This window comes from Tamandua tetradactyla, chromosome 11, assembly GCF_023851605.1.
Source record: "Tamandua tetradactyla isolate mTamTet1 chromosome 11, mTamTet1.pri, whole genome shotgun sequence".
Taxonomy (NCBI): Eukaryota; Metazoa; Chordata; class Mammalia; order Pilosa; family Myrmecophagidae; genus Tamandua; species Tamandua tetradactyla.
This window is the reverse complement of record NC_135337.1, coordinates 2340070-2472025: the sequence shown is the minus strand read 5'-3', so window position 1 is coordinate 2472025 and position 131956 is coordinate 2340070. Positions and strand designations below refer to the sequence as shown.

At 39.7% G+C, this 131956-nt stretch overlaps 1 long non-coding RNA gene across 1 annotated transcript; it reads right to left on the bottom strand.

Moving 5' to 3' along the window:
- Nucleotides 1-15270: 15270 nt before the first annotated feature.
- On the bottom strand, nucleotides 15271-86491 carry LOC143649355 (uncharacterized). Its single transcript, XR_013158955.1, has 4 exons — nucleotides 86443-86491; nucleotides 46727-46857; nucleotides 16367-16446; nucleotides 15271-15516 (listed from the first exon to the last, which is right to left on the bottom strand). It is a non-coding gene; the product is annotated as an uncharacterized LOC143649355 (long non-coding RNA).
- Between the last annotated feature and the right edge of the window lie 45465 nt (nucleotides 86492-131956).

Here is a 131956-nt window from a genome sequence, read left to right as displayed (position 1 = left end):
ACTATATTCACCTTTCTGACAAACCTCCTTAAATGAGAAATACGGGACTTTTCTCAATGATTTGTATTTCTGATGCCCACTGAAATGCTGATGTAAAATGATCTGTTCTAAAAATAATCTACTTGCAAGTCTCAACTCTAAGTATAGTTATAAACCTATTAAATTCCTTTTTGCATCTGTGTTCCCAGTTTTACATGAAATTGAATATGTTTCTTCTTTTCTTACCTTTTTCAATCTTATTGTAGCCTTTAGATAAGGCAATTGTCTAAAAATATGACATGTACTTTTAAATGATTAATACTTGCTGATTGGAATTCAAGCTAAGATAAATATGTGTGCTGAAATTTTGCTTTACAGTAATTTATAGTACTTAAGTTCAGCTAAAATATCCAATCCAGAATGTTTTGGCTCTGAAATCAGGAGTTAATTGCTTCACTCTCCACGAATTGCATATTGCCACCATGATTCTGATAGAAATCAGGTTCATGGTTCACAGATAAAACCAAGAGACTCTTTTCGTGAGTTTTCAAAGTGACACAGTCACCAAACAGGATAGTAAATAACTAGTTATTGTTTCAGTCATTATTACTACATATGCTAGAAAAAATATCATGTACTCCACGGTGCCAGCAAGAGAGGATAAGAAGCTCAATACCTGGTAGCTATTACAGTTTTCATCATCTTCGTCATCATTATTATTACCATTATAGGTAGATTCTACCAAGAATTTATGACATGTTTCCACTTAAGGTCTCGAATAAACACTAACTTGTACATATAAGACAAATATCCCATGGCCACCTCACGTTTCCACTGCTATTATTTTATTTATCTTTGCATGGGCAGGCACCGGAAATTGAACCCAGGTCTCCAGCATGGCAGGCGAGGACTCTGCCACTGCACCACCATTGCCTGCACCACTGCCTGTTATTTTTTGTGACCATTAATGCCTCGGCTCCATCTTCCTTGATGAAGGAAGGGAACAAAGGGAAACCTCTCATATTCCACCTCCTTTGTCTCCTGACCTCTCACTGGAACTTTTATCTTATTTTCTGCTGCTTTTCTCAATGCCAGGAAACAGGAATCCTCTCTCTCCTTTAGCCCAGGAAGAGAGAAAGAATGAACATGTTCTAAACCTCCGACGTTAACATTCAGCATGAATTTCCCTTAGAAACAGTGTGAGTGTCAGTAACTAAAATGAGAAAGCAACATTCAGACCTATGAACTGCTGTCCAGGCTGTTACCATGCAGAGACTGATCAATGGGAGGACTGAGTAAAGCTGTCCCCTCTGGTGGGTTCACACCTGCAGGAGCGTGTATTAAAAACCTGTCTAAATTGGGTTACATAATCCAATCCACTATATGTGTCCGAATTGGGTACCTGCTTGAGGAAGGGCCCCCAGACTTCATATTCTGTTTCTTTTTGGTTTTCACTGTGCGTTGAGAAGTGCTCGAGACAGGGTATAAACTAACTCAGCCTTTCAAGTCTTCCCTTAAGGGCTCTGGGTTCCGATGTCTGCCTTGGCAGAATCTTCCACATAACAGCTGGCAAAGGATTTGAGTCCAGAGGACTCTGTTCAAGTCCCTGCCCTAGCTGTGTGATCTTGAATAAATCTTAACCTTTGTCAGCCTCCGATTCTTCATAAGTAGTAATTAAGTAAGAATGATAATTGTCCCATAGGACTGTTGGGAGGATAAGATGGGATAACATGTATGGACAACATTTTATCAGCTATAAAGTACTTGATAAATATAAAGTTAGTTTTAAGGGCACGATAAAACATGCTTGAATGAATGTATCAGGGAATTATAAATCATTCCATGTGTGGTGTCCAGATGAGGCGGGTCTGAAATTTATGACAAAATGGTTTGACGGAAAACTCACATGCTAACAGACACTTCTTCTCTAATAGTTATTTTCTTTTCAAAAAAAAATTTTTTTTTTACATTTCTTCTTCATTTTAATTAGCTTATGAAGGGTTTCCAGCTATTGTCACCATCTTAACAAACACCTAATGCCTTAAGCCTTTGCTTAAAAAAAGCCTTTGCTGTTTATCTGGATTGTCTTTTCTCACTCGGGCCATTTTACAGGGTTTCTGTATCCTAAGTGAGGGTCCTCAGCTTCTAAGGAGTGACTATTTTAAAGTCTTCTCTGCCTACCCCTCTCTTCTGAATCCTCTGTGGAGATGCAGAGTAAGTAGGTTGATGGGGCAGGTTAGCTTTCCCCTTGCATCTCATCTCCAGGACCCTTCCGTGCTTCCTCTTCCCTGCTGTTGCTCCCGTGGTAGGAATTCCAAATGGGTCGGGCCCTTATGCCCGTGAGACCAGCTGCTGAACTGCAAACGAGAACTCCTTCCGATGTGGTGATGACAGAGGAGAAGGCTGAGGGAGGCATGTGCCCCAGCAGCAGGTGGGACCGGTCCAACAAGTGTCTGGTTGTCTATGACAACAGCACACGTCTGGCTTAGAATGTTTTTTCTCCATTTATTGTGACCAGCTCCAAGCATAGGAAAGGACTTGGCAGAAAAACCCCAGGGGCGAGCTGCTCTACCCAGTATCTCTAAGGATGCACCACTGAGATACACGCCATTTATCTCTGAGCTACACAGGGTGTGGGGGGTGAGTACGTATAAATCTCTCATCTTTGGCCAGTGATTTCAATTCTAGACTGCAAACAAAAATTTAATTACAATTGTGTTCATCACAGAACATTTATAGTAGTTTAAAATGGAAAATAAACTAAATATCTAGCAATAGGAAATTAATAACTAATGGTACAATGATATGATGAAATATTATGCAGCCAGTGACATGATGTTTCACAAAAATATTAGATTACATGAAAATTGTCCAAGGTATATTAACAAAAAAAAAGCAAATACAAAAAGGTGTGTTAAAATGAGGTTTCATACTTACACTGAAAGCATGGGGAAGTTAGGGGGAACTATTTATTCTTGAAAGCCATGGGAAATAAGTGACAGATTTTAGGCAGAGAGTGATCTGCATTCGGCTGTGCAATCTTGGGCTGTGTAACCTTTCTGAGTCCCATTTCTGTAAAAGCCATGAGATGACTGTGTTACAAGTGGTCTTGCTGGTCTACCACAACGAGAGAATGTCTACAGGGCCCCAGGAACACTATTGGTCATGCATCAGGCTCTCAGACAGTAGTAGTTCTGACTAGTTAGAATTTTTCACTTGAGTTTATAATTATGGTGGAGTGGTTGGTTCCAGAAATAAAGAAATACTGCTGGGTAAATCAGAAAGAGCAATGGGCTTGGAATTATAAGGTGTGTCTTGAATTCTTGGTTGTGCCACTTGTTGGCTCTGTGACCTTGAGCACACCACTTTACTTCTCTGAGTCTGTTTTCTTACATATAAGATGAAAACAAAATTCTGTAAGGATGGTACTTACCATAGATAAAGCCTGCAAAACAAATAATTTCTTGCCTGTATTTTTCCCTCCCTTTCTCACTCATTCCTTCTCTCTTTCTTTGTTTTTAGCTTTTTGAGTTTGCATGCTTTAGTAAGTAAGCCTCTGCTTCATATACAGGGATGGGATTTCACACTATGAAGAATAAATACACCACAGGAGCCTTAACTAGTAAACCAGCATGTCTGGGAGCAACCTCAGCAGGTCCCACGCATGGAGGGGGAAGAGGCGAGGCACTCGCCTGCCTCCAAGGAAGTGAGAGCAAGTGTTGCACTGAGCTCTTGTGGAGCACCGCCTCCTGTGATGCCTGCTGAGCCGGTACTTGAAGACCTACACAGGTGTAGACCAAATTCAAGGCCTCAATCAAGGAAAAGTATTACCACATGTTCCCACAGAGACCAAAGGAGAGAGGGCTGCTCAGAGGAAGGGGGAGGGGGAGTGGGGAGGGGGATGAGGGGGAAGTGAGAGACCAGGGGAAGAGAAAAACAGAAGAGCTGCCAATATAAAGAATTCATTAGAGGGAAATTTTGTGAACTCCAAGATGAAGATGAGTGAAAATTCTTATATGATTTAATATTCTGTGGAGCTATTCCAAACCACAGGCTCTTTGTACAGGCTGCTGTCTTTTCTTTCAATTTCAGGGAAGTCCTAGGACCCGTTAACTCTGCATATTTCTTACTCAGTCTGAGCTTCTCTGTGACATGCTGACGGGGTGTAGAAGGAAAGTCTTGACTAAAAGCCTGCAATTGTCGAAGACTGAGCAGTATGGAAAAACTGGGACCATAACTGACAGTTTGTATGAGAAAAGGAAGCACCCTAGCTGAGCACCAGAGTCCTAAGGCAGCCTGCCTTCCTGGGGCTGATGTTATCAGCCCACATGATATTTATAGCTCTTTCTTAACTTTGAAGAAGTAGAAACATTTTCTTAAGGACAACTTTTATGAAGCAATAACACCACTTTAAAAACCAAAACTATGCTCTAAAATCTAATACATTAAAAAAAAGACAAAAACAAAACAAAGATCTGCTCCAGTTGAAAGTTGGGTTGGGGTTCTGGAGCTTTGCCCACTAGTTTCTCACCCTTTTTGCAAATTGTATCCTCAAAACTTTGCAAATAGAGCATGACAACTATAGTTCTCATCCAACTCCTTTAATTTGTAGATAAGGAAATGGACACATAGAGATTAAAGGACTCCGCCCAGTGCCCCTAATTAACTAGCTGGCTGAGGTAGGATTGAAATCCCATTCTTCCACTAGCCCTGTTCTCCTCGCAATGATTTGCTTTCAAAATAGAAGTGTTTAAATGGATGTTGTTTCCAATCATTAGGGAGACACATTAAGGAATGGGAGAATTTAGTACCTGATGCTCTTCCCTCTGTAGGATCCCTAGAGGAAGCCTCTGAACCTGGCCCTCATTGGGCACAAAATACACATCTGTTGAGTAAAAATGAAATGCTGTGATTTTAGACAAGAGTCCCTGAGAGCCCACGGATCCCTCCTGTCCTATGTGAACCTTGCCTCAGGTAGGCTTGGAATCTAGGAGTTGCCTTCTCCCAAAAACCATTCTTCCAGAAATGCTTCAGGCTCCGGCAGACAAACCTCAGATTACTAGTTCATTGTTCAGACAAGCAAACTCTTGACAAGTTGCCGCAGTTTTCCAGTGTGGCGAAGACCAGAGCAAAACCTTCCTTGGACTTTCATCGAGCTTTAAGTCTCTTCCTCAGCCAAAGAAGAATGACTGGCTAGTGTTCTGGTTGGAAAAGATGTATGTACCCTAGAAAAGCCATGTTTTAATCCTAATCAATCTTGTGGGAGCAGAGGTTTCTTCCGATCACTATTCAGTTCTATAGGTTGGAAACTTGATTAGGTTATCTCCATGGAGATGTGACTCAACTGTGGGAGTTAAACTTGATTAGATGGAGACATATCTCAACTCATTCTAAGTGGGTCTTGATTAGTTTACTGGGATTCCATAAAAGAAGAAGTATTTTGCAAAAAGCTTCTGAACGTCGCAGAACCATGAAGCTGAGAATCTACCAGCCAGTGACTTTTGGAGATGAAGAAGGAAAATGCCTCCAGAGCAGCTTCATCAAACAAGAGGCCTGGAAAGGGAGCCAGCAGATGCCGCCATGTTCACCACATACCCTTCCAGCTGAGAGAGAAACGCTGAATGTCATTGGCCTTCTTGAACCAAGTATCTTTCCCTGGATGCTTCAGATTGGACATTTCTATAGACTTGTTTTAATTGGGACATTTTCTTGGCCTTAGAACTATAAACTAGCGACTTATTAAATTCTTCTTTTTAAAAGCTGTTCTGTTTCTGGTATATTGTTTTCTGACATCTAGCAAACACAGCTAAGCACATTACTATTATCAACAGTAAAAAAAAAATTGCTTGAAGATCTTTGTTGAGCTTATTTTCTCAAGGCATATGGAGTTGGCTCCTTTACTTCCCCTTTACCCTACTGTCGCCCTCGGACTATGTCTTGAACCTCCAAGAGGCATGGATGCCTGCTGAAACCGTCACAGGTGTGTGTTTTAGGTTTCTAGACTGCTTAAGCAAACCACAAAATGGCTCAGCTTAAAGAATGGGAGCTTATTTGTTTATGGTTTTGAGGCCAGGAAAATGTCCATTATCAAGGTGTTGCTTTCTCCCCACAACTATGCTTTAGTTTTATCACACAGCAAGACACAAAGCAGCATCTCTTGGTCTCTCGATTCTCATCTGGGTTCTACTGATTTCAGCTTCTGGCTGCTCTATCTATGGCTTTCTCTTTGCCTGACTTTCATTCTCGTCTAAAGGACTCCAAGTTCTCAGGATTGAGACCCATCCTGACTGAGGTGGGACACCTCATCAGAAGGTCTTAGTTACTATGGGTTTATACCCACAGGAACAGATTAGAATTGAGAACATGTTTTTTTGGAGTACATACAGCTTCAAATAACCACAGTCTGAAGGAAACGATGGTACTCACCAAGCATTTCACTTGCTCCCCCCACATTTCCAAAATTCTTTTCATTTAAGTGGGGTCATGAAAACAGTTCTGGGCAATGAAACATGAGCTAAAAAGGTAAAAATCCCACATGTAAATCTTCAGTCTTTCTTTCCCTGCAACCAGCATATTCCAGATGAAGCCCCCATCAGCTGGGGCCTCTTTGATAAACAGAGTACCATCTGTCCCTGGAACCAGGCTTCATTGCTTTAAGCCACTGAGATTTCAGGGCTAATTTGTTAGGCAACATAACCTGTCTGATCATGACTGACACAGAAGAATGGCCCATAGACCAGCAGGAACCCAACAGGGGCAGAAGTGTTCTTAGGATTAGTAACCCAGGACTTCACACAGTGGTGTGCTGGTGCTAGCTCACACCGGTTTGCAAGAGCTGATGGAGTGCATCTCTTCCCAACTCAGTATTCACCTTGGAAACTTGCAATTGGCCAACGATGGGAGTATTTACATCACAGAAATTGGTAAATGCTATCTGTTCTAGTTTGCAAGCTGCTGGAATACAATGTACCAGAAACAGAACAGCTCTTAAAAGGGGGGAATTTATCAAGTTGCAAGTTTACTGTTCTATGGCTGTGAAAATGTCCAAATTAAGGCAAGGCTATAGAAATGTCCAATCTAAGGCATCCAGGGAATGATACCTTGGTTCAGGAAAGCTGATGAGGTTCAGGTTTTCTCTCTCAACTGGAAAGGTACATGATGAATACGGTGACATCTGCTAGCTTTCTCTCCAGGCTTCTTGTCTCATGAAGCACCCCTGGGAGTATTTTCCTTCTTCATCTCCAAAGGTCTCAGACTGTGTGGGCTCTCAACATTTTCCAAAATGTTTCCTTTTTTAAAGGATTCCAGTAAACTAATCAAGACCCACATGGAGTGTGTGGAGTTACATCTCCTTCTAATCAAAGACTAATACCCACTATTGGGGGAGGTCACAGTTCTGTGGTGATAATCTGATCAAGTTTCCAACCTACAGTGCTGAATAGGGGTTAAAAGAAACGGCTGCTTCCACAAGACGGATCCGGATTAAACCTGGCTTTTCTAGGGCACATAATCCTTTCAAACCGGCATACTACCAACTGGTACTGTTTTTTTCTTCCTGGAAATCTGGTTGTTAAACATTTTCCAGCATACCATTGGTTTCAAGTCTTTACACAGAAGTTCAGGGTAGAAGTGGGGAATGGAATGGGAAGAGTTCTCAATAAAGATCCCCTAAGTCCTTAAATTGCTCCACAATCTCTGTAAGGGGAAAGTTCAGCAGAGAGATGTTCTGCTAGATGTGGTTTTCTCCAAATCATATAATAGGCAACCAATATAGTGTTTTTTCCAGCAAATCTTAAATGTCAGAATTCTAAGTACCTTTTATCTCAACTTTTGCATTTGCACAGAATAGAAATGCCAAAGTCATTTTTTATCTTTGGTCAACAACCTCTAGTAGACTTCTGTGCCTTTTGGGTCTTTAAAGGAATCAGCTTATAGGAAAGATTTTATTCTAGCTTTTGACCTGGCAAAGGTATTTAATCTGGCATTAATTTTAGCTTTTAAACATGTTTTTCATGCATGTCTGAATATATCTGAATATGTTTAAAGGGGAAATTTTAGGTTATATCTATGTTATAAAATAAAAATTAAAAAGCAAGCTATAAGACTGTACAAAATAGTGAGCCCTAACTATGTACTATAGTGAATAGTGCAATTAAAATAATATTCTCTAGTCCATTGTAATAAAGCTACCACACTAATGCAAAATGTTAATAATGGTGGCAGGCATGATACATGGGAATTCTGTATTTTCTGCTTGATTTTTTTCTGTAACCCTACAGGTTCTCTAATAACAAAGAAAACAAACCAAAAATGTTTTCCTATCTTCACCACTGTACTTTTTCATGATTATGATGAAACTCATAGATTCAGATTTGTTATGTTGGGAGTTTGATATTTAATTTTAAAAGCCTAATGAATTATTGTCATTTTATTTAAATAATATTTTGTATTTGGGCTTGAGGGCTCCAAGTAGGAAAGATTCATTTATTTTTAATTTGATACCTATATTTATACATAGAAACACAAATACCACCTACGAAAAGCCTATACCTTCACCTCATAAGCATGACAATCCCTATCCCTTGTGCTTTTACTGCTAGCAACACTCACAGTATCCGTGTCTGTAACCACTTTTCAGAGGAAAAGCGACCTAGAGAGACCGGCCAACATCCTCTGATCCCTCCTCTCCAGAATTCAGGGGGAAAAGTCTTACTTAACTACATGGTGTTGCAAATTAGTAAATACTCTTCTTTTTAGTTTCGTCTCTACTTAACCTTTCTGGCATTTCCAGAGCTGCTTCACTTGTGAGTGGTGGGTGGGGTGGGTGGATGGGTGGTAGTTGTACACAAATTTAGAAAATTGCCTAATGAAAACTTGACTTATTCTTGTTTATAAGGAGTTATAGAATCATTTTGATTGACATATTACATTGTTTGGTTTGGCTATTAAATATTCTTAGTGAATAGCTTGTGTTTCTTTTCACTGGCAACTGATATCTGCTAAAAATAAGATACAAGGATGCCTTTCCAGCTTATGTAATTTTGAGAAACAGGATTGACATGACCCTCTTGGACAAATTTCTTCATTTGTAAATTGAAGGGTTTATGCTCATGATTCTTGGCACTCCTCCATGTCAAACTTTCTTTGATTCTATAGTTTTGTAGTCACACTTGACACATATAGGGCTAAAAGCATATCATTTATTTATTCATTTATGCAGTACATATGAATTGCCTACTGTATATCAAATGCTATGGTAAATATGGTTGATATAAAGTCCCTGCCCTCAAAGAACTTATAGCTTAATGGGGAAGATATGCAGAAAGCCATCTACGATAGAGAAGAATAAAGGCTACAGAAGTGTTGAAGAGCGCACATAGAAGGGACTGGGAGAGGCTCCTGACCCACCTTGGGGGAAGAAGATAGAAATCAGGGATGACACAGATATTAAGTGAATGCAGATTTGGGACCAGGGTAAGGCAAGAGATGCCTAGGGTACAAAACTTAAGGAAGCACTGATTTCAAGGGCCATGCAAGTGCACTCTCCCCAGTCCCCAGGACCTGAGTATGTGATCTGATAGTATGTTTGTACTAAGTCACAAGGAATAAGACAGAGTGTTTCATGCAGAGGGAACAGCATGTGCAAAAGCCTAGGGGCAAGAGATAGAACTTTATAAAACTGCAAGTACTTTAGTATGTCTGGATTTGGGAGTAGAGTCAAGGTTGTAGATATGAAAGAAAGAGAAGTAAACAGGGGACTGGTTCATGAAGTCACCTGTGAGATATATTAAGATGACTGAACTTTATCCTCAGGTTAATGGGATCCATTAGAGAGCTTTTAAAAGGGAGTAATATAATTAGACATGCGTCTTAAACTGTTTACTCCGGCAGGAGTGTGGGGCTAGGCATAGAGAGTTACATAGGACCAAGGACTGGTAGCAGAAAGACTAGTTGGGTAGAGGTAGAGGTGGGGATGGAGAAAATTAAGCCAATGACTTCCAGAGGTGTTTAAGAATCACAACCGCCTGATACTTGTAGCTGAGTGAATGAGTTGGGTGTTACAGAAAGAGGATAGGATGCTCAGGGTCTCTGGCTTGAGTGGATACGGTGCTGATTACTGAAACTTGGAACTCAGTAGAAGAAACAGTTGAGGGAAAAAATGATAAGCTCAGGCTTTGACCTGTTGACACTGAACATCCGAGGGGTGATTCCTGCATGGTGGTGGTCCTATGGATTGGCACTCAGAAGAGAGATAAGGGTGTAAATAAGGGTTTGTCAGACATCTGCCTATAATTGGTCAAAAAAGCAATGGGAATGGATGAAATTGCCCAGATTGGAAAGTCAGAGTGAGAAAAGTAGGACTAAGGACTTTTTTTTTTTTTGACTAAGTACTTTTGAGAGGTCCTTGTCACTTCTCAGTGCAATCACCATGCAATAGACGCTCCCATGTGAAGCCGTCATGGTGATGTGATGGAGACCAGGATAGAGAAAACGCTAGGCAAAGCTAGGCTTTCTCCCTAGCAATCATTTGTGCCATTGGACCTTGGCTGTAATGAATTTCCAGAAGTCACTAAAGGATTTGTGCTAGTTTGTGGCTATAGCTAGCACGATCTGTAGCTGGGGAATTCTGTACTTTAACTGCAAAGAAAGAGCAGGGATCTCTCTGCCTAGTGGTTTTTGAGAATACAACATTGTTCACTCCTGAGGAGAGAGTGAAATTGGGCAGATTTAAATTTCCTTTTCTCTCTAAGTTACAAAGTAAAAAAAATTAGTGAATTATTTGGATGCTCTTTTCTAAATGTTCTTACTTGAGAGAAAATTGCATTCTCCAGGAAGCAATAAATCTCTTTCCAATCAAAGCTGCTCACATCCTGAAACAGCAATTGCCAACTAAAAAAGAGAAAAAGAAAACATTCCTTCATTCCTCAAAACCCTCTTTCTTTAAGCATGTGTCCCTATCAAACTATAGAGAATATCATTATACAGATATCTCAGACTTCTTTAAGACTTGCTCAGAAACATGATTGGCTGAGACCGAACAACTGTGGCAAACTTCCCAGGGTGAAAAAATGTTTAGTCAGGATCATTGCTGTTGGGGCGCTGCTGTGTGAGGAGGTCTGATGAGCAAACCAAGCCAACCATGCGTAACAGATATGGTCATGTTTAATGTGAAGAAGCAAGAGGCCAGGGGATAGGAGTTGGATGGGGGGTGAAATTTGGACATGCACCCTTTAAATCTTTTACATCTTCCTTTTTCAAGCTGTGTGTGAGCATGTGTGAAAGGACCACGTTTTGCTTTTCATATTTTACAACTGTATTTCTATGTCTGTACTTCACTGATTTCTTTTCCCCTGCTTTTGGTTTTGCTCCCTTTACATCATATTCCCATCTGTCATCAGAATTTGAGGGCCACTGGGACCTGCTTGGGACTTTTTAAGGGCTCTCTCTGCTCCTTACAGCAGCGGGTCTGCAAGCCTGGAATGCAGGAGGGAGGAAATGCAGGCGAGACTCCCAAGAGACCTGGGGCAATTCTCCCAAGAAAGGGAAGCTTCTGGACATCTTGCTTCTAACTTGGAAATTCAAAGAAATTTCGCAATTGATTTCACGGTATATTTATGTTTGTTTAATAAAAATATTGGTTTAGGTATTTTAACTACCTATTATTAAGTAAAAATTAATGCTCTAGGAAGATGCACCACTTTTGCCCCCATATGCATGGCCCCAGCTTGAAAAACTGGTCCCTGTGTGAGTCAATCCCAGCTCCTAGCTAGGTTTCCATCAACTGGCCCCCCCATACCTCTAATTCTACAAATTACTCCAAAGCAACTTCATACATGGAGGTGTTGTAAGAATACTGATTTTATGCTTAGTTGTGTTAAAATGTATCTGATTTATAGATGAAATCATTCTATTTAATACTGAAACAGTATAGCACAGAAGTTAGCACAGAGCCAAGCAGTTGGTCCTTGGTTTCAGTCCTTGCTCTGCCATTTACCAGCTATGTAAAGTCACTGAGCCTCTGTCTCTTCATTTGTAAAAGAGGCTCCTAATGGTGATAGCCTCGTGGAGTTGTGGGGATTCATTGAGATGTTTGTAAAGTGTACAACCTGTGCCCAACACACAGAATGTGCTCAATAAATATCAACAACTGGAATTACTTGTTATGGAAATAATTTTAGAGTGAATCAAAATACAGTCATTGGCACTAAATGATCACAGAAAGATATACACTTTGATTGATTACATTGGACAGTTTCTGATAGGTAACACAATTTAAAAATGGCTACTTAACATTTGGCTAATGGATATATTTCAATATTATGAAGATCTAAAATGTGAATTAGAAAAGGATTGAAGGGTCCATCATAAGTATGACTTTAAGAAAATTCTAGACTCTTCATTTTTGGTTGATTGAGGTAACAATGCTTAATTCTGGCTAACACATTAGCTATTTTGACATTCTCTGTAATATAGTTTATTGTACTAATATGTCTTTCCCCAGAGCAAAAGTATCTCAAAAACTTAAGCAAAGAATATAAATCCACAGGAACATCTGGTAGAGTTGCGGAACAGATGTACAGATTATTATCCTGGTGACTGGCTAGTGTTGCATAACATAAACAATATAATATAAACAACTTACAGAAATGAAAGTTACTTGTTCAGAGGAGTTGGATCACATAAAAAGATGTCCTAAAACAAGAACTATTATCTCAATGAGAAACGGTCACAATCTCTATGGTTAATACGCATGTGGTAAAAAAAACATCAATAAAAGATTGATTTAAGGCGCAGAAATACCAAGTGTTCGGTTCTGTCTAGTGAAGAATAGTTTTTAAAAGTGTGGCGGTAAGAGAGTCTTTCCGAGACTTCCTCATATAGCATTGCACATACTGGGGTACAGTTTTGTTCTTGAGCTGATGACACTTTAGTGCCATGTGTACACACACTCATTGTCCGTGTGACTGCAGGCTTAGAATTCAAGGAGTAGTGGAATGGCCTTATTATGAGAATGATGCTGTGAAAGGCTTCTGCCCATCGTCTTGTAAGAGTTCGGTCTTCAAGGTGGAGGACACATTGAAGTTGGATAGAAAATAACAGAACTTTAGGTTTATTGAGAATAGATAATCATTTATTAGTTTTCTTTGTCTTCCTGCAAGGCAGGAAAGACTAGTGTTCCTGTTTCTGCAAGTAATGTCTCTAATGCCTTATTGATGACTTTTATAGATTCTTTTTTTGGAAATACTTATAAGCAAGTTAAGCAATAACTATATAGATGTGAGAGGCCTGTCCTTTCAAACGGTAAAGGTGACAAAAGGCCAAAACTATGAATGTCGGGTGGATTGCAAATTCTCTTCAAAGGCATTCAGCCATCACCATAGAGGGAAAAAAGACACACACCTTCAGCTCAGTGTATTGGGGTCAGCAAAAAAGTCTGAAACACAGAACCTCCTTCAAATGTCACAGTGTCACTGGGGAGACCTAGAAAATGTTAAATTATACAGTCATAACCTGAGTAAATCTGGGGTACTGAGAGGCACAGCGCAGTATCCAAAAGCAAACAAAAAACATAAATCTGACTTCAAAAAAGCATTGAAAAATAACACACAGTTTTTACTAAAGGTCTCTTGAATACATAGTAAAGGAAGAATTTTTTTAAATTCAGAGAACTTCCTAAAATATCCTCCCTTCATCTCCCTGTACTAAACTCTGAACTATCTGACAGAATTCTTTCTCATCTATCCAACCCCTGAATTTTGGACCTTTTTTTTTTTACTTTTGGAATACAATAATGCTTTTTCTTATGTAGCATGATCTATACAATTCTCTCTACATTAAAAAAAATCTTTTTTTTTGCATGGGCAGGCATGGGGAATCGAACCCGGATCTCTGGCATGGCAGGTAAGAACTCTGCCTGCTGAGCCACCGCGGCCTGCCCCATTCTCTCTACATTTTAAGTTTTACATCTTGACTTGTTCTCTGCTCAGCATAGTAAGGGTTCAATGGTCAACAGAGGATCCTCCATAAAAGGGAAGGCAAATACAGAGAACTTTTGTTGTTATTACTATATGATTTAGTTTCCTTGCTTGCTTAAGCAAATAGCATGCAATGGTTTGGCTTAAACAATGGAAACCTATTTGTTCGCAGTTTTGAGGCTAGGGCGAAGTCCAGATCAAATCACCATCAAGGTGATCCATTGTTTTCAAAGGCTGGAGTTCTGGACTGGCTGCTGATGATCCTTAGTCCTGGGCTCCTCTGTCACCTGCAAGGCATGCACTTTCTCTCCTCTTCTGGGTTCCAGTGACTTTCAGTTTCTTGCTACCCATGGCATTCTCTATGTGCCTGAAATTCACTCTGCTTATAAGAGACTCCAGTAATAAGATTAAAGCTCATCCTGATTGGGGTGGGTCACCCCTTAATTGAAGTAACTTCATCAAACAGTCCTACTTACAGTGGGTTCACACCCACATGAATGGATTAGATTAAAGAACATGTTTATTTGGGATACATGCGGCTCCGAACCACTACAGTGTATAAGTAAACACCTTTTATTATCGTAATAGAAGAAATGCCACAGAGTCTTTTAAGTGGGTGTCCTAGATAGGAAGTAAGAAAAGTGGTTCTTCTCTTGGACCAAGAAAGAAGATGAATACAAAGTGGGGGAGCTTGGCCTGGGCAAGAGGAGAGACTGAAGGACTGTGTAGGTAATCAAATACCCTCAGAACGTATCCTGAACATCACAAACGTAAGCTTCTTGCAGGCGGAGGAATTTGAAAAATTCCTGGCACAGAAAATATTTGTAGAATACATATTATTTGTATTCTGAGGAAAATCTTGATCTTTCTGAGATACTCGTTAGACAAGTGTTTTCCAGACTTTTTAGACTACCACGTACAGTAAGGAATACATTTTTTATTTTACACACACCGTGTTTTGCACGTGCATGCCCACACAGGGGACAAAAGTTTCAGAAAATGAGGCTAATCTTTATGCCTGTGATGATCTGCTAACTCCTATTTAACTCTAGGCTGTGGAAGACAACGCTGATGTCAGACCCACTAAACAGATTCACAGCCTCCAATGAAGGGAAAACTGGCAGTTTGAGAAAAATATGCTCTGGAGCAGAGACCAAAGCAAAAACAAAATAGAACAAACACAGAAGAATTTGTGGATAGGAATCAAACAGTTAACTATGAATGTGTGAATTTGCCTGGGTGTTAGATATTTTATTCTGTGGCCAAATTGAAACCATGTATGACCTTTGTACAGGTATTGTAAAAGTCTTAAAAATAGGAACAATGACAATGGCAAACAAATGCAAAGCAAAGCAAAATTTATTGTGCAGGCCAAATAAAGCTAATTTGGGCTTAATTTGGCTCATGGTCAGTTGGTTTGTCACTTCTTCTCTAGAGGCTAGGAAGCATTGCAAGATGTTTTAAGCAAATGGCAATTGTCTTCAATGTGAGGGTTTAAGTTCACTCTAAGTTGTCGAGTTTCTCCATCTCCTTCTAATTTCCTCTTTTGTTAGGCTTATTTCTGGAGAAATATAGAGAAAAGGACGATTGTTTGAAATGAGAGCCAGATCAATTTATTCAATTAAAAGCTACGCTGACAATTTTCTATTCAATAGTGTGTGCTGTTGTCACTATTATTATTATTGGGTATACAGCCCATGTCTGAAATACTTGAAATTTCAAAGTTTTATTTTTTCTCTTTCATGTGAAAATACTTTTTCTTTCTTTAATGTTCAGGTAGGGCTGTGTATGACCTTAAATTCTGCTTTCTTGTTCCACACATACCCAGAGACTGGCTATTATATTGTAGAAATAAATCTTAAGTTAAAATAATTTCTACACCTACTTTGTTTAGTTAAAGAAGAGCTACGAAACATTAAATTTAATTTATGAAGCCCTCTATTTGTGTTCCAGTCCTCTGTATATACACACTGCGCTAATGCTGTTTCTTTATATGCCAATGGCATTAGAGTTTCTGGCAAAACTCGATATGTAATCAATTATCACCTGTCAGTGAATGACTTTTAAAATCCAGCCAGGTATTTTAGACATACTGCTTAGCTTCACTGAGAAGAGAAATCTTCCTCTGAAATTGATTTGGTTCTCATGCTTAAATCTCTTTTTCAAAGGAGTTTGGAACGCTTTCAACGTAGTCAATATGAAATAGGATCCAGCAACTTACATCTTAAAAAACAGAATTTTAGCTATTTCAAAACTAGTTCAAGAGTATGCTTGCTGCTTAGAAATGAAATGATAACACATTTTTAATCTTTTCTTCTTCCCTGTAGGAGAACAAGAATCTTACATGCACCAGTTACCAGCCAGCACCTCTCGCTGAGTTGCTTTAGTGCTTGTTTTGATTTCAAACTCACCAGTGGAGAAGAACTGGAGTCTGCTTCCCAGGATTACAATAGCATTGTATATTCTTCTTTTATTTTTCTTAATTGAACTTCTAGGAGAAAATAAAGATCAATCACTCCCCCACCAGTCAGAGAAAAATACTGATATCCAGACATAAGGACTTTTCTAGGCATTCACACATATTTTACTTTCCAAAATGTTATGAGATGTTTTTGTAATCTACTTTTTACCTGCTTAGTAATATATTGTGAACATCTCTTGCTATTACATTGAATTGACCCTCAACTACCTCTGTCATCAGAAGAAAGCTGCAATGAGGAGAATCTCCACACCCCCACTAATTGCATAGATTTTCAACAGTAGTGAGATAACTCATTCTGGTCCACACTCATTAGCATTCACTCTTTCACCCTCACACATATATCTGTTTACTCACCAGGTACCCAGCTATGACCCCACAATTGGTAGCTGGTAAATTGGAATTCATTATCTAGGGACATGAAAAGCCTATGTCTTGTTACTTGGCGAGAACATCTGCCTTCCTTTTAAGCTTGCAAACTGCAGCTAAAAGAGAGACCAGAGGATTTCTGCTTTTACACAGAATCACTGTCACAGCACCAGAAAATTGAGAAAGTGCTTTGAATAGGTTATTTCCTGAATTTAGGTATACAATAAATAAAGAAGTAAAGGACTAATGGACAAAGCTGAGTTTATTTTCTTATATACAGTCGGTGGACAATAAATGCTCTCAGGAAATGAATGACCTTCATGAATCATCTGGATATTGATAGATAACTTAAGGCCACTTTCCCCAGTTTTGAAAGCTGAAATAAGTTTCCTGATGAGGAATTTACAGTGGGTTCCACTGTATCTTTTTGCTGGATGAACTCTCCAAAAATAATTACATCTGTGTATATCAGTTCCCTATATTCAAGCCTCAATATCCTTATTTTTGAGAGATCTGGTCCAGGTCGTCAAATGATTTCCTCCAGCTTGAGCCTCCTGAAATGTCTCTAGTCGGATTGTCTAGCCTGTGCTAAGAGAACAGGCTTTCTGAAGCCTCCAGGGGGCAGCCCCACACCAGTTGTCATGAGGGAACGGTCAGAGCGTCAGGAGAGAGAGGCTAGAATTTCTGCCCTGATATACATTGAATTACGTCCCTAGAAATGGTATATTAAAGTCCTAATCCCAGGACCCCAGAATGTGAATTTATTTGGAAATAGAGTCATTGCAGATGGAATTAGGCAAGGTAAAATGGGTCATACTGGAGGAGGGTGAGCTCTTTCTTAATCCAATGTAACTGGTGTTCTATTGGGATACAGACAGACAGAAAACAGACAGAGGGAAAAACACCATGTAAGAACTGAGTCAGGGAACACCATGCATTGCTGGCAAGCCACCACCCGGAACCAGGAGAGAGGCATGGAATCAATTCTTCCTTGCAGAGGAAGTAAGACCTTGCTGATACCTTAGTCTGGACTTGCAGCCTCCAGAACCAAGAGATAATAAATTTCTGTCGTTTTTAGGTCACTTACTTTGTGTTCTTTCTTATGGCAACCCTAGGAAACTAAGACATGCCCCTTACCCAGACAATGACAGGTGCCCCACATAAAGCTGTTAACATGGAAATTTACATGAAGTGCACAGCACCTTCCAAAGAAGTGGCTTGGGGTGGGGTGAGTGTGGGGCCGGGGTGAGCTGGCTTTATTGATCCCAGTTCTGACACTTTCAGATATTTTCCACGAGTCCTAGAGAAGTTCTGGAGTTTGTATCCACAAAGTAACCACAGTTAAGGGAATGCTTTAGAACGATATGTTTTGACATGCAATTATGTTCTTTAACCCTCACATCTATCTTGTGAAAGTATTAATCACATTTTTCAGAAGAGTAAACTGGGGCTCAGAGTATTTAAAGAGCATGTACTAGGTTACACACATAGAAAGGGATAAAACCTCACCTTGAGTTCAGTTATTTGCCATAAATCCCATGTTCTCTCCTTTACATGGTCTTAGGTGCTCATAGGCCTGTCATGGGCATGATTTCCTGGTAGACTATCAAAATGTTTATTGTACATGAATAGCAAATAAAGATTGATCATGAAATAAGATTGATCTCACAAGCCACATTTAATATCATTCTCACAGCCTCATAATCACACACCTACATGTAGACACAACCAACACTGCTTGGAGCTGTTACGTATGGCTAGGAAGATGGCATTTCAGTGTTGGGATGTTGGATGCCACAGTGATTTCAGGAGGGTTGAGACTGAACAATCCTTCTCCCCCACATCCAGTTATAGGTTCTTTGGGACTTAATGGTGGGCCCTGTGCTTTTTGTCTTTTTATCTGCATATTTGGCTCATAATACCTAACCCTGCCACCACTACCTCCTTCTCCCGCATTGGCATTGCACTCAGGAGAGCAGCCAGGTGGCGACTTCCACATCATCCTCAGCCCACCTGAAGAGGGCACACTCCACTCCCAAACACAGCCTCTACCTACCTCAGTATTAGAGACGTCAGTATTAAACCCTTTCTGCTCCTTCACCTGTGCATCATACGCAGACAGGAAGTTTGAGACTCCCGGTTGTCTCTTATCTCCCAGACTCTCCAGCCTCAATCTAACCATTTGCACGGCTCTCTTCAACTTGAAACTCATTCACTCTGCCCTCCGGAATTCACTGTCTATCTTCAGGAAAGAAGAAATCCCATCCTCAACACTTTCACTTTCTTATCTTAACTAAAACCCAGCTCTTCCCTATAGTATCTTTTACCACTACCCTCTTAGGCAGTGTGTGTTTTCTCTCCTACACTCCCAGAGAACACTATGCGAGGTGAGACAGGTATTCTCGCTCTTCGTTGGCACCTCTAGACTATTCTCCTTTCCCCTTCCTAACATTCCTACTGAGCTCATAGTAAACCCATTCTCTCATCCTCTACGATCTACTACCCTTTCTTGCAGTGACCATCTATAGACCTCTGGGTCATTCCCTTTGAATATTTTAGCACCTTGCTTTTGCCCCACTCTCTAAATCTACTCCTGTAGATTCATGATACTTTCATCCTTAGGGAAAATCAGTGTCCTGATCAATCTATTCTTTGCCCTACCTACTCTTATTAAACTGTTCATTCTTAAGGATCGACTTCAGTTTTGTCATAACCACTGTGTTAGTTAGATTCAGTTGTCAACTTGGCCAGGTGAGCATACCTAGTCTTGTTGCTGCGGACATAAGCCAATGGTACGTGAACCTCATCTGTTGCCAATTACATCTGCAGTCAGCTAGGAGGAGTGTCTGCTGCAATGAGTGACGTTTGACTTAATTGGCTGGTGCTTAAATGAGAGAGCGCAATGTTGCACAGCCAAGCAGCTCGGCATTCCTCATCTCAGCACTTGCAGCTCAGCCCGGATCCTTGGAGATAGAGAAAGAAATTACCCCGGGGAAAGTTGTTGGAACCCAGGGGCCTGGAGAGAAGACCAGCAGAGACCATCCTGTGCCTTCCACGTAAGAAGGAACCTCAGTGGAAAGTTAGCTGCCTTTCCTCTGAAGAACCAACAAAATAAATCCCCATTTATTAAAAGCCAATCCGTCTCTGGTGTGTTGCATTCCGGCAGTTAGCAAACCAGAACAACCACTAACTGCCCCAACTCCAGATATCATTTCAAGGGTCCCTCTATGACTAGCACTTCCTATCTATTTAACTCATAATCACTCGTGTTCTGTCTCAAGGAATTCCCCAACCACTGGAAGCTATGATCTATTGATCCTATTCTGTCTTCACTTTCAGCCATCTCTCCTCTTTTCCCTTCCTGGCTTAGATTTCATGGTTGTTCATCAGAGTTAAGATGTTCTACACATATTCCACTTTCCTGTCCTCTCCCTCCAACACATTCATGTAGCAAAACCACAACTATAACGAAACCCAAGTCTCTGCCTACGCCATTGCATTCCCAGGCAGCTGAAATGGAAAAAACATGCAACCTTGTCGACTGGTCTCACATTAAACCTGGGGCGCCAGACTTCAGGTGAACCCTTTGTGATGCCCAGCAATTCCACTCTATTTCCTTTTCCCAGTCACTCCACTCTTTTCCTAGATAACTACTTTACCTCTATTCATACCTCCAACATCTCTTCCATTTCCCTCTTGGCCAGTGACCTGGTTTCTGAGTTCACAAAGAAAACAGCAAGTTATCCTATGATAAATGCTCCCACTGCTAAATCTATGAAACTATATACATCTTTTCTCATATTTCCTATATTCTGTCCATTTGTTAAGTACATGGTAAAACCACATATGAACTGGAGACCATCTTCTCTCTCCTATCCCTCATCTTTTTCCTACATCATTTTTTTCTGTACTGAATTATTTATATCAGCATAGCAACATATGTTGCTTAAAAAAAATTATTATTTGACTTCACAATGCCTTTCATTCTGCTCCCTTTCACAGGAAAATGGCTCAAAGGAGTCTTCTCCCCTTCAGACTCATTTGAACTAACTCCAGTTGAGCTTTTGGCTTCACTGCTTCATCTCACCAGCCTTTCCTAAGTGCAACAGTAACTCACATTCTCAGTCCTCACCTTGCTTGACTTTTCCATGTATCTGATATGGTTTCTTCTCTTGACTTCTGGGACTCCTTTCTTGAGAGTCTCCTTCTCTGTCTGGTCACCATTTTCTCTCTTTTTCACTTGTTTCTCCTCATTTTGCTACCTCTTTATGTGTTATAGCTCTTGAGGCTCAGATTTCTTCTCTGACTATATGCACTCTCCACTAGTCTCATCCCACTGCATGGTTTCAAATGCCATCTATATGCTGATGAGTACCAAATTTGTAGCTTTAACCTAACTCTACCCTGAACTACAAACTTTTCTGTTTGGGTATAAATAAGCATTTTGAAGTTGACTTGCTCAAAATAGAACTCTTGAATTTTGTGCCTCTCCACTCCCAAACTGTTCCTTCTATTTTCTTCCTCATCTCAGTAAATGTTCTTCCAGTTTCTCAGGGGAAAACCTTGGAGTCATTCTGATCTCTTTGCTTTCTCTAAGAGCCCCTATCCATTCCAAAACAAACCTTTGGTTCTTCCTTTAAATATACCTAGACTCCAATCACACCCAAGTTCTGATCCAAGCCAGTGCCACCTCTCAGACTGTTACCAGTAGCCTTCCAGCTGCTTGTCCTGCTTCCATCCTTGCCCACTTAACAATAGTTCTGCAGCCAATAGTGTCCTTTTAAAACTTGTTAGTTCATGCTTTTTTTTTTTTAAACTTCGAATCCTAAACTAGCTTCCCATCTCACTCAGAGAAAATCCAAAATCTTTACCATGACCTAATCATGCAATGTGATCTGGCCCTTGAAACCTTTCTGACCTCATCCCTTTCCATGCATCCTTGCAGGCTCTCATCACACGAGCCTCTCTCTATTCCTGCAAGGGGGCTGTGAACCTTCCTGCCACACGGCCTTGCATGTGCCATTTCCTCTCCCTCTAAGGCTGTTTCTCTGGATGTCTTCATGGCACTTTCTCTCACTTGTCTCAAGTCTTTACTGTTCAACTGTGTCCTCAGAGATCTCTTCAATACTCCTTTCACTCTCTGTGCCCTCTACTCTGCTCTGTCTTCATAGTGCTTATTGTCATCTGACTTTTTATATAGATATTTGTGGACTGAACAAAAAGAGCAATATAGATATTTGTTAAAGTGTATATAATTTGATATTTTGATTTTATATCTTATTAGAAAGCTCTAATTAATTGGATCTGGTTCCTAGGGCAGGCAGTCAATTAATAAAAGTTAATTTTAAAGATATTTTTGAAAATAATTCTATGTGAATTTCAGGTGGATTTTATAAAAAAGAAAATTTTTCTGTAATATATTTTCTTTTTTAATGTAATTTTATTGAGATTTATTCACACATCATATAATCCATCCAAAGTATATGATCCAATGGCTCATGGTATCATCATTAATGTGCATTCATCACCACAATCAACTTTAGAAGATTTTCATTACTCCAAAAGAAAGAACCAAAAAGAAAAAAGAAAACTCTAAATATCACATGAGACTCATTCCTCCCCATTATTATTATTATTATTGTCTTTATTTTATTACTCATCTACCCATACACAGGATAAAGGGGTGTCAGTCACAAGGTTTTTATAATCACACGGTCACGCGATAAAAGCTTTATAGTTATACAATCATTGTCAAAGACCAAGGCTACTGGATTACAGTTTAACAATTTCAGGGGTTTTCTTCTAGTTATTCTAATACACTAGAAACTAAAATGAAATATCTATATAATGAATCAGTAGTTGTAATCCTAATTTCTCAGTTATACCTCCTTCCTGTCATTTGATCATTCTTTCAATCATCAGGAATATGTGGGCAATGACCATTTTATCTTCTTGACCATCTTCAATGACCATTTATCTTCTGGAAAGGGGTGTTGACCTTTGGGGTAGAGGAGCAAAACTGGCTGATGTTCTTGGAGAGACTGGCATATGAGTTTCCAGGCTTGTCTGGCATAGGAAAAATCTGGAGGCCTTAAGTTTCTGAAAAAATAAACTTACTAAGAACAATTTGTATAGAGTCTTAGATAGAGCCCATTTCTTTAGAATTTTCAGGAATACTGTTAATTGGGGCTTGGTACACTGGCAAGTATTTGGCTGCAGCTTGTATAAGAGTAATTTCCAGAACAAACTCTTGACTTTATGTGTAATTGCTTAGCTCATGAAATTTTATTTTGTTTCATTTCTCTTTCCCCTTTTGGTCAAGAAGGCTTTCTCAATCCCATGATGCCAGGTCTCAGCTCATTCTCGAAGTTCTGCCCCATATTGCCAGGGAGATTTACATCCCTGGGAATTATGCCCCATGGGAGGGGGAAGGATAGTGCATTTGTAGAGTTTGGCTTAGAGAAAGAGGCCACATCTGAGCCACAAAAGAGGTTCTATGGGGTGACTCTTAGGCATAAATATAAGTAAGCTTAGTTTCACCTTTTCAGGAATGTTTCATAAGAACAAGCCTCAAGATTGAGGGATATCAGGAATCCTCTAGATGGGGAAATACCACATTTTTTCTGCAGTCCCTAAGGGGATTTTATAATTAAAAAAAATTTTTTTCTGCCCCCAATACTCTGGAATGTATTGGGAGTATTTTCTATACCTATACCTGTATGGAATAAAAAGAACTCATTTCCTATTCTAGGTTCCATAATTATGTTGTTTAAATAAATTGACCAGACAGGTTAAATTAGCTGTGAAACTAAATTAGAAAATTTAAATTTTGGACCAAATAAACATCTCTTCTTTTGGTTTCACACAGAAGTTGAGGTTTTAAAATACACACAATATCATCTTTTACCCTGTATTCTGATTTGCCTTAGTCCCAGCCAGATTGGCTTCATTCTTTTTTTTTTTTTTTTCCATCCCAGTGGTTTTTTTTTTTTTTTTATTAATTAAAAAAAGAATTAACAAAACAATTAGAAATCATTCCAATCTACATGTACAATCAGTAATTCTTAATAACATCACATAGTTGCATATTCATCATTTCTTAGTACATTTGCATCGATTTAGAAAAAGAAATAAAAAGACAACAGAATAAGAATTAAAACAATAATAGAAAGAAAAAAAACAAAAAAAACAAAAACAAAAAACCTATACCTCACATGCAGCTTCATTCAGTGTTTTAACATAATTGCATTACAATTGGGTAGTATTGTGCTGTCCATTTCTGAGTTTTTATATCCAATCCCGTTGTACAGTCTGTATCCCTTCATCTCCAATTATCCCTTCTCTTTTTTTTTTTTTTTTTAATTAACGGAAAAAAAGAAATTAACCCAACATTTAGAGATCATACCATTCTACACATGCAATCATTAATTCTTAACATCATCACATAGATGCATGATCATCATTTCTTAGTATATTTGCATTGGTTTAGAAGAACTAGCAACATAACCGAAAAAGATATAGAATGTTAATATAGAGAAAAAAATAAAAGTAATAATAGTAAAATCAAAACAAAACAACACAAAACAAAACAAAAACCTATAGCTCAGATGCAGCTTCATTCAGTGTTTTAACATGATTACTTTACAATTAGGTATTATTGTGCTGTCCATTTTTGAGTTTTTGTATCTAGTCCTGTTGCACAGTCTGTATCCCTTCAGCTTCAATTACCCATTGTCTTACCCTGTTTCTAACTCCTACTGAACTCTGTTACCAATGACATATTTCAAGTTTATTCTCGAATGTCCGTTCACATCAGTGGGACCATACAGTATTTGTCCTTTAGTTTTTGGCTGGATTCACTCAGCATAATATTCTCTAGGTCCATCCATGTTATTACATGGTTCATAAGTTTATCTTGTCTTAAAGCTGCATAATATTCCATCGTATGTATATACCACAGTTTGTTTAGCCACTCTTCTGTTGATGGAGATTTTGGCTGTTTCCATCTCTTTGCAATTGTAAATAATGCTGCTATAAACATTGGTGTGCAAATGTCCGTTTGTGTCTTTGCCCTTAAGTCCTTTGAGTAGATACCTAGCAATGGTATTGCTGGGTCGTATGGCAGTTCTATATTCAGCTTTTTGAGGAACCGCCAAACTGCCTTCCACAGTGGTTGCACCCTTTGACATTCCCACCAACAGTGGATAAGTGTGCCTCTTTCTCCGCATCCTCTCCAGCACTTGTCATTTTCTGTTTTGTTGATAATGGCCATTCTGGTGGGTGTGAGATGATATCTCATTGTGGTTTTGATTTGCATTTCTCTAATGGCCAGGGACATTGAGCATCTCTTCATGTGCCTCTTGGCCATCCGTATTTCTTCTTCTGAGAGGTGTCTGTTCAAGTCTTTTTCCCATTTTGTAATTGGGTTGGCTGTCTTTTTGTTGTTGAGATGAACAATCTCTTTATAAATTCTGGATACTAGACCTTTATCTGATATATCATTTCCAAATATTGTCTCCCATTGTGAAGGCTGTCTTTCTACTTTCTTGATGAAGTTCTTTGATGCACAAAAGTGTTTAATTTTGAGGAGCTCCCATTTATTTATTTCCTTCTTCAGTGCTCTTGCTTTAGGTTTAAGGTCCATAAAACCGCCTCCAGTTGTAAGATCCATAAGATATCTCCCAACATTTTCCTCTAACTGTTTTATGGTCTTAGACCTAATGTTTAGATCTTTGATCCATTTTGAGTTAACTTTTGAATAGGGTGTGAGAGATGGGTCTTCTTTCATTCTTTTGCATATGGATATCCAGTTCTCTAGGCACCATTTATTGAAGAGACTGCTCTGTCCCAGGTGAGTTGGCTTGACTGCCTTATCAAAGATCAAATGTCCATAGATGAGAGGGTCTATATCTGAGCACTCTATTCGATTCCATTGGTCGATATATCTATCTTTATGCCAATACCATGCTGTTTTGACCACTGTGGCTTCATAATATGCCTTAAAGTCAGGCAGCGCGAGACCTCCAGCTTCGTTTTTTTTCCTCAAGATGTTTTTAGCAATTCGGGGCACCCTGCCCTTCCAGATAAATTTGCTTATTGATTTTTCTATTTCTGAAAAATAAGTTGTTGGGATTTTGATTGGTATTGCATTGAATCTGTAAATCAATTTAGGTAGGATTGACATCTTAACTATATTTAGTCTTCCAATCCATGAACACGGTATGCCCTTCCATCTATTTAGGTCTTCTGTGATTTCTTTTAGCAGTTTTTTGTAGTTTTCTTTATATAGGTTTTTTGTCTCTTTAGTTAAATTTATTCCTAGGTATTTTATTCTTTTAGTTGCAATTGTAAATGGGATTCGTTTCTTGATTTCCCCCTCAGCTTGTTCATTACTAGTGTATAGAAATGCTACAGATTTTTGAATGTTGATCTTGTAACCTGCTACTTTGCTGTACTCATTTATTAGCTCTAGTAGTTTTGTTGTGGATTTTTCCAGGTTTTCGACGTATAGTATCATATCGTCTGCAAACAGTGATAGTTTTACTTCTTCCTTTCCAATTTTGATGCCTTGTATTTCTTTTTCTTGTCTAATTGCTCTGGCTAGAACCTCCAACACAATGTTGAATAATAGTGGTGATAGTGGACATCCTTGTCTTGTTCTGATCTTAGGGGGAAAGTTTTCAATTTTTCCCCATTGAGGATGATATTAGCTGTGGGTTTTTCATCTATTCCCTCTATCATTTTAAGGAAGTTCCCTTGTATTCCTATCTTTTGAAGTGTTTTCAACAGGAAAGGATGTTGAATCTTGTCGAATGCCTTCTCTGCATCAATTGAGATGATCATGTGATTTTTCTGCTTTGATTTGTTGATATGGTGTATTACATTAATTGATTTTCTTATGTTGAACCATCCTTGCATACCTGGGATGAATCCTACTTGGTCATGATGTATAATTCTTTTAATGTGCTGTTGGATACGATTTGCTAGAATTTTATTGAGGATTTTTGCATCTGTATTCATTAGAGAGATTGGCCTGTAGTTTTCTTTTTTTGTAATATCTTTGCCTGGTTTTGGTATGAGGGTGATGTTGGCTTCATAGAATGAATTAGGTAGCTTTCCCTCCACTTCGATTTTTTTGAAGAGTTTGAGGAGAGTTGGTACTAATTCTTTCTGGAACGTTTGGTAGAATTCACATGTGAAGCCATCTGGTCCTGGACTTTTCTTTTTAGGAAGCTTTTGAATGACTAATTCAATTTCTTTACTTGTGATTGGTTTGTTGAGGTCATCTATGTCTTCTTGAGTCAAAGTTGGTTGTTCATGTCTTTCCAGGAACCCATCCATTTCCTCTAAACTGTTGTATTTATTAGCGTAAAGTTGTTCATAGTATCCTGTTATTACCTCCTTTATTTCTGTGAGGTCAGTAGTTATGTCTCCTCTTCCATTTCTGATCTTATTTATTTGCATCCTCTCTCTTCTTCTTTTTGTCAATCTTGCTAAGGGCCCATCAATCTTATTGATTTTCTCATAGAACCAACTTCTGGCCTTATTGATATTCTCTATTGTTTTCATGTTTTCAATTTCATTTATTTGTGCTCTAATCTTTGTTATTTCTTTCCTTTTGCTTGCTTTGGGGTTAGCTTGCTGTTCTTTCTCCAGTTCTTCCAAATGGATAGTTAATTCCTGAATTTTTGCCTTTTCTTCTTTTCTGATATAGGCATTTAGAGCAATAAATTTCCCTCTTAGCACTGCCTTTGCTGCGTCCCATAAGTTTTGATATGTTGTGTTTTCATTTTCATTCGCCTCGAGGTATTTGCTAATTTCCCTTGCAATTTCTTCTTTGACCCAGTCGTTGTTTAGGAGTGTGTTGTTGAGCCTCCACGTATTTGTGAATTTTCTGGCACTCTGCCTATTATTGATTTCCAACATCATTCCTTTATGGTCCGAGAAAGTGTTGTGTAAGATTTCAATCTTTTTAAATTTGTTAAGACTTTCTTTGTGACCCAGCATATGGTCTATCTTTGAGAATGATCCATGAGCACTTGAGAAAAAGGTGTATCCTGCTGTTGTGGGATGTAATGTCCTATAAATGTCTATTAAGTCTAGTTCATTTATAGTAATATTCAGATTCTCTATTTCTTTGTTGATCCTCTGTCTAGATGTTCTGTCCCTTGATGAGAGTGGTGAGTTGAAGTCTCCAACTATTATGGTATATGAGTCTATTTCCCTTTTCAGTGTTTGCAGTATATTCCTCACGTATTTTGGGGCATTCTGATTCGGTGCGTAAATATTTATGATTGTTATGTCTTCTTGTTTAATTGTTCCTTTTATTAGTATATAGTGTCCTTCTTTGTCTCTTTTAACTGTTTTACATTTGAAGTCTAATTTGTTGGATATTAGTATAGCCACTCCTGCTCTTTTCTGGTTGTTATTTGCATGAAATATCTTTTCCCAACCTTTCACTTTCAACCTATGTTTATCTTTGGGTCTAAGATGTGTTTCCTGTAGACAGCATATAGAAGGATCCTGTTTTTTAATCCATTCTGCCAATCTATGTCTTTTGATTGGGGAATTCAGTCCATTGACATTTAGTGTTATTACTGTTTGGATAATATTTTCCTCTAACATTTTGCCTTTTGTATTATATATATCATATCTGACTTTCCTTCTTTCTACACTTTTCTCCATGCCTCTCTCTTCTGTCTTTTTGTATCTGACTCTAGTGCTCCCTTTAGTATTTCTTGCAGAGCTGGTCTCTTGGTCACAAATTCTTTCAGTGACTTTTTGTCTGAGAATGTTTTAATTTCTCCCTCATTTTTGAAGGATAATTTTGCTGGATATAGGAGTCTTGGTTGGCAGTTTTTCTCTTTTAGTATTTTAAATATATCATCCCACTGTCTTCTAGCTTCCATGGTTTCTGCTGAGAAATCTACACAAAATCTTATTGGGTTTCCCTTGTATGTAATGGATTGTTTTTCTCTTGCTGCTTTCAAGATCTTCTCTTTCTCTTTGAACTCTGACATTCTAACTAGTAAGTGTCTTGGAGAACGCCTATTTGGGTCTAATCTCTTTGGGGTGCGCTGCACTTCTTGGATCTGTAATTTTAGGTCTTTCATAAGAGTTGGGAAATTTTCAGTGATAATTTCTTCCATTAGTTTTTCTCCTCCTTTTCCCTTCTCTTCTCCTTCTGGGACACCCACAACACGTATATTTGTGCGGTTCATATTGTCCTTGAGTTCCCTGATACCCTGTTCAAATTTTTCCATTCTTTTCCCTATAGTTTCTGTTTCTTTTTGGAATTCAGATGTTCCATCCTCCAAATCACTAATTCTATCTTCTGTCTCTTTAAATCTATCATTGTAGCTATCCATTATTTTTTCTATGTTTGCTACTTTATCCTTCACTTCCATAAGTTCTGCGATTTGTTTTTTCAGTTTTTCTATTTCTTCTTTATGTTCAGCCCATGTCCTCTTCATGTCCTCCCTCAATTTATCGATTTCATTTTTGAAGAGGTTTTCCATTTCTGCTCGTATATTCAGCATTAGTTGTCTCAGCTCTTGTGTCTCATTTGAGCTATTGGTTTGTTCCTTTGACTGAGCCATATTCTCAATCTTTTGAGCGTGGACAGTTATCTTCTGCTGCTGGCGTCTGGGCATTTATTCAGATTTCTCTTGGTGTTGGACCCAGCAAGGTTGTAATATTTTTCTGTGAAATCTCTGGGTTCTGTTTTTCTTATTCTGCCCAGTAGGTGGCGCTCGTGGCACCCGTTTGTCTGCGGGTCCCACCAGTAAAAGGTGCTGTGGGACCTTAAACTTTGGAAAACTCTCGCCGTCCTGGGGGTTCGCTAGCCGAAACGGCTTGAGCCGGCCCGGGGTCCGAACGCAGGGAGGGTTGCTGGTCACCGAAGCCAGGGAAAGAGCCCGTCCGAATTTCCTAGTTGGCCCTGGGCAACAAGCGTGGCGGGAGGGCGCCAGCGGCAGCGGCCCGCCCGAGAGAGTGCACGTTCCCCGGGAGTCACGGGTTTGGAAGGGGCCTCCCGCACCCATCACCGTTCTCTGCGGCCTGGGGGTTTCCGATCCAATTCTCTTAGTTGGTCCGGGTGCTGCGCGTGGTGTGGGCGCCAGCCGTCTTTGTTTCAGGGGACCGCCTCTCCAATTCTCCCAGCCGGCCCGGGAAGGGGGAAGGGAGTAACTCCGGCCGCTTGCCACCCCGCCCGGTAAGGCCCGCGCGCCTCGGCGATCTCACCCAAGCTGCTTCTCTCAGCCAGCCAGCCGTTCCAGGATGGGGTACGCTGTCTTTTTTATCTCTGTTGTGGCTTTGGGCGCTTTCTGTATCGTTTCTACTCCCCTCGTAGGTGTCCTGGAGAAGAAACTAAGATCCGCGCATCTTACTAAGCCGCCATCTTCCAGGAAGTCCCATTCTTATCTCTAATTGAAGCCTGATTCATTTTTCAGCTTCTTTAAAAGTTGTCGTATGTAGCAATGCTTACTTTCAGAGGTGCAGAACTTCAACTCTGAGTTTACACAGGTACCTACAGTTGAGGAAAATACTAGGTTATACATATATAACACAGCATCTCAGAATTTAGAAATAACACTTAGAGCTCAGGAATAAGATGTGACTGCTGTAAGGGCTTACAATCTAGGAACCTTTACAATGCATCTTATTGAACATTCTGTACGCCTTAATGATCAGTTGTCCAACCTCTGTCCACTTTCTATCCCCTGATTTCCTATGATCTCAATTCAATCTCAGAGTTTGCTCATTATAGTTAGTTTATACATACAGTATTTGTCCTTTCATTTCTGGTTGGTTTCACTTGACATAATGTCCTTGAGGTTCATTCGCCTAGTTGCATGCCTCACTTCATTCCGTCCTGCAGCTGCTCAATATTCCTTCACATATATACATCACAGTTTAACCTTCCATTCATCAGTTGATGCACCCTTAGGTCACCTCCATCCATTACAAATCTGTGAGTACTGTTGCCATAAACACCAGAGTACAAATGTCTATTCATGCCTCTGCTTTCAGTTATTCTTAGTATATATCTAATAACAGCATTGCAGGATCATATGGTATATTAGTTTGCAAGCTGCTGGCATGCAATATACCAGAATTGGAATGGCTTTTACAAAGGGAATTTAATAAGTTATAAGTTTACAGTCCTAAGCCTATAAAAATGTCCAAACTAAGGCATCCAGGGAAAGATACCCTAATTAAAGGAAAGCTGATGGGTCAGGAACACCTCTGTCAGCTGGGCAGTCATGCAGTTGGCATCTGCTGGTCCATTGCTCCTGGGCTCCATTGCTTTCAGCCTCTGTTCCTGTTGGAGCTCCTCACTCTGCTTCTCTGGGTCTGGCTTTAATCTCTTGGCTTCCCTTGACTCTCTCCTGGTTCTGGCTTGCTTAACATCTCATGGTGATGTCTGTTGGGCTCCAAGTATCTCCAAACACCCATGTCCCTGTTTTCCAAGTGTCGGCATCTGTGTCAGCTCTACTCTGAAGTTTCTGTCAGTTCTGGGTTTCTGAGGTTTATCCAAGATGTTTCCCCTTTTAAAGACTCTAGTAAACTAAACAAGACTCACCCACAGTGAATAAGTTATATCTCCATCTAATCAAAAGGTCACACCCACAATTGGGCACACTACATCTCCATGGAGAAAATCTATCAAAGGTTCCCCATTGAATCATGATTCAAAGAAATAGCTGCTTTCACAAAATTGGATTAGGATTAAAGCATGGCTTTTGTGGGGTACATAATACTTTCAAACTGGCACATATGGCAGTCCTATACTTTGCCTTCTGTAGAACTGCCACACTGCCTTCCAGAGGGGCTGTACCAATCTACTTCCCTACCAACAGTGAATAGGTACATCTCCTTCTCCACATATTCTTCAGCACTTGTATCTTTCTGTTTATTTTTTAAGCAGTTTTAGTCACAAACCATCCTAAGTGTACAATCCATCCTAAGTGTACAATCAGTTACTCCCAGTATAATCAAATGGTTATGCATTCACCACCACAATCTATATGAGAACATTTCCACTTCTTCTACAAAGAAAGAAGAAGAGGAAAAAACAAAAAGTAGAAACAACAAGAATCCCACAGCTTTCCCTCTTATCCCCCTCTTATTGACATTTAGCTTTGTATATTGTCTTTGTAACAATTAATGAAAGAATATTAAGTGTTACTGTTAACTATAGACTCCTGTTTGCATTAATTGTATTTTTTCCATATAGCATTCCATTTTTAACACCTTGCTATGGTGACATTCACTTGTTCACCCTCATTTAAAGACTTTCTATCTTTCCTCTTTCTTTCCTTCTAGTGACATACATGCCCCTAGCACATCCTCTTTCAACCATATTCACACTCAGTTTTGTTCATTATACTTAGACTATTGTGCTACCATCAGATAATATCGTGCTATCCATTTCCTAATCATTGCAATCAATCCTATCCTTTTTCAGGATTAAATGTCCAAACTCTACCCTCTTGCTTTCTCCTGATAACCTGTGTTCCAACTTTAACTCTCAGAGTTTGCTCATCATAGTCAGTTCATATTAGTGAGACTATATGATATTCGTCCTTTTGTTTTTGGCTTATTTCAATCAACATCATGTCCTCCAAGTTTCATCCACACTGTCGCATGTATCGTGACTTTATTCTATATTACAGCTGTGTAATATTCCATAAATGTATTCACCACAGTTTGGTTATCCACTAGTCTGTTGATGGACATTTGGACTGTTTCTATTTCTTGGCAATCGTAATTAATGCTATTATAAACATTAGTTTGCAGATATTTGTTTGTGTCCCTGCTTTCAGTTCTTCTGAGTATATACCTAGTAATAATGGGATTGCTGGACTATATGGCAATTGTATAGTTAAATTCCTAAGGAATGGTCAAGCTGCCTTCTGGAGTGGCTCACCATTCTACATTCCAACCAACTGTGAATACGTGTACTTATTTCTGCTTTTTTTGATAATGGCCATTTTAATAGGTGTGAGATGATATTTCATTGTTGTTTTCATTTGCATTTCCCTAATAACTAGTGAAGTTGAACATCTTTTCATATGTTTTTTTGAATTTCCTCTTTGGAAAATAGTCTATCCATGTCTTTTGCCAATTTTTAAATTGGTTTGTCTGCCTTTTTTGTTGTTGAGTTGTAGGATCTCTTTATATATTCTGGATATTAAACCCTTATCTGATATGTAGTTTCCAAATATTGTCTCCCAATGCATAGGCTGCCTTTTTATTTTCCTGAAAGTGTCCTTCAATGTGCAAAAGCATTCCATTTTGAGGAGATCCCATTTATCTATTTCTTCTTTCATTGCTCACACTTTGGGTTCAAGGTCTAGGAAACCATCTCCTACCGCAAGGTCTTTAAGAATATCATTTTCTTTAATTAATGACTTCTGAGATTTTTTTTCTTTGTGGAGAACTAACCCTCAAAGCACTCCCCAAGTTTAGTAAAAACATAATTTTGGAACATAAAGGTGATGTAACCCCTTCGCTATGGGGCTACTGCACACTTAACACTGACTTGAATAACAAGGAATCTAACTTGAAAGGCTTATGTTGTTCAATCAGGCTAAGCCAAATGATATTCAGGAAACCATTAGAAATATTTAGATGCATATTCTGTCAGTAATGGAGAGGAAGAATCTCAGGTAATATCTCCTGAGCCTCATCTTGCTGCTCAAAATTCTCTCCTTTCTACTTCTACATTGATTTGTTTTACTATGAATCTATGATCATGGAGGATGTTTTGCAGATCAGTGCCTATTTTCTGTTATATTTACAATGGAACAAACTGTAAAGAGAGTAGAAATTAGCATAGGTAAATTATGTGAGCAAGGACAAAACAAAATTAGAGGAATAGACATCATTTTTGTAGACCTGGTGAAAACTCTCTGCACAGTAACTTAAAGGAACATTTTAAGTTAGGGAAATCATAGCAAAATGAAGCCATTACTGAGGAATAGAGCAAAATACTTACCTACAAAATTTTCTAAAAGTTGCTTACTTCTTGAAAACTTTTGGAAATGGAAACAAAAGCAATGTGGGTTTGTCACTTTTCTTTATCTTTAAAGAAGAGATGTGCATGTTGTACTTAAATCATAAAAATTAATGATAAAAAGGCCAGGGAGGGCAGACCACAGTGGCTGAGCAGGCAGAATTCTCGCCTGTCATGCAAGAGACCCGGTTCGATTTGCGGTGCCTGCTCATGTGAAAAAAGCAAGGCCAGGGAGTTAATGTCATGGCTGAACACCATCAGTCTTTCTTATTTCTGTCTTTTGATTGAAAACCAAATTCAAATCTCCTATATTGTCAGCTTATTTTCCAAGGCAAAACCTTAGGATTGCATGAAATAGATCCACAGCTTTGTGCTTTTTCCATTAATTGTTTACTTACTGTAGGCATAGTCCTAGGAATACGTTTACGTTCCTTCCATGTTCTACATAATGTTTCTTTTTTGTTCGTGAATCTTGGATAATTTGAATCTCAGAGTGTTTCAGTCTCATTTACGTTCAACTCAGAGGTCACTTGGCAAATTCCAATTGATGTCTGTATCTTATTCAGAGTGGGTTCACTTTTTCTGGAGGATATGCAAACTGGAATACCAGAAGGTAGAAGTTCAAAACACACAGCGTCTGAGTGAGTTCTAAATTTGACAAAATTTCTTTCCTGTCCCTCCTTCCCTCTTCCTCTTCCCCACACTTGCTGCAATAACTTCAGAGTCATTTTGTGCTGTCTACTCCCAGCTCTGACATTTTGGCCTTATGAACACTGTCAGAGCTTAAAGAGAAGCCCCTGTGCATTGTGGTTCTCTTCCAGGTGTTCTGAAAAAAGCATCTACATATTGCCTCAGAGCAGCATCTTTCACAGTGAGGAAAAAGGTGTTGGTTCTATAAAACATCCCAGGGAAGTGAAGTTGAAATTGATAGAAATAAATCTTTCCTAAAGCCTTGATTCTCCCTTCGTTTGAAGGAAGGAGTAATTTGGTTTCCTGTATCCAGGTGGTCTTCAGATGTCCTAAATTAAAGCATAGTGAGAAGGGGTTTTTCATATCTCTACCCAATGACCAATCCTATCAGGCTCAAGTCCCCACTGTGGTGAGTCTGAGCAATACACCCGATGGAAGTGGCCGGGTCAAGCAGGCGATATTAGAGCATAATTCTTTTCTCTGTGTTGGAGATAGTCCAAGATTGTGAATGTTAATCATTCAATTCTTGTGAAACATACTGCGGGCCTCTAATAACCATGAATGGCCCAAGTCTCAGTTTTATCCTTCATCTGTGAGACTCTCTCAGAGGGAGGCAGCAGCTCTAAGCAAATATTTATACAGCACCAAAACCCAGAAGTAGAAAGTCAGAGACCTGCAGTTGTTGATTTCAGAGATTTGAGACTTGATGAAAGAGAGGCTTTGCGCAATGGTTAAGGGGTTTTTCCATTGCTTTTAAGAGCAAGTCTAAAAATAAAACATTTCAGGGGGCAAATACCTGAATTTAAATGTCTTACCTGTCTAACTCTTTGTCCTTTGTTTTCAGTTTAAAATGGCAGAAGCCTGAGATCCTGCCTCTGTCACTTAGTTACCGGACAAGCATGGGCAAGCTAGAAATAACCTTGCCATGCCTCAGTATCTCCATCTATACAAGGGATATTAATATCTACCTTCTACAGCTGTACTGGACAAAGAAGGGTCTTTGCAACACCCAGATCTGTCCCTCACTGGGCAATTCAACTTCGTCTCCATTTCTGCATGCTCTCTCCTGGCCCTGCCCTTGCACACGCAAAGGTTCCAGTTCTCCCTTCCCTTTCTTACAAAAGAAAAAAGAAAGTGGATTGATTAACATTCAGGGAAGAAAGTCTTAAAACGTGCTTGGATCCAAGACTACGGGTAGAAGGCAGAAACAAATGTTTGGGAGTCAAAGTGAAATACAGGGGAAGAACAGGTTTGAGGATTAAGCAATGCTACCCGGGCTTCTCTGGCCTGTTTATTTTAGGATGAGGCCTGGCTATTCTTGGTTCTATGAGGGGATTCTATTTCCTTTCATTTTCCAATCCCAGGCACCCCTTTAACACCACTTAAGCCAATAACTCTCCAGATCTTACCCCATGGGCCCAACTTCTGGCAAAGTCCATACGTGCCACTACTCTGTTAGACCTTCTGTCATTCCTATTTCAAAGGCCAGAATAGGTTGAAAATTTATGGAAAGTCATTAATTATTCAGGAATTGATTGTCCTTAAAGACAAAAAAATAAAAAAAGGCTCAAATACAATCGATTTGGCCACAGAAAGTGGATGGGAACATTTGATATAGACGAAGTCAGATGTTGTACAAAAAAAATGCTTTTTACAGTTTTTCCTTTCTATGGTTCCTATGTTCCTATGATTCTGCTGAAAGGGTCAAGGAAAATCTTGGTTGAGAAAGTCAAAAGCCATCTGTCTTGTGTGCCAAAGAATTACATTTCCTATTAAAGCTCACTTTCGGTGGCTTAATTAATTAATTAATTAATCACAGAGTTATTTATTAAGAAACACATTCCAGGCACTATGTTATGTGCTGGGCGTATAATGAAAAACAAAGACAATACACAGAACACTGAAGAAAGCAGCATTTGGGGCAGGCATGTGCACCAGGCAGCTCAGAAACCATCTCTAACAAGGTCAGCAGAAAGTTGAAAGTAAGAAAATGGGATTTTTGCCCTGCTCTTCCCTGCAGCAACAGCTGTGGTCTCTTGCAAAGCAATTAAGCCTGTGGCTAGGATTCCAGCCCCATCTCTTCTCAGCAGCCTAGCGGCCTTGGAACGTTCTTGACGGGAGACTTAATCGATTGCGTTCCTTTCTTTCTGCCTTGACATCTCAGATGGTGGCATTCCTGAGGCTTGATTAGCTCGGAGCTGCCTCCCTGTGAAGCCAAAGCCACCGTGTAATTTCCATTAGGCCTAAAAACGATCCTGACTTAAAGCTTAGATGGAGCCCATAAGCCATCGTCTAATCATACTTAAGAATTACGGGCCTGGACTGTATTTTCTACATTTCTTTAGTGGTAAACTCATTCTTGAAAATATGGGTTGCTCTTTGTGGGCAGTCAAATGACTGTGATGACAGCCTAGTTTAGGACTGAGTACTGCATTAAATATCAGAACTCGGAGACTGAATGGTGGTGTGACTTTGGGCAAGCCACTTAACTTTCCTCCTTTTCTTTTTTCAATATCTTTGATGTTCCAGATTTTGAAACTGAATTTGGGAATGGGGTGGGATGCAATGGGGAGCAGTGGCGAAGAATCTACCAAGATAAAGAATACCATTCTCCTGGCAGTGAAGTGAAGCACAGAGCATGGAGGAAATACACTTGTAAAACAAATAATTAGAACCTCACAGGTGAGAACTGTCATTGAGAATTGTGCAAAGGGCTGCAGGGCACATTTCTTTCTGGGAAACTAAGGACGGGACTTTGACAGGCCATCACAGAGGTACCTACTACTAAGCTGAATTTTGAAGAATGAAGAGGAATCCCCTGTGTGGAGAAGGAGGACAGATATTCCTAATTGTTCTATCCTTGAAAAGGGATGATAATTTTGTTTGTTTGTTTGGCATGGGCAGGCTCCGGGAATCAAACCCAGGTCTCCAGGCTAGCAAGCGAGAATTCTTGCCACTGAGCCCCCATCGCACCACTCAGGGATACTGCTTTTTGATTCTGCTTTTCCCTCAGAAATATTTTGAGAACAGATACATAAAACACAACAGACTTGGGAGTCGAGCTCCTGCATGAATTTCAAAGCACTCAAGCCTCATCAGAAAAGTGAGGCTATATTAGTCTTAGAAATTCTCATGACTCCTTCCCTCCATGCCAGTGAATGCTTGTTAAGCTTTTTCCCTTGGATAGTGAGAGGAGAGGACCCATTAATGGCCCCAATTTTTTTTTTCTTTTTTATCCTCTCCTAGTTTGCACTGATGCAGGGGGCTGACACAGCTTGTGAGACGGACGGTTGTCAGTGAAGCCATGGGAGAGACCCTGGGCAGAGCCAAAGGAACAAGTTTCATCCTTCCAGGAGCAAGGCATGGGGCCCCCTCCTCCCACTCATTAGAGTGCGGAAGTCTTTCTTACACAGGTTTCTAGGAGCAGTGAGTGCAAACTTAGCTGCTCAGTTAGCTCTAAATACATTGATCAAAAGGAGTCTCCACATAGCTGTCATGAGTTCATAGCTGCCACGATATTTAGTACCTCTGTGGGTGTGGCTACCCTAAGGATTAAGGGGAACATAAGGCAAAATGGCAAAGAACATGCAGAAATTTCTAAGTCAGACTAAATCCTCAGGATTATAGGAATCTGGTGCCAAAGCAGTCAATAGTGGAAAGGAAAAATGCCAGGTAATGATATGTACACCTTAATTGCTTCTTGAAGTTATTATGCCAAGCACAGGGTTTCCTGTGAAAAGTTCTACAGGTAAGTCACGAGAACGCTGGAACATATTGCTTCCCAATTGATGTGAAATTTATGGGCCTCAGTTTCCTGAAGTGAGGAGGGGAATGTATATTACATGATTCTTCAGACCTCTCCCAGCTCTAAGAGCCCAGGTTTCTTTAATTTCACAATTTATGTAAGACTCTTAAAGTAACAGAAAGCTACATTTATTACATGGGAGTGGGGATTTTAACGACTGATTTAGCAGAGCATGGCTCTAAGAAAGTGTTACACGTAAGAAAGGTACTATGCGTGAATGAATGCACTGTATTTGTGAGTGCTGTATCATCTTTGTAGTCGTTATTATCAAGCTTATCAACATTATTGCATAAAAGAAAAAAGAGTCACAGGCAGGTTGAATATAATGTACAGCACTCAAAAAGATATAATGCTAAAGTCTCTTCTCCTTCTTTCCAGTCCTGGAAACCACTGTATCTTCCAGAATGAGCATCAGAGAAAATGTGGGAAGCGGTTGGATTGGCAATTACAGTTGGCTTATGAGGCAGGAAGGCCAAGATTTAGCCTCTTTTGTCCTTTCTGACCTATAGCAAGTTGTCATTATTTCCAGAAACTCAACTTCTGTGTCTCTAAAATTAGAGGTGGCAATGCTAGACTCATCTTGACATCTTCAAGACAATTTAAGAATATTGACAGGTGCGTATTAAAGGCTTTCCTGAGATAAAAGGCTCACATACTCTGGGGTCTGTATGTTTGGTAATGGTGGCGTATTTTCCTGCATACATCTGTTGTGTGTATTTGGGGAACAACCTCCTTTTCTGTTGGCTGGCACCCTGACTCATGTTGCCAGAGTTGCCCCACAGCATAGGAACGGGGCTTAATTATATCCTCAGGCAGGCATTCTCAACTTCCTTTCTCTTCTGCCCTTTTTACTCACCGATTCATTCATTCCACAAGTGTTTATTGAGCCTCTCCTATGTGCTCTGCACCATTCTAAACAGGTGGTTCTTGCTGCTTTGGAACATACAGCAATGCAGGAAAGACAGAAAGCAATTAAATGGATGATATCATTGCAGATTATTGGAAGTGTGATGAAGAAAAACAAACTGGATGATTTGAGAGTAAGTAACCAGGAGAGGTAGACCACCTCACCTACAGAGGTTTAGAATCTGGGGGCCTGGGGCGGGGTCGAGGAATCTGCATTATTAACCAGAACATCAGGGGATTCTGCTGCACAGCTTGTCCCTGCACAGCCCTTTTTGTATCCCTGTCCTGGGGAATATTTGGAGTGAACGTCTCTCAGGGCAATGTCCTTCTTTGTGAAGGGGTGTGTGTGAATTTCAGGGTGAAGGCTAATGGCTCTGTGCAGCTCACCATCTGAAGTTCCCTTTTCTTGACACCCTTTCTCACTTCCAGCAGCTGCCTCTGTGCAGGAATGGACCTTGCCACCTGTTGGCGAAAGCCTCAAACTCAGAGAATTAATTTGTTCTGATCTGAGATGACAGGACGAGAAGGAGGGGGGAGCGAAATCGTTAACATGGTTATCCTTATCTCTCCTCTCCCAGATCCTTTTCTGATACCACCTTCCCTTCCCAGACCCCTCCCCCACCTCACCCCCAATCCTCTGTGAGCAGCTGCTGGCCTCCTGGCTCACTGGGCCTCCTTGCCAGCGATCTGACGTCACACATCAATCTTCCATCTTTACTGCAAATCTCCACCGATCAAATTTCACATTTCCAGGACTCTGGCCATAAAGCCCCTTTCTCTGGTATAATTAATAATTAGAGGAAAAATGTTAGCTAACAGACACTCAATCTCCATCTGTCCAGCGAGGGAACACATGCTCAAGCAGAAGTCTGACTGCTCTGGCTAGGGGACTGACCGCATGCAACCTGCTCTTCTTAATGAAGTGGTTCTAATGAAATGAGAGAGGTGGGCTTCCAAGTGTCCATTCTCTAACTGACATGAGAGAGCTGTGCTTCCAAGTCTCTCTATCTAGGGGATTTTCATAATTAAGAAAAACAATTTCTTCCCTTCTCTTATCTTCTCTTCCACACGGCCTCTAATCTTAAGTCAAAGAGAATATCATGAAAAGGCACTCATGAATGCACATTTCCCTTTGCCATGCCTGGCATCTCACGATTCCCTCTTTAGAGGGCTGGCTGCAGCTGGTGGTCCGGCCATGGAGGGTCGTGACTGTGAAAACAGGAGGTGGGAAATATTCCTGTGGAAGGCCGATGCAATACTTGCAGATTTTCCTTAGTGGGAACATTTTTAGGGGAGTACAGTCATAATGGACTGTTTTAGTCACTTGTAAAGAGATACCATGAAATATTTTCCAGCATGTTTGCAGAGCTTGGGCTTTAGTACCTCATGTACCAAGAGCACCCTATAGATACCCCAAAACAGACAAACACACAAGTAAAACTCCCCAAACCTAATATATTTCTAGGGAGAGGTGATAAATTCTGGGGCACTTAGTGCTAACCATACCACATCAGGGGTTTTGGATTACTTCTGAGGCTTAAACTTTATGAGGACCTAAACATCTCAGAGGTGGTATAGAGGCCAATTATCAAGAAAGTAAAAGGATTTCATAGCTCACCATTTGAAGAGAAGATCCACAAAGAGAGGCTTCTGGAAGGATATGCTCACTGTTTTCAAATTTTAAAGGGTTTGCATATGGGTAAGGGCCTGGACTTGTTTTGTAGCTCCAAAAGATAAATGTGGGATGTTAGTTAGAAGGAATGGGGTTTTAGGGTGATGTATAGGTGCCATTGGAGGTGCTGTGACATGGTGGTTAGGGCACAGAGTCTGGGGTCAGAAGGTCTGGGATTAGATTCTGCTTCTGCCACTTATTAGTTGTGCAGTGATTTCTTAACCTCTACATACTTCAATTTTCTCATCTGTGAAATGGAGATAATAATTTTACCTCATGGGGCTAGGGGAATTAAATTAAATGAGAATTAAATGAGTTAATACACATAGAGCATTGCAATAATGTGTGGCATACACAGTAAGTGTTGGCTATTTATATTACTGCAGGAAGGTGCCATCCCTGAGTCAGTTGGCAGGCATTTTCTAATATAGATGACATGCTTGCTTGGCCAGGAAGCCAAGTGGAGCTCAATGTATTTCGAGGTGTTTTCCATAAAACATGACTCTCTGAAGATGCCAACTGAGTAAAGGGTTTTGAGATCAAACTCGCTGATCCCTAGCTTGGAGATTTATAACTCATAGGACAGTAAGAGAAATAAAATGTTCCCTACTTATTTCATCAGGGAATCCTCCTTTAGTGGACTTTTCTGTTAATGTATTGTGAAATATAGTGTTATCAAAAACATGTTTGAGAAAAAGCCAAATAATAGTCTCGGCCAATCAGTTGAGCAGGTGAGAGGGGTAGTTGCATTTTAATGGGCTGTTTAGATTTGATTTATGAAAAGAGTTCTGGATACGCTGGTAGAACTTTCCAGTGTCTGAAAGTAGCAAGTGATACCCCACTTTAAACCACACTGGACAAGTGGGGACGCCAAGTGTGTCACTTCCCCAAATATCTCTGCCTTGACATGAACAGAGGTTTAGAAAATGAGTGATGGGGAGAAATCAGAGCATTTCATTTGATGGATTTATGGGGAAAAAGCATGTGTTTATGTCAGGCCTAGTGATAAACAACGGAGCTACGAAGATGACTGAGACAGCGTCTCTGCCCTCAAGAGGGAAAGCATGAACACAAAGACTTACATCACAAAGTGGTCATTGGCACAGTGGACGTGTGAAAAATAAAAGGCCCAAGCGAACAGACAGGAGGGAAAACTAATTCTGATGGAAGGACAGAGGTTTCGGGAAGTGGCCTCTTCTAAGCCCTCTCTTGAGAAGTGAAGGAAGGGTAGCATGTTATAGGTGGTGCTGTGGGCTGCTGGTGGTGGGGTAGTCACTAGAGAAAGAAGGACCAGGGAAAGGGTCCTGGGAAGGGTGCCGGGATTTCCCTGTGGAACAGGGAAGAAGAAGGGCTGCTGTGCAGGATTAAGAAACGACAGGCACAAAGAAGCTAGCTAAGTGGGGTCAGGGGTCTCAAGCTCCTCAGGAGCAAGAGTCCCGAATAAACTGACATCCACATATTCATCATGTTCTTACACAGGAACTGCTTTAGGGGGTATAATCAGAGCAAGATTATTTTTGGATATCTGTCATGCCTGCAAAGCTACAAGGTTTGGTTCACAGGTCCTGTCCCAGGAACCGTTTATTACTTAGGAGAATGCTTTCTAACAGCCCTCTTTGGGCTCCAGAGGCAGTGTCCTTGAGAACAGAGTAAACATCGACTAACCTGCCTGAAAATGCAGAGGCAAAGCTTTCCCAGTAAGGCCGGATTAGATAAGATGCATACAGGCTGGGCCTCATTTCGCAGGAGACCAAGGGGCCGTGCCTCCAAGGTGACTCTGACATGGCCTTGCCAGAAGTCAGAGGCTGCTTCATGAAAGCCCTGACCTGGGCCCCAACAGAAGGGAGTCAGGAAAAAGACAGAATGATGGTGCTCGAAGGCAAGATGATGTCAAAAGCGGTGCCATATTCACTGAACACTGGGCTAAGAGTTTAATAGTCAAGGCGTCCTGTGGTTTCATATTTGAGAAATCACGTAAATAAACTGCGTCCTCTTCTGAACTCCTTCTTGATTTCTTGTAAAGTGGGGCTTAGGGGTTGTGGATGCAGCCCCCTCCTTCTTTAATATTCCCTGATCCTATGTCAATTTGGAAATTGGGATCCATGATGCTCTACATTCCGATCATAGCCTTATACCTGCCATCCCATTCTGTGACATTTTGAAATTTCCTAAATCAACCACCTCTAATTCCCTAATTATTAGTTCTGCACTTTCCTGACCTCTTCTTCATTTTTCTTTCTCATCCCTCACTTTGAAAGGGGGAGATTTGAACTCAGAATTCCAAGGGTGGCCTCCCCTAGGCCTAGAGAGATAATCCATCTTCTATCCACTGGCCTGATGACTCTGTCTCCAGCTAACGTTGTTGCCACAGAACATCGCAAGCTCATGTGTTTTTAGTTACTTGCTCCCAAATGCATTACTTTGCATTTTTCCAAATTGAATCCCATTTCATTCTTTTCCACCCATATTTCTATAATCTCTTAATATCATTCATGTGTTCGCCCTGCACACACTGGGATCTGCTGCTTTGAGCTTTGTACCATCTGTATGCTCCATTAATATTTTAAAAGAACATTTGGTCTAGTACTTTCCCTCACATCTCTTTACCTATAACCCTGCTCCTCCATGCCTTCCCTTAATGACGGCCCTCAGATCCTGGGTTGCCCTTGTCTTTTATTCAGATACATCATTTTGCAAATACAGTGAAGAATTCCAGATGCTGTTGCTTCATCTACTAATTTCCTAATTCTTATGAATTGCAACATCATATATCAATACTCGAATTAAAGTTAATATTATCCAACACCTCCATTTCACAGGTGAAGAAACAGACCCAGAGAAGTTAAAGTCAACTTGGCAGGGCAGTGTATGAAAGGACCTAGCACCCAAGCTTCCCATCTTTCAGGCCTGGAGTGGAGAGGGTATTTAAAAAAACATGTTAACCTGGAATGTTACAAGAAAGACAAGGGAAGGAGAGAAATTGCAATGAAGAAGGAACAATATTGTGTTTCCTTTATTCTTATGAACAAAGCTGCACAGCCATGTGTCAATATAATTTTCACATCCTAAGAATCTCATTCTACCCTGAGACGCATTTGGGATGCACTTTTGCTCTTCAATGTCCTCTCCCTTTTCAGGAGTCTCTAAAAGGACTATGGGTGGGAGAGAGGGTGGTTGGGGGGTGGAGTTGTCCATCCTCAACAGTTACAGAGCTGTATTTAAGTGAAGAATGATGTCCAAAATCCCTTTTCTCCTCTCCCAGCTTGTTCTAATAGTATTTATTTGTAGGAAGCTTTCTGAGATTCTTCTCTATTCTTCATTAACCTTCAAGAAGATGTTAAGTGGTTTTCCCCATGCACGTTTTCATGCTCAGGGTTGCAAATACTGTTTTTTTTTGCTAAACTTCACGGACTCAGAATTGCTAAATACCTGCTAAAATGATTTACAATTCATATTATCTTGAACCATTTTTACGACTTCTTAATTCACCAATCATTTGCTGAAATTGTGGGAGAGAACTCGAAGAATCGAGTTCATTATTTTCTGTGGCCGGGTCATTATTCACTGACTTATTTAGAAGTGTTTCCTCTCATCATGACAATCACGAAGGAAAGATCATTATTCTTTTTAGACTATTGTGCTAGCATAAAGTCATTACGCTTTTTTTCTGCCAAGTTTTCCTCCAAGTTTTAACTGAGACTGGGCCTACATGACACCCAAACATCCAAATGAAAAAGAAGAAGTCAGTTGAACTACTCAGATGTTTCTTCACCAAAACCAGATGTTTGGCAAGCATGAACAATTCTGCTGGATAATGAGTAAATCACCCACCCTATGGACATTTTTGTCTTAATGCTTTACATAGACACTACCTGAGTGTGTTCAGTCTATAAAGGACAGTAGGCTTTGGGAGACCGAAGGGCTGTGTGAAAAGAACTCAGGCTCACTAGCTAACCAAAGTTGAGGTGAAAATGCTTGTCCTGGGTGGATGCTATGGTATTTTTACCATGGAGAATTGTGCATTAGGAAGTGGGCATCTGTCCCAGCACAAATAAATCCAGATGTACAAAATTCAAAGGAGAAAGAATTAGGAACTTGAATCTTCCTTGGCTGTAGAATTGTGGTAAATATTTCAAAATATCCACACTCCTTAATTTTTTTCATTCTGCATAAAATTCCTGACTTGATAAAATTAGATAAAAGACACATATTTTGTCTTTAGACACTAATTTTCCCTCTGAAAGATTTGAAACACTGAGCACATGGTACAGTTTACATTTAATATTCCAGTAAAAAAGTGTTCTGTTATATTAATTTATCCAATTACTACAGTAGGGAATATTTTCAAGTAAAAGATAGAAATCATTTTAAGAGTAGACCTAAGGGACACAAGATTTGAGGATCATTGGATTATAGCTTTGAGGAAACTTAAAGGTCCTTTAAGGAAAATCCCCATCCAGTGCTTGGGACCCCTTCTGCTGAGTGGTTAGCCAGGCAATCCTAGAGACAGGGAACCACTAACCTCTTGTTTGTTCAGATTCAGCTATTGGATTTTTTTAAATCTAAAATTACTCTAAAATTTTATATTGAGATCTACCTCTCCATGGCTTTCTTGCAATGAACTCTCACTTTCTCTTGGATACAAAGAATAATTCGGCATCTTATTTATATCGTTGGTGTTTGGGATCCTTTATCTCTCACCAGCTTACTTCTCCTGAAATTTCAGCTAAGACCTTGTCTCCAGTCATTCTTGTTCCTCCTATCATGAAATCTTATGTTCTTCCCCCAAAGGCGTCCCGATCTGCTTATGTCTCTCTTAAAGCTCCAAACACAAAGAGGGCCCTGCCTTTTTGAAGCTCCCCTCCCCTCCCCTGATCTTCAACCTCTGCCTGGAGTCTGACAGCTTTCCATCGGGATGTAGAGGGGACCCTCATGGGCCAGGTCCAGATGCCTTTCCACTCTGGTCTCTTGTTTCACCTCTGCACATTCATCCTCACTGCAGATGCCCCACCCCCATTTTTTTTAACCATAAACAGAAACTCCTTACAGCAACAGCAGCCACCACCACCCACCTTCTCTTGGCAGCACTCCAGTACAAGGTGAGGGCTCTGCCCTCACACAGCACCAAACAGGGACTTTGACAGGTACCCTGGACCACCTACGGCTGGAAAGTTTGACCTGCAAGCAATTAATCAGCAGAAGTGATCCCAGAGCACAGGATAGAATTGGGCGGCAAATTTATGTGCTCTCTCTTTGTGCTAGAAGGTCACCCTTTCTCACGTGAGCCATCCTGAGATGCTCCACACAGCTCTAGTCTCTTTACAGATTCTGGCAGCCATCTCTCAAGGCCTCAGTGGTTGACTTTCCTGGTAAGGACAACTGGATTTTGCCCCCATCTTTATCCTTCTTCCAGTTACAACATAATATTGCCAGTTCCGGAATTTAAACTTCTTTGAATTGAGGTCTGTAATCCCAACGCCTTGGGTTTATAAAAAAAGGTAAAATTTCCACCTTGTACTGTGACTATAAAAACCCTTAACCTAACTTTCCAGCTGAGCCAATTTCAAATTAAACGGTTTTATATCAGGAACATCAACATCTGGATGAGACGCCAACAGATCCTGTGAGAAATCAATAGCTGCTGTGGGCTACAGGTCACCATAATTCTAGATTCCCTGCTTAGAAAACACTGAGACAATAAATAAAATTACCTCACAGACTCTGTAAAGGCCAGAAAAGATGAGAGGGAAAGAGAAAGAGAGAGAGAGAGGGGAAGAGGGAGAGGAAGAGAGAGAGGGAGAGGGAGGTGAGGTAAGCAGGACTGTCCTACCGTCCTAGCTGGACAAAGTTGACAACCTTCATGGATTTCCCATTAGCTTGAACGAGCTGGTGGTGCAAATAGGAGGTAGCTGGGCAGCCTCTGCTCTTGGCCTTCCAGCAGAGCCGGGCACATCTTTGCATCTGCAAAACAAACCCAATAGGTAATATTAACAAAGATTAATCGGTGGGATAATGGGCAAGAGGGTTTACATTACAGGCTGTATAACAAAGCTTCATAAAGTTTTTTTTTAATGGAATTTTATTGAGATATATTTACATATCATACAGTCCATCCAAAATATATAATCAATGGTTCACAGTATCATCAAATACTGAGACAATAAATAAAATTACCTCACAGACTCTGTAAAGGCCAGAAAAGATGAGAGGGAAAGAGAAAGAGAGAGAGAGAGGGGAAGAGGGAGAGGAATGCAAATAGTTGTGCATTCATCCCCCTTATAATTTTTAGAACATTTGCATTACTTCAGACAAAGAAATAAGGAGAAAAAAGAAAGCCCCAAACATCCCATACTCCTTTCCCCACCCTCTTATTGACCACTGGTATTGGACTCTACCTGATTTTAAGCCTTATAGAGGTTGGTTAACTAAAACAGTGTAGTATTGTCAGAAATATAGCTTTTTAAAAACATTTCTGCTAATTTTCGAGAGTTCGCCTTTGAGCCCTCGCCACATGATCTTTTCTGTTGCTGGAGTCCCTCTTTGGGCCAGCCTTTAGTTTTTCCTTTCCTTCTTGGTTCCCCTTTCCACTAAGAATCCAGCCTGACCCCAGAACATGCTGGGGTTTCTCTTCATTCTTTTCCTTACAGAGAGCAATGCTGTACTCTCTCAGCCTTGAATTGACAACTCCATACCCGTTACCCCACTCAGCAAGCAAAAGAACTCTCCTTAGGGTCCACTCATCTTAGATGGGAGGGATGGCAGTGAGTATGGGGGTTGTCACTAGTGAAGACATTGTCCCTGTCACAAACAAGTTACGTCTGACAATTTGCAAATTGTTTAGGACCATTTCTAGCACATAGTCCATGCATAAAATAGCATTCCTAAGACTACTTAAATGATATTATTTTAGAGGAAAAATAAATAGTTCTTGATATTCATCCTACAGTTCTAAAATATTTCTCTTTGGACTTGATATGCACATCAATATAAACTCAACTTTCAGTTTCGTTTTGTTTGTCTGTTTGTATGCTGTATGCTGGGGGTCACATTTCATTCTTTTTCTATGTGAGTATCCCATTATTGCAGCACCATTTGTTGAATTTTTGTTAGTTTGTTTTTGTTGGTTTGTTTGTTTGTTTTTTGGGGGGAAGTGCTTGCACTGGGAATCAGACCCAGGTCTTCCACATGGCAGGTGAGCATTCTACCACTGAACTACCCTCTCACTCCCTGTTAACTTTCAGTTTTAAGAACTTCAATTCTCTGTGGGTCTCAGACTTTGGTGCCTAAAAGAATATCCTAGTGAGGCTTCACAAAGGTTCTGGCGAGATTCTAATGCTATCGATCTGTGTGGTGGCCCAAGAGTCTATGTATTTTAACGAGCTCTGCAGATGATCCTGTATGAGGTAGACTGTGGCCCATTCTTTGAGAAATACTGTTTTAGGAATTCCTATTTCTTCCCACCTATTAATTCACCCCCCCTCCCCCTCCCCACTCCCGAACTAACTTTCTTGAAGTCCATTTTAGGCCATTTCCATCCCCCAATTCTGGGGTCTCTTCTTTCTTACTCTATCTCATTGTGGCCACTTTAATCCAAGCTTCTCTCATCTCTCACCCAGATTATCCCAGTCACCTCCTAACTACCATCCCTGACCCCACCCTTTCCTCTCTACTGTGAATTCCCAAACAGTACTCAGAAGCATCCTTTATCATAAAATCTAAGTATTCCTCCTCTGTCAAAACTCTCTGGTGGTTTCCCATCTCATTTGCAGTGAAATAAAGGAAACATGACATTATTCCTTCTTTATTGCAATTCCTCTCCCTTCCCTTGTCTTTTCTATAACTTGAATTATTTTAAAAAATTCCCCTTATAATGAGCCTAACTACTTCCTGTCACTCACGTTTCTTCTCCTACCCTTGTACTCAGAAGGTATTCAGTAATTTCCTTCTGTCACATGGCCATCTCCACTCTTCCAATCATCAAAAAGAGGACTCAGTTCCCCTCAGGGACAGTAATTTCTAAGTACTTTCCTCTTGATAACAGCCTTTCGTAATTTTCTTCTGTATCTTACAATTTAGAGACTATTGGATTCTACCACTTGGAGTTTATTAAATATGTTTCAAAGATGAACAACCACTGCCAGTTTATGTCCACCGCAGTAGTCTATTACCCTGTTTCCTCCAGGTGATGAAAATATATTTGCATCTGGGTCATGGGTCAGAGGACTTTGTTGAGGACGTAGTTTTGGGTACCCAGGGTAACTTTAAAGGACCCAGCTCTAACCAGAGTCATGGCCACATTGATTAGAGGAGTTTAGAATCTGCAATTGTAAAACTTTCTTCCTCACCTGTTCAAGTTGTACCTTTGAATTTCTTTGGCTTTCTGACCTCAGGGGTCATAACCAAACTTCTGACTGAGTTTCCATCCTCATTTGGCATCAGATGGGCAATGAATCCAGCCCTACTAGGTCTCAGTATATTCTGAGACCTTTATTCATGGCTGGCACCGAGTAGTGGCTACAAAAATGTCTTTTGCTGTTGTTGAGTTTGGAAGGAGCAGGAGAAAAACCCTAACTCTGCAGTAGTTTCTTATCAAATATGTTTTCAGGACAAGGGATTCTTCTGCGGTGCTTCTTACGTTCTTACGTTTGTTTCCATGTGCTTCAGGTCATCGGTCTCTGCACCACATAAGATACTTTTCCACAGAGTGCCCAGAACAAATTTCTATTACTGGGAGAAAGAGAAATTGTTTCCCTGAGCAACTAGTAGGTCTGTCTTATAGACCCTGTGATTCCGTAATTGATTATCTTTCTCTACTATTTTTCTGGTTGCTAGGAAGCTTAGTGTAAGAGTTGCAGTCCATTTCCATCCAGCTAATTTAAAGGATCTTATAGGCTTCACTTTCTACATCAATCATTTTTCTGTATTTAATCATTTTGTCTGTTCTGTATCTATTTTTCTTTTCCATTCGTTTTCTCATTTAAAAAAAAAACCAAAGCTTGAACTACATGTCTTTTTGTAATCCTCCAAAGTCCTTTTAGAATAAAAGTTTACGTAAATAGATAAGTAATAATCCTTTGCTGCACCAGGCGTTCCCACCACACTCACAGCACCAGCCACTATCTGCAGTGCATCCAGAACACCCGGTGCCTAGAGACACAGGGCTCCCCACACCGCAGGAACAAAGGACAAAGACCAAAGCTCTTGGGCAGACTGTAGCTGAAGAGTGGCCCTAATGCCCAAGAGCCCACCCAGAAGCCTGAGAAACGTGAGTAGGCTTCCCAGGGCTACAACTTCTCAAGACAAAATTAGCAGTCAGGAAGACAAGCCCTGGGTGTTTTCATCCTGTGGCGGTACTGGGTGCTGCAGTCGCTGCCCAGCAGGCACAGCTGTCCCCAGCTGGGGATGTCAGGTCAACATCAGCCAGCAGCAGCGGGGGCGGGGGAAGCACAATAGCCCGTATCTGCTTAGAAAAGACACCATCTTTAGTAGAGTCAGTTCTCCAGATACCTTGGGCTCATTCATTCACCAGGTACTGCTCATGAGACGAAGCACAGACTTTAAGGATGATAAATAGACAACCATCAATCTATGACGGAAAGTGCTAAGTACCCAAAAGATACATAAGTAAAGTGCTATGGTAGATGTGAAGAAGGAAGGAATCCTTCAAGCTAAAAGATCAGAGAGAACTTCAGCGTTTGAACTGGACCCTGAAGGGGGCACATTTTGAACATTTCAGGCAAAGGGAACAGTAAGTACAAATATAGAAGTGTTAGCGGACAGGGTATGTTTGGAAAACAGAAATTCGTTCGGTCTGGCTGAGGTGAGGAGGTGGTGGGAGATGAGTATGGGGTGGGATTAATAGGATCAGGGTCTAGAAAAATTAACTGGATAGTAATGGCTAGTCACTAGAAATATACATTCTAATACTGAAACTACCAAAATGTGCTGCATAAGAGGGGACACTAGGAAAAACGCTACCAATATTTCCAACGTAGATTGGATGGAGGCATTGTCAAAAAGACAAAACTTTTCAGTCTCTCCTTTGTATTGCCTCCTCACCATCGCTTAATACCCTCATGCACACTTTTACACAAACTAGCAAACAATAATTCCTACTGCTTATAGTCACCACTGAAGCTAGTTGCTACTAAATTGCCAAACTTTATTAGAAGGGAAGGAAATTCACAGAGTACATGGGAAAAATTGAGAGAATTATGCAGGTAATATGTTGTAAAAATATCTAAAGAATTCAGATCAGTTTTTACTACTTTTGTTTTAATTTGTCATTTAACAGCTTCAGCTTTATATGTATCTGTATATTGAAAGCATCCCTGACCCAAATGCAACAAGCAGGCTGGAGATGAATGCAGCTTTGGGTAACTGGAAAAGGTCTGCTACCCCGGGACCTGAGACGGAGCTAATTCCTTCTTTCTTCCAACAACTGATAGCCAAGTTGATTCTGGAGTCCTCTAGGTTTATTCACTGTTCTACAAGCCCAGGGAGTCTTGGGTGTAATTGGAGCATCAGCTCCTCAGAAAAGCTAGCTGAAATCTCTGAAGGTGTATCACCAATCAACCCTGATTCTGTGAGAAAGGTCAACCTACATTCCCAAACTATATCAGCCCTGCACACCGTGTCCTATCCTGCCACAGCCTCACCCTAAAAGCTTGCAGTTCCCCAGGAAAATGTGATTTCTCATGTGCCTGTGATCACACGTGTTACTCCTCATGCCTGAGAAGTCCTTCCCAGTACGCTGAGCCCTCCCAGCCCTCTGAGCTCAGCTCACCTTTTATCTTTCTTGAGAAGCCTTCTTTGACCTCCTATTTCACTTTGATCCCTGTCCTCTGTGACCCTAAGGCAGCCAGGGCTTACCTCTATCGTAGCACTTCATTCACTTCATAAACTAACATTAATGAATGACTAATGTACCTCAGGGAGTATTGTGGGTGCTGAGCAGAGCAGATGTAATGAGACAGATGAAGACTCTGTCAGATTTATGTCCATGAGGAAGGGATGGCCAACTAATAAACAGTGATGCAACCCATCGTAAACAGTGATGAGGGCAGCTCACAGGGTAGAACAGGGAGCCAACCTCTAATTGTTGGTTTTATTTTCTGATTCTCCTGCTGCACTGTGAGGTTCTTGAGGACCAGGAATTGGCTCAGTAATTACTTACCAGGTTCATAATAAATATTGAAAAAATGAGTGGAAGTTGCTCCTAATGAAGGATGTTCAGGTCACTTCAGGACTCAATGGCTCTAGGCAGAATGGATCTGGTCTTGGAATTACAGTGAAGTGAAGAGTTTTCATTCTATTTCATGCAGGATTGGAGAGGATCTTAAAGGGAGTGTGACTCTCCTGAATAGGCCTGGGGCATTTCTGATGGACAGTTGTTTGGGAGTTCTGTTTGGTTTGGACATTTATTCCAGGTTTGTCTTTTTTTTTAAATGGCAAATTATTATTTCATCAAAATAAGCTGGGATGGGTTTGGTAAGTCATCTACTGTTTATTCCCAGATTCTGCCAAGGTCTTGTATAGTAGTATGAGTGAAGCATGATTAATAGACAGGATTCTCACTTGTACTCTTTATAACGCATCCTCTCATTGTAACATCTGAAGAACACTAATGGAAACCCATCTCTCTTTTCCTGACCCTTTCTGTACGATGTACCAAACACCCCCTTTTCTAAAACAGCACCCCAGGTGCTTGTTGTTCAATCACAGTGGCTTGGGACATGAGCAGTTAGGTGTTACACATTGAACTGTGTCCCCCCAAAAAGATACATTCTAGTCCTAACCCCTGGTCTCATGAATGTGAAAGAAATTTAGTTAAAGCCAGAGAGAGAAGAAGGCCAAGTGTCAGAGACAGAGATGGGGTTACACCATAGGCCAAAGAGTGCCCTGAGTTGCCAGCAATGCACTGCCAGAACCCTCACAGACTGTGGAGGAGAAATGGCCCTACCAACACCTTGATTTGTGCTTTTAGTCTCCAGAGCTGAAAGACAAGAAATTTCTGTTGTTTTAAACTACCCATTTGAGGTATTTTGCTATGGCAGCCCTAGCTGCCATAGTGATTTGGGTGGTGGAAGAAGTATTCACAATGCCACACTGCCTTGCTGACCAGTTGGTACACCAGTCAATCAGCTATGGACTGCACCATGACTGAAGAGATGCTCAAAACTTCCAGACAGTGACAGAAAGTTATATAAGGTCACTGGAAAATGTGCGAAATAATTGCTTAACTGTACCTAAAAGATGTGCAGGAAATACAGGCCTGACAATCTATCCTATAGTGGAGAGAGAGAGCAGTTTGGGCTCTCTTGTATATGATTTTGTCATTTATTGCATGGAGTAAATCCATTACTATCTTTTTTTTTGCATGGGCAGGCACTGGGAATCAAACCTGAGTCGTTGGCATGGTAGGCGGGAACTCTGCCTGCTGAGCCACCATGGCCCGCCAAATCCATTACTACATATTTTATTGTTTGGCAACATTTTTTTTTGATGGTAAACCCTTTGGCAGTTCAAAACATGAAAGTACATGTTTATTGAAACTTTAAGAACTGAATTTATGTCTCATGAAAGTTAATGACGAACAAGTAATGTGCAAAAAAGTTTGTAGACATTTACCATCCACTGTGGAGAATAACTCATGAAAGCCAGAATACACAAATCTGCTGGAGAAGCATCAGCATCTACCTCAAAAGTTAGTTGTTAGTTTAAGAAGACTCTGTCCAAAGATAATAAATTTAATATTCAATTTTATAGGGTACAGTTATTTAGCACTCTGTGGAACATGAATTTCCATTTAAAGCAAATATTTCTTCTAAATTAATGTCACTCATTTTCAACTCTAAATCTTGCATCCGTGCAAAAATCGAAACGACAGCTTATTGGATAAGTCGCTACTTTTAATGTAGCTACTTGCACTGAAATAGAAAGTGTCATTTCTGCCATTTTGCTTTTGTTTGCTTGTGCCTGCATTGTAGGCACTATCTTCAAACCAATGCTTCTTGGTAGGAGTCATTCTTCAGGCCACCTGCCCACATTGTGAGAGTTGATTGAGATAAATGTAGATACTGTAATCTCCACGTGCAACTTAACCAGGCCCAAGTAAACCACAGTCAGCTGACAGCTGACAGCAACTGAGGTTCTGCAGTCGCTTGTGCCACGCATGTGTGGGGTTACCAAACATGACACTGGCAACCAGCAGACATTCAGATCGAGTGAGGATGCCGGTGGCTAACAGTATTATAAATAATATTATATTAGTAGAGGCTCTAAAGATGAAAAATAATTATAATAACTTTTAGATAAATAACACATATAGTTAGAAATTCCATTATTTTCTAGTAATACTCCACTTTGTAGACACCACTTTAGCTAATGGCTATGTGCTTAGATTTGAGTTCTGATTCTATCATAACAAATCAGAGTGTAACTTTAGGTAAATTAATTCACTACCTTGTGAGTCTGGTTCCTTGTCTGTAAAGTAGGTGTAATAATAATAACAATAATTTTCAAACATCACAGAATTTTTATGAGGATTTAATGAATGTGAAGTATTTAGAAGAGTCCCTGGAACCTAGTAAATGCTAAGGCTTACTTTTGTTGTTATATCCATTATTGTTGTCACTATTAGAATTACTATTATTGAGCAGGTGTTTATTGAAATGTCTGTGCCAAGCCCTGCAGATGCCTGAATGATGATTGAGATGCTACAGATAAAAGAAAGCCTGTAAACAAATGACTACAATCTCCTGCCGCAGTGAATGAGGACCAGCCACATTTTCGCACTCCACAGTTTGCTGAAGGCTGCTGGGCTGAGGATTGTAGGTGGAAAAGTTCCGAGCCCTGATACTGCTACAGAACTAGATACTGTTCTTGGCTCAGCTACCAACTAGCCTAACTTGACTCATCTAATTCTATGGGGATAACAGTGCCTGCTTTGCATGATGATTGGGAGGGGATTATATCAGATCGTGGACGCAAAGAGGCCAACACAGTATCTAGAAAATCTAGGTGCAAAGATATTCAAAACAAGTCTGCACCCATGAAGTCCACTTGTCATCCACCCAGACAAAGCTCGTTTGGCCATCTCTGATATGGTCACGTTCTTTGGCAGGAACAGCTGCGAGAGCAGGAAGGTGAAAACTGCGGCTCCGATGGCTTATGGTGGAGACCATTCTAGGCAAATTTCTGCAGTCATCACAGCACCACAGGTTAAAGGAAGGAAAATATTGGTGTTTTATTGAATTACTCCTATAGGTCAGATCATGTATCCCTGCTGCGGTCTAAACAATGAGCCGGTGCAGGAGGAATGCACATCTGAGACTGATGAGATAAACCTTCCACAGTGCTGACTCCTGCAAGACCCAGTAAATTGCTTCCTTTATTTAATTACAAATTAATTGAAAACACTCCCATGCAGATAAAACAATACTAGTCCCAATTTGTTGATCATAGCCTAATCCTCCTGTAATAGTCCCATAGACACCAGCACATGATTATGTCATCAGTTTTACACTTGCAGTGTCTGGATAAACATGGCAGCCTGAGGTTCAGGACAAGGATAAGCGCAGGGAGAGATGCTATTAAGGACAGCCAATTTAGAGCTAAGTTTGGAGTCAGAGAGTCCTGGGATGGATTCTAGTTCTGCCATTCACTAGTCAGGAGGCAATTTGGAGCACTCAGTTGCATGGAAGTTTAATGCGTGCATGAAAATGACTAGCACCATGCTTGTTATGAGGCAGGATTCATTGTGGTTCTGCTGCCTTCTTTTTCTTTTCTTCCATTCTCCTCCAAAAAGTTAGGGGAAGTCATGCTTTGCTACTAGTGCCAAAGATCACCTAAGACCAGGAGGGTCAGAAACTATAATAACAATGTGTAATTATTATTTGGTTTTCTGTATCCACCGGGACAATTTTCATTCCATCCTCAGTTCTTCCTGTCTCCCATGAGCTTGCACTGTTTCAGCCCTGGATGACCAGGCTTTGCCAGCATGAGATATGGATCCCATTGTGTGAGGTGGGTACCAGCACTACTGCCTAGTAAGGCTCATTCCTGGGTAAGGCAGCTAGAGAAAATCATTGTGATCACAGACAGGCAGACATAATAGAAAGTGAAGCACCACACCAAAGTATAGGTCTCATTTTACAGAAAGAACTAACAGTGAGCTGAGGTTAGAATTCAAAGGATTTTGAAGTACAGGCCACTTACTAGGACAGATTATATAGTCCCCATCGAAATAAGAATTGTTTCTCCAATCAGAATAGCCAGATTTTACTTTTAGAGCAGAAAGTGAGACACTATATCTTATTTCAGTGATCAAAAGTTTGAAAATAAGGCAGAAAAAAAAAAAAACAGCCACTGGGTTTGCCTTTCTTAAGGGAGAGGACGGACTGGCCTCCCGTAGTTGTCACGCTGAATGAGAGAAAAGGGGAAAAGCCCTGCTCGTGCTCACAAAACAGAGGTGACTTCACATGACATTGGTCCGGGAAATACCAGGGTCCGTAGTTTCTGAGCTCTCAGACCACTTGACTTTCTTACCACTCCATTTTCCCCAGGTTTCCAGGAGAAGGCCAAAGACAGCATGCAAGGGCAGTCTTCTTTTTCCGACGGCATGTGTTTTAGTTTCTCACCTGCTAAAGTAAATGCCGCTCAATGGGTTGATTTTACTGGCTCGTGGCTTTGAGGCTAGAAGGAAGTCCAAAACAGAGGCAGCAAGGCCATGCTTCCTTTCAGAAGACTGTGGCATTACGGGACTGACTGCCTGTAACCTTTGGTCCTTGGCTTTCCGTTGGGAATGCGTATGTTGGCATCCTCTCCTTTCTCCTTCGGGCCCCACTGGCTTCTGGCTGTGGCTGCTCCCCTTGGGGTCTCTCTCCATTTGACTTTCACTCTGCTCATAAAGGGCTCCAGTGATGCAGATGAACTCCAAGCTGATTCGGTTTGGCCACCCTTAATGGAGTAACATTTTGAAGAGCCCTTATTTATAATGGTCCACAGCCATCGGAATGTGGGCCAAGACCGAGAACATGTCCGAACTGAGGAGCACAGCTCAGCCTACACTGGAATGCAATCCGCATTAAAGATTCTTGCAATTTTGCAATGGGCTATAAGAAACTGAGCAATGGAGACGGTGAGGTAGGCATCAAGTGTGGCAGGAAGGGTAACATTTAAGTAAGCCTTCCTTAAAATAAAAATCATCTAAAGCAAGGGCCAAAACCTTAAGGAAATTGTATTCACATGGGGTCAGGAAGAATTACTTGCTCCTTTTTCCTCTGTAACATGAGGCTTTTACCTTTCCCAGGCCTTTTTGTATTGCATGCCTGACTCTCCTTTAGCCCGTGAGGGCAGGTTATGGGTTTTAAAAAATATTTCCTTCACCCAGAAAAATATAGGAAAAGAAACAAGAGATCAAAAAGCTTTTCAATCGTAACAATATGCCAGCTTCAAATTTAATCAGAAATAAAAGATAATAACAAGTCCAAATTATTTTACAGGTATTATGACAAAAGATATAATGTTTTGGGATTGGAAATTTGATAAGTCAATATCATCTCAGACAACTATTTAAGTGACACGTAGACATCATTAGAGTTAAAGTCACAACAATCTGTAGCATAATGCAAACTATTTTCATTGAAGTTAAGATAAAGCAAATTTCTCAAATTCAAAGCATGCTTAGGTTGAGCTTATCACCCTAACCAGTGACTAATTTTCTATATTGAGTCAGATTTTCAAAAAGGCTCAAGATAAAATATTGGCAGAAGAATTCATGAATCTAGATGTCTGCTAGATTGCTAAAGTGCATCTGGCTAAAATCACAGAAAACCTCAGATATATATTTTTAAATTTACCTTGTTTATAATTTCAAATCTCAGTGTATAGAAATGAATGAAAGAACTTAGTTCAAAATTTCATTCTGACCAACCAAAATGAAGAAGTCGTTTATATCCATTAGAATGTGTTCTGCCAAAATATCTTAAAACCTGTATGTTGTTTAAGGAAATACATTAGCTCACATTCTTGGAAGACCAAAGTCAGGCCAGCTTACAGAGCTGGTTTGTCCAATGGCTCAATGTTATCATCAACGATTCTGGGCCAAGCCAGTTTCATCCCAAGTCTAGTTTCTCTCATGGAAATGGGATGGCTGCTTCTTTCCTTTTCACATCTAGTGACAGAGAGAGAGAAAGGCCTTCTTTGACTTGCTGTTAAGACAGAAAAAAAAAATTCCCCCAAACTCCAGGAAATTTCTCCTCATGTCTCATTGGCTAGGTTTAGGTGATATATTAATCTCTTAATCAATCATTGACAAGGGGTTGAGACTTCTCTAAGATCTTTTGCCCTCTTGGAGCTGAGAGTGGGAGCCAGTGTGACCTCTGTCTTGTGAGCAGCACGGGAGGGAGAAAACCTCAACCTGGTGATATCCTGTTGGGAGTAAAGAAAAGGGAGCGGGAGAAGTGGGTTTTGAGGCAGAGCTGCACCAAATACACGTTCTGATAAAATGCCAACTGGCTAGGTGTTAAGACACATTTCTGGTTAAAATCAAGGCTCAGTCTGATGTCACCATCATGAATGGACTTTGAAGACAGGAATAAATTGAAAAAAATTCAGAAATTATTATTGCAATTTATTATTTAAAATATTAGTAGCTGAAACTCACAAGAAGATGAAGGGAATGCTACATTTATTTGCAAAGGATCTGCAAAAGCATTGCCTCTCTCTCTCCAAGCAGTGTCATTGAGGCTGGAGAAGTTGCCAAATCCTCGGAATAGCTGATAGAAAATTTACAGCAACAAGATGATGGGTGGTATAACTGTTTCATGTGTGGAGCAGGACTGTCATTAAGGCATCAAACATCAGTTTGCCAGAAGGCAATATTATCTGGGGGAAAATGTGGATGGAAAGTGATTTAGGGAGTTGGACTCACAACAGGCGGTCATGTGTGACATGTTTGGCTTATCCTTTCCTTTTCATGGATATACAAGAATGAGGTGATAAAAACTATGTCTAAATTACCCTAAAATAGAGCTTTCAATAAGTGTAAATAAACATTCTAAGAAAGAAGAACAAAACATTGGTGGCTAAATTGGAAAAGTTTGGCATTCTGTTGTAGGAAGAATCTGTTCTTGGGGATATTAGCTGTAGGGTTATTCTCAATGTGACAGCACTCATTTGTGACACTACATAGAAACCCACTTGCAACTAAGGTCAGAGGAGAAGCAAAGTGTTTTTTTGGCAAGTTCCTTAGGAAGTTCATAAGATTTTCTTTCTCTCTCTAATAGTAGTAAGGTAAAACCTTATCTTCTCTTTGTCTCCTGAACTTGAAGATTGGATCAATGGTTATACCACATCCTGATTGAAGCAATTACCCAAACTGATGCTTTGTGCACTACCTGAAGACACTGTAGGAATATTTTCAGAAGCAGACTTAGAGTGTCATTTTGCAATCTCTTGCTATTTTTCTCAATTGCCTAACAATTTTTAAAAAATTCTTATCTACAAATATAGCAATGGCGCTGAATAGTTGACTTTCCACATAACTGCATTGCTTCTGCCTTTTCATCTGTACCTCAGCTTTCTTTACATGCACACAAATGTTAAAATCATCACTGCAGAGTGGCAGGGGACTCTTTACTGCAGGTATTTATGGAAGAAATATTGCACACTCTCTAGGCACTTCAGGTGATTATTTTGTGGCAGAGTCCAGCAAACTATTTGCTTAAGCAACCACTGTTTTTGCTAAGTCCTGTTATGTAAGTATTGCCATCTACGAATGACAGAGTTTGGGTTTTTATTGTTGTTGGTAGGCATTTTTAGCTGTGATTTCATTTTGTCTGAATATTTTGTATATTATAAACACCTCAAAAATCAATTTGCTGATGACAGTGGCCCACTGTCTTTCTGGGTCTGTTACATTCTGTTGTGCTGTAATTTCTTTCTGAACGCACTGTTGCAGAGTGTGAATAAAAAGTGGTATCACTTTTGGCTTCTAAATGCTTCATCTTGAGTGTTCCATTGTCACTGACAGTTGCATGACATTTTTCCAATCTGTAAGTCTTTCTTCAATTAGATTTACTATGTTAGCTGTGTGAGAATCAGAAATCTCCAGGCAAGAGAGTAAAGCGATAGCAGAGCTTAATTCAGCTTTAATCTACCATCCTGTCAAAATGTAAACAAGTCTTTTGTTTGCTTTTACAAACTGTCTATAGCATTGTGGACAGTTATTTTTAAAGGCCTTATGACTTTATCATGTAATCAAACTTTTGTTTGATTAATCTGTCATATTTGCTTGAACATTAGGAGACATTAAATAACAAACATATATAAGATTATTCCTAAACATAATTTAAAATATGTGTTGACTTAGTTCATCATTTCTATTTGAATTCATTCTTTCAGAAGGCGGGAAGGCTGCTCTAACCATGACAGGGAGGAGTTCTGTCTTAAACAAGCTGAGGTTTCATATTTAGGTCAATGATTCAAGATAAGCATATGGGTCCTGGGGCTTAAATGCTAACATGATTCCACTGATTACACAGATGGTCATGAACAAACTGCAGGATGCCATTTTACTCTCTTGGGAAATCTGCTGGGATTGGATGAAACTATTTGAGACCAAAATACAGTTACTTTTAGGCAGATTGAGACCAGGACATAGGACCTCTGGACTACTGCCCCCACGATGAAGCTGACATAGTCCTGGTCAGTTGCCTGACCTTCAGGGTCGCTATGTCAACACGGATGCCAATTCCATGTCTTGTGTGCCTGAGCTCGATGTACTCTTTTCCCTAGTTCTTTTGTAACCACGTTCAAAGTTTATCACCTGATTTATGTAGATAGAATTCCAAAAGCCCAATCCAGACTGTTTTCAATTAATGCAGACTTGAATTCTTAGTTTATGCATATTTGACTTCTGCATTCTTTGATGAATTGTTTTCATCTTCTTGACTAGTTTCTGCCATCATTCTAAAGACATTTTAATTTATCTCTGGCCAGAACTCTGATATGTCATTGATTTCTGAATTCTTCTTATATTTTGGCTCTCCAGTCATAGTTTTAGAGACAGAAACCATAAAAATCAAGCAAGTGTAATTTCTAGACAAGTGAATTTTGCAAACAATTACATGTTTTCTTCTTCTTTTACCAAAGCATAATGTGTCTTCTAGAAGGGAAAAGCATAATGTGTCTTCTAGAAGGGACACAAAGATTCTCATTGTCCTTTATGTAAGAAAATGCTCTTCATACATTGTAATATTACTCATCTGTAAAAAGGATTGAAGTCCTGGTACATATCACAACATGGATGAGCCTTGAAGACATCATGTTGAGTGAAATAGGCCAGGCACAAAAGGACAAATATTGTATGATCTCATTGATTTGAAACAATTAGAATCAACAAACTCATAGGATCGGAATCTAGAATCTAGGTTACTAGGGAACAGGGTGGGGTTAAGGAATGGGAAGTTAAGGCTTCAAATAGATGGGGCTCCTATTAGGAATGGTGTAAACCTTTTGGTAATGGATGGTGGTGATGGTAGCACAACACTGTGAATGCAATTAACACCACTGAAATATATACCTGAATGTGATTAAAGAGGAGATGGTAGATCATGTATAGGGTAACTGAATTAAGGTTTTTGAAAAATCCATGAAACTATTCTACAAAAATAGTGAACCTTAAGTTAAACCATGGACTATAGTTATTTGTACAGTTATTAAAATGTGCTAAAATGTACACACCCATGCAAAGTGTTAATAATAATGTGGTTTTTGGGAATCCTGTATTTTATGCATGACTGTTCTGTAATCCAGTTCTGTTCTAGTTTGCTAGCTGCTGGAATGCAACACACCAGAGACAGATTGGCTTTAAATAAAAGGGGATTTATTTTGTTAGGTCTTCAGAGGAAAGGCAGCTAACTTTCCACTGAGGTTCTCTCTTATGTGGGAAGGCACAGTGATCTCTGCTGGCCTTCTCTCCAGGCCTCTGGGTTCAAACAATTTTCCCTGGGGTGATTACTTTCTACATCTCCAAAGGCCTGGGCTGAGCTGTGAGTGCTAAGATGAGGTATGCTGAGCTGCTTGGGCTGTGCTATGTTGAGTCTCTCATTTAAGCACCAGCCAATTAAATCAAACATCATTCATTGCAGCAAACATGCCTCCTAGCCGACTACAGATGCAATCAGCAACAGATGAGATTCACATGCCATTGGCTCATGTCCACAGCCACAGAACTAGGTACCTTCACCTGGCCAAGTTGATACCTGAACCTAACTACCACACACAACTTCTCTAATAAAGAAAAAGAAAATGAATAAGAACAATACTCTTTTAGTCTGTCTGTTTCACTTGATAAAGGAAAGATGCTGATGTCATACAGTGCTATATTAATTTGTTGAAATCAATTCACCAATAGACAATTCACTGTAAAACCATTTGCCAAACACTTAATTCGCAGAATTACTAATTCACTAGATTTGCTTATTTTAAAAATATATCTGTGCATATAACTATGTATAATATTTATAGCAATTTATAATAACTTTTGAAGATTTCCATGAAGATTTTTTGGTCGATTTTCATTTTATATTCATAGGTAGTGTGCTAAGGAATGTTCAATTTATTCCTGGCCAGGTCCCTGCTATGCAGCTGGAGGAACACAGGGTCTATTAAAGGGATCCTCTTCAGTGGAAAAGCCTGGGAGAAGAGCCAGCACACAGCTCCAGATGGACCACCGATCCAGAGATGGAGGAGACCTTCGGGCAGAGGAAGGGGAAGACAGACCAGGTGAGGACTTCGTGAGAGTCACTTGTGGTTTAAGATGGTGAGGGCTGGATGAGGGCAGCGTGAACAGAGAGACCGATGCAGGGATGAGGTCAGATAGAGGACCAGATCCTAAGACAGAGGCTGTGAGACTTGCTGAGAGTGAACGTGGGTGCAGAAGAAATGAGTTAAAAAGTAAAAAAAGAGGTTTGGTCTGGGCATCTGCATGAGGGCAACCACCCTCCATGAATGAGGGATGGCTGACTGAGGAGTGGATTTGATGGGAAATTGGAATGAGTTTTTTTGTGGGAAGAGTGAGATTTCAGAAGGCCCGCTTATATTAGAGAAAGAAGGGCAAAATCAGGAAAGGTATGTTGGACCCCATCTCATGGAGAAACTCAAATTCTAGGTCAAAGAGTTTAAACTGTTGTATAGGAAATATGGAAATACTGTAAGCATTTGAGCTGAGAAGTTACATGAGCGATGACTTAGTAAAATCATTCTATCAGCAGAGCATTTTGAGAGTGAAAGAATTTAAGATGTGAAAATCAGTTGGGAGGAGTTAGGTGCCCTAGAAAAAGATGTTATTAATCTTAATCCACTCCCGCGGGTGTGAACCCATTGTAAACAGGCCCTTTTGATGACGTTACATCAGTTACATCAGTGTCCTAGCTAAACCAGGGTGGGTCTTAACCCTATTATTGGAAGGCTTATAGAGGAGACGACCAAGAGAGAAGCCGGGAAGAACCAAGAAGCTGGAAGTCAAAAGAACCTGAAAGACAAAGGAGAATATGCTGCCCCGTGTACTGCTGCATGACAGAAAAGCAAGAACCAAGGATTGCCAGTAGCCCACTCCAGAATCGCAGTCTTCCAGGAAAACGCATTTCCTTGCACACACCTCGATTTTGGACTCTTCTTACACCAACCAGTTGTATGGTATTTGTTTTTATCAACTAGGAAACTAAAACAGGGCAATTATTTGCCCAATAATTTAGTACAGGGGCAAAAAGGGACCGATTAAAGGTCTTGCAGTAGAAGTGGATATGGGTAGAAATAAATAGAAGAACCTAAGTTAATTCCAAACCTTTAAGTCTGGGAGATTGGGAGAATGATGGTAGCATTCAAAGAAATTAGAAGTTAAGAGTAGTAAGTCCTTATGCCCAGAATCAAGATGGCAGAGTGAAACATTTTAGGGCTTCATAAAACCCACAAAAGCTTTAAACAACCGGCAAGAACTGGCAGAAACGTGGATTCAAAAGCTCCATAGAACAGTTAAAGGGCTCCAGTAACAAGGTGAGCACTGATCAAGAAAGAGACAACTTAAAAGCAGTAGGATCTCATGGTGCCCTGACTGGCCCTCCCCCATTCCCTCTCCAGCTAGTACTCCTGGTGTGGCTCCCTGGTCCTGGCTCAGGAGGAAGCAAAGAGACCCTCCTGCACACACTGGGAGTGTGTATGCCTGGCCCTATCTGTCTGGTGGTGGCTAAGGGACTCACTGCCCCAGAACGGACACTGTGTAGAAGGCAGAACACTGCAGGAGAGCAAGGGCTTGCTGGCTGTAGGACATACCATTTCCCCTGGACCATGAAGAAACTGTTTCTTAGGGGAAAGGGGACAATTGCATATTTGCAATATACAATGGGAAATGTATGTTTAGGGGCGTTCTTTGGGCCACGCACACATGCTCAAGAACAGAGGCAGGCATGGAGAGGATCCAGGAAGCCCCTATATTTTGTCTTGGAGTCATTTTCCAAACTCATTGTACAAAAAAACCCCAAAGAAGAGCACTTTCACAGGCCGATCTGCAAAGACGTGAAAGGCGTTTTCTTTTTCTTTTGTTACCTCCTGGCACTCAAGGAGAGCTCTGTCATAACAATCTTCTTCTCTGCTTCTTCCTGTTCCTCTAATTTTGTCAATAGGACAAGTTTTTCCTCTACCCCTCCATAAAAACTTGATTAAATCTTGTGTTGGTTTACTATTGTTGATGTAACAAATTACAGCAAACTTAGTGACTTACAACAAAACAGCACACATTTATTCGATTACAATTCTAGAGGTCAGAGGTCCTAAAAAGGGTTGGCAGACTTGTGCGCCTTCCATTCCCTTGCCTTTCCTAGTCTCTGTGTTCCTTGGTCCATGGTCACGGCTCCATCTCTGCCAGCAGCCTAATATCTTCCAATCTCCCTGTGTCCCCGCTTCAGCAATCACGTGGCTTTCTGCATCTCTGATCCTGTCTCCCTCTTATAAGCATACTTGTTATTACATTGGATGTAATATACATTACATTGAGCTGGGGAAATAATCCATGAGAATCTCCCCACCTCAAAAATCTTCATTTAATCACAAATTCAAAATCTCTGTTGCCATTTAAGGTAACATACATAGGTCCTGGGGATTAAGATGTGGATACTTTGGGGAGGCCATTAGTTAGCTTACCACATCCCATTACTATTCTGGCTGCTGTTTAGGTAACATGTGCTACATCCTTTTAAGTCACAAATATAGTTTTAATTCCAGAATTACAATGTAAAACTGCATGTAGTAATCGAAGATAAACATCATTTAAAACTTGATGCTCCTACCTTTTTTGCATCGAGGGCCTCTATGGAACTGAGACATGTAATCAATCAGTCCAGGGAGGAAGGCATAGTTGGTTGCTTTTCTCTTTCCTCGTGTAGCATTTTTCTCTTTCTCCAAACAGGTCTTCTTCCTTCCCCAGGGTTGGAGTTTCTGGGACAGAGAGGTTTAATGGGATTTTTCCTCTCCTGGGTGCTTTTGGAAGTTCTTTTGGTGACCCAGCCTTCACCTGAAGTCCCTCTGCTGGGCATTCCATTTGACTTCTTGCCTAGGCTTAGGCAGCTAGTTGTCCACTTTAAACTTCCCTCCTGGCTGAGGAAATCTTGACCTACCAGGCAACGCTCTCCAGTTTACTCCAGTCATTTGGTTCACAGGAAAAGCAGTAATCCTTTGCCCTAACTCTGGTAGTGTAGTTAATTCCCAAACTCTGTTTCAGCCAGCCTCTTGTCCCTTATATTTTTCAAGGGCGGCTCAGATATGGGACCATTATGTCCCATAACATTTAGAAAACCCATATTAAGTTTTTGTTATGGTCTCTTTCAAAACTCTCACTCTGAGTTTGGGCTTAGGAGATACTTTCACCCCTTTCCCTTTCAAGGTAGAGGGAGAAACACATGGCACAAAACTCTCCAAAGAAATTCGCTTCAAATATGCACCTTTTGATCCTTCATATCATTGATATAAGTGAGTGATTGAATCCTGCAAAAGTTTTTAAATATCTACTTTGCAAATTGTGCAAAGGGAATTGGTACTGTTACATTGGTTAAACAGCTACCCTATGTTTGGTATAAAAGAAGCACTCAATAAATGTTTTTCTTTCTTTCTTTCTATGGAAACTTGTCTGCTAAGTATAAAACAGTTTGAGAAATTAAATTAGTCAAATGTTTTGTGTTTTTCCAAAGAAGGTGTAAAGCACTATTCTTACAGACGGTTTCATCCTTTCTCTACATTTTGGACATCTGGCAGTTCTCTTATCTGGGGTGCTGACACATTATAAGATACTTTTCCCTGGGACAAATTTTGATGACAGACAAAACCAATTTGACATTATTCAGAGCTGTAAAATGCCTTTATCTAGACAACATACACATAAAACTTACTAACTGACTCCTTGTGCCTTTTAATTTTTTAGAGGTACAGATGTAAACACAATTTGTTGGATATATCATTTACGTCAATAACCTGAAAACTTAAGCTATCTCTGCACTTTTGGTGCTCCATGATTTAAATGACCCTGATGCATAAATTCCACTATGTGATGGGCAATCACAGAGCAATGAATGGCAGTGTTGGGTAATTGATCTAACTTTACCAGTGAGATGACTGATATAACAATGTAAGATCTGGTTATTTCACTCACCTGACACCTGAATTCAAGGGATCAGTTAGAGTTCTGTTGGATCTTTTCAGAAGGTCAATCCTTAGTTCTCCTGGACAGTTAAGAATGCCTGGACCCTACGGACCTCTACTTACATCAAAACTGTCAACACCCACATCAAAGCCCTTTTTGCCACCACAGTAAAAGAGCAGCATCAATTTAAAAACTGAAGGGGCAGTATTGGAAGAAAATGGCACAGTTGGAAGCTCAAGGAATCAGTCCCTCCACCAGAAGCTGCCAAACTGGCAGGAAATATATGAATCGACTATTGTGAAACTCTGGAGTCTAGTAGAACATGTGTATGATACAGGGACGAGCAGGAGGGTAAACTCTAGAAAATTTCAATGCCTGGGCAGCAGCTACTGCCCCCCATCTTCCAGTCTCATAGCAGGCATCCATGAAGGCTTCAGCCCTACTCCCTGATGCAGCTTGCTGGTGCCCGGCTGGGATAGAAAGATCCATTTCCCGTGATCTAGGGGGAGTGCTTTACAATTGGTGATCACTGCTTTTATCGGCCACTTCAGATGAGGGCCCTCTGAGGGTGGCCATTGTTTCAACCCACCTCAGGCAAAAGCAACAGAGGATTCTCAAAGATAGTACCCTCCCTTAAAACTCATGAAAAATAGTTAAAGGCCTGCATTTTTGAGGCAAGTTCCAGGTCAAGGAAATAGCTTCAAAGAACCATAGGAGAAGCTCCGGCACCCTTGCTGGTCCTCCTTCATCCTTTCCCAGTGCAATGTGGAGCCACCAGTGCTCCTGTTTTGGGTCCCTGGCATCTTTCCAGCTGGGAAAGGCTGATTTAGGAAACTCATCTCTGGCCCACCCGCTTTCCCAGAATTTGCCCTCCAGGAAAAGCAGCTTGGGACAGCAAAATCAGTGTAAGTAACAATTTAGTCAGGCAGCCAGGGGCAAAGACTTACCTGCTTTAAGTCCTGGAGTGGTGCACATGGGAGAGGGAGGAAGTTCGTTTTTAAGAGAGTCAAGGGGCCATTTGAATTCTTATAAACAAGGAACTCCTTCAGGCCACTGGCAAGCACAAGCCCAGAACAGACACTGACTCAGTAAAGAAAGGGAAGATGCTCTACTTTGCATTCACCTTGAGCAGAACTTTTTGAAAAAAGGGCTGAACTCTGAAGGAGAGCACTAGCCAATATAAAGGCAATTTGCAATGACTGTCAAAGGTTTTTTCGCATCAGATTGTTTTATTTTGTTAGCTCCTGGTACTCAAAGAGAAACTCTGTCATATCACCAGCTGGATACGAACTCAAATTACAGACAACTAAGGGACTAAATCCCAGAGTTAATGCTGTAAATATAAAGCTTATAGTGTGCAAAAAAAAAAAAAGATTACAAGACTAACAAAGAAACAGGTAATGATAGCCCATCCAAGGAAGAGGATAAAACCCAGAACACAGACAACTAAGGGACTAAATCCCAGAGTTAATGCTGTAAATATAAAACTTACAGTGTGCAAAAAAAAGAGAAGATTACAAGACTAACAAAGAAACAGGTAATGATAGCCCATCCAAGGAAGAGGATAAAACCCAGAACACATCATCAAAGAAAACCAAACTGGGAAAAACTTAAAAAAAAAAAAAAAAAAAAAAGGTCTTCAATATGCTCAGGAAGATGAAAGAAAATATAGAGAAAGAACTGAAGGATATAAGGAAAACAATGAATGAACAAATGACCACCTCCATAAAGAAATAGATATTTTAAAAGGAATCAAATAAAACTGCTGGAATTAAAGACCACAATAATGGAAATGAAAAATTCCCAACAGATTGAAGCTGGTAGAATAAACAATCAAAGAACTAGAAGACAAGACAATTGAAATGAGTTAGGCTGAGGACCAGGAAGAAAGAATAATTAGAAAAAGTGAAAATCAACTAAGAGACCTGAGGGACACCATCAAATTTACCAATATATGCGTTATGGCAGTCCCAAAGGGAGAAGATAGAGAGAAAGGAGCAGAAGGAATAATCAAAGAAATAATGACAGGAAATTTTCCAGACTTGGAAAATGACATGAATATGCACAGCCCAAAAGCCCAGAGAACCAAAAAAGATTACTTGAAGAGAAATATGCCCAGATAAATGCAATGTCAAATGCAGATGAAAAGAAGAGAGTTCTAAAGGCTGCAAGAGAAAAGCAACGTGTATGTACAAGGAAGTCCCAAGTATATTAAGTGTTGATATCTCATCAGAAACTATGGAGGCAAGAAGGCAGTGGGATGAAATTCTTAGTTTTTGGAGAAAATTATTGCCTACCAAGAATTTTATATCTAGTGAAACTTTCTTTAAAAAATAAGGGAGAGATTAAAACATTCCCAGGTACACAAAAACTGCCCTACAAACAATGCTAAAGGGAGTTCTTCAGACTTAAATGAAAGAACAATAGACAGGGGATCAGAGAAGAACAGAGAATAAAGACCTTGGTGAATGCAACCATATGGGTAACTAAAGATGTTAGTACAATTGTATCATACTTTTTGGTATGTACCTCCACATCTCACAGGTGCTAGAATGCAAATGCATAAAGAGTAATGATAAATATATGGTTTTGGACATATAATGTATGAAGATATAAATTGTAACTAGTACAAAAAATGTTGGGGGCCAGAGAAGTATAGGAACAGAGTATGTGTAAGCTGTTAAAGTTCAGTTGGTATCAAATAAAAATGAATGTTATAGCTTTAGGATGCTAATTTTAACACCATGGTAATCACACAGAGAATATAGTATATATAACATTCATATATATATATATATATATATATATATATGGAAAGAAATGAGAAGGGACTCAGTATGGCTCAATACAAAAGTAAAATAAATCTCAAAATAGGCATTAATGGAAGAATTGACAGTCAAAAAAGTATAAGACTGACAAAGATTAAATATCAAAATGGTGGAAGAAAGTACTGTGCAATCAGTACTTACTTTACATTTAAATGAATTAAACTTTCCAGTCAAAAGACAGAGATTGGCAGAATAGATAAAAAAGTATGACCTAATGAGTTTATAAGAGACACAGGATACACACTTTTCTCAAGTGCTCATGGATCATTTTCAAGGACAGACCATATGCTGGTTCACAAAGAAAGTCTCAATAAATTTAAAAAGATTGAAATCAGACAAAACACTTTCTCAGATCATAATGGAATGAAGTTGAACATCAACAAAAGGCAGAGGGCCAGAAAATTCACAAATACATGGAGGGCAAACAACACACTCTTAAACAATCAGTGGGTCAAGGAAGAAATTACAAGAGAAATCAGTAAATATCTTGAAGCAAACGAAAATGAAAACACAACAGGTAAAAATTTATGGAGTGCAGCAAAGGCAGGGCTAAGAAAGAAATTTATTGCCTTAAATTCCTGTAATTAAAAAGAAGAAAGAGCAAAAATAAAGGAACTAACTGTTCACTTGGAAGAATGATAGAGAGAGCACCAAACTAACCTCAAAGCAAACTATAGGAAATAAATAATGAGCATTAACACAGAAGTAAATAAAATTGAGACCATGAAAAAAATTTGAGAAATTCAACAAAACCAGAAGTTGGTTCTTTGAGAAAATCAATAAAATCGATGGACTCTTAGCTAGCTTGACAGAGAGAGAGAGAGAGAGAGAGAGAGAGAGAGAGAGAGAGAGAGAGAGAGAGAGAGAGAGAGAGAGAGAGAGAGAGAGAGAGAGAGAGAGAGAGAGAGAGAATGAAAATAAATACAATCAGAAATGGAAAAAGAGACATAATCACTGATTCTATAGAAATAAAATATGTAATGAGAGGATACTATGAGTAATTATATGCTAATGAACTAGACAACATAGATGAAATGGACAACTTTCTAGAAAGGCATGAATAACCAACATTGACTGGGGAAGATATATATAACCTCAGTAAACCATTCACAACTAAAGAGATTGAATCAGTCAATAAAAAGCTCCCCCAAAAGAAAAGTCCAGGACCAGATGGCTTCACATGTGAATTCTACAAGTATTCAAGAAATAATTAGCTCCAATCCTGCTCAAACTCTTAAAAAATTAAAGAGGGGGAAAAGCTACCTAGCTCATTCTATGAAGCCAACATCACCCTAATACCAAAGCCAGACAAAGACACTACAAGAAAATAAAATTACAGACCAATATCTTTAATGAATATAGATGCAAAAATGCTCAACAAAATATTTGTGAATTGAATCTAGTAGCACATTAAAAGAATTATACGCCATGACCAAGTGGGATTTATTCCAGGTATGCAAGGATGGTTCAACATAAGAAAATCAATTAATGTAATACACTGTATCAACAAATCAAAGTGGAAAAACCACATGATCATCTTCATTGATGCAGAAAAGTCATTTGACAAAATGCAACATTTTTTCTTGATGGAAACACTTCAAAGCATAGGAATAGAAGGGAACTTCCTCAACCTGATAAAGGGAGTCTATGAATAACCACAGTTAACATTATCCTCAATGGGGGAAAGACTGAAAGCTTTCCCTCTAAGATTAGGAAAAAGGCAAGGATGCCCACTGTCACCATTGTTATTCAACATTGTGGTTGAAATTCTAGCCAGAGTAATTAAACAAGAAAAAGAAATAAAAAGCATCCCAATTGGAAAAGAAGAAGTAAAACTCTCATTGTTTGCAGATGACATGATACTATATGTCAAAAATCTACAGCAAAACTATTACAGCTAATAAATGAGTACAGCAAAGTGGCAGGGTACAAGATAACATCCCCCAAATCAGTAGTGTTTCTATACATAAGTGATGAACAATCTGAGGAGAAATCAAGAAAAAAAAATCAATACAATAACAACAAAAAAATTAAATATTTAAGAAAAAATTTAACTTAGTATACAAAGGACATGTACACAGAAAACTATAGGAAATTGCTAAAAGAAATCATGGATGACCTAAATAAATAAATTTTACCATGTGGTTTTTACTTTCATTCACCTTAATATATTTCCTAATTATTTCTTCTTTATCTGTTGGTTTTATACTACTGTGTTATTTTCCACATGAATTTCCAGTTCTCACTATACTGTTGATTTTCTGCTTCATACTTTGATTTGAGAAGGCACCTGGTATAATTTCAGTATTTTAAAATTTATTTTCTTGGGTGGTGCAGCAGTGGCTCAGTGACAGAATTCTCACCTGCCACACTGGAGACCCAGGTTCGATTCCTGGGTTACTGTCTTGTTTTTCTAAATATTTTCATTTAAGAAACAAACAATATACTTAGAATCACCAAAAATGGATATCTTAGTTAGCTTACCCAAAGGCATATTTAAATAAAGTATCTGAATAATCATTGTAAAACTTGCATTTTCACAATGAATTTCATAAACCAATTTAAAATTAATGCAATAATTCATACCAGGAATGCAAGGGTGGTTCACCATAAGAAAATCGATCAGTATAACACAGCACATTAAGAAATTGAAAGGGAAAAATCACGTGATCATATTGATTGATGCTGAAAAAGCATTCAACAAATTCCAGCATCCTTTCTGAGGAAAAACCCCAAAAAGTTAGGAATTGAAGGAAATTTTCTCAATATTTTAAAGGGCATATATGAAAAACCCATAGCCAGAATCATACTTAATGGTGAGAAATTGAAAACATTTCCCCTAAGATCAGGAATGAGACAAGGATGCCCAGTGTCATCACTATTATTCAACATTGAATTAGAATTCCTAGCTGAGGTGATTAGATAAGAGAAAGAACTAAATGGCGTCCAAATAGGAAAGGAAGAAGTAAAACTTTATTTGCAGATGACATGATCCTATACTTAGAAAACCATAAGAAATCTACAGCAAAGCTATTTGAGCTAATAAACAAATTCAGCAAAGTGGTGGGAAACAAAATTAATGTACAAAAATCAGTAATGTTTCTATACACAAGCAATGACCTATTTGAGTGACAACCAAGGAGAAAATTCCATTCAATATAGCAACCAGAAAAAGAATCAGGTATTCAGGAATAAGTCTGACTAGGGATGTCAAGGACTTACACAAAGAAAATTACCAAAAAATTGCTAAAAGAAATTAAAAATGACCTAAATAGATGGAAAGACATTCCATGCTCATGGATAGGAAGGGTGAATGTTGTCAAGATGTCAATTCCACCCAAATTGACCTACAGATTCAATGCAATGCTGATCAAAATCCCAACAACCTACTTTAAAGACTTGGACAAGCTGATTATCCAATTTATATGGAATGGAAAGAGACTCCTAATAGCTAAATATATCCTAAAAAAAGAAGAGCAAAGTGGAAGGACTATCACTTCCTGACTTTAAAGCTCACTATAAAGGCACAGTGGTCAAAACAGCATGGTACTGGCTCAAAGACAGAAAGACTGACCAATGAAATATAACTGAGAGTTCAGAGATTGACCACCAAATTTATGGACATCAGACCCTCAACAGATATTGTTTCTTGCCTAACATACGGTCTGTTCTGAAGAATGACCCAATGGTACTAGAGAAGAATGTGTATTTTGTTGCTGTTAGGTATGGATGATTTACTGTAGTTCATGTCTTCTATTTCCTTATTCACTTTTGTCTAGATGGCTATCCATTACTGAATGTGGGATATTGAATTAATGTATAACTGTCATTTCTCCCTTTAAGTTGTCACTATTTTCCTTCATTTATTTTGGTGCTCTGCCATTAGATGCACATATATTTATAATTGTTATGTTTTCTTGTTGAATTGACTCCTTTATCAGTCTATAGTGACCTTTGTCACTCAGAACAGTTTTTGATTTGAAGTCTATGTTAACTTCTATTAGTATAGCTAACCCACCTCTCTTTTGGTTATTCTTTACTTGGTATATTTTTTCCATCCTTACACTTTCAACCTACTTGTATATTTGAACTTAAGATGAGTCTCTTGTAAACAATGTGAAGTTGGGTCATGCATTTTAATCCATCCTGAAAATATTTTCTGCTTTGCTCAAGCTGCTGGAATGCAATATACCAGAAATGAATTGGCTTTTACAAAGGGGATTTATTAGGTTACAAGTTTACCATCCTAAGGTGATGAAAATGTCTAAATTTTTAAGGCATCCAGAGAAAGATGCCTTGACTTTGAAGAAAAGCCACCAGCATTTGGAATATGTCTGTCAGCTGGGAAAGCATATGGCTGGTGTGTACTGGTTCTTGCTCCTGGTTCATTGTGGCTTTCTTGTTTCAGTGGCTTTCTCTCTAAGCATCTGTGTGTTTCACTCAGCTTCTCCTAGGCAAACTCTGGGTTTCATCTCCTAGCTTAGCACCTCCAGATATCCGTGTCTCTTGGTTTCCTCTCTCTGCCCTCTGTGTTGGCTCTGAGCTCTCTCTCTGTTTTCTGCTTTTTATTCTCTTCATAGAGAACTCCAGTTAAAGGATTATGACCCACCTTGAATGGGCAGGGTCACATCTCTATGGAAATAAGCTAATCAAGAACTTACACCCACAATTTGGTGGGTTACATCTCCATGGAAACAATCTAATTAAAATGTCCCACCCACAATAGGTCTGCACCACAAGATTAGATTAGAAGAATATGGCTTTTCTGGGATACATAACTGTTTCAGACCAGCACACAATCTCTGCCTTTTGAGTGGAGAGTTTAATCCATTCACATTTAAGGTAACTACTGATAATGAAGACCTTCTTCTAGCATGTTGCCATTTGGTCTTTATAAGTTTTATACTATTTTGTTGCTCAAAATTTTCCATAATGCCTAATTTCATGTTTATTTGATTTGCTTGTAGTGTACCATTTTGAGTCTCTTCTCATTCCTTCTGTATATATTTATCATATATTTTCTTTGTGGCTACCATGGGGTTTGAGTTTGTCACCCTAAATCTATAACAATCATGCTTTGTTTGCTACCAACTGACTTTAATAGCATACACAAATACTTCCTATACTCCTTCTTCCTCCCAGCTGTACTTGTTGAAAATTATAGTGTTTGAAGCCATAGAGTTATCATTACTTTTTATGCACTTGCATTTTAGAACTTAAGAAGGAAAAATGTAATACAATAGTAATGGTGTTTATAATTGCATATATGGTTACCTTTAATGGTGATCTTTATTTCTTTATGCTGCTTTGATCCACTTCCTGGTGTTTTTTTCCTTTCACTGTAAAGAGTTTCCTCTATTATTGCTTGTAGGGAAAGTCTAGTGGTGATGGAGTCACTGTATTTTGTTTAGCTGGGAATGTCCTAATCTTTCCTTCATGTTTGGAAGTCAGTCTCCTTAGATATAAAATTCTTGGTTGGCAATAATTGTCTTTCAGCATGTTAAATATTTTGTTCCACTGCCTTCCTGCATCCATGGTTTCTGAGGAGAAATTGATCCTAATCATCCTGGGGCTCCCTTTTATATAATTCACTGCTTTTATCCTACCGCTTTCATAACTCTCTCTTTGTCTTTGGCATTTGTCAGTTTGAGCAGTCTGCCAAACTAGTCTGGGTATGGTTCACCTTAATTTTGTCCTGTATGGGGTTCATTGGACTTCTTGAAAATTTTTGTTCATATATTTTGTTAAGTTTTGACAGTTTTTTTTGTTATTATTTCTTTGAATGTTCCTTCTGCCTTATTTCTCTCTTTCCTTTCCTTCTGGGACTCCTGTACTGCATATATTGGTAAACTCAATGGTGTCCCACAGGTCTATTAGGCTATTCCTTTTTTCTTTCTGATTATTTTTTTCTTTTTGATCCTCAGCCTGTCTCATTTCAATTGTTTCATCTTTGATTTCACTGATTCTTTTTTCTTCCAGCTCCAATCTGCTGTTGAAACCCTCCTGAGCATTTTTCATTTCAGTTGTTGTGGTATTCTACTCTAGTATTTGTGTTTGATTCCTTTTGCAAATTTGTATTCTTTTACTGAGATTCTTATATTGTTCATTCATAATGATCATCTTTCATTCTTTCTCCATGTTTTCCTTTATCTCTTTGAGCATATTGAAGATCATTTTGTTAATGTCTTTGTCTAGTAAATCCAAAGCATGATTTTCTTTGTTGATAGTTTCTGAATTTTTATCTTGTTCCTTTAGATGGATGATTATTTCTCATTCCTTTATTTGTCTTTTAATCTTTTGTTGTGCCCTGTATCCCTGTATATTTTACTATTTTAGTTCATCTGTGGATTTAGTCCCTGAGTTATTTCTTCATTTGTATCCAGTTATTGATAGCACAGAGATTTTTCTGAATGCCAGAAGCTAACATAAGGAAGCAAACCATCCCTCTAAAAACCTTTTACAGTCTTGCAAATGTCTCTTCATTGGTTTGTGCTCTCCTTCAGCATGCAGCCCTCCTACCAAGATTAGCCCAAGGCAAAAGTGAAGTGTAGAGTCTTCTCTGTCTTTTCAGAGTCTGTATCTATCCTTGACTTTTGCTTGCCCCTGGCCTTAGATATTTCCCTGTTGACAAGAATCTGAATGTCTTCTTCATTTCTTATGGAATTGACCTTCACACACTTCTGTGAGCTTTATTTTGTTTTAAAGCCAGTAATCCTTAGTTACAATCCTCTGATTTAATTGTTTCTTACACTGATTTAACTGTCTGCAAGCTGCTTCTGCTTGCAAGGCAAATTCTGGGAGAGTGAATCCAAGAGGGTTTTCCAGGTTCAGTCTTTGAGGTACCCACCCCTTTAGGTTAGCATGGATATGAAGGAACTAGAAGACACACAGGGTTTACTCTGCTCCTTCCAAATAGGTACAGAAACCCTCAATGGAAGCTCAGGCTATCTCCACACCAAGCTGGAGAATGGGTCAGGGAGAGGCCAGCAGGTATGCCAGGGGCTTCTCCTTCTGTTTCTTAAAGCTGCATTTTCTTGATTCAGCATTGCCCAGTTACTGCAACCTTTTAAATGATTTCCAGAATTCTGAGGAAGATAGCTCTGCTAGTCTTTGTCGTCATTCAAAGATCCTGTGGCATAATTACACCCTAGTGTATCTTTTACTGCCATCTTGGTTGACCTGTGAGCATACACAGTTTAAAGACTTTTGAAACTTATTTCCTAATTATCTTCTAAGATGGTTTCTACCATGATACAATTCCTCTAATAGTGTCATAGTGTGCCTGGTTTCTCAATTCCTTATCAATATTGGTAAATTCTTTTAGCTTTTGACTTTAGGAGATCCTGTGTACTCTTACATTTGTTTTTGTTTCCTTCTACTGTGATATTCAGGAAATAGTCTTGGCCATTGCTTTCCATATCCATGACTTTGTTTGGTGATTCATGCATGAAGGTTTGGTATCTTAGCCAGATTTTCTTTTTGTTTTGGATCACCAGTCCATTCCTATTTTCATAGTCACTCTAATTTCATTCCTGGGTAATTATCATGACTTCTTTGTACCTTGTAGCCGAGAAAGAGGAGAACTGGAATTCTGGGAAGATTATGAAGTAGGGTGAGGCCCTGGGGTTTGTATCCTGGATTAACTGAAAAAAAAGAATTAATGCTTACATAGATCCAGTGCTTCTTAAATTTCCCAAAAGGTCAAAATTGGTTCCAGAGCTTGGAGGAGGGTGGAACCTATTGAAAATGTGTTGTAAGGAGGCTCTTTCTGTGCAGTGAAAAGGCAAGAATTAGGAAGGTCAGATTCCCCAGGTTTCTTTCCTTCCCCTCCTCATCTCTCTCTAAAATCTCACCTTCAGTGATCTGTTCACGCCCATCATTTCACATGTCATTATGTAAAAATACTTAAATCTTTATCTGTGGCCCTGAATTTTTCTCCATACTCTGTCTCTGGTTTAACAGCTGCCTGTTGAATATCATTATCTAGAAATGTATATGCATGTCCTAAAGGTTTCAATTTTAGCATGCATAAAAATGAGGTTTTCTGTTTGTTTCTTTTGCTTTCCTTCATAATGGAAAAAAAGAAGGGCATACTGCCAGCCCAGTTCCTGCTCTTAAGGAGCTCACAGGATGGTGGGATCAAAAGACAAGTATGTAAAAATTCCAGTGCTCTGATGGGGTGGGACTGTGGGGCTACATTAAAGGTGGGGTGGGTGGTACATACTCCATGGCGAGTTAGGAAAACTTTCATGGAGAGATTGATATGGAGTTGGGCCTTTGTTTCTGAGGGTGTTAGGAAAATATCATGCACAAAGGAATGAATAATCAGCCATATCTATTAGAAGGGATTCATCTGGGGAAAAGCATCGGTTGGGAAGGTAAATTACTCAGGGTCCTTTCCAGGTGAAGGTTTGAGGTGAAAACCACAAGATAGTGGATATCCAGTCCTTTTGTCTAATAATGATGCCATCAATAACAATGACAACAATCACAAAAATAAAAATGACTAACCCTTATATAGCACTTACTATGTACCAGGAACTGTTTTAACCAGTTTTCATAGGTAAAATCATTCAATCCTCCTAATTACCTGGTGATGTAGGTACTGTTATTTGTCCCCATTTTATTGATAAGGGAACTGTGACACAGACATCAAACAACTTGCCTGAAGTTAAATAGCAAGTAATTGGTAGAGACAAAATTTTCTTGAACTTCAGCAGTGTGCTTCCAGAGTCTATGTATTCAAGTTGAATGCATACTGCCTCCTTAGTATAAATAAACCAGTAAAGGATGTGGGGATACTGGGATATGATTTCTAAGGAATAAGAAAGACTGAAATATGACTCCCCGAGGAACTAAGGAGAACCAGTGGACTGCTCCTGAGACACTTTGCTGAAGAAAGAGGAATCTGTATCCCAAATTTGCCTTTATACACCAAGAGGGTCTGAAAGGATTTATTACTCATACAATGAGGCTTTCTGAGGAGAATGAGACAGCTCCCAAGAGGGTTCAAAATTGGCTTCAGAGAGCAGGGAGTTTCTAAGGCAGTTAGGGAGTGAGGCCGATGAAGATTTCTGTACACGGGCAGAGGCTTTAATGGTTGGAACCTCCCACTGATGTCAAAGGAAGGAACACCTGGGCTTTCTTATCTGCTCCTCCAGATGCGGGCACAAAAGGAAGTGGGGGCATGTGGCTTAGAAGCTGTCGGCAGACCCCTTATCACAATTTGCCCCTGATGTTTAATTGATGACTGAAATGTGCCATGTTTCAATTAATTGAATTTGTTTAAGTAATTTGAATATTTTTAAACTATTATAGAGCTTACAGAGACTGCAACCAGAGGCCTGTAAGGGCAGTGAAAGTTCCATTGAATGCGTGTTCAAGAGCCCAGCACCATCGATTCAGAGAGGTGCCAAGACCCTCCCTGGTCACCATAAAAAGTGTCTGGAAACTTGAATGGAATGAGGAGATCTCAAAGAGGCCTTTTCATGGTCAGCAAATGCGGTTCTGATTGAGAATGCCTAGCAGTCATCCTCAGAATTATTCTTCTATTAAGCAAACTTTAGGTACGACCACTATAGCAAATGTTTAGGACCACCTTTAAAAAGATTCTTTGCATAGTATCTTGCCCATAGTAGGTATGTGTTAATTATGGAAGTGAAAAATCCAGAGGTTCAATGATTCCATATTTTTAGTTGTTATTTTTTGTTTTGTTTTGTATGCTGTATGGCAGGGTCACATTTCATTCTTTTTCCATGTGAGTATCCCATTACAGCAGCACCATTTGTTGAATCATTTGTTTGTTTTTGTTGGGTTTCTTTGTTAGTTTGGGAAGTGCATAGGCCAGGAATTGAACCCGGGTTTCCCGCATGGCAGGTGAGCATTCTATCACCGAACTACCCTCGCACCCCAGATTCTATATTTTTGAAAGTTGATGTTTGCAGGCAAACATTTCCTCAGGATTCTGCACGCATTGCCAGTCATATTTGATACTAACAGCATGTAACTAACTGATTTGAATAAATTGTTAAATGTGACCTTGAGGCCCCTTTCTGCCTTTCCCTTCACCTCCTTTCAACCAAAGACTCACATCAGAGCCAAGTATGGGCTTGAACCTCTGCTCTTACAAATCTATTTTCTTCCTGTAAGTGTGAGTGCTGGAGACAAAGTTTCAGATAGATGTTAATGAAGCGAAGCCAAATTTTCACTTTATTTAATATATAACCAAAAATCACTCAGTGGTAAGCTTTGCCTGGAGAGGAACAATGTCTTACGCCATTACATGACCCGTTCCTTTGTCCTGCACTCAGGAGGTACCCAATAACGTCTGAAGATTACCACCACCGAAGCATGCTCTTGGGAGGAGGCCTGTCAATCAAGCCCCCTCAGCAGATAAACCAGGGCTCTTGCCCTTGAATCCATGGCCTTTGGCCAGGAAGGTTCTACTGTGCCACTGTCAAGTTTTCCACTGTGTCCTCGGTTTAGCCTCGAATGGCTGGTATTGCTGTCCTCACACTATTTTTAGTCATAGATCAGTTATCCCTGACACGCGGTGATGAGGATTAACAAAATGCACCCATATGCATCTCTGAAGGCTGAGCATCTGTGTCCCCAGCCCAAAGTAGTCTCGGGCAGTTCTGGGTAGGATTAGCAGGCTTAATTTTTTTTATTGTCTCCCTCCACTCCTCTTGGCAGAGACAGATTCTGAGCAGAGCCACTCCTAATTTGTTTAAGGAATTTGGTATGAGGCTATTCGAAACCCTACACCAGGCCTTGCGGTTGGCCACACTCAGGACCTTGCAGATCCCATGGGGGCTAGATGAAGTGTCCCTTCTCTGGTGGAACGGGGTCTATTGAAACTCATGCTTGCTTTGTGAGAACACAGAGTAACAGGCCATGCTGTGGGGATGTCCCCACCAATCCCTCAGGTGGCCAAGGTCCCACAAGCCTGGGGGAGGGAATTTCATAATGTCCAATGCCAGGTGGGAAGGCTGGACATGGCAGGGTGAACACCATCGTAATCACATCATGTTCTGAAACTTCAGCCCAGATTACTCTGATCTTTATCCTCTTTTGACCTATGATGAATGCAAGGAATGGCCTTTAAATGACCCTGTTGTTTTCCGACTCTAGTATGGTGTTTGACTTGGACTTCCTCAGAGCAGCAAGTTACACCAGCTGACTTGAACTTGGTTGACTTATTTATTTAATTATTTTTATTTTTTCTGTGTGTCTTTTCACTTCATCAAGTGACTCCCTAGTTCTTGTCCTAAGGAGATAAAATCAGGGCATCAAAGACTTTTTACCTGAGCTTTTGCCAAATCAGTTGTCTTCCTTGAGAAATCCCCCATGCTTACCCATCTGAGCTGGTTCCCCAGTCCCCGTGTTCTCTGCAGAGACCTTCTGATCAGCTTAGAAATACTGGGCCAGAGGACAGGAGCTTAGCATGACTGTCTCACGTCTGCCTTGGAGTGCTTTTGAGCAAATCAATGCCAGTGTTATTTCAAGGCCCTTATTCAGAAGATTAGAATTTCCTGGGAGATCTCAAAATGTACCTGCCACATTGTTGTCTGTGCAATTTCTTGTTTTTTCTGTGGTTTTCTAGGGTTCCCAATAGAGGGGAATTATAAGCAGTAGTTTTGACAGTACTCCTACCTCCTTCTTTAGCTGGTCCCTCTGCATGATTTCGAAGCTTCAGGGAAGTCATCCTGCTCATCATGTAAGCAACAACAACAATAACAAAAAAAAATCTTTCTTTTTGTTAATCAGGCAGCAATTATTTATTGAGCACCTAATATATTCTAGCAATAATAGCTCGTCTCTTGTCCTCCACCAAAATTTTTTAAATGTAGCATCTCCTACTTAGGACTTATCTGTAGATGAAACCTTGTCCCATACTCAAGACTAATCCTGGAAGGGGATAAAATGGGTGAAAGAACTTATTTCAGCAGCTCTTTGTTTCAGTATAAAATAGGGAAATGGGATCTTTAGTCTCAAAGCTGCTGCTGAGTGACTGTCCCTAAGTAGGCCAGGGCATTTCTTAGGCAGCTACTGGACTCAATCTCAGCTTGGTCACAGACGACTCTTATCTGCCAGGTTCCCAGAATCTAGCATCCTGATCTCTTCCCTTGGCTATGGCTATAGAATCCTAGGGGTATCTCCTCTGTTTCCAAGACTTGAACCCAGCAAAATGCAGTCTGATCTCCCCTTCCATGTCTGCCCTACCTGTACAGTCTTGGAATTTGCTATAACCTCGGCTCTTGCTTCTCCTCTTCCTGCTGATCCCCGTATCTCTTGGGAACTGGTTTCTCATTTATGTGTCCCTGGATTAATGTGTCCTAGGTCTTGCACCCACTGGTGCACTTGGTCTTTGAGTCCTATTGAAGCTATCATGATAGCTGTGGGGTTTATAACAAAGTTAGGGCAAGCTTCCTTCCTCAGGGTGCCTGCAGCCTAAATGCAGAGCTGAAATAATCACATGTGAAGCCGGCATAGGAAAATTAATTACAAAACATTGATTTTCTGCTTTCAATAAGCGCTCAAAGAAGCAAAAGCTTGATGAGGACTAAAGCAGTAGAAATTAGATTCTAGGAATCACAGAGGAGCCTGAAGAATGGATAGGTAGAGAGTTGAGGGAAGAGTGTTCCAGACGGAGACTAACAGCACATGCTATGACACAGAGAAGTCTGCCTGGGAATGGCATGTTCAAGACGTATAAAAAGAACAGATTGATTTGAATTTAGGGGGAATGTTGGCTAAAGGGCAGTGCCTTAGTGCTTTCACCTTGAAAAACTGAAACAAGAGACTGTCTCCTTTGCTTTCCTTGTCAGACTTCCCAAACAGAAAGAAATGCCACACAAAGCAGTTTCTTTCTAGTCCTTTGTTTTCTGTCTTCAGACATCCAGGGAACACATTCCTTTAGGGAGTGACCCGGTCTGAATCTGTGGTGGACCCCAGAAAAGCCATGCCCTTTGATCCTCATTCAATATTGCTGGGTGGGAGCATTTTGATTGTTTCCATGAAGATGTGACCCACCCAATTGTGGGTGGTAACTTTTGATTAGATGATTTCCATGGAGATGCGTCTCCACCCACTGAAGGTGGAGTTGCTTGCTGGAATCCTTTAAAAGAGGAAACATTTTGGAGAGAGCCCCTTTTGGTAGAGCCACGAGAAAGCCAGCAGACGCTGCCGTGTTCGCCATGTGCCCTTCCAGCTGAGAGAGAAACGTTGAATGTCACTGGCCTTCTTGAACCAAGGCATCATTCCCCGGATGCCTTAAATTGGACATGTCTATGGACTTGTTTTAATTGGGACATTTTCTCAGCCTTGGAACTGTAAACTAGCAACTCATTAAATCCCCCCTTTTAAAAGCCATTCCGTTTCTGGTATATTGCATTCTGGCAGCTAGCAAACTAGAACAGGGAGTTAATGTCTATGAAAGTGAGAAGCAAGGGAGATTTGAAGCCTTCCAGAGATAAGCTTCTCAAAGACTGAACAGAGGTCCTCAAGCACTCTCCTATTTACCTTTTCTAAGGTGAGGTGAGCACTTAGTTAAATATATTAGAGAGGAAATGGGGAGGGCAATAAACTAAGTAGATATTCAGCTATAGAAAAATTTGAGTAGATTTGCATACTCTGTGGGATGAAATACATGTTCTGATAAAAATAAAATTTATTTAAAAATGGAAAGATGCAGTATATCCACTATGCTAAATGAAAAGGTTAGGATTCAAATTTGTACCTTTACTGTGATGTCAATTTTGCAAACATTTATACAGTCAGATTACTAACAGGGTCAATTGAAATCAATCGAGCCTGACGGAATCCTCCTGCAGGGTGTAAAAAATTAGGACAATCCTATCTCAGGACTCTAGAGATCTCAGCCGAGAGACTGTATTTGTCTTCATGGCTCAGAACTTGCAGAGGACAACAGCTTCTGGAGTTGAGGCTTTGTAGGAGAATGTGCTGCTGTGTCCTTGGCTAAGATGCAATAACAAAAGTCACGAGTGTTTTTATACACAGGTTGACAAAACAAAGCATTTGATTGGAGCTGGGAACCCCCCAGGAATGTTCAAATGACCCCTTTCAAAGGGGCAGCCTGGGCCAATTTGCTTTCTGAAGTGTCACCGTGCAGAGAAGCTTTCGCCAACACTCTCAGCCAGACATGCCCTGATCTGGGAGGGCCCTTGCCTTCTGGTCATGACTGGACAGCCTGCAAGTTCCATAAATCAGTGCTAAGTCACTTAATCTGATGTCTCCATGGTGTTTGCACGCTACCATCCCAGGAATCCAGAGCTTTCAATGAGTTCATGTCCCAGCCCAGGATTTCCCTGCAGACTGTAATCGGTTTGGTTTGCCAGGGACGCCCAATCCCTCTTCTCCTTCCTGGGGAGTGTCAGGTGCATCATCATTATCATTGCCTTTTATTGAGTGACTACTGTGTGTGAAGTACTTTGCAGATATTATTTTTAATCTTCTCGGTAGTCCTAACAGATAGTCATTCTTATTCCCATTTTATAGAGGATAAAGTGATGAAACAATTTGTCCAAAGGTACAAAATTAGTAAGTTTTGAAAGTAGACGTCTGACTATCTTTCCTATACTACTTTTCAACTCTACTTTGTCACCTTGTGTGTGTGTGTGTGTGTGTGTTTGATGAGAGAAAAAGAAAGAAAGAGATCTTATTATACTATCCTTTTTGGATGTTTACTTACTTTTGAGTTTGTGCGTTTAAAGATTTTCTTAATTCTATCTGTTTCCTGGCACTGGTTTATTTCTCAAATGTTTCCCTCCCACAGAATCCCCAAACAATATATCTGAATTCCTATTTGTATTTGTCAGGAGTAAGTCCTAACCATGAATGGAAACTGGCAGAAAAAAATTATAATTTTTGAAACTAAAATTTTGACAAGAAATCAGAATGAGAATTCTATTCTCAGGCTGGCAGAAAAGCTCCTAAGCAGTATCAGTGCAACCTCAGATTAATACTAAAGGTAAAATGAGTGAGCAAACACATAAACTTCAAAAGTGCCTCACTTCATGTCCATTGGAGTCTACACTCTGCCAGGCAGGGCACATCATTTGTTGTTAGCATCCCTGGCCCCAAATTTGCAGAGATTGATTTTTTTTTGTCTCAACTGGACCATGGTGTATCCAGTAAGACCGTGTCCTTCTCTCTCCTTCCCTTTTTCTCTTCACTAAAATAAACATCCACAGCCAGGCACTAAGTACAGGAGCAGGGGTAAATAATGAATATGACAAGCATGGTCCCAGGTCCCATTAGTTTTTGGTCTGGTGGCAGAAAAAGTCATAGAATTAAGACATAGTGTGACAAGAGCTCAGATGTGGGAGAGCAGAGGGTGTGCAGAAGGACAGATCTGGAAGGTCAGGAAAGGCTTCCTTGACCAAAGTACACTTAATCTGAGACCTGAAGCCTGAGTCAGCATCAGCCCCGTGGGGGTGGAGAGTGTGAAAAGCAAGATGGAACAGTCTGTGAAAGGCCAGAGAGGAGCCAAGCTGTGGAAAGCCCAGTTGTCTCTCGTTCCCTCTATCATTTCCTACAACAAATATAGATAAGTATACACTGTTTCTCTGGTTGTGTTTTTTTACTTTTTAAATGAAACAATATCAGAATTCAAGTTCTTATGGACTTAAGAATCTCACATAAACACTGAGATAAAGGGAAATTGCACAGAGGAATCCTAACTCCGGCTTAGAGTTGCTACTTGGGGGAAACGGAGTGCCAGTTTCTGTAAGGGGTCTAGGGGCCACTGAGGGAAAGACTATGTCATGAGGCCTTTTTCTGCGCTTCATTGGGCTGCTCCTGTTTTGCAATCCAGCCTAGGCATTCCCAGCATGTTGGGCTGACTCTAATGCATACGTGTGACTCTGACACTGTCATAGAAGATGCTTAGAAATATAGCCAGGGATTGACCTTCAGTGCAAGAGCCCCACTGGATTCAGGAATGGAATCAGATTTAACTCATGACAGCTCAAGTTGGCCACCTAACGCTATAAAATTCCAGGCCAGATACCTCATAACCCACAAAGACAGCACTTGAGGATTTATATACCCTAAATTCTTGAATCCTAGACTAATTCCAGGGGCAGCTTCAGGATGAGGCTGCCTGACTTTTAGTTTCATCAACATTTCAGACACATAGCCACTTGCTAGGGTTCCAATTATGTAAGAGATCAAGTGTAAGCAGAAGCCTCAAGGTTAAGTGACAGAGCTTGAAAAACAACTTTATTAGAACTCTGTCTTAATTCACCGTTTCCTGAATTTCTTTTCCTTTTTCCATTTCCTCTTCTTCTCCTTCTCCTATTTAATAATAATAATACATAAAAATGAACCACATTAATTGAGTGCTTGATATTTGCCACACATTATAACCAGAGGTAATTACCATGTAATTCACCGATTACATGGCGATGAATTATTCACCGATTGGTAGTATTTCACTGATTTTGGCGAGGAGGAAACTGAGATTCAGAGAAAATAATTAACATATTCATAGTCATGCAAATGGAAAGTGTCTGATCTGGCAGTGAAACCCATTTTGCCTGAATACAAGGCTGTGCTATTATTACTTGTGGTTCAACAATTAAAATACATATTCCGACTGTTCTCCAGTTGTCCCAGCACTTCTGTCCTCTGATAGCACTAAGTACAGTGTGTAACATGTTTTACGACATCAATAAATACTTGGCTGAGGGGCACACAGCAAATTAGGGAAAACCTGGTCTAAATTTAGCCTTGCCACACAAACTGCTGGATTTTGCATCACTCTGCAGCTCATCTTAAAAGGACAGGTCTTGTGCCTGTGAGACCATAACAGAATTCTCCCTCACGGTGTGACAATGGGATGCAAGGGAAAGGAAAGCCATAAATTAGGCCAAGGGAGGGAGGCAGAGGAAAACAGATACAGACTGCTGACAAGATTAATACGCAGTTGACGGGGAGCGCTTTCACACCACAGCACCAACAAATAAACACAATTCAGACAGCTCAGCCTTGCCTTACCGGAGGAGACAGACTTCTGAGCCAAAGGAAGGGAGCAAACAAATGAGCAAGAGAAAGAAAAAGAGATGCCTGTCTGTGCAATAGACCTTGTTTGCCAGGAATTCCTCTAGCAGGATCAGATAGCTGGGATATGACATAAGCAGCAGGCCCTATTAAGTTATACATTCTCTGACCAAAATTCCCTGACCAAAAATAGGAAAAGGAGACACATGGGCAGATGCTGTAAGGGAGTTGGGCTCAGGGGATACTGAGTTGAAAGCTAGGCATGCCCTGAGCTGCCAACTGAGAGCAGGTATCATCTTCCTAGAGAAGTCAGCAGACCTGCCCAGTCCTTTGGCTGGACTCTTTGGACTCCCTTTTGAGGGGCTCTTGAATTCCCCACTGTAATGAATGGGGCCTCAGTGGACTGCAGTTGAATTCTTCATAGATAAGAATGGAGTCTCCTAGTTTTTATTAGTTGAACCATACGAAATTGCCATTTTTGTCAGTCAACAGTGGTCAAACATTGGGACTCTCATATCGTTCAAGACAATAGTAAGGGCAGGTGTAGTATTCAAACCCAGGAACTGATTCCAAAGTTGGGATTGTTAACTTCTACAAAATACTGGTTTGCCAATGTCTGCCCATCCCCCTGAACATAAAATTGAGATTTGTGGCTTGACTTGCAGTCTCATGATCTAAAGTTTGCTTAGCTGTCTAGTTTCTCCTCCTACAACAAGACTAAACTTCTAGTTACTCAACTGTTACTTCAGGTCAACCTTCTTCTACATAAACTTTTTTTTCTTCCTGGAATACTCACACCAACCACATTTCTCTTGGGCCTTTGCCATCACAGAACTTATCATGCTAGCTTGGAAACTCCATTAAGTGAGTTGGTCTTGTACCCTATTGTTTAGCAACTAGTTGAATTTCTGGCATATGGATGGATGGATGGATGGATGGACGGAAGATGAGTGGGTTACATGCACAGACCATCCCCTTCCACACACACAAGCAAACACATTCTATGGCTAACTTGACATTCCAAATTAAATAATTATCTGGGAGCGGTTATCAGAACTAGCTATGGATTCAGATGATGGTTACAGATGTTGGAACTATTACTGCTGGTGCCCACAAGAAGCTCAAATCAAGTTTTACTTAGTTAGATTTATATTATATCTTTACCCTGAAGAGAAAGTTATGGAAGAAGCAATTTCTTAGAAGTTAACCACTTATAAGGACTAAATGGGTCCCTTCTTTTGGTAGTAAGGTAAGTTGACATAGGTCTGTGCTGTGGAGACAGAAGAGTTTGCAAACGACATGTGCTGCACAAATATTAGTTGAAACTGGGCAAAGGAGGTGCTTTTGAGTTTCCCAACAGTCAAAGCTCAGATAAGATGCTAGTTATTATTGGTCAGGGATATTGTGATGGGTACTTCTGAACTAAAATACTTCTGAGGTCTATTCCAACTCAAAGGGATTAGGATTCTCATAAATTAATAAATTCTGCCTCCATATTTATTTTGACTTAGTATATAATGTATCACATAAATATATATTTTGCTTATAAAAATTAGAAGAATTTAAATGGAATCATTACTATTCATAGCCTATTTTAATTGCTTAATATCATGAATGTATTCCCATGTCAATTTCTTTTTTCCATAGCTTTACTTTTAATCACTTTGCATTATTCCAATGTTTTCATAATTTATTTAACCAATACCCTAATTTATTTTTTCTTTCTCTCTCTCTCTCTCTTTTTTGGCATGGGCAGGCACCGGGAAGCAAAGCCAGGTCTCCTGCACAGTAGGCAAGAACTCTGCCTGCTGAGCCACAGTGGCCCAGCCTTTCTCTCTCTCTCTCTCTCTCTCTCTCTCTTTTCTTTAACCAGTACCCTAATTTTTAACAGTAAGATTTATTTCTCTAATTTTTGATATTATAAGCAACATCAATAAATAAATCTAGCTAAATTTTTGTGAGTGCCCTTTTTAAATTTGATTTTGATAAATTATTGAATCAAAGGATGTGCACATTTTTCAGAATTTTCACAACTATTGAGTTATTGTTTTTCGGAAAGATTGCATAATTTAAATCAGCCATGCCATGATTTCAAGAGCCCATTTTTGATCAGAACTTACTGGTGGTATAAATCTTCCAGGGAGCAATTCCAGGGGCTTTAGGAGTCCATGGGTTAGATCCCTTCTCTCTATTCCCATGACAGTGAAATAGAATTAAGGAAAGATGAACAGAATATCCCTTAAATGCACAGACTTAGTATTTAGACAGAATTGTATTTAAATTCTTCCTCCACCCTCTATTAGCTTGATAACTTTGGGTAACTAAACACCAGTGAACATACTTCCTTATCTGTAAAATGCCGGGACCTACCTCTCAAAAAGAGTATTTTTGTGAAGATAATTTACGTAAAGAACTTGGAGCACCTGGCACATAGTAGCTGCTTTTAACTATTAGCCAACACTTTTACTGTACAATGTCTAGTAATTCACTCCTAGCACCGTCTTTTTTTCTTTCCCTGACCATAAATGAAAGCAGGAACTGGAACAAAAAGAAAGAGAGGAAGGAGAAGGACTCAGGCTGTGTCCAAGAAGGACTTTTTAAGAGTGGAGCAATATGTCTTTATCTTGTTGGGCAGCCTCTCTCCTTTGAGCTCCACCTTTCTGTTTAGAATTCGCATGGGTTGGGAAAGACCCCCCCACCTGCCAGAGTCGCGTGGGGTTTCACCGGTCTTGTGAACTTTCTGCTCGTCACCTCTTTTTGCTTTGAAGGCCTCTTTGCTGACCTTGAATGTCCATTAGTGTTGATCCCAGGAAAGACAGTAATAGTTTTGTTGACGGATACTTTTCAACAGCTGTATGGTATCTGGGAGGTGGAGAGAGAAAAGGTGGCAGGAGAGTGACTCAGGGTTAACTCATTCTCAGCCTCAACAGTATTCCTTATATAAGAAGCCCTTGTATTTGTATACTTCTATTTGCTTTTAAGAGCTGGCCTTAAAAAACACACACACACCACCCAGAATCTCTTAGTCCTAGTCTTACATAAGTAAAGTAACACTTATGTTTCAAAACACACAGCACAACATTTAAGAGGATTTCGAGGCCTTGTGTCTGGGAGAATTCAGTGTAAGAATTCTTATACTGAAATACCTTGGAATTATATCATTTTGTGCCTTCATCAGCACATTTGACCTGTTGAAGATGAGATGTGGGTCCTTACACTCGGAAAGGAGAACAGGATTTACTGTGCTAAATTTCAATGCTGTTTTTATAGTAGATAATATCCACATGTGGCTTGTGTAGTTATTTTCCTCTTTATTAATCATAAAGAGCCAAGGCCTCTTTAAAAAAATTTTAAAGTGCTTTAAATGCATGGCATTTTAAGTGCTAATCCAGTGGGACCTTTTATAATGCTGGTGGTGAGGGAAAAGGCTAACAACCCCCTGCAAGCTGACCCTAGTGTCAGACTTTGCTTTTTGCATTTGGTATATTTTAAGGGCAAATATATCTAGAATGTCTGAGTCAGTATAAAAAACAAGACACATAATATGGGAATCTGTGAAAGAGCAGTTAATCAGTGTATTTCATACGTAATGTTTACTGAGACTACAACTGTGGTTTTTTTTTTTTTTTTTTTTTTACTTTTAACATACATTTACTGAGATCTTAGTGAAATTAAAAATTTGGCTTTCTAGGGAAACTGCCACCCAAGACGGAGACTAAGTCATTTATGATTAGATCTAATGCAAGGCAGAATACGATGATTCTCAAATGAAAAAAGATAGGAGGTCTTAGGTGGCTGGGGTTACCAAGTGGCAGAAATAATAACTTTGTTGTTAGCTTGGGGTTTGATTTCATGCTCTATCCCTATTATCCAGGGAAACTTAAATACTCTATTTAACCTCTTCGAGCTTTATTTTCCTTGTCTGAAAAAAAAAATCCCTAACATAGTGTGTTTGTGACAAATAAATGAAAGAAGTTGTGTAAAACTTTTAGTACAGTGCCTGGCACAGAGTAAATACTTGATGTATGGCAACTGTCAAGGGTAAGTTAAAAAAAACATAGGAGAGATGATATAGAGGTACCTGGTGGGATGAGGTAAAGCTTCGGAGAAGTGTGAGGTTCTCCACACTTATAGACAGAAGGCATTCCAAGTGGCAATGTTAGAAAATGTGATGAGTGAGTGCTGAGCATCTTTATAAACTGAGACAGGGGCTGGAGTGCAGAGCACACATTCGTCCTTCAAGCAGAACTTGTCCTCTAACACTTCATCTGAATGGCTATTTTAAAAGAGAAAGATAGTCCGGGGAGAGCTGATGAAGGATCTAGATTGTCTGGTTGAGAAGGTGAGAGTTACCTGGTTTGCAAGGGAGCCCATCTAGGCTTTAGCAGAGAAACTTCAGTGGCATGGAGGCTGGACTGGGGGTGGAGGATAGAAATTAGAGGCAGGAAATTTCAATAGGCAATTCATAGGAAAATGGTTTAAGTTCAGTACTCTTTCTACTACGGCAGAATAGTAAGTCTCACCTTTGGTTTGAAGGGGCTGTTACCATCTAAGACAACATAGCGCCCACTGACGGACTCATTCATTCCCCCAAGTTAAGCTGATGTCCCGCTCCGTCCCTTCACATGTTCTCTTACAGACAGTTGCTGTGTATATTCTTGCTTTGTATTTTCGCTCTCCTGAGCACAGCACCAAGAAGCAAACTCTAGGCCTTTAGTTTCCATGCACGGTTGTACCTCAGGTGGGCTTGTTAGAATAATGATGACTGAACTTTCTGATTTGGTACATCCTGGTTGATCCAGGAAACTTTTCTTTTTTGAGAGGTTCTGAGACAATTCTGTAATCAGCCAGGTTTGAGAACCGTTGTACTAGATTTTAAGCTTATTGAGAAAATCTGTGTTTGATTTCATCTATCCCATTTCCTGGCCCCAAATAGGAGCTCAGTAAATATTTAGTGCACTAAACTAACATCATAGTAAGTGCAGAGAAGAACACCGACCTTTAGGAGAATAGTGGCTGGAGAATGCCTAGCCAGGAGCCCAGAGAAATCCTATGAAAGAACAGTTTCTGGTTTTGTTCTGGTAGGGGTTAGGGCTGGGAGCCTAGAGCAGAGCTGTCGCCCGTTGATTGCCCTATGTCTTGAGGCCTGACTTGAACCTGAAGGTCAGAGCAACAGGTCTACCAACTTGCAAATTATTAAAATACTATTATGGAGGAAGGAGGCATTATCATAAAATTCTATTTTTACAGTGAGAAAGCTAGGGCCTGACTTCCAAAATTAATTCACTGGTACTAATAATGCAAGAAATGCAAATTAAAACAAAGATACTTTTAAGTTAGTAAAAATATTTTTAAAGGTTAAGAAGTGTTGCTATTAACACTGTGATAAAATCACAATAACCAACCATTTCAGAAAGCAATTTAATATTTATAAACAAGATACCTAAATAACTCATTTCATTTGAGCCAGTGATTTCATGCCTATGAATATATTCTAAAATTTATCCAAAATATGATAAAAAGTAACTGCACGAAGATGTTTATTGCAGGGTAATTTATAAATGTGAAGCAACTTAAAATTTGTCAATAAAGGAATAGTGAATAATAAATTGATGTAAATGTAGATAGCCATTAAATAATGGTAGCTGTAAGGCTTAGGAACCACCATGGGAAAAGGCTCATGAGCTCATGTAAATGAAATAAGCTGAATGAAATGTTGTACCTACATAAGAATTACAAAAACATATAATGTTAAGCATATTTAAAAAGACTGGAGGGAAATACACAAAAACATTTGCTGTGTTCAGGTAGAGGGATAATGGGTGATTTGATTTGATTTCCTCTTTATCCTAAAGTTTGTGAGTTGAGTTTGTGGTACTTTCATACTTTGAAATAAAAACAAAAAATTCACACACACACACACTCACAAATACACCCTAAAGTGGATAACTGGGTCATAGTCATCCAGTGAAGCAGTAACAAAATTGAGGCAAGACTTTAGCTGCCAATAGAATTTAATCCTTCTTCCTCCATCCGTCAGAGACCATCACACCATTTTATGAAAAAATGACTTCTGACTTTGATTGTGCAGATTCCTTCAGAGTCTAAAAACAAAACAAAACAAGCAAACTAATTAACAAGAAAACATTCCCCAGACAGCCCTGTTTCCCCTCCCCACCACTCTCTACAGACTTTATATAAGGAGAGATTCTTTCTCTTTCTCCCCCTCTCTCTCTCCCTCTCCTTCTCTCTATCTCTCTTTCTCAATAAACCTTTTCCTGCCTTACTTGAAAATAGTATAAATCCTATCTGTACTATGCAAGATTAATTTCTGGGTCTTGATGGACTTTGCAAAGACATCGAAGAGGGAGAAGCTCATGGGGCAAGTGTGCAATGTTAAATAAGGTCATGCCTCCTGTTGTTGGTTGGGGATCTCTTCCACATGACATGGTGCTATTTTTAACCGAGACAATTGGTGAATGACTCAGGAAGACCTTCCGAAGTCAAACAGCAGGTTGGAGCAATAGGGCTTGCTCTTAACTAAGGAGAATATAACTAATGCAGGAGGCTGAAACTGCCCACTTTCTGCTTTCAGTATATCTGGCAGCCAAATCATGCTACAGTAAACCCAATGACAAGTGCCTCTCTGTAGTATCAATGTAGGAAAACTGTGGTTAAATGCTTTATTCTTCCTTGTTCAGAAATAACTTTTTGGGGAAATAATTTGGGGAAATACTAAGCAATAAATATCCTTCTTGGCTGTTCACAAGATAAATTTGTATATTCAAGACTATTTTTTAAATGGAGCTCACCATGGATTATTTTTATGGATGGTGGAGTAGGGTCACAGGGGTAAAAAGTTTAAGATGAATACCCCCTGGAATACACTTTGGGAAACAGTGGTCTAGTCTAATACTTCATTTTCCAAATGAGAAAAATGGAGACCTCCTGAGATCTAATGACTTGCCCAAGAGCACCACGCTGGTAAGTCCTAAAACCTGGACTAGAAACCTACCAACTGCATCTATCCCTCACAATAACACAGAGTCTGCAGTAGATTGTCAATTACTGTCGTCACTATCATTCTTGTACTTTGTTTTCTAGCTAAAATCATTAGTTGTTTAATGTTCTCAAATGCTCTATATGCCACAAAGACATTTGTTAGTCTTTAAGTGGGAGGTACTTACACAGATATGGCTAGTAAACTGTAAAGCTTGACTGGAGATAGAACTTTTACTACCACATTCCCCTGCCTTTCTGGACTGATTTATAAAGGAGTGAAACTGTTGTAGTAATTAAGGGAATTTCAGGTTGTGCTTGGCCAGGGGAAGGGACCTGCCTTTCCTTAGGTTAACTGATCCTAGGAGCAAGTAGGGAACTTGAGAAACCATACATCCTGTTGCAATAATAGAATTATTATTAACAAATAAATTAACAATTAAAACTGATATGTTTAACTTTGAAAACCATCCTTTTGGTTTGCTAAAGCTTCCAGAATGGAATATACCAGAAATGCCTTGGCTTTTACAAAGGGCATGTATTTAAGGCATCAGGAGGCAGATATCTTCTCTCAGGAAAGGCTGCCAGCATCCAGGGTTCCTCTGTCACATAGGAAGGCATGTGGCAATGTCTGCTGGTCCTTCTCTCCCAAATGCCTCTGGGCATTTCCCGCTTGACTTCTCTGAGTTCTATTCAAAATGTCTCTGCCTTTTATGGGCTGGGTCACATCACTACGGAGACAACCTAAGCAAAAGGTCCTACTCATAATAGGTCTGCACCCACAGAGACAGATAAAGGAACATAGGCTTTCCTGGGGTGCATGAAAGATTCAAACTGCACAACCACTTTACCTTGCGTTACACTAAATCACTGTTTTAAACACCTAAGTTGTGGTTTCACCATCTGTGAACCATGTGCATGGATCGTTATCTAAAAAACAATCCTTTTTCCATTTCCACCCAATCCATATTGTGCCTTTTTCCCTCAAAATCCTGGTTAAGGGGAAAGAAAGCACAGGTCTGAGAATAAGCAGCATGTCCATTTGACGTTGTCTTTCCTGTGGTAAGAGACCAGTCTAAGGGCATGCTCAGAGGATAAGTGTTTCAGCAACTGGTTTGAGTCATGGGCTCAGAAAAGGTCACTTACCTACCTTACTTTCATAGGGGGAAAAATAAAAAAGCTAAGAAGTAGATCAATAACTCTCTCTAGCTGTAAGAAGGGTGGCTGCTTCCAGGCAGTACGTTGCAAGGACAGAGGGGGCTTGGCGGTGGGGTTCACTCTTAATTTAGGTCTAAAGTCATCGTTATGTATTAAGTGCCTGTAGACTTTTGTCTAAATTTTAATAAGCTACCTATATGTTTGGCTGGGTTGATTGAATCCACCTGAATAATTTCCTGCCTATTTCAGCAGCATTAATCATCTGTACTGTGTCCTGACACTTTTACTAATGTGGAATAGGACATGGACAAAATTGCAGTTTCTTTCTTTTGACTGTGCTTAAAACACTCATACATACCCATAGGGATGATTGGTGCTTGAATTAGAGAAAAGAGTATATATTTCTATTTTATCAATAATATTTCTGTTTTAAATGGTCAGGAAATTTAGGTGAACTCTACTATGAAGTATGTTGGAGGAAGAATTAATTGAATAATTTAATTAAATAAGAATCTTCAAAAGCTGTTTTGCTTAGCCCTCACAAAACCCCTATGGGTTCACAGACTTGAGCAGCTTATAGATGAGGAAACAGATAAAGCTCAGAGAACCTAAATAACTTTTCTCAAGTTCCCATAAAAATAAGGGTGTTTCCAAAATTCAAACCCAGGTCTGATTTCTTTTCCCTAGAACCTCATTGTATAGGAGTAACACTTTCTTGAATGTTCTTTTATCTTTCCAGATGAATCCACAGAAACTTCAGAATTACTCTGATGACTGTTCCCAGCGTAAAGTGTCTATTCACCCAGACATCTATAGGCACTTTATATTATACTGTTTTGTATTTCTAAAATAAAACTGTGCAGAATTGGTTTCATTAGTAGAAAGTTGTATTGAAAAGAATTTTCTACAGCATCGATAAAATTCTGGACTATTCACCCTAATATGAAGGCGCAGTAACACTCAGAATTTGATAGCCTTTAAGAGGCACTGTGAGACTCTTACCTTTGTTTGTAAGGTTAGGATAACAATATTTGATCCTATTTGTGACGTCCGTAGTTAGAGATGTTATGAAAGTACTTTGGGCTCACGGGAAAACAAAACAAACCTGTTGTGGTAAAAGCATCCTATGACTTTGTCAAGGGACTAGTGTTCGCAAATTTCCCAACATGGTAAACTTCTTAGGAGTCATGAAAAATGCATATAAAAATGGGGCTTAATATTTTGAATGTGCCTGTGGAAATACTTCATATGGGAAAATGTCTTCGTGGTTTTATTATGCTGAATAAAGCCAAAGAAGGATTCTTTTTACATAAAATCTCTCACCTAACTAGGACCACTTGGTGTACAATTGTGTCACATAAATCAGCGATGTCCCCAAGCCCTTCCCAAACAAAAGTCACATTGCTGAAGTTAATTCTGTTTTAATTAGAAGGCACAGTCAGTTCTCCTTTCATACTCTGGGGGGCTGCATGCTGCAACCTTTAGAGTGCACAGGCCCAGCCACTGCTTGGCTAACCAGCTTTCTATCTTTCTTTCTTTTTTTCTGGCTTGTAATGTGATTGTTTAAATATCTTACCAATGTGGCAAGCTTCTCAAGGGGCAGTCTCTACACATGTTGACATCTAATGTGTATTACTGGTGAAAGGGCTTTGATTTTATAGAAGAACTTCTGTTAGCTACTGTGAGTTTCTTGGCATATAATGCAACGGCAAATTGCATTATTAGCAATGCCATTTATTTTATTATAACTTTATTTATTTAATAGCAATGCTTATTAGCAATGGCAAATCAGAGGTTTGCCTGAAATTACTCCTGATAAACAGAATGCTTGATTAGATGCTTCTTAGAGCAACGTGAAATCCCTTAAAGTTTCCTTTGTACATCTAATGAAAACTATTGGTACACCACCCAGAAAAATGTACATACACACATCTCCAAGTGGTCCTTACACAGCTGGAAGCCCGTCCAGTCCAGTAACCATTGGTAACTCCCATCTTACAATGTTTACTTGTACACACAGATATAACACCATATGCAATGTTATCAACAATGAACATTTGTTTGTATTACACTTGGTATCATGTGGTGAAAAGGTCGACTTCAAAGATCCAAATATTTATAGATATATTTTTTTAATGGGCAAACTGACTTCTGATTTAAGACATATTTGTACAAATGTGCAGAGGTATGTCCTATAAATACATTTTTTGGTGTGTGTGTATGTATGTTTGTATGCTATGTGTGGGCTGAGTAGGTGTGTCTGTGTGTGGGTGTGGGTGTATGCATGTGTGAGTAGATGTATATAGATTTGCCAATTCTTAACATTTTGTCATATTTCCATACACACTCTCTCTTTCTATCTGCATTTTTTTCTGAACCTTTTGTAACTAACCTACCTAGCATTTATGCGTATTACACTTGGCATCATGTGGTGAAGTCAATTTCAGAGTTGCAGACATCATGCCACAGCCCCCCAAATACTTTAGACTCTAGCTTCCAAGAATAGGACATACCTCCATATAACCACAATATCATTATCATATCCAAGGAATGGACCATACTGAAATTTCTTCAATTGTGTCACTGATGTCCTTAATTTTTTTGGAAATCCATAATCCAATCAAGGAAATCATATTGCATTTAGTTGCCATGTCTCTTTGTTTTCCTTTAATCAGAAAGTGATCCCTGACAGCTTTTGGCTTCATGACATTGACATTTGCAAAGAATCCAGACAAGGTGTCATGTAGAATGTTCTGCAATCTCCTTATGAATAGATTCTGTTTAAACCTTTTTGGAAGAATACGACATAAGTGATGTGGGAACTCTCTCAAGGACAGCTCTTGCTGTTTTTGGAGCACTCAAAGTGAACGATGAGCCTCCTATCCAGTCCCTTACCCGTTAGGCTCACTTGAGTTAAGACAACATTAATCACATATAAGATACCACACACACGCAATGTACAAACTTAAAAAAATCATTATTAAAAGTACATCTATTTTGAAAGCTGGCCACAGATCCCATGAGAATATTTTGGAAGGAGGTAAGACTCCATTATTTTACTGTCTCCAGCATGGGAAGGTTTTCATTAAGGGGGAGGGAGGTCGGCAAGAGGATTGAGGTGGTAACAGGAACATGGCCTTGGTCTTAGAAACTGAAATCTGTAGTGGGACAAAGTGAGCAAAGTGGAACCTGATGAGAGGAAGGGCAGAGGCAAACAAGCCAGGGAGGAGCTGTGAGAGATGGCATAGACCAGGGAGATTGTCACTAGACTGTCAAACAAAGAATTCTAGATCCAGTCTTTAGTGAACCTTTTGGTAGTTCGCTAGGCTTTGCCCCTGGCACACCATATCTTATTGTTTCTAAGAAATAAGAAAAGGAAAGGAGAGTTGAAAAGGGTTTTTGGACAGAAAATAGCACCGAGAGAAAAAATATTTTGATGAGTTAGTGCTAAATGAATTAGAAACATGTGGACTGAATTTCCCTTGAAATACAAATGGATTGAATAATTAATGGAAAAAAGCACTTGGCAAAATGTGCTTGAGGTTTTTATTGAACCCAAACCAAAACATTTGAAAATATTTTGAAATATGTGAAAAGTACAATATACATCTGGATTTGCCCAACCCTAGTAAGGATACAGGAAATATTATTTTTATTTAACAGTTATATGTTAGCAGCAGTGAGCCCAATCCTAAGGTATTTCTTACAACAGTCCTGTGGTCTAGGTCTTAATTATTATTTTCAGTTGGCACACGAAATTTACCAGTCTTCGCACAGTGGGCTTCAAGTAGAACCGCCCATTGGTCTTTGTTCTTTAGAGATGTGTATGGAACACTGAAACTGCAAATAAAATCTTAGGTCCAAGTGCTGGCTTTAATTCTTACTGGGCCAATCACATTTGTCTATATTTTGGTAGACTTTATCATTTTATAGTTTCTCCATTATTCATACTAATATATTTAGCCTGAAATACTATTTTGCCAAATATTACTATTAATCCACCAGGTTTTCTTGGTTATTATTTGCTTAATATATTTGTGGTGGGCAGAATAATGACCTCCCAAAGATATCCATGTCCTAATCCCTGGGTCCTGTGAATGTTATATTGTATGGCATGGGAAACCAAGTTAGCAGATGGTATTAAGGTTGCTAATTAGCTGACCTTAAAATCAGGACATTTTTCTGCTTAATGTGGCTGCAGGAGTCCTTATAAGTGGAGGAAGAAGGCCAAGGAAGTGAGTTGGAGAAAGCGATGTAATAATAGCAAGACCAGAATGATGAGATGTGAGATGGACTCGACCCGCTGTTTCTGGCTTTGAAGATGGAAGAAGAGGGAAAAGGGCCAAGAAATGCAGGAGCCGTTTAGAAGCTAGAAGAGGCAAAGAAACAAATTCTTCCCTGGAGCCTCAGACAGGAAGGCTGTCTTGCTGGCACTTTGGTTTTAGCCCATGTCAGATTTCTAACCTACAGAACTGTCAGATAATGAATTTGCTTTGTTTTAAGCCAATAAATTTGTGATAATTTGTTATAGCAGCAATAAAAAACTAATATGGATCTGATACCATCCTTCATTTTGAACCATTCTGTGAATCTTAGCTGTATCTCTTTGTAAGATGCGTATAACTAACTTAAAATCAATTTCAGAGCATGTTCTTTTTAGTAGATGTGTAATTTCTCACTTTCTTAGGGTATTTGATTTATCTGAACTATTTCTGCCATATTATTTTATCTTTTTTCTAGTCTTATTTCTCCTTTTCTGCCTCCTGTGATTTAATAAAATTTTCTTTGTTCCTTCCCTTCTTCTATTAGGTTTCCAAGACATTTATATATTTTTATATATGTTGTTTAAAAATTTGCTTATATATTCTTTTGGTGGCAACTTTACATTAAAAATAAGCCATTTTTTATTGAAGTATAACATATATACAGAAAAATTTACAACTTATAATTATATAGATGTATAAATGATCATAAAATGAATTCAGCTTATAACCATGAATTAATCAGGGTTCTCAGACAGAACTAAGAGGATACATCTATGAATATAAGATTTACAAAAGTGTCTCAGGCAACCATAGGCATGCAAGAATCCAACCCTTGGAGGGCGGGCTGCAAGCTGGCAGTTCTGATGAAGGTCCTGACGAACTCCCCAGGAGAGGCTAGCTGGTGGAAGCAGAAAGAGCAATTCTCTTTTCTGAATTCTCCTTAAAAGACTTCAGGTGATTAGATGAAGTGTCACTTATTGCAGAAGACACTCCCCTCAGCCAACTGCAGATATAATCAGCCACAGATGCAGCCAAAATGCTGACGATTTAAGTCCAAGAAATGTCCTCACAGCAATAGATAGGGTAGTACTTGCTTGACCAGACCACTGGGCACCATCACTTGGCCAAGTTGACATATGAACCTGACCATCACAGCCCACCTCTTGTCAACATGGCAGATATACACATTACCTTAAAACATACATACTTAATCTCTAAATAGAGAACAATTACAGATAATATTTTTTTTTTGCCTAACAATACTCAACTGCCTGTATACAACTGGAAACACTAAATCTCTCCAGAATAAGTGCAAGTCCTTGGTTAATATTCACTCTTAAACTTGATATCCTATAACTTAAATACTGTAACATGAACATTTCAATTTAGGTCATATGACAAAGTGGATAAGATAGGGAGGAAAACAAAGATATTTGCTTTATATACAAATACAAACATACTCATTATAAAGCAAGAAAGAAATATTCATACTATTACAGTCCTCATTTCTGCAACTGGTGATGTGGTCGTATTCACACATTTCTCACTACCTGCTTCCATTACCCATTGCACGTTCCCTTTACCCTCAGCAAGCACCTCAGTTGGCCGTGGTTCTTTGCCTGTAACAACCTTCCTGGATTGAGTTGTTAGAGTTTTCCATTGACTTTAATCACAGGGCAAAGCAGTACTAAGAGATGACCTAGGGGATCCCCTGTATTCCAGGAAAACTCTCCATTGTGTGGTTGAAATCCTATTTCCCCTTGATAGTATCAATCACCTCAGCCACTCAAGTAATTCTCTTCTTTGCCTGTTGTTTCAGAGACATGAGAAACCCAAGTGGCCACATAGCAGTTTTAGCTTCCAGTTCAATGGGTCATTGTGTCTCTGGTGGAGGCACTCCTTCTGGAACTAAGACCTGTTGATAAGCAGAGCTCGATGTTGCAGAGACAGGAAGCAAAAATTTTCCTAGTAGATCACTAGGTGTAATAGTGAGTGGTGCATTTCCGATCTTTATCCCCCGATTCCTGGACCTGTGATTCTTGGCTATGAGAGAAACAGCACCAAAGAGTGGATACTGATTTGGAGCATACACAACCCCCTGGAAAGCACTGCCCCAGCCCTGCAAGGCATTGCCACCTAGTTGGCACCATAACTGAGTCTTCAAAAGGCCATTCCAACATTCTGCCAATCCAGCAGCTTCAGGATATTGGGAAACATGGTAACACTCGAGAATTCCATGAGCATGTGCCCATCCCCACCCTTCATTTGCTAGCAAGTGGGCTCCTTGATTAAAAGCAATGCTGTGTGGAATAACATGACAGTGGATAAGGCATTCTGTACGTCTGTAGATGGTAGTTTTGGCAGATGCACTGCAGGCAGGGAAGGCAATCCCACGTCCAGAGTATGTATCTATTTCAGTTAGAACAAATCAATGCCCCTTGCATGATGGAAGTGGTCCAGTGTAATCAGTAGGCTGACCACTTCAGGGAATGGTTCCATATCAGGTGCTGAGTATTAGTCTCTGCTGCTGGCAGATTGAGCACTCAGCAGTGACTGTAGCCAGGTCAGTCTTGGTGAGTGGAAGTCCATGTTGCTGAGCCCATGCATAACCTCCATCCCTACCACCATGACCACTTTGTTCATGAGCCCATTGGGCAATGACAGGAGTTGCTGGGGAAAGAGGCTGACTAGTATCCATAGAACAGGTAATCTTACCCACTTCATTATTAAAACCTTCTGCTGAAGTCACCCTCTAGTATACATTAGTATGGGACATGAATATCTTCATGTATTTTGCCCACTCAGAAAGGTCCATCCACATACCTCTTCCCCAGACCTCTTTGTCACCGATATTCCAATCATGCTTCTTTCAAGTCCCTCACCATCCAGCCAATCCGTTAGCAACAGCCCACAAACACACCTCTGGCCAGTTCTCCTTCCAAGCAAAATGAACAACCAGGTCACTGCTCTTTAAGTTCCACCCACTGGGAGGATTTCCTCACTGTTGTCCTTCAAGAACATCCCAGAACAGGGCTGTAATGCTGCAGCTGTCCACTTTCTGGTGGCACCCACATATCGTGCAGAACCATCTGTAAACCGGGCCCAAGTTTTCTCTTCCTCAGTGAACTCACTGTAAGGAACTCTCCAAGAGGCCATAGCTCTGGGCTGGGAAAGAGAAGATAATGTGGTTGGAGTGGGGCCATGAGCATCTGGGTCATTTCCTCTTGTAACTTACTTGTGCCTTCAGGACCTGCTCTGGCCCTATCTCGTATATACCATTTCCATGTTATGATGAAGTGCTGCTGTGCACGCCCAACTTTATGGCTTAGTGGGTCAGACAACACCCAGCTCAAGGTAAGCAACTCAGGTCTCATGATAACTTGATGGCCCATGGTTAAGCATTCAGTCTCTATTAAGGCCTAGTGACAGACCAAAAGTTGTTTCTCAAAAGGAGAATAGTTATCTACAGAAGATGACAAGGCCTTATTCCAAAATCCTAAGGGCCTGTATTATGATTCTCCTACAAGGGCCTGACAAAGACTCCAGACAGAATTTCTATTTGCCAGTGACCCTTTTAGAACCATTGGATCTGCTGGATCATATGGTCCAAGTGGCAGAGCAGCTTTACAGCAGCCAGGACCTGTCACAAAGCCTCCTTTTATTCAAGTCCCCATTGAAAACTAGTAGCTTTTCTGGTCATTCACTTAATGAGCTAGAGTAGCACACCCAAATAGGGATTATGTTGTCTCCAAAATTCAGAGTGACCAACTAGGTGTTGTGCCTCATTTTTGCATTGGAAGGGCCAGATGCAACAGCTTATCCTTTATTTTATCTTCACTTTCTTTTTTTTTTTTCTTGGGCAGGCACCAGGAATTGAACCTGGTCTCCAGCATGACAGATGAGAATTCTGCCTGTTGAGCTACCACGGTCCACCCTATCCTCCACTTTAGAAGGAATATCTCAGCATGTCCCACAGCACTGGACACCTACAAATTTCACTGAGTGGTTGAAAGCCTCTGTGTTTTTATTGAAATTATCTCCTATCCCCTGATAGGCAAATGTCCTACCAATAAGTCTAGAGTAGTAACTATTTCTTACTCACTAGGTCCAATCAACATGATATCATGAATATAATGGATGTGTATGATGTCTTGTGGGAGGAAGAAATGATCAAGGTCACTGTGAACAAGATTATGATATAGGGCTGAAGAGTTAAAATACCCTAGAGGTAGGACAGTGAAGGTATATTGCTGGCCTTGCCTGCTGAATGCAAACTGTTTCTGATGGTCCCTACTGACAGCTATTGAGAAAAAAGTATTTTCCAGGTCAATAGCTGCATACCAGGTACCAGGGGATATATTGATTTGCTCAAGCAATGATTGGAACTGCAGTTGCTAGTGGAGTCACCACTTGGTTAAGTTTATGATAATCCACTGTCATCCTCCAAGATCCATCTGTTTTCTGCATAGGCCAAATAGGAAAGCTGAATGGGGATGTAGTAGGAATTACCACCTCTGCATCTTTCAAGTCCTTAAAAGTGGCACAGTTCTCTGCTGTTCTCTCCAGGAATCAGTTTTGCTTCTGATTTACTATTTTGCTTGGTAGGGGCAGTTCTAGTGGCTTCCACTTGGCCTTTCCCACCATAATAGCCCTCACTGCATGAGTTAGAGAGCCAATGTGGGGATTCTTCCAGTTGCTCAGTATATCTATTCCAATTACATATTCTGGAAGTGGGGAAATAACTACTAAGTGGGCCTGGGGACCCACTGGACCCACTGTGAGACAGACTTGAGCTAAAACTCCATCGATGACCTGATTTCCATAAGCTCCCACTCTGACATGTGGACCAGAGTGACATTTTGGGTTTCCTGGTATTAATTCAGTTCTGAATCAATGTCTAATAATCCCTGAAATTTCTGATCATTTCCTTTTCCCAAATGCGCAGTTACCCTGGTAAAAGGTCGTAGGTCTCCTTGGGGAAGGCTGGGAGGATGATTGACAGTATAGATTTGTGGCAGTGTAACAGGGTCCTTCCCAAAAGGGACCTGCCTTTCCCTTATTCAGGGGCTCTGGATCAGTAACTGACTCAAATCTAAGAATTGAATAAGGGATAAGTGACTCTCCGTTTTTGTAATTCAAGTTAGACGTTTGTTCACTTGACCTAGAACACTTCTGCTTTCGCAGCTCAAAGAAGTAATTAGCAGACTTCCCATCTATTATATGTCCAGGTTCCCCATGATCTACTAGCTAGCACCATTGGTCTCTTCGAGTCAGAGTATTTCGACTGCTGCTTTGGGTCTGCTGTCCATTATGATAGCCATGCCCACCTTGCCTTTGGTGATTAAGTGTCCCATGTGGCTTTTGCCAACTAAGAATCCTATCATCCCCATTCTGTTTAAGGCTTCCAGTTCAGTGACAGCAGTTCCACGGTAATATCTGACTTACAGAGAAGGGCAAATATAGTGCTTTTCAGGGAGGATGGAGCTAGTTTCACAAATTTATTTCTTACAGTTCAGGTAAAAGTTGTGTCCTCTGGATATTCCTAAGGTGTGAGCAGGATTCCCATGATAAATCCACTCTAACATTTCAATTTCTCTAAGACTTTGGATCACCTCATCTACATTATACCAGGGCAGTTCTGGCATTTCAATCTCAGGTAATACTGGCCACCTTTTGATGCATGTTCCAGCCAACCACCCAAACTGATTGTTAATGCCCTTTCTAACCCCTCAAGCTACACATTGTATGAAGAATCTCTGCTTAGTGGGCCCATATCAATGAATTCTGCCTGACCAAGATTTATATTCCTTCCACCATTATCCCACATTCTTAATATCTATTCCCATACATATTTCCCTGATTTCTGTCTATATAAATAGGAAAACTCATGTATTGAAGAATACCATACCTCTTCATGGGTTATACTTTGCACTTCACCTTTCAGGGCCCATTGGGACTTAAGTTTAGCTATAGAGCTAGAAGAAAAGAGGGGTAGTGGGGGTGGGTCATGAAAAGAATTAGAAATGTCTTTCAAGCCAGTTACAAGGCATCCCTTTGCAGTTTCATCTAGTAAAATATGATTATTCTCTCCAAACAGAGGAGTGAGGGCTGTTTTCCCCAGGGAAAGTGGTTAGATATCTAGCAGGCACTGATGAGTTAATCTTTTTGGGTGGTGGTTGGATGGCAGACTCCTTAGGGATGACTGGAGGCCAGGAAGTTTTTTCCTCAAGGCAGGCTGGGCATCTTTGGGTTGCTGTCTTCTCCGGTCAAGCTGGAAATTGGGTGGCTCTTCCTGAGGGCAGGCTGGAGGTGGGGTTGTTATTTTCTCAGGGAAGACCATTACAGGTTTATTTAGAAAAGATTCAACAGAATCTAGGGTTTCAGTGTCCCCATTGCTATCATTGTCAATCCATAGGTCCTCATCCCAATTTTCAGGATCCCACTCCTTTCCATTCAATGCCCTTACTTTAATAGTAGACTCCCTGCAAGGTTGAGATTGCAGTTTATGTTATAAATCTGCTACTTGAATGTTGAGATGCTGGGTCTGGTTTTCAGAGTTCTCACGTCTGTGACCACAGGAAATAAGAATATTATTTAGGGCATGCAGAAACTTTCACATCTTTCATACAGTGCTTAAACTGCAAATTTGAAGACTTCAGCTCATCCCTTTCTTTTATGACAGTATCCAATGTATCTAGGAACAACCAGCCAACATCATTATACCTTTCAACTCCACAAAATTCTGTTAAAGTTTTAAAAACACTGTGACTCAGTGCCTTGCATACAATTGGCAGAATCAAATAGTGACTTTTTGTGTATCTCTGTTGCCAATTCATGCCATGTACTGTCAGTGCCATCTTGATTATTGGAAATAGAGTCATTAGTGCCATTTAATCTAATCACAGTAGAAAACCAGCTGTAAAAGGCCATTTTTTAAATTGTGTTTCTCAAGAACACTCCTGACAATGAGCTGTATTAATCAGAATTCTTGGGGAAATAGAATTAACAGTAGATATCTGTGAATATGAGATTTATAAAAGTGTTTCACACAACCATGAGGATGCATGACTCCAAAGTCTGTAGGTCAGGCTGTGAGCTGATAGCTCCATTGAAGGTCCTCAATGAACTCCCCAGGAGAGGCTGGCTGGCTGTAGTGGAGAGAGCAATTCTCTCTTCTGAATTCTCCCTAAAAGACTTCAGGTGATTACATTAGGCATTACTCATTGAGAAGACAGTCCTCTTAGCTGACTGCAGATGCAACCAGCTATTGCTGCAACCAACCTGCTGATGATTTAAGTGCATGAAATGTTCTCTCAGCAGCAGATAGACTGGTGCTTGCTCGACCTGGCCAAGTTGGCACATGAACGAACCATCACCACCTCCATCCAGGTCAAGAAACGGAATGTTGCTAATACTCCAGAAGCCTCTCTAGTGCTCCTTTCTGATCACTGCTTCTTTTCTCCTCTCCAAAGATAGTCACTATCTTGAGTTCTAACACCCAATTCCTGGAAGTTTTCCCAGTTTTATCACTTTAAAAAGTGGAATCATACAGTATATCTTATTTTGGTGTGACCTATGTTATTATAAGCTGCTGTATTTAATTAATTTTCACTGCCATGTAGTGTCATAGGTGCACCCAAGGATGCACACAAGAATCTTCATAGCAGCATTATTCATAATAGTTCTAGTCATAGCTGGGAACAACCTAATTTTCTATCAACAGTAGAATCGATAATATACTTTGGCATATCCATGTCTGTGCTGGTTTGAAAGGATGTATGTCCCCTAGAAAATCATATTTTAATCTAAATCCCATTTCATAATGGCAGAATAATCCCTATTCAATACTGTATGTTTGAATCTGTAATTAGATCATCTCCCTGGAGATGTAACCTAATCGAGTGGTTGTTAAACTGGATTAGGTGATGACATGTCTCCACCCATTTGGGTGGGTCTCGATTGGTTTCTGAAGTCCTACAGAAGAGGAAACATTTTGGGGAAGAGAGAGATTCAGAGAGAGCAGAGCAGAATGACATAGTCACGAGAAGCAGAGTCCACCAGCCAATGGCCTTTGGAGATGAAGAAGGAACATGCCTTTCAGGGAGCCAGGAGAAGAAGCTAGCAGATGACGCCATGCTCACCATGTGCCCTACCAGATGAGAGAGAAACCCTGGCTGTGTTCACCATGTGCCTTCTCACTTGAGAGAGAAACCCTGAAAGTCATCAGCCTTCTTGAATCAAGGTATCTTTTTCTGGATGCCTTTGATTGGACATTTCTATAGACTTGTTTTAATTGGGACATTTTCTCGGCCTTAGAACTATAAACTAGCAACTAATTAAATTCCTCTTTTTAAAAGCCATTCCATTTCTGGTATATTGCATTCTGGCAGCTAGCAAACTAGAACAATGCCTTTACATTTTTAGCATACATAATTAGTAAAGTTTAATGTTAACCAATATCTTTCTTTCTAAATAAAGCAAGACCTTTAGAACACTTTAACCCTTTTGTATTATTACTGCCTTGAATTTTAGTTCCAAAATGATTTAAATGCAATCCCCATTGGTCATTATTATATTTACCAATTTCTTTGGTTAATTGTACATCTTGTTTCTTTACTTTTTATTTCCTTCAACAATAGCTTTTGCTAAAGTATATACTTTTATAATTCTCTTTGCAAGTATCTGGGGGTAGTAAATATCATCTTTTTATGTCTGAAAATATATTTTTTGGGTCTTCATTCTTTTAGTGTGTTTTAGCTATTTACAGAATTCACGATTAAATCTAATTTTTAAAAAATGCTAATATACTTCAATAACTCACTTTTCTGTGGATTTTGGTAAATTAATATGCAACTGTGGATATAAATATTAGATACTAGATAGAATTTACAGTTTTTCAAACAGAAATCTGAATATCCTGCAGACATAGTCATTGATTCAAGAAGTACTTTGGCTTTCAAATACCTAAGTGTGGTCATTTCACTATTATTGTTAATGACTTAGTTTTAAGAGATTGACTACATATGTGTATATACTTGTGCATATGTATATATATATATATATATATATATACATATATATATTTATGTAATGATCTTTGAGGTTGAAGCACATTTTAGGTAATCTGGTTTTTCATTAGCTGTAAAGGTTAAGCAATCACTTCTTAAGTATGTGATAATATAGATATAAGCTGTTAGACCTGGAGTCGCCTGAAAGGGTCATCTAGTTATTCACCTCATTTTACAGCTCACCACACAAAGGCCCAGAGAGGGGAGTGAGTTTCCTACATCAAGTTGCTAGTTGACCAAGTTAGGTCTAGAACCCTGGTCTTCTAACTGACAAGATGATGCTCTATCTACCTTTTGGAGAGATGGCAACTAAAATTCATAACAATTTTGAGATAGCACAAGATTCTGAAATGCTTTCAGGATTAAAAAAATGTTAAAAATTAAATTTTTTCCAGTACAAATTTAGTGTAAAGGGTACTCTGTTGTATTGTAATTTCCTTAAAGTCAAATATATGGTGTATAATACAATGTCTATTAACTAGCACATCTGATTAATCAGAACACTTTGTTTTCTGAAAACTCCAGAAAACCGAGCATTTAATGTAAAGAGTTTTGATTTTCATTAGTGATGATAAAAGCTACTGCTAATGTTCGTGGATATGAGAATTTGGTTTTCAATTCTAGCAATTTTGATAAGCTATACAAGAATCTCCACCATCATCAACAGTTGCATTTCTTTAGCATACAAGAGAACCTAGAGGATTTGTCTTGTCTAAGCCAAGACAACTTTTCTTTTTTCAAGGGAGGCATGGATGCAAAATTATCACAGTCAGTTGTTATATTGAGGTGAATTCAAAGAATACTATGCTTAGAAGAAACCAATGCTTCTTTCTCCTTCCTCCTGGGGAAGAAACTGCAGAGAAAAGAAGCTTTAGAGAGATAATTATGAATTATCAATAAGGGAAGGAATACCTTATTTGGTGGATGTGAAATGTGAGATTATTCAGCTATGTAAAGTAATAGAATTGATCTGGGAATGAGAACAAAAGGCTGGAAGGTAAGAAGCTTTCCTACCTGGAAAGAAACAGACAAGCAAACAGATAGTCGGAGATTTGGGACTACAGAATAAATAAAAAGTTTCAAGTAGAGCTGGAGAAAAAAATCTGACTCAGATGAATGTTTAAATCATTCTGGAAGGATGATCTTTTTTTTCTTTGTTAAGGAATCTAAAGTCTCTTTCTTCAGTCCACTTCAATGTCCAGATAAGAATTTCTTTCTCCTGTTCAAGTAAAATGTCTAGTATTCTAATGATCTCTTATTTTACTAGGTGGCTTATGTGGTGATAAGGCAAACAAAAGAAGAATATCATCATAGAAATTAAACTTGCATCTATTTAGATATAATGAAAATAATGTGCTCCCTTTTATCCTATTTGCCATGAAAATATATTTATAAAATAACCCCATCTCTCCTCCTTTCTGCTGTCCTTTCATTGTCAAGGTTAAGCCAGCTGTTCTCTTGCAGGAACTGTCCAAAAAGCTTGTTTCCATGGGCTTTTGTTGTTGTTTTTCTTCCTGGAAGAAAAGCAGGGTTCAGTGCTTGCCTTGTGCAAGTCGTTCTTCCAGGATTCTGGACTAGGTTGTGTTGGTGTGGGTGTGTGTATAACTTAATGAGATTCCTAATTCTAGGAATAGAACCATTTAAAATTACAGGATGCCAAGAAGCACCAACCACCACAGTTGGTCCTGTCTTTACAAAGCCCATCTGCCAATGAATCAAAGTTTCCCCCTTTCCCATCTGAGAAAGTAGACAGTTTCTGTTTCTCCCCACTTCCAGCAAGCCTGGCAGTCATCTGACTTGTCAGAGGGCCATGGTTTACTGCTGAGGAGTCTCCTGGGATGCTCATGGGAGGCTTGCCAGCCATTAGATCTCACTTTTCATATGCTGCCACTGGAGAGCCTGGTGGCAAGGCCGGTGTTGTTCATACTCTTCAGCTATGCCTAAAGCTCTGAACGTTCAGAGACAGATCAGCGGTGATGTCATCAGTGCTCCCTTGCAACCAGAAGTGCTCACCTCCAAACTGCATTTTTTTAGCAAGTTTCTGACAAAAGTACACACAATGTGGCAACATATTTGAACCAAACATCACCATGAGAAGACCACAAAGTGGAAATGCTTCTGTCTGGATTGAATCTATACACTGCCCTTCGTGTAACCTTGTCCTCTGTGGATGCTCTTGTACCACCTGGGCCGGAACGCCTCCCTCTACCTACTGGGACAGACTTACCAACTCAGCTCTTGGTCTTGACCCACTCAATCACCCAATTTCTTATCCCACCAGACCTCAACTCTGCTTCACTTGGCTTGTGCTGTGATATGTACTTTGAAACCCCAGGGTGAAGAGCTCTGTTGCCTAAGACACCATTGCAGATGACATGAGAGAAGGGAAAGAGAATTTGTGATGTAGTGGCAGGTCCTTGTTAGTAACGGAAATAAAATGTGGGCAGAGGGACTTCTCTTAGACTACTGCTTTTTCAGTCCTGGAGTCAATGTCTCCTACCTCTGCTACTAAACACAGGAGTGTAGGGCACAAAACAAATTCCAGAAGTCTACCCTGGTAGTCTAATTATAGTGGTATATTGTTTTATACACACACTCATGCTTAATGGTATATATATATTTATATATATAAATAAAATGTATAACCATAAATATATATTTATTTCTAATAATATATATATTTATGGTTATAGATAGGTTTCTGTTCATAATGATAGAATAAACGTGTTGTCATTTATCAGCTCTGTGACAATGAGAAGAGTTACTTAAGGTCTCTGTGTTCGAGTTTCCTCTTCTGTAAAATGGGGCTGGTAATAGCATCTACTTCACAGCTGCTCTTTAGTTCAAGCTAGGAAACAATTACTGTTTGTAAAGTATTTAGAACAGTCCTCAGAACAAAGTAAGTGCTTAGTAAATGTTAACTTCATTGTACTTACTATTATTAATAAAACTTTTAACTCAGAGATGATTCTAAATTTCCCAGCCTTCTCAGTTCCAAGGACCATGCCTTACTCAAATTTATACCCTACTGCTAGGAGCGTGCTTCTCAGGACTCTGCTTAAAAGGTGATTTTGCCTGAGGTAACAAATATTTTCACAACTTGGTCCAGAAAACATTATTATCTGCTAGTTTCCATTAGCATGCCCCCCCCCCCCCGCCCCCAGGACAAGTTTTGCCTTCCTTAATTGCACCCTCGTATTTCTGAAAATGCACACTTATATACTTGGCCTCTTCAAAGCATTTACTTCCTTTGTCAAGCTGCTGGGTTTCTTTCCTTCCCCTCCCAAAGAAGGCTTGGAATTCTTTTAGCTGAGATTCACATTGCTTATTGCCAAAATATTGGGTTAATAGACTTTTTATTTTAAAATGCATGCACTCTTGCAAATAGTAATGCAAATCAGGAAACACATGTGAATGAGTTTACCAGATCTGTTTTCTAGCTAGGAGAGAGCTAGAGAGTGTGATGTGTGTGTGTGTGTTTGTGTGGGAGAGAGAGAGAAAGAGAGAGAGAGAGAGAGAGAGAGAGAGAGAGAGAGAGAGAGAGAGAGAGAGAGAGAGAGAGAGAGGGAGGGAGGGAGAGAGAGGGAGGGAGAGGGAGAGGGAGAGGGAGAGGGAGAGGGAGAGGGAGAGGGAGAGGGAGAGGGAGAGGGAGAGGGAGAGGGAGAAAAGATAGAGAGTGCTGGAGGAAGAGGGAGAGAATGATTATGGGATGATAGGGGAGTAGCATGCAGAGGGAAGAAAAGAAATAGAATTGGGGAAAGGAGCTGCAATAAGGTAAAAGGGAACAAAACAAAGGATGAGAGTCAATAGTGACTCCCCAGAGTGGAAGCAGAATGTGAAAGCGCTGAGACCACTGTGCCTTACTAGACCTGCAGCAATGCAGTGATAGTCCTTGCACTATCTGCAGGGTCTAGGACACAGATAGAAGTTCTTTGGGTTCTATCCTTCCCATTTTTCTACTTCTGAGCAGGGATATCAATAGACAATATCAATAGATGAAAGTCCTAAGGACTGGAGTGTGAAGCCTGGTCCTGAGAGCTACTATGCGTTTATACTTCCATATGCTGATAATGGAAGTGTTTTTTTCCCCAACACTGAATACCACCATCTAAACTTGTTTTTATTAACCTGGTAGGGGAAATTAATGCCTTATTGTTTCAACTAGCATTTCTTAAAACCTTTCAAAAATGAATACTTGAGGTATGTCTATTTGTCATTTTTATTTCTTCTTTTTTTGACCTGTCATGTCATATGCTTAAACCATTTTCTACTAGTGTGTCATGACATTTTTCATGTCCAATTTAGACTTTGTTATCATTAATAATTTTCTGCATGCTAGATATAAAATTTCATTTTTACCAAAAGCCTTATCTGTCATCAGAAAACTGACCCAACAATTAGAAACAGGCCTCTAATTACTGAATGTTCCTTTAGGTCAATGCTGGTTCTTTCAGAGCAAGAGTTTCTATTGTTTTTTTATTTTATAACTTATTAGGAGCAGAGATTACCATGTAGATTTTTATTCAGTAGAGATGCAAATAATTCCTGTCTGGTGGAACTCATAACCCAGAAGTTTATAGGCATGGTAGATATCAATTGTTTTGTACCTAACCCATCAACCTCTTAATTCTATTAAATTGCCTTTGTCTAGAGCCTCTCAAATGTCCTTATGAGCAATTTAAGATTTTATTGGATCCTTTAATAATTAATGCATTAAATAAAATCTTTGACATGAATTCATTTTATATTTGCCTGAGATTCATGGCTTTACCTTTTCAAAAATTATTCTTTAACACTATTGGCTTTGATTATTTCTCTCCAACTCCACCACCATCCATTGTCTATAACACAAAGGGATTTTAAAGTTTATATACCTAGAATATGCAAAGACAGATGTTGACCCTTTCTATTTTCTCCTAACTCCTCTCACTGTAAGGTTGAAATCTCAAAATGAAAAGAAGAGAAAGAAAATTCCAAATTGAGAGAATCCAGCTCATGGTCTCTTCTTTTATATTGAAAGTACATGTTCCTTCCCATAAAGCCTGCCAGGACTCATAAGCTTAACATTCTGTTTCCAGGTGGCTGTGCTGGAGTTTTTACAGCCCTACTTTCCATCTCACTCAGCTTAATTTTAATGGCTGCCTCTTTCCGGGGGTCTTGGTGAACCGTTCCAGGAAGGGTTATAACCTACATTAAATAATAATCATTAAAAATGAAAGATAGAGAAAATGAATTCCTTCTGTTTACACATCCAAAGCAAAGGTCATTGTGAAAAGGATTCTTGGCTGACTGGAGAAAGACTTTACACTCATAATTTCTCACCTGGATTTCTGCAACTGCCTCTTAAATACTCTCTCAGTCTTACATTCCACTCCTTGCTCCCATCCCTCCCACTATCTCAACCACCAGCAAATCCATTCTCTGTTGAAATTGATTTTACTTAGAAGTAAATATAATCACTCCATTCCTCTAATTAAAATCCTTCAATGGCTCCTCCCTTTACCTTGGGGATATAATTAAAGCACCTCCACAGGACTAACAAGGTCCTGACCTCTGTGTAACTTTCCAGATTTACCATGTGTGGCATCCCCATAAGCTCCTTTCTTTTCCAGCTGTTCTGACCTACACACAGCCCCCTGAATGCCCCATGCTTTCTGATCCCTCTGATGTCACTGATACTTACCTCCATCTGGAACGACCTTACCCTCTTCTCCAGTTAACTCTGTCATGTCCGTCAGGACTCCGCTCCAGCACCACCTTCTCTCTGAACATGTCTTAGTCATCTCTCCCAGGCTAAGGTAACTGTTTTTTTCTTTTTTTTTTTTTAACTCCTTCTGGTAGCAGCCAACAAATAGCCCTATTGTAGCACTTTATATGCCACTTTATAGTCATTGCTTTTAATCTGTGTCATCCTTAGTGAACTTCAACAGGACAAGAACTAAGTTCTACCTCCTAGTTTTGTCCCATTGTTTTAATGCAGGGAATGCTCAATAAATGTTAAATGAGTGAACTCATGGTATGACTTACAGACTTAAGTAACAAGGACTATTTAACATGTCTATAAAGAGCCCCAATTCATTATCAAACTGAGATTCTGAAAATGCATAAGAACTTCAATAACCTCCTTGTCTTTATAAACCTATACCATGAATATTCAGTGAGCCTGTCAGTGTGACAGATGCTGCAAGTGAAATCATGGGATAGAGGTACAGAATATTCAGCAAATTTGCTTGTGTGAAGTAATTTGGGGAAGAGAGTATCTTGAGCGTCTTTTAAATCCCCCAAAGGCCTAATATATGGCTAGATATTTACCAAGCACTCAGTAAATACTCGCTTTTGATTGGTCAAAATATATACAATCACTGTTGCCAAGAAACTTCCAATCTAATTTATTAAGTGGTGACAAGTTAGTGATGCAACAGGGAAGTTTAGGGATCATATCATAAAAGTGTAGCGTGATAATTTAGAACTATCTCATTGGTGGTCATCTTGCCCATAGCCTCTGTGTTAGGCAGAGTGGGCTGATTCACCTGCTTCATTAATTCAAAGGTACTTACTGCTAAAATTTTAAGCGGGTTTTTTTTCTACCTGACTTTTTATAACTGTAACATTTAGTTGTATAACAGACTCACAATTCCTTATCTCTAGCCTAAATTTGTCCCTTCAACTGCAGACTGTATTTCCAACTCAAAATATCTGAGCTTAGATGTTCAGCTCAGATGTTCAGTATCTAATTCACCACATGCCCCCCGGATCTGAACTCATTGTCTAGTCCTTGTTCTCCATCCTCTCCAGGTTTTTAACCACTGCGTTATCAATCATTTATTAATTTGTGACTTTAAATCAATTACTTAAACTCTCTAAGCCTCAGTTTTCTGACCTGTAACATTGCATAATAATAAATTATGAACTATGAGCAACCCTTCATAGGGCTGTGTGAAGATTAATCGAATTACTATATGTGAAGCATTTAGAATAGTCCCTAGCACATTCTAACCTCCCCATGAGTATTTGCTAGTATTACTTTCCTCACCCAGGCTAACAATTTCAAAATTAAGGAGCTGTCTTCATTGCTACCCACTCCTTTTCCTCCATATCCATGGTCATTATTCTTGTGCATTCTTCTTTCTACCACTTTTCTCTTTCGTTCAGTTCTCTTATTGTTCAATCAGGAAGAGAGACACCGCTTTGGAGTGTTCGTAAAAGAGGGGATACATGCAGGAAGTTGGCTCAAGTAGGTGATGGAGGTGCTGAGAAGCAAAACAGGGGACATTTTGCAAAAGTGGGAAGCCACTATCACTCCTAGGGCTAGAAGCTACAATCTTGGCTTCTCACTCCTCTCATAATCTTGTTTTCCTCAAAGCTAGTCAGCCGTGGAAACCAGGAATGGGAGTTAGTTCCCTGTAATATGAGCAGAGAGGAGGAAGGGCCTGTGTCCTGAGTTCCTCTGGCCTTGGCCTCCCTCTCTCTATCACCCCCTTTAACCTGTTCTTGTCCTTGCTCAGGCTGTTCTAACTTCATGCCTGGACTGTTTGCACAGACTTCTTGCCGGCCTTCCTGGTTTCGTCTTTTTCCTACTCTAGTTCCTGCTTCACACATCTTCTAGGGTTAGCTTACTATAAAACAAATCCACACATATCAGTCTGGCTTAAAAACCTGTTTGTTCCCCATTTCCTACAGGAATGTCCAAATTCTATAGCATGGCTCATCAGATCCTTCATTCTCAGGATCTAAGTTATTATAGGTTAAAAAGATTTTATTTTACCACATCAAAGAAATTTCTAAATTAACCTGAATACTCTCCTGTTGTATATGGTATCATTTCTACACTATAGGCAACTAGAACTTTACACCAGGCCTTTCCATGCTCCTTAATCTGCCCATAAATTTTACATTTTTCTTTTAGGAAATGTGGTCTTCAAAGTTTTCCCCAGAGCCTCTGAGCTAGTTATCCCTCACTTCTCGGGTCCTTTTACATTGCTTCTAACTCTATTCTAGCAATTCTCCCATTGCATGGAAGTACTTGCTTTCCTACTTTTTATCCTATTCTGTTTCTCCCCTGTTTATATTCCTCCTGAGCATATTGAACACAACTTTGTGGTTACAACATAAATGTTAAATAAATGATTGACATGGAATATATTCACTGCATGAAGATTTGCATTTGCCTCAATGAATGATCACCCATGAGTTCCATTTAGGGTCCTAGGAATGCTGCTGTGTGAGCAATACCATCCTTTCTAGACTGGCTGGGTTCTTTATTTTACCAGCAATTCTAGTCAACCTTGTCTGCATTTTGTCAATGAAGGTAAATTTGAAAATGATTTTGTCTTCATCATTTAAGGTCAAAGTTTTTGTTTTTGCATCTTTTCCAATTTTTTCTAACCCATGATTTTTCAAGATACACCTGGCAAATGAACCCTGGTCACCAAACACTAGCTGTCCCAAGCTCTTACCTGTTGAATCTAAAACATTTTTGGTAAGATATTTTCTAAGGAGCAGGGAACTTCTTTGATATGATATATACATTCGAAAATGATGGCTTGCATCATTTTACAGAGTTGTCTGAAGTAAGGATGTCCATGATGCTAGGGTATTTGCCAGCAGACTTCTCTTTTTCAAAAAAGAAACTGGTATTTATCCCAAAGGAATAGGGCATATATTTCAATGACTTTTTGCTAGCTTACTGTACCTGGTTTGGATGCACCTCCTGAAACTGGAAGCATGGTTTTGTGCAATCTTTTCATTTATTTTCAGTTGTAAATTATCTCAGCTGACCCACTTGGCAACTTGTGCTTTTGAAATGTTGGTTGGAGCTGTCATTTTAAAGTGTGTTAAAACTGTGTTGACTTACAAAGAATAATTTATCTAAGACTTTTGATAGATGAATGCGTGAAAGTTTTAGGCACAGAAGGGAGAAATCCTGTCTTGGGAACAAATTATAAGAGCAGTTCCGCCTTGCTCCTATTCTTAACCCATAAACTTAGGTTTATAATATGTACTAAGTGCTACAATGGAGACACAATGAAGCACAAAAGCAAGAGCAGCTTGCCTAGTTATGCGGACTGAGAAGGGGAAAGAAAGGATATGTGCCACAACAATAAGCATCTTGTAAGACATCTATCATGCAAAAAATTTTGGAAATGGTACCATTCTCTAGTTGGGACAGTAAGGCTGAGGAGGTGATTTCATCTGGAATATGCCTTATCTGACTGTTTCATTTGTTCCCTCTTATAATACTGGGCCAGGATTATTCTAGGGAGAGAATGGAAATGAATGTTGGCAGCAGTGACTCCACTGTTTAAAGACACACTTAGCTTCTGCGGACTTTAATGGGAATAATTAGCACCAGTGACTCAAGTGTTTACTTTCCCACTGCAATATAGTTATTCGTATACATGTCCATATCTTCAATAACTCAAAAGTTTCTCTGTAACAGGAACTGGATGTTATTCATTTTTGTACACAAAGAATCTTGTGCAGTGCCTGACGTGATGACATTCAAAAAATGCTTTTGGTATAAATTATTGGATATATGGGGAATTCATCAGAATACTAAGAGCTTTACATGCATTCTCATTTAATCCACATGAGCATCCTATGAGTTAAGTACTATGGTTAGCCTCATTTTATAGCTAAAGCTGAGACATTTCTCAAAATCACAGCTAGAAAGTGGTAGAGTACATATTCAAATTCATATTTATCTAGTTTCAAAGTCCATGGTTTTACTAGGCTGTACTCAGATAACAAGATGGGATACCCATTTTAATCAATTTATTTAATACCAAAAAACATGTATTAAGCATATAGTATGTACACAACAGCATGCTAACTGATTTTGGTACAGAGATAAAAGCAATATGGACCCTATCAGAGGCAGACCCAACTTTTGTGAGGTCTGAATCTAATGTAATTTTTTTTGGGGGGTGCATAGTCTGAGAATTGAACCCGAGTCTCCCGCATGAAAGGTGAGCATTCTACCACTGAGCCACCCGTGCACCCTGAATCTTATGTAATCTTAAGGGCCTCTTTAAGACAAAAGAAGAGCTACAGAAATAATTTACAAAACACGTAGTAATTATTTTGATGGAGAGCTATAAACTATGTTATGGCAAGTTAAGAGAAGGAGATCCTTGGAGCATTCCAGAAGGTTTCACCCAGGAGTAAGGCGTGAAGGCTGAATAGGGTTCATCTAGCTGGAGAAGAGCAGGAGACCATGGCGGCACGGGAAACCACATGCTAAAGCTCAGAGATGTGACAGAGGGAGATGGCATCGCTGGAGGACAACAAGTCGTTTCGCTCTGTCTGAGGCTGAAAATGTGTGGCTGCAGAGAGAGAGAGAAGGACAGATGGAAAACCAGACTGAATAAGAGCCCCCCAGGGGCTAGATGTAGAAATGTGATGGTTTACCAAGGAGTTTTGATGTGGTCTTTTAGGCATTGAGTTATGACTGAAGATTTTTTGATCAAGGCATCAGATTTTTATTTTGAGGTATTTGGTGTTTCTTGTCTTGGGTGGAATAAAGTGAAGCAGTGCAGGAGTGAGAGAGATAATTGAGAGAAAATAAAGACCTGAACTCGAGGGTAGAAAGAGAAAATTGAAAAAAAGAGAGTTAAGAGGAGAATAAATACCACTTTTGAATTGATTAGCTAGGGCAGGTAAGGGAGAGGGAGGAATCTAAGATGATTCCCAGATTTCTGACCAGAGCCATAGGGGAGGAAAAGAGATTTACAGGGGAAGCAGATATGATCAGATTTTGAGTGCTGTTGTGAGGGCCAAGAGGATGCCCAGATAAGGAAATCTGGGAGGTAGTCAGATATGTTCCAGACATCAGGGAGAAAGATCTGGCCTGGAGAGGTAGGTTTGGTAAACATTAGTCAGCCTTGGGTAGTTGAAATAGTGTCTGTAACAAAGAATCCCCAACTAGTTGGTTTAATAAACAGAAATTTATTTTCTCATAATTAGGGAGGCCAGAAATCTGAAATCAAGGTGTTGGCAGGGCCATGCAGTCTCTGAAGGCTCTAGGGGAAGAATCCTTCTTTGCCTCTTCCTAGCTTCTGGTGGTAGTTGGCAATCCTTGGCATTCCATGGCTTGTAGCTGTGCAAGTCCAATCCCTGTCTCTGTCTTCACATGACCTTCTCCCCTGTGTATCTGTTTTTTCTCTTCTTAAGGACACAAGTCATATTGGATTAAGGCCCACCTTCATTCAATATTACCTCAATTTAACTGAATTAAATTTGTAAAGATTACGTACATAGGTTCTGAGGGTTAAGACGTCAACATATCTTCTAGGAGACACAATTCAATGCATAACGGTGTCTTTAGTTATAAGCAAATGAGATTTCAAACCTGAAAATCTCTACTCTTATTCCAATAAGGCTGCCCTCCTTCTCCAAATATATTTGAGCCTATATCACTTTGTTATCTATACTTCGTGGTTCTCAACTTTGGGTGCTTGTTGGAATTGTGAGGACAACTTTAAAAAATATATTAAATAAAGAAAACAGTACTTTTTATCAGAAATTCTGATATGTGAACTCTAAGTAGGCCCAGGGCAGCAGTAGTTCTTTAACCTTCTTAGGGCATTTTATTGCACAACTGGTGTTGGGAATGACTAGCTCACTCATATCCAGTTGCATGATTTTAAGCGCCAACTATAAACTACAGCCTCCTAACTTCATATATGCAGCCTGGACGTCTTACCTGAATTTGAGCATTCATTTGTTACTTGGCATTTTCCCTTCTAAAAAGTATTTCAAACATAACATGTTCAAAATAATAATCATGACTTCTTCCCATTAAACCTCTTTCTCCCCAATGTCCCCCATCTCAATAAATTGTATCACCACTTACCCCTTCAGGCTCCAAAAAGACTGGCTGCCAGCAGTTCTTGGTTCTGTGACATGGCCAGGCGGATGGCAGTGTCTCCTTGTTGCCCTGATGTTCAGCTGGCAGCTCTCTCTGTGGCTTCCTCTCTCTGTCTGAATTTCATTTTCTTACAAAAAGTGTCCTTTATATGAGAATTACGGTCCTCCTAACTCCACTGAGTGATCTGGATGGACTAAGACTCATTCTGATTGAGCTTGGCCACACCTTCACTGAAGTCACCTCATCCAAAGGTCCTACTTACAGTGGAGTCACTGTGATTGAAGAACGTGTTTTTCTGGGGCACACATTTAAACCATCCCATTCCCCAATTTCCAATTCCAAGTGTCCAGCTGCTCCCTCATATCTGGACTTCTTTTTGATACTTTTGGTGCCCTGGAATGAGAATTGAGGTTCCTATTAACTCTGGGACTTGCTTAAATTGGTGGTCCCTCAGTTGTTTCTCACACTCCCTCTGCCTTTCTCCCATTTGTGTATTCTCAGGGTACTTTAAAGCTGACTTGACAAAATTTTGCAATAGCCTAAATTAAATTGTTTAGCTCATTTGGACTGGTTGCTAATTTGAAGTACCTCATTGGTCCACCTGCTCTGCTGCCCAAAATTCCCACATATACCCTTTTAAGGAAAAGGGGCAAGTAGTAGCTCTTAAAAGGCACGTGTTATCTAGAAAAAGTAACAAATCCATCAAACAAATATGTGTGCTTCTAAATAAAATATATTGTTCCCATCCAAATCAGTAAATGCTCTTCAAATACTTTCTCATGTTGCTTTTCTTTCCATCATAGTTGTTCTTGAAAGTATCATGGATAGGTAAGTTGTAAAGAGCTTTGATTGAGATATCAGTACTCCATGGTTCCCAAGTGAATAAATGAGCAGACTGAATTCAAAATAGAGCTTAGAAAATCCCATTCCAGAAGTTGCGTTTTAGGTTTTCTGGTAAGGTTGCTTGAAAAGTTCTTCAGAAGGAAGCTGCTAAAGGATGAGAGGGCTATTATCAACGTGCATTAACTGGCAAGTTTCCTGGAAGAAGCTGCATCTGTCTTACTGACTATTATATCGAGCGTAGCATAAAGCACTCTGTGGGTGTCAAGAAAGGTTCATGGAAGGAGTGAGTGATCCTATTCGTTCCCGATTAAAGCTGAGATTTTCTTTTTTATTACTTATGTGGTGCCTTTCTGGGGCCACTAATGAAACTAAGTCTATGACTCTTACAATGTCACCTGTCTCTTTTTTATCAGTTTACAATGGCAGGGGGGGACCGTGCAGGATATAGTAGCAGAATGCATAGTGGCTCACATCCTGTGTCACCATTTACACTCCGTGTAATCCTGGGCAAGTGACTTACGTTTTTCCTGCTGTAGTTCCCCCATGTTTAAAATGGATATGATAATAGTATTTAAGTCAGAGAGTTATTGGGAGAACTACCTGAGAATCCATGTGAAGTCTTGGTAGAGGATTTCATACACAGTTAATATTCGATAACGTTAGTTGCTGTTGCTGTTATTATTGTAGTTGTCATATTAGTAATAGTAGTAGATGTTAGTACTTCTGTTGTCTAATCAAATGCTTCTTCAAACAGACTGCCTATAAAACTTACTTAATTGCTTTTGGGGAAAATCATTGGTTTGGTAAATTATTTCTATTTTACTTGAGTAGTGTCTTCAAAGCTTCTATCTTGTCCCAGCACCCCCACTTTCTTTCTGTGACCCACTCTCCCAACTCCACACCCCGGCTGCTTCCCTAGATTTGGGTTTCCTTCTAACGTCATGGATGAAGCCTGACTAGCCACTCTGGGCATCCCCGCATCTTTGCTGCTACCCAGTGACGCTTCTCTTCCTTCTAAGATGACATTAGCCAAGCTCAGCAGGTGGGAGGAAGGATGGCCTTAGTTTTTTCAATATTTTACTGTGTGTCAGCCCCCTCCCCCCACCAATTTCCCTCATGTTATTCAGAGTTCAGAGTTAGCCTTAGGAGCACTCTAAGGCAGTGGAGCTTAGGGACTTGCTGTTGGTGGTCACCGTGACCCACGCTTTCTGTGGAAGGGAGGGGTGTTAACCAGGTGTCCTGGCCAGATTCCAAGTTTGACTCGGTGAATTTTACCTCCTGAAATGACCCCCTGTCGTTTCAATTGGATATGGGATTCCTCTTGGCTTCCTACCCCAAACTAAGGACCATGGGGTTGTGGTGTGGCTGCAGAACAGCTGCTGCATTCCAGCACCGAGGTGCTGTGTGCAGAGTCCAGTGGTGGATGAAGCAGGAGGTTTATGCACAGCTTGGACAAGGTATCAACTTGCAAAATATTTGGGGACCCTCCGGGATGAAGGACTCTGGGCAGAGCCAAGATGTGTGGTGATGTGCCTTGATTCATTGCTATCTCCGGAAATGTCATGGGCCTTGGCAGTGTAGGCTAGGGCCCATGCAGTGACTTGTTCTGCCAGCCTGAATCAGTGTGAGAGGAATGGCTGCCTGGTGCTCCCAGCAGGATGCTGTGATTGACAGGAGTGGGAAGCCCCAGGGGTGAACTTCAGCTGCTACATCAGACCAGATGGGACAGGCCTCCCGTGGATGCTGGGATGCGGATAGAGGCTTCTTGGATATCTAGCCCATTGAATCACCTTGCCTTTCAGAATTTATATTTTTTGGTGGAATGCTAATGGCCCATAACCAAGAGGAATGTGATAAACACAGTAATGACAACAGTGAAATCCTACACACTGACAGGGAAATCAAAACACTGGCCTGATGTGAGCCTCCCAGGACTGCAGGGAAGGGTGAGGAGAAAAGCAAAATATTTGAAATATCTAATTTTATGACAACAACCAGGGATCTACTTATCAAAAAATACCTGAAAATATTTGTTCCATATCATGGGAATAATAACAAGAACAAGCTCTCTACTCTCTGGGAACTCTCAGACCTGGCATTTCTGTAGAGAGCCTCTCTTCCCCCGCTGTTTCACACATTTCGGAATCTAGCCTAGGATTTCAGGATTAAGGTCCCAGTGGTTGTGGAAGAAATGATCCGGTGATTACTTGTCATCCGTATGACCACGGAGGCTGGGTTTGGGAAACCAGACCTAATTTGTTCCAATAAAGTCAGGCAACGACTTGAACTTGAACCACAAATATATGAAAAGTCCTGGAACTATATATATTTTCTCTCTTCTTTCAGCATCCTTTTCTTTTCCCCATAGCCCTCCTAGATTCCTTTGTTTTTTTGAACCTGCTTTAACATTTTTTTTCTATGCACTCTCTTTCACCCCTACCGATTATTGAGGAAGCTGAAACCAGTGACTAGGGAAGACTGGGCTAGAAAACGCTCTGCTTTCTTTCCCTAAATCAATCTTATAGAAAGTACAGGAGCCAAAAGGAAGATAGAGGCTAGGAACTAATATAAAACTTGTGAGAAATCCCTGGGGAGACTGGCCTGGAGGCAGATGCCTGGGGAAAGGGGCGCCAAAAACACAGCACTGGGGCAAAGAGCTCAATATTGCTTTGGGAGGATGCCTGCCTCATCCCCTCTGAATCAGTTAATCCTGAATCAGCAAGGGAATGCAAGATAGTGCCAAAAACTCTATCCTTGGGAGAAGCTGCTAAATGTAGGGATTCACTTCTTTATGTCCTTTTTCTCCAAGCCTCCAGGACTTATAGCCAACAGCCTAACACTGATTCCCAGCACTGATTCCTGTGCCCATTCTCATAAGCTCAACCCCATGTCTCTTTCCCAGACTTCTTTGTCTCATCTTTTGCAATCTTGCTCTTTCCAGAACCTGCACAAAACAATGAGGCCCCTTGCCACTGGTTAGGAGTCTATGAATATCCACACTCCTCAGGCCACTTCTTCCACGTGAGTTGAATTACCACTATGTTTAGAGACTTCCCTCAGTGCAGCAACTATCTATTTTTTGGTATTACACTACCTTGCTGATAGTATGATACTATGCCTGATGAACCAGGCTCGAGAATTTTCCTACTTTGACAATTGCTTGCAGAGACCTTCCTCACCACTGCCATAAGACCATGGCTGAGGTAGAGCAACCTGAGGGGATTCTACCATTGGTTTGTACTGTTTACTTGACTTCCTTAACTCTCTGAGGCCCAAACCTAGAGGGACTATTTTTATTGTATAATGGATCACAACTGCTCCTCCTGACTATATAACTTCGTGGAGTTGAAAATAGTTAAGTCCTGGCAAAAATCTCTGTCCACACAGTCACCTGCTTTTCCATGTTCAAGGTTTCAATCTCTTCCATGGCTTCATATGTGTTTATCAAATGCCAAATAAGTATCTGTTGCATGGACTTTTTTTGGAATTCTAGGAGTCTACTCTGAATATCTTATAGTGTGAATTGCTGGAGACCACACAGTGCATCCTTCTCCAGTTCCATAACTGTCACAAATATCTCTAGCATTATTGGCTCTGTTGGTTATAGGGCTCACCCAAGCTGCAGGGATCTTGTACCACAGCTGGACCTGCGGTGCAGCCCTTTCTTGTTCTGGACTCTACTCAAACTTGATAGCCTTCCGATTGACCCAGTAAATGGGTCAAAACATTATTCCCAAGTATAGTATATGCTACTTTTAAATTCCAAAGGCCCACCAAAAACTGTGCTTTTTTCTTAGGGGTAGAGAGCATAAGACGCGATAACTTTTACTTTGCCTCAGAGGGGATGTCTCAGCATGACGCAGACCATCGCATGCCTAAAACCATCACCAATGTGGAAGGCTCTTGAGTTTTCATGAGGTTGTCTCTCGCAGCTCGCCCACATCTGGGCATCCATCCATGGTACTTGCCTTTTCCTTCTCATCACATCCAGTCTCAGCCTACAATGATGAAGAAAATACAAACAAGATGAGAGTTTCCCCACCTATAGTGTTGGAAAAGTTTACAAAATGATTTACATTTCTGGAGTTTTCCAGGATTTGGGGAATTATCACTCCTAAGCAAGGACAGTAAGAATATAAATTGGAGCATTTCTGTATGCAATTTAGCTCTATCTATATATTATATAATGTGTGTATGCATGTATATACAATTTAACAATATATAGTTTATATATGATGTGTGCATGTATATAACATAATATAAAATCTGTTTAATTTTTGATCAAATGATCCCATATTTTTATATTTTTTCTAAAGAAATGTAAATGCAAAAAGATGCATACAAAAAGATTTCATTGCAGCATTGTATATTAGAGCAAAAAATGGAGATAAACTGACTGTCTATAGTAGAGGACTTACAATAAAATATAATACATACATGCATAATTTCATTCAATGTTATATTATGCTGCCACTGGAAATTATGATGTAGAATTATTTTCACAAGCTATAGAGTAAAAAAAATCACTTTATAAAACAATAACTTCCTTAGGAAGTTTTTCCTGCTTTCTTAGACTAGGTAAAATTCTTTGAAATGTGCCTAGCACCCTGAACTTTCCATGTCATAGCATTTAGTTCTCTTAAAAATTCCAGTTTAATATCTCTCAACACATAGACAACAAGCTCAGGGAGTGCAGGGACTGCAAATGTTATTTACCTGCATTCAAATTCTTAGAATTATGCATATTAGATCCAACTAAATGAATCTGACTTTAATAGCAGATTCTCATTTATGTAAAATATGTGCACATTTGTATTTATACATAGAGGGATATCTGGGAAGATGTTAATTGAAATGTAAGCAAGGTTATCTCTGGGTGATAAGCTTTGGGTGATTGCTGCTTTCTTTTTTATGCTCTTCTGTGGTGTATGAAAACATTAAAATTTGCATTAACCATTTTTGCAAAACCACTAAAATCATTTCATTATCCTTTATAAAAGTTTTGGTAAGTGTTTTGCTGCTAATGATTATGGTGCTTTCCTCTTAATAAAATATACTGAGTATGATCCAACATTTTGTAGGATCTAACATATTGTAGCTGCTTGATATTAGATGAAAACAATGACACCAAGTAACAGTAAGTCCTGATGAAATATTGTTTCTCCTCTATCATTGCTTGGTTTATGTGACTCCCTGAGTTGGGTGCTAACCCAAAAAGGAGGTGGGACAGGCCAGCCGTGTGTTATATTTGAAGGTACACTGTCTAAAGATTCCATCAAAGACACAACCCAGACACTCTGCCTCATCCTACTATCTGTTCTATGCTCACACTGCAAAATAGAACTTAAGTGGATGTATCAATCAGAGATGATTAGATTGTGTTGCAATCACAACTCTGAAATTCTAATGACTGAATAAAACAAAGTTGCCCTTGTTCTTGCTGCATGTCTATCATGAATTTCCTAGAGGTCTTCTTTGCATCATCCAGACCAAGAATGATGAAGCATCCTCTGGAGCATTGCTTTTCACTCATAAGGGAAGGAAAGAGAGAGGTCCTATATTGCATCCCAGCTCTTAAAAATCCTGCCAGAAGTATTGTTATTTGACTCAAATTTTACAATCAAAGTAATTCTCACGGTTGCATCTAACTTCATGGGGGTGGGGAAGTACTCTGTGTGCTCAAAAGGAGAACCAGAAACATTTGGTTTCCAGCAATAATAATGATCACAGTAGTGCAGCCTTTTACACACCCAAACTAACTCTAATGCAGTTCCCTTATTTCTAGCTCAGGTTAACCATTCATTCATTAAAATAATACTCTGAATGGTTACTGTAGAGTTCAAGGCCATGCTAAGAATATGGGACTTGATAGCTTCACAGTCTTTAGTAATACTTTATAGCATGCAGTCAAAGAACTTAATTCATCTTTTCAAAGCAACTGGGAACATTGAAAGGCTATAAACATGGTGTTTTAAAAGAAACTTAAAAACAATTCTCACTCAAGTACTTCTAAAAGGCAAAAAAGGTCTCTGTTTCATGTTTTTTTAAAAGTAAAACTGCCAAGTGAAAAGGCGTCGGGTAAAGAATCTGAGTTAAAACTACACATTTTGAATGCAGAGAGCAAAAAAATATCAAATAAGTGCCAAAAATGAAAATTACTTTTGCATGCCATTTTTATGGGTGTGCTTTTTAAATCACTTGGATATGAAGGTAGCGTGTTGAGATTCAGCTAGGAAAGATTCATTCCTCTTTTGCCACCAGTCAGAAATTGGATGCATCTTCTGTCATATGGAAGCATGATCTTTGGACAAGAGTACAATTCTGAGGGGCTAAAGTATCAAATTTGAAGAGCATGCAGGCTGAGAAATAATCAGAAATATAGCATCATAATTACTCTACCAAACCATAAAAGTAAAGAATCCATTTCAGGCACATGTGTTTAATGGGATAAAACTGATATATTTTGAGGTGGTCGCTACATCTCACTTGAGCTGGGACAAGCCTGAACATCCTTTGCACATCTAGGGAATTAAAACGGAGATGGAGAAGACAGGAAACCATGGCCTAATTTGTGTCTTGAGGAACAAAAGCTCCAGGCTCTAGATCAGCCCAAACTGTAGCCCTGTGCGAACCTTACCTTGTAATTGCCTCAGTTGGGAAGTCCCATGACAAGAGTGCAGCAGTGCAAATCTAGTGGTCAAATGGACTTTTTGGCCAGGACAACCATTAAATTCTGTGTGTGAATTGAAGTCACTTTTCCAAGAGGTTGGGAGACATTTTTTGTAGAAATGGGGTGGGTAGGGAGCTTACGTTGGCACTATCTATGGTAAGAATTATATGATTTTGTCAATATTTTTTGACAATATTTGTCAGTATTTTTTTTAAATAGGTAGTAGATAGAGGTAGAGTAAATATATGTTTTTTTAATGTACATTATATGGTCAGTTCTACCTGTAAAAACATAAATATGCACTGTGTGAGGATGCAGTAGAAGTTGCGTGGTACGGGGCGGGGGGTGGGTATTAACCCCTGATTTTTGGCCTCAATTGACTCAGTAGGTAAATGCTTTTCCTTTTCTCACCATCAAAAGCCTTGCATCTAAATTCACAAATGGTTGCATAGCTACATTGTCTGATGAATACGATAACCATCATTTCTTAAGGACAGATCTTAAGTTCTTAAGCTCTTCTCTTTCAGACCACAAGATGATAGAGAGCTGATGTCTGCTCTAAGTTTTTTTGAGGCAATAAGCCTTACTATTATTATTATGGGCCACTATCACCCACGCTGTCCTTTCCCAAGTTAACTAAAGGTCACCTAATTTTTCTTCATTAAAACATGAACAATCCAAGGAAAACCTGAAACTGTTGTTAAGTGAAAACCAGTTAAAAAACTGAGGCCACTCACAGGTGACCAAGATGGTGGTATAAGATGCTACAGTATATTGTTTCCCCACAAAATCCTTGAACAACCAGCAAACATTGGCAAAGCCATTGAGATGGTTAGGTTCTGGTGTCAACTTGGGCAGGCGATGGTGCCCAGTTGTCTGGTCAGGCAAGCACTGGCCTAACTGTTACTGCAAGGATATTTTGTGGCTGGTTGATAAACCGAAAGGCTCTTATTAAATCATCCGTCAGTTGATTGCAGCTGTGGCTGATTACACCTACAATCAACTAACGGTGCATCTCCAGCAAACAAGATAATTCAATCAGTTGGATCTGAGCCAATCAGTTTAAGACTTTTAAGGGAGAAGAGAGAATTTTCACTGCTTCTTCAGCCAGCAAGCCTCTCTGGTGGAGTTTGCTGAGACTCTGCATTGGAATTGACAGCCTTGCAGCCTGCCCTGCAGATTTGGGACTCTTGCATTTCCACGGTTGTGTGAGATACTTTTATAAATCTTATATCAACAGATATCTCCAGTTGGCTCTGTTTCTCTAGAAAACCCTGACTCAAACAGCCATCTTCCTCAAACTCTGGTAAAACGTTAAAAGGTAAATCGCATCTGGAACTGAATCAAGAATGTGCAGCTTTGAAAACTGTCTGAGAAGCTCATGGCACTTCTCCTACTGGCCTCTCCTCTACACTCTCCCCCTGACAATGTGGAGGTAGCCTGCATTCCTACTGAGGATCCATGGTCCTGTCCCAGAGGCAGCAGAGTAACCCTTGTGTGAATTTCAGGGTGCTGGTATCCATGTCAGTCTGTCATGGGGCAGTCTGAAAAACTGACAGGAAAACTTTTCTCCGATTCCCAGATCCTGTCCTGCAGGCAGAAGCAGTTGGTGGAAGGCTAAAACTTCCCTTGTAGGAAACAATTCAAGTCAAAGCATCCTCAGGCAAAATGCAACTGCTTTAAGAGCACTTTGGAGGGGGAGAAAGTCTGTTTCATAGAGTGCATGCATACACATTTCTGTAAATAGGGGAATTCCTAAAGCCATGAGCAGCCACAACCCTAGGACAAAACATGGGCTCAGGAAAGAGAGAAGATCCCACAGTTAACATTTACTTTGGCAGGTCTTGACAGGAGGGCTCAATTCTGGAGGAAGCACCAGTCAATGTAATGCCAATTTGAAAAGACTGTGAAAGGTATGTTTTTTGTTGTTGTTTTCGTTTGCCTTTGTTTGTTTTTGCTAAGTCCTGAAACTCAAGGAAATCATTGCCATATCACCAGCTGGTTATAAACATAGGAAACAGAAAGTTAAGGGACTAAATCCAAGACCTAACACTTTAAAATGTTAACATTTACAGAGTAAAACATAAGGTTACAAGATGAAAGAAATATAACAGAAAACAAAGGCCAAGCTAAAGGATCAAGACAAAAATCCAGAAACCGTTATGAAGACTTGATTTTGGATAGGCCAGAGAAAGACTTTAAAAAAATGATCTTCAATATTCTCAAAACAATAAAGGAAAACATGGGGATATAACAAAAGTGTATAAGGAAAACAATAAATTATCAATTTGAATATCTCAATAAAGAGATAGAAATTTCATAAAGGAACTAAACAGAAATACTGGAGCTGAAGACCACAATATCTGAAATGAAAAATTCCCTAGAGAGTTTCCATAGCAAATTTAAGCTGGCAGAAAAAAGAAGCAGTGGACTTAAAGACAAGATAATTGAACAGGCCAAGAATGAAAAATTGAACAGAGCCTAAGAGATCTGTGGGACACCATCAAGTGTACCAATATACACATTATGTGAACTCCAGAAGGAAAAGACAAAGGGTTTGGAAGGAATGTTCAAAGAAACACTGGAACAAAACTTTCCAAGTTTAATAAAAGACATAAAAATGCTTATCCAAGAAGCCCAACAAACTGCAATCAGAATAAACTCAAAGATAACCACACTCAGATACATATAAGTGAAGCTGTCAAATGTGGAAGACAAGGAGAAAGTTTTGAAAACTTCAAGAGAAAAATAATGTGTTGTGTACAAGGGAGCATCTAAAAGATTAAATGCAAATTTCTCATCCAAGATTATGGAATAAGGAAGGCAATGGGATAAAATAAATGCTGAAAAAATAAATAGAGAATTTCCAACCAAGAGTTTTATATTTGGCTAGAGTGTCTTTCAAAATTAAGAGGGATGGTACAAGGCATTTAAGGATGAAAATCTTCCTGACAACCTGGGGTATGTCCAGGGAATGAGTCTGGCCCTGGCACCATGGGATTGACAACGCATTCCTGACCAAAAGGGGGAAAAATGTAAAAAAGTAAGGCATCCAGTGGCAAAGAAAGATCAAATGGAGTCAAGCGATGCCGTTCTGGAGGCTGCTCTTTTTTTTTTTAAGATATGGATATTTTAAACTTATTCCCATCCATAATTACATAGTCATGTATATGAATGTCTACATAAGGGCTGCGTGCTCTGTTTCATGGACCTCATGGTTTGTAATTGTGCCATCATCATCTTCTTATTTTCCCAAGTTTATTACAATAGGGTATGGATAGTTCATATCAGTGAGATCATACAATATTTGTTCTTCTCTGTCTGACTTATTTCACTCAACAAATGTCCTCAATGTTCATCTATGTTGTTGTGTGTTTCGGGAATCTATTCCTTCTCATTGCTGAATTATCTCCCATCATATGTCTATTATCACATTTAGTTTGTCCATTCATCTGTTGATGGACACTTAGGTTGTTTATATCTTTTGAAAACTATGAATAATGCCACTGTGATCAAGTGTCCAAATGCCTGTTCATGTACCTGCTTTCAGATCTGGGAACATCTCATGTAGTGGCATTTCTGGGCCATAAGACAACTCTGTATTTAGCTTCCTGAGGAACCTCCAAACTGTCCTTCACAGTGACTGTAACATTTTATATTCCTGCTGGCAGTGAATAAGACTTCCAGTTTCTCTACATCCTCTCAAGTACTTGTAGTTTATGAACTACAAGTTTTATTAATTTTTAAACTCTGTGGATTTTTAAATTAAATTTTTTGAATAACATTAAAATATCTCAACAAATATAAAGAGGCATCTTCCAGACTTTCTTATTTTTCACTTTTTCCCCTTTTTTAGTGCAAAATAACATACATATAAAAAAGCAATAAATTCCTAAGCACATTGCAACAATTAGTTGCAGAACAGGTTTCAGAGTTTGCTATCGGTTACTATTCCACAATTTTAGGTTTTTACTTCTAGCTGCTCTAAGATACTGGGGGCAAAAGGAAATATTGATATAATGATTCAGCAATCATACTCATTTTTTAAAACTTCCCTTCTCTGTATAACTTCACCATCACTTTTTCCCTCTCTTTAGGGAGAAGTTCTAAATTTTTCATGCTGGAAGAGACTGCCAATAATATGGGATGGGGGATGGAACTCGTTGATGTTCTGGGGAGGCTGGGCTCTCGGCATTTCAGGACTTGTCTGGTCCAGGGACCCATTTGGAGGTTGTAGCTTTCCGGAAAGTTACCCTAGTGCAAAGAGCCTTTGTAGAAATTTATATGATGCCCTAGGTGTTCTTTAGAGGAAGGAATGTTTTGGTTGGAGTTTGGCAAGCTATGATAGGTAGCAATGTCTAACTGAAGCTTGCATAACAGTGACCTCCATTTTAGCCTGTTGACTCCAATTACACTTTCTCAGCCATGGATATCTTATTTGTTTTACTTCTTTTCACCCTTTTGGTCAGGATGGCATCATCGGTCCCATGGTGACAGGGCCAGGATCATCCCTGGGAGTCATCTCCCATATTGCAAGGGAGACTTTCACCTCTGGATGTCTTGTCCCATGTAGAATGGAGGGCAATGGTTTCATTTGTAGAGTTGAGCTTAGCAAGAGAGAGGGGTCAAACCGAGCAGC